The sequence below is a fragment of the Bufo bufo genome, chromosome 9 (genome assembly GCF_905171765.1).
Source record: "Bufo bufo chromosome 9, aBufBuf1.1, whole genome shotgun sequence".
NCBI lineage: Eukaryota > Metazoa > Chordata > Amphibia > Anura > Bufonidae > Bufo > Bufo bufo.
The window spans coordinates 222,162,524-222,306,702 of NC_053397.1; the positions used below are offsets into that span (position 1 = coordinate 222,162,524).

Here is a 144,179-nt window from a genome sequence, read left to right on the forward strand (position 1 = left end):
GAACGAAAAGGAGGTCCAGAGGTTTGTAGGTTTTGCAAACTTTTATCGGAAGTTCATCAGGAACTTTTCGAAAATCATCGCCCCAATCACTCAACTAACAAAAAAAACTGTCCCCTTCGTGTGGACTCCGGAGGCACAGGAGGCCTTTGCTAAACTGAAGTCCCTCTTCACCTCTGCCCCGATCCTGGCCCACCCAAACCCTGAATTACCATTTACGGTCGAGGTGGACGCCTCCGACGCTGCGGTGGGCGCAATTCTGTCTCAACGTTCAGGGGAAAAGATGCTCCTACACCCTTGCGCTTTCTTCTCCCGCCAGATGTCACCCGCTGAATGGAATTACGACATCGGGAATAAGGAACTGCTGGCAATCAAGGACGCTTTCACCGAGTGGAGACACTTGCTGGAGGGGGCCCACAATCCCATCTCTGTATACACCGACCACCGGAACCTAGAGTTTATCCGCAGCGCCAAGAGACTCACCGCCAGACAGGCCAGGTGGAGTCTGTTTTTCTCCAGATTCAATTTTGTTATCTCCTATCGCCCTGGGTCGAAGAACGGCAAAGCGGATGCTCTCTCAAGGATGTTCTCTGAACCCTCTCAGATCAATGAGGCTCCGGCCGGTATCCTTCCCGACAGAAGCATCCTAGGAGCCACCTACTTGAGGGAACTCCTGGGTTCCCTCAAGGAAGGGTATGAGAACGATCACCTCCTCACCTACCCACCTGGAGCTGTAAACCTTACTCTCAAGGGTGGCTACTGGTTGTACCGGGATCAGCAGTTGTATGTACCAGAATCTGCACGACTTGACGTACTTAAACTCAACCACGATTCCAAACCGGCCGGCCATCTGGGTATCAGAAGGACCCAGGAGCTCCTCTCCCGTTTCTTCTGGTGGCCAACTTACAGAAAAGATACCGAGAGGTTTGTCTCCTCATGCACGACGTGCGCCCGCAACAAGACCCCCCGCTCCTCCCCCGTGGGCTTGCTATGTCCACTCCCGGTTCCCTCCCGCCCCTGGGGTTCAATCTCCATGGACTTTATTGTGGACCTTCCTCCCTCCAAGGGCATGAACACCGTTCTGGTCGTCGTCGACTGTCTCACCAAAATGGCCCACTTCATCCCCTGCAAGTGCCTACCTACCGCCAAACAGACGGCCGATCTCGTACTCCGAGAGGTTTTTAGGCTACATGGGGCCCCGGACGATGTTGTTTCGGATCGGGGAGTACAGTTCACTTCCAGGTTCTGGAGAAACTTCTGTCAAGCCCTTGGGATCAAGGTGAACCTGTCTTCTGCGTTCCACCGCCAATCCAATGGGCAGACCGAGAGAACGAATCAAATCCTCGAGCAGTATTTGCGCTGTTTCGTCACCCATCTGCAGGACGACTGGCTGGACCACCTCTCTACGGCCGAGTTCGCCTATAACAATGCGGAGCACAGTTCTACCCAATACAGCCCGTTCTACGCTAACACCGGCCTACACCCAACCTTCATCCCTCACTTGCCCATTTCCACCACAGTCCCAGCTGTGGCCGAACGTCTTGCAAGTCTACAACAGGCACAGGAAAATATTCGGGACAATCTACATCGAGCCCAGAGCCGCTTCAAGCAGGCAGCGGATAAACACCGCAAACCCGCTCCGGAATTCCAGGTAGGAGACAAGGTGTGGCTCTCCACCAGAAACCTAAGCCCAAAAGTTCCCTCCCGGAAGTTGGGCCAAAAATACATGGGTCCTTTCCGGATCACGGCTCGAATCAACGAAGTCACCTTCCGACTCGACCTTCCCGACTCCATCCGAGTGCACCCGGTTTTCCACTGCTCTCTCCTGAAACCCCATGTTGAGAACACTTTCCCAGGCCGCCACCCCCCTCCTCCTCCTCCGGTAAGAGTACAAGACCAGGAGGAATACACTGTGGCCAAGATCCTTGACTCCAGACTCCACCGTGGAAGGCTGCAGTATCTAGTTGGGTGGAAGGGCTATTCCCCCGAGGATAACTCCTGGGAGCCGGAGGAAAATGTCCATGCCCCCAGACTGGTAAAAGCTTTCCACCAAAGACATCCTGATAAACCATCATCTGCGGTGCCCAGAGGTCACCTTGGAGGGGGGGGGAGTACTGTCAGGATTCAAACCAGTGACCAGCCATGTCCCAGGCAGTAGCTCTAGCCACTAGACTACCAACCCTTCTGGACGTTTCCTTCTACTGAACTCTTTGATCTACCTTGTTCCAGCCTTGCTCTTCTGCTTGTCCCTACCAACTGAACTGCTTCCACCGTTCCCGATCCGGATTGTCTGACCACGCTCACTGCCGCCTGCCCTGACCCACCGCCTGCTAACCGATTACGCCTCTGTCTGACTTCCTGCAACTACAACCTGCCTGCGGTCCTTGCCACTGGGCTCCACCTCCAGCCAGCTGTCCTCTGACTCAGGTGAGCCTGTAGGATTGTAACACTTGCCTTGTTAATCTCTGTGATTCCTTGCACCTGCTACTTCCTCTTTATAAGCCCAGCCTCTTGCACCAGATCCCTGCTGGTTATTGTTCTTTTGGACTTGATCCTGCTGCATCTACCGCTGTTCCTCTGTTGCTACTGCTACCAACTTGACTGCTGCCGACCTCGGAATTGTCCCCGACTACTCTTCTGCTTGTCCCTACCAACTGAACTGCTACCACCGTTCCCGATCCGGATTGTCTGACCACGCTCACTGCCGCCTGCCCTGACCCACCGCCTGCCAACCGATTACGCCTCTGCCTGACTTCCTGCAACTACAACCTGCCTGCGGTCCTTGCCACTGGGCTCCCACCTCCAGCCAGCTGTCCTCTGACTCAGGTGAGCCTGTAGGATTGCAACACAACCACACAAAGGCTATATGCCAAAAGCTGGGTATGTGCAAGCCAACAATCTATCCATGAGACAGATACAGTCAGCATACCTTACAATGGCAGCCTTGTGCACTATGAGACATTCAAAACCATCTGACTGAGAGCCAGTAAGCCTCAAAGTTGTTTCATACCTGTTGGATGGCTTGGGTGGACCTGCGCACCTAGATCATTATCATTAGGGTGACAAAAAGTTTTCTGATTGTCCTAACATAATATTAAATAACCTTTCCTGCCGAATAGGTCAAAGTAAATTTAATGTCCTCATCTATAGTGTTGAGATAGGAGAAAAAGGAAAGCAGTTGTCGTTCAGTACCTGTCCATATGAGGAAGACGTTGTCTATGTATCGCCACCACCTCAAAACATGCTCGAAGTGGTGCGACACATAGACGAACGTCTCCTCCAAGAAGGAGACCACCATGTTTGCATAAGTGGGCGCCACATTCAACCCCATGGCGGTCCCCTTCAACTGTAAATGAAAATGATCGCCAAATAAAAAATAGTTGGATGTCAATACCAAGTGTAAGAGAGTTAAGATAAAGTCCTGACAACCTAATGACAAATGTGATGTTGTTAAGGCCCTTTTGACAATGTTAATGCCAAAGTCATGTCTGATAGAAGTATAAAGGCCAACAATGTCAAAAGAGGCCAATATGACATTAGATGAAATCTGGGTGTCCGGGTTTTTTAAGGAAATCCGTAGTGTTCTGTATATATGACTTTGCTGAAGTAGCAAAGCCACATAATAACACCTTGTTAAGGAAAATAGAAATGTTACTCATTAATGACACTATTCCCGATACTATCGGTCTCCCAGGAGGATTATTTAAATCCTTAGTTGATATAGAGCTTCCCTAATGTATTGTTGTGTGTCCATGACCACAACCGCACCACCCCTGTCTGCGGGCTTGATGGTGATGCTGTGGCCATACACCAATTTATCCTGTCTTCAAAGAGTGTATATCACGTAATACACATTTAGTAAATAAATCAATTGCTGGAAAAGAGACAGGGGGAACAAAATCACTTTTGTTAAACAAATCAAAATCAGACAAACATAGTTCAGATGACCGCAAATTATCCCCACCCGTAGAGTGAGCGGCAAACCAAGGCTTGAGTTTTAGTCTCCTAAAAAACTGATGTAAGTCAACATCTATCTGTAGCCAATCTGTGTGCACATTAGGACAAAAACTCAAGCCCTTGGCCAATACATTCAATTGTGCTTGCGACAAGACATGTGAAGAAATGTTTACTACCGTGTCAGTCTCTATTGGTTCTTCTTTCTCTGCCTTTTTTTTGCTTCTAGTTCTTCTGACTCCTATGTCGCCTCTGTCCGCCCCGTCTGGTAGGTCTTTTTGTTGTTTATTGGGAGAATTCCCTAAAAGAAAGTTCAGGAGTTACCTGAGACGGCTCCCCTTGTGGAGATTTCTTAAGCGGCATTTTCTTATTGTTGATTGAAGGAGATTGTTGATTATTGATCTTCCAATTATATACTGAACCATTGTTATAATCCAAGGCATCACTCTGCCATTTTCTGCGTTTTGTATCCTGGATTTCTTTCTTTAATTTATCCAGAAAAGGTTGAGATTTAGCTGACACATCTTGATATTCCTCAGTAGATAAAAGGGAAATTAAAGTAGCTTCCAAAGTGTTTCTCTTTTCTATAGTTGACGTCAAATCCTTCTGCAAAAACTCCATATTGGCAATAAGTTCATATTTAGAACGAAAGTCATTATCATGCATATACATAGTAGATTGTGAATGGGTATGGATACCCCTCGGTATGCGTCAGACTTTATAATATTCACTCAAGGTGGTCAGATGTAATTCCAAAGCAATGATACATATTCTGTATTCTAACATTATCTATCTATCTATCTATCTATCTATCTACTTATCTATCTCCTGCGATCAGGGGTGCACCTAGCCTCTTACATCCTATGAGGTTCTTTTTCCTCATCTTCTCCATTTAGACCGGACCACCATGATGATTTCTTTCAGCCATTTCTTGTCTCTGCAGAGTTTGATACACAAAATCTTAGTTTCCTACTTCCTCATCTTCTTCCCACCTGCTGAACACCCCATCCTGCCACCCCCAATACTGTGCCCGCTGTGCTCCCCAATACTGCAGAAACAGATAATCCCCCTAAAAATACAAGTGCCATTTAGATAGTGCCCTATTCAATAATTAGTGTCACACAGCGCCCTAAAAAATAACTGCGTCCAACAAATCGTTTCCCTGACATTAATAGTGCTGTAAACAGTGTCCCCCAAAAATTATTGTGCTAAACTGATAACTTTGTCATGGTGCCCCCACAGTAATAGTGCTCCCCAAATTTCCACCAATAGTGATAATGCACTTAGTGGTAACAGTGGCCTCAGTGGTAATAATGTCCCCCATTGTACCCCAGAACTAATAATGCCCCCATAGTGCTCATACTAGTAATCATGTTTCCCATAGTTTCCCACTAGTAATTAAGGCCACTATAATGACATACAGTAGTAATAATTTTCCTTATAAAAATGCCCCCTAATGTGTCTCAGTGCAAACAAAATGCCCCCTTATAATGTGTATCAGTACAAAAAATGCCCCTTTATAATGTGTGCCAGTACAAAAAATGCCCTTTTATAATGTGTGCCAGTACAAAAAATGCCTCTTTATATTGTATGCCAGTACAAAAATATGCCCACATAGTGCTCCCTCCAGTTAGTGGCAGAGGGAACGACGGGGCAGGGAGACGTTCCTGTTCCTCGCTGCAGGATTCAACTGTATCGTTGTCCTGAGGATGGCGATACAGTCAGATATACAATGGAAGTGCTCATCTCCCACAACCCTGCTGCCAACCCCCCTTGTCTCCAGGTCACGCCGCCTCACCCGGCCTCATTGGTAGTGTACCCCTGGGTGGGAATTAGCTGTCACGGACGTACCGAGACATACGGACGTTCCCACGACAGGTGGCAGGAGATCGGTGAGACTGGCAACACATGGTTTGATCTGACATGTTTTCCTTTTGGATCAAATGACGTCTTATGTTGTTTCTGGTGCTTTCCGCACCTTCTTTCCCCAGGTGTGGCTATTACGGTCATTTAACCTTCTCTATTTATTGTTGTTTCTCCCACTATGCTGTGCGGTTTATAGCTTCTGTTGGAGTTGTGGTTAGCTTGTGTTTGGTTCTCTGCAGAGTTCCTGGTGCTACCAAAGCTTCATTGAAGATAAGTGTTTCCATTCCCTTTTGTATTTTGTTATATATGTGTGTGTTGCCTTTTCCTGTTGTTTGTCATTAGGCCTGAGGGAGACTCCTGTTCGTCCTTCCCTTTGGAGGAACAGCAATTATGGCAAGAGAGAAGAGGGAGAGGCGCTCATAGGGTGGTATGCAATGATAATGAGATAAGCGTAATGGATGGAATGTGCTCACCTTTGGGTGTTGTGCGTGTGTAAGCGCAACGTCCGTGAAGGTAGACACACAATAGGTAAGGGAAGGGGGGGTCGGTGCTGCCGGTACCCGTTCAATCCTTTAGGATGGAGTTGCCAAAACTCCTAGGGATTGGTGAGGGCGAGATGAATGATTTGTGTGCGAACACACGATAAGGTACCTCTTTGGCGCACAGGGACGACCACAGTTCCAAGGTTTTTTTGGTATAAATACTATCTGTCAACTGAACAATAAATAGTATTTATACCAAAAAAAACTTGGAACTGTGGTCGTCCCTGTGCGCCAAAGAGGTACCTTATCGTGTGTTCGCACACAAATCATTCATCTCGCCCTTTGGAGGAACAGGAAGATTCAGTCCTGACATTAGTTCCAGGGTCCTATAGGGTGAGATAGGATTCTAGGTATCCGGTGCATGAACTCGCCTACCTTTGGGGCCTGTTCTTACTGGTGGTCTGTCAGGACTGGAGTTAGGGTTTTCTCTAGGAGCTGTCCATCTTCCTTCCCTAGTTTCCAGGCCTTATTCCAGTATCCCCTTTCCCTCCTATGCTTGGTGTGGTGTTTTCCTCCCACACACGAGCGTGACACCAGCACCAGGGCTCCTGTCTCTTCTCAGCATACCCCTGCCTTGATGTCATTATAACAGTACCTCCACGTATTTCTATTACTTACACGGTTACAAAGCATCTCCAGCATCATGGATGCATCTACACTGGATGATGCTATGTGTAAAAATAACCTCAAATAGCCCCACTATTCAGTGCTTAAAGAGTGACTAAACTTTTATCCCACTTTTTTTTGTTGTAAAATGTCCTAAATGCCCTAAAAATAATTTTTTCTCATACTCTTTTTAATAAAGAAATTGACACCCAAAGTCCTGATTTCGCTATATTCGAACATCGCAGACTTCTCAACGGTGTACGGAGTACGAGATTCCTTGCACTGTAGCAATGAGGCCGCAGTGAACAGTGCACAGGCAGGAGCACACATCGCTGCTCTTGCCTGTGGCCCCTGAGCTTGGCTAAAGGCTGGCATAGCACATGGGTACCATGTAAAAATGTGCTAATCCAGGATTAGCTGAGCAGAACAGACTCCTAAACATTAGAAACAGTTTATTAAAAACTAATCTAAATGACAGGAAATTGATTTTTGTAATTTACTTTATTTTATCTATTTATTTATTTATTTTCATGTTTTCCATGTAAAATAAACACCTGACGTTCAGTGGCGCCCCCCGGGGCTGCAGTGAGAGCTGTACAGGCAGATGCACAGTATCACTCTTGGCATGCCTCATCAGTACAGGGCACAGCGGGCACAGGCAGGACCTCTGCATAGCACATCTATGCCAGGCTTTAGCAAGCAGATGAAAAAGAAAAAAACATAGCATAATCTATCAAGTAAAACACCCGGTGGTTATGTGTTACAGTGCCTATATAAACAAGTATACTGCCTGGTATGACTCCAGAATGTAACATAAATAACCTACAAAACACTAAGCCAACATACCATAATTCTCCAAAAGTATGAAAGTCTTTATTAAATTGATATTATAATTTAAAAAAATCACAGTGCATAAAATATGGATGAGAAGCAGGATGAGGCGTCATCACTGGAAAACACATGCCATGAAGGGTAATACCAGTATACATAAGGTGGCAGACAATAGAAGGCATAGGCCAAATGCAGGGGTCCCAAACAAATAGAGCAGGAACCTCCAGACATAAGGTAAATGTAAGCAGGAAATCCCAAAAAATAGCAATGCTATAAGCCCCACCATAACATATATGCAGCCAAAGTACAGATGACAAGGTTAATCTTACCCATGGTGTGTGGCCAGGATGACGCCAGCCCCGACACGCGTTTTGGCGTACCTTCATCTGGGGGTGTACAGCAAAGCAGTGATGTGAGCTCCTGCCAGTACACCGCTTGCTGCAGCCTCAGCAGTGTACAGGAGTATGGATTCCAAAGCGCTATGGGCACCTGAACTTCAGATTTCTATTTTTCATGGAAAAAGTGAAACATAAATATTTAAAGTAAATTACCAAAATTAATTTCATGTCATTTTGAATAGTTTTCAATAAAGATTTTCTAAAGTTTAGGTACTAACACTGACAACTGACTAAATATAATGTCATACCGCGTCTCTACTACCATACACTACAAGAATAATATATTGTACAGTGCCCTTAGCTCCACAGAGTGCAATGATATGAACGTCTCCAGCACCAGCATCCACTTGGGACTGACGCGGGTCCTCCTTTACCTTTCCTCTTGGCTTGGGTTGAACAGCGTAAAAAAAAATAAGAAAATACCCGGAGTAACGAAAAATAACTTTTTATTTATTTATTTATTTATTTTATCTCAGGATTAGAGTTGAGTGGACACCTGGATGTTTGGGTTCGACGGCTTCGGCCGAACTTTGGAAAAAAGTTTGAGTTCGCGACCTGAACTTGACCCGAACTTGATCCCGAACCCGAACCCCATTGAGCACTAAAATGGCTGTAAAAATGTCATGGAAAGGGCTAGAGGGTTGCAAAAGGCATCAAAATGTGGTTAAGAGCATGGCACGTGCTCTACAAACAAATGTGGATAGGGAAATGACTTAAAATAACATAAAATACGTAAAAATAAAAAATAATAATCTTGATCTAGGAGGACCAGGTCCATATGGAGTAGGAGGTTAAGGAGGCGCTGGATGTGGCAGTGTAGGTGGAAGTGGCGGTGGAGGAGGAGGAGGTAGCCTACACTGCTTTTTGTTTTGAAATTTATTTTTATTTTTTTAAATTAGGGTACACCCCAAATCATTGGGAAATATAACCCCCCTGCCGTGCTAAACACACGTTCAGACAATACAACGGCTGCAGGGCAGGCCAGCACCTCCAAGGGGTAAAGGGCTATTGAGGGGCAAATGTTGGCCAAAAGAGTATAGCGGAAATGTGGGACAAAGTATTGAAGCTTAAATGTGGTACAACTTGTTTAGGTTTAAGCATTGAATCAAAGGAGGCGGCGCGCATCAATTAAAGAAGCATTTCAGAAATTTTATTCCCTGTCACCTATGCAGAGCAGGGGTTTATTCACGTCTAAAATTGTATAATGTCAACCCAAGAATGTAACAGAAAAATTACAGAAATTAATTAACCTGTCTACTTGGTAGAGCAGGGGTGTATGACAGAAAACAATTGTTGTCACCCGAAAATGTAAAATAAAAATGATTGAAATTTATTAAGCTGTCAACTAGGTAGAGGAGGGGTATATTACACCCAAAAATTGGTGAATTTGACCATAAAATGTAACTGACAAATGTTATATATTTTTTTTACCGGTCTACTAGGTATAGCAGTGGTACATCACACCAAAAAATTGCTGAATTTCACAAGAAAATGTAACTGACAAATTAATTTTTTTTGGTAACCGGCCTACTAGGTATAGCAGTGGTACTATACACTTAAAAATTGGTGAATTTCACCATTAAATGTAACAGACAAATTTTTTTATTGTTTAACCTGTCTACTAGGTATAGCAGTGGTACTTCACACGCAAAAATTGTTGAATTTCAACTGATAATGTAACTGACAAATTTAATTTTTTTGTTAACCGGCCTACTAGGTATAGCAGTGGTACTGTACACCCAAAAATTGGTTAATTTCACCAGAAAATGTTAATGACAATTTATTTATTTTTTTAACCGGCCTACTAGGTATAGCAGTGGTACTATACACCCAAAAATTTGTGAATTTCACCCGAAAATGTAAATTACAAAGTAGTGAAATGATATAAAATAAAACATGTACAAAAAAAAAAAAAAATGTATTTATGAGGTGGAGGTCCATATGGAGTAGGAGTTTGAGGAGGCGGTGGACGTAGCGGTGTAGGTGGAAGCGGCGGTGGAGGAGGACGAGATAGCCAACACAGGTTTTTGGTTTCAATTAAATTTTTATAAATTAGGGTACACTCCAAAAGAGTGTGAAATATCCAAAATACAAGAATGAGAAATTGCGCTGCAGTATAACAATGGCTGCTTAGTGCCGGTATACATGTCTATTCTGCACAAGATATGGACAAGTCCTGAGGGATCCAAGCCTGGTTCATTTTAATGAACGTGAGCTTGTACACGTTGGCTGTGGACAGGCGGCTGCGCTTGTCTGTGATGACGCCTCCTGCCGTGCTAAATACACGTTCAGAGAGTACACTGGCTGCAGGGCAGCACCTCCAAGGCATACAGGGCAAGCTCAGGCCATGTGCCCAATTTGGAGACCCAGAAGTTGAAGGGGGCAGACCCGTCATTCAGTACGTGTAGGCGTGTGCACACATACTGCTCCACCATGTTGGTGAAATGTTGCCTCCTGCTAAGACGTTCCATATCAGCTGGTGGTGCCGGTGGTTGTGGCGTGCTGACAAAGCTTTTCCACATTTTGGCCATGCTAACCCTGCCTTCTGAGCTGCTGGCGGTGCCCCAGCTGAGTTGGCGACCTCTTCCTCGTCCTCTGCCTTCGCCTTGCGCTTCCACTGTGCCCCCGCTGTCAGGTGGTAATGCCACCAGCAGCGCGTCTACCAGCGTGCGCTTGTACTCGTGCATCTTACGATCACGCTCCAGTGAGGGAATTAAGGACGGTACGTTGTCCTTGTAACGGGGATCCAGCACCGTGGCCACCCAGTAATCAGCACAAGTTAGAATGTGGGCAACTCAGTGGTCGTTGCGGAGACACTGCAGCATGTAATCGCTCATGTGTGCCAGGCTGCCCAGAAGCAACGAAAAGCTGTCCTCTGTGGGAGGTGTATCGTCTGTGTCCTCTGTATCCCCCCCATCCACGCACCAGTGATGGCCATGAGCTGGTCTGGGTGCCACCCTGCTGTGAACACGGTTCCTCCTCCTCCTCATCCTCCAGAACTGTGCCCTGGCTGGACAATTGTGTACCTTGGGTTTGTGGGTGCAGGAACCCACCCTCGGTGCCACTTGGGAATGACTGGCCGGAAACCCTACGAAATGATCCCTCTTCCTCCTCCTTCTCCTGTGCCACATCCTCTTCCATCATCGCCAGGAGCGTTTTTTCAAGGAGGCATAGAAGTGGGATAGTAACGCTGAGAACGGCGTTATCGGCACTGGCCATGTTGGTGGAGTACTCGAAACAGCGCAACAAGGAACACAGGTCTCGCATGGAGGCCCAATCATTGGTGGTGAAGAGGTGCTGTTTCGCCGAGCGACTCACCCGTGCGTGCTGCAGCTGAAACTCCACTATCGCCTGCTGCTGCTCGCACAGTCTGTCCAGCATGTGCAAGGTGGAGTTCCACCTGGTGGGCACGTCGCATATGAGGCGGTGAGCGGGAAGGCCGAAGTTACGCTGCAGCGCTGACAGACGAGCAGCAGCAGGGTGAGAATGCCGAAAGCGCGCACACCGGATTTTGTCCCCTACTTGGTTGTGCAGGGAAGGGATGGCTCGCCTGGAAAAGTAGTGGCGGCTGGGCACGACGTACTGTGGGACAGCCACCGCCATAAGGCCTTTAAAACTATCCGTCTCCACCAGACGGAATGACAGCATTTCAAAGGCCAGTAATTTAGAAATGCCTGCATTCAGGGCCAGGGATCGCGGGTGGGTAGGGGGTACTTCCTCTTCCTCTCCAGCGTTTGGGATATGGAGAGCTGAACGCTTCCGTGGGACATTGTGGAAATGCTTGGTGACCCAGATGGTGGGGTTGCTGGCAGATCCTCTGTTTGCGGGGTGGCAGGTGGCACTGTCACTCCAGAGGTGGATGAAGAGGCCGAGACTGCAGCAGAAGAGGAAGCAGAACGAGCCAGAGACCTGTCTTGGTTTTTGAGGTGTCTACTCCACTGCAGCTTGTGCTTTGCACTTAAATGTCTGGTCATGCAGGTTGTGCTCAGGTGGAGAAGGTTTATGCCTCGGTTCAGGCTCTGATTGCACAGCGTGCAAACCACTCGTATCTTGTCGTCAGCACATTGTCTGAAGAACTGCCACGCCAGGGAACTCCTTGGAGCTGGCTTTGGTGTGCTCGGTCCCTTGCTGCGGTGAGCAGTAGGAGGCGTACTGTCTAGAGGATGGCCGCTCCGCTTTTGCACCCTGCTCCCTCTTCTGCTGTGCTGGTGGCTCTGTGCGACCACCGCCTCTTCCTCCGAACTACATAGGTCACTCGCATGACCTTGATTCCATGTGGGGTCAAGGACCTCATCGTCCTCCATTATCTTCCACCAAGTCTTCACCCCTGCCCTCCTTGTCGGTCTGCACACTTTCGAAAGCCCCAGCAGTTGGCACCTGTGTTTCGTCATAATCCGAGACGTGCTGCGGTGGTCCTCCCATGTACTCATCTTGAAAAATAAGTGGTTGAGCATCGGTTCACTCAATCTCTTCCACTTCTGGGTCAGGGCTAGGTGGATGGCCCCGGGAAACCCTGCTAACAGAGTCATCAAAAAGCAGAAGAGACTGCTGCATGACTTGGGGCTCAGACTGCTTGGCTGATTTGCAAGGGGGTGAGGTGAAAGACTGATGGACATCGGCTGCAGGTGCCAATTGTGGTCTTTCAGCAGGAGACTGGGTGGGAGACAATGTGAAGGAACTGGATCCACTGTCAGCAACCCAATCTATCAATGTACTTGTTCAGGCCTCACCATTCGTAGAGCCGCATTAGGCCCGACCAAATACCGCTGCAGGTTCTGTCGCCTACTCGCACCTGAGGAAGGGGTTTCACTTGTGCGTGTAGCTGGCACAGATCGACCACGTCCTCTCCATGCAACAGGAGGTCCACCACCAGCACCACGACCTGGGCCACGTCCCTTATTTGACGCTCTCCTCATATTTTTCGAATTTAGTATCTTGCCCTAAATGGGTGTTTAATTAATAGTAGAATAGAACGACAGTATGTAGAGGGGGTATCTCACACGGCCTGAACCAGTGTAGGCCTAAATTAAATATTTCTTTGCACAAAATGGCTGTATTTCAAATGGCTGTATTTCAAATGCCTGAATCGAACCCCTGTATGTAGAGGGTGTATCTCACAGGGCCTGAACCAGTGTAGGCCTAAATTAAATATTTCTTTGCACAAAATGGCTGTATTTCAAATGCCTGAATCAAACCCCTGTATGTAGAGGGTGTATCTCACAGGGCCGGAACCAGTGTAGGCCTGAATTAAATATTTCTTTGCACAAAATGGCTGTATTTCAAATGGCTATATTTCAAATGCCTGAATCAAACCCCTGTATGTAGAGGGTGTATTTCACACAGCCTGAACCAGTGTAGGCCTGAATTAAATATTTCTTTGCACAAAATGGCTGTATTTCAAATGTATGAATCAAACCCCTGTATGTAGAGGGTGGATCTCACACGGTCTGAACGAGTGTAGGCCTAAATTAAATATTTCTTTGCACAAAATGGATGTATTTCAAATGGCTGTATTTCAAATGCCTGAATCAAACCCCTGTATTTAGAGGGTGTATCTCACAGGGCCTGAACCAGTGTAGGCCTAAATTTAATATTTATTTGACCAAAATGGCTGTATTTCAAATGGCTGTATTTCAAATGCCTGAATCAAACCCCTGAATGTAGAGGGAGTATCTCACAGGGCCTGAACCAGTGTAGGCCTAAATTAAATATTTCTTTGCACAAAATGGCTGTATTTCAAATGGCTGTATTTCAAATGCCTGAATCAAACCCCTGAATGTAGAGGGTGTATCTCACACGGCCTGAACCAGTGTAGGCCTAAATTAAATATTTCTTTGCACAAAATGGCTGTATTTCAAATGGCTGTATTTCAAATGCCTTAATCAAATCCCTGTATGTAGAGGGTGTATCTCACACGGCCTGAACCAGTGTAGGCCTGAATTCAATATTGGTGCACCAAATGGCGGTATTTAAAATCTCTGAATATAACCAAAATGTATTAAGGGTGTATCTCACAATGACATCGGCATCAAAGGCTGCCAACTAATTTTTTTGTGCTCAAACGAGTGTTTGTTTAACAACTGAATTTGACAGCAGTATATAAGCCTGTAATTTCACACATGCTGATGCTGCAAAGCCTGAAAATAGTGTTTTTTGTCAAAAAAGTGTGTTTTTAAAACCCCAGAAAATGATGGATGTATTTCTACCTTAAATTGCACACTGACTAATACAGATGTTGTAGATTGCCAAAAAAGTGTTTTTTTTTGTGACAGAATATAAAAGCTGTATATATTAAACTTTAACACTTGCATATCTGGAAAATACAGTTTTTTGACAAAAAAAAGTGTGTTTTTCAAACCCCAGAAAATAATGGGTGTATTTCTAGCTTAAATTGCACACTGACTAATCCAGATGTTGTAGATTGCCAAAAAAGTGTTTTTTTGGTAACAGAATATGAAAGCTGTATATATTAAACTTGAATTTAACACTTGCAAATCAGGAAAATAAATTTTTTTGACAAAAAAGTGTGTTTTTAAAACCCCAGAAAATGATGGGTGTACAGTATTTCTACCTTAAATTGCATACTGACTAATCCAGATGTTGTAGATTGCCCAAAAATTTTTGATTTGCAATGTCCCAAAAGCTCAGATGCAGTGCTGGTGCACTGAGCTTGCATAAAATGGCCGCCACCGCCTACCTAACTAACAGAATTATAAAAGTTATTTTTTTTGTCAATGGCCTCAGGGCAGGGATTGTGCCCTGCACCCACACAACTATTTCTCTGTAGATCGCTGAGTTAGATTCTCTCCTATTCTCTCCCTGAAATCACAAGTCCAGCTGCATCCTCTCCCTACACTTGTAACAGCAGAGTGACGTGCAGCGCTACGGGACCACCCAAGCTTGTATAGAGTCTGGGTCACATGCTGCACTGGCCAATCACAGCCATGCCATTAGTAGACATGGCTGTGATGGCTTCTAAGGTTGGACAGTTAACTGCTTGTTGATTGGCTGCTCTGCAGCCTTTCAAAAAGCGCCAAGAAAGCGCCAAACACCGAACCTGAACCCAAACTTTTACAGAAATGTTCGGGTTCAGGTCCGGGGTCCAAAAATCCTAAAGTTCGGTACGAACCTGAACTTTACAGTTCGGGTTTGCTCAACCCTACTCAGGATATCTTGAACCAAGAGGAAAGAGAAGTAAGAACATCTACAGCAGCCACAACCGAGCCATTGTATGTACAGAGGTCCATAAGGCACATGGTAGTTGGGGGTTCAGGACTGTAACCCGTATTAAAGGGGTTCTCCAGGAAAATTTAAATACCCAAATATTACTTTATTATAAATATATTCCCAAATACTTTTCATTAGCTATATTGGTTCGTTTTGTCTAGGGAGCGATCATTAGGAGAAATAAAATGGCCCCCGTCCTATTAGTACACAGAAAACCTGTCCTAGTCACACAGAAGAACAAATTACCCACAACACTGAGCTGAAGAGCTGCCTCATCCTCCTCTCTTCTTGTCAGGGGTTATGATCCTCAATACAGATGATAAGATCTTCAGCTGAATCTCTGAAGGAAAGGAGCTCATTAGGAGACATAAAGTACAGAGAGGACGGACAGGACAGACTGTGGTAATGGAGACTGCATACAAGAGCTGCTGCTTAGTACTCACACCTCCACCATCCTCTCTGTACTTCACGTCTCCTCATGGACTCCATTCCTACAGAGATTCAGCTGAAGCTCAAAATAAACTGTATTCAGGACCATAATCCCTGACAAGCAGAGCAAAGAGGAGGCTGAGGCAGCTCTTTAGCTCAGCGTTGTGAAGGAACTTGTCCTGCTGTGTTATTAGGACAGGTTTTGTGTGTACTAATAGGACAGCGGCCATTTTGTTTTTCCTTATGATTGCTCCCCAGACAAAATGAGGCATTATAACTAATGAAAGGTATTTGGGAATATATTTATAATAAACTATTATTTAAGTATTTTCATTTTCTTAATTCCCGGAGAACCCTTTTAAGCCCTTTGCCATCCTTGGGAATAGACTGTGAGGTGACCATCGTCTACATCATTGGGAAGAGGCTGCAGTTCTGCATATCTGGCCGAACCATCAGAAAGGGAAACCACGGAACCATCAGAAAGTGGAAACAAGTCGTCGACTCTTACATTACATAGAGAAAATGTGAATAGATTTTCCTTATATAAAATGATGGAAGGAAACATTGTTACTGGTCACCATAAATATCGTCAGTACTGTACTCAGATGCTCTCCTACCTCAGGCTCTTGCTAAAACTACAACTCCCAGCATGTCCTGGCACCAACTGGTGGTCTTCTTTTAGGATTCTAGTAATATAGTATAGAATATAGTAATTAAAATCAGATCCTGTTACATGTTCCTTTTGAATAATTTTTTATCCAATTTTAAATAATTTTAAATCTTATATTTTGCACATGATTATAAGGGGGGGGGGGGGGGGCATCTTACCTGAACTGCAGAGATTTGTGTTAGAGCACCCGCAGGGACCATAGGAGAATATAAACTAGAGAGGACTCTGGAGGAGTGTTGTGGGCACGCTCTGTGACCTGTGCAACGCATATTGTGAACAAAAGGGAAGGAGGTGAGCTGTAACGTCACCTGGTGTAGATACTGAGTTATCTATATACTGTATTTACAGGTGATACTTTTCCCCCAAAATTGATTCACACATTTTATGATGAGAAATTCCCTTTAAGAGAACCCATTTATGAAGACAGATCTGCAGTGCATAAGCAGACACTGATCCAGCAGGGATTGGTGGGAAATGTGGTCACTGGAAAGAGGAAGCCAGCAGATTTGGATGTTACTGGAGCAGGCTGGACGTTACTTATATATAGTAACGAGCCAGATATGAAAGGTCAGCAAAATGAAACATTATGTAGCAACTTCCTAATATAGAAAATAAATGCAAACGGGTACTCCAGGAATAAATCAATGAAGCAAGAATCCGATACTGGACAGAATAGATCGAAGCTCACTACTATAGGCAGAACTCTATGACACCCCGGCTCTTCCCTAGACTTCAGTGGAGAAAGACAGTCAATGCCGTCCTGAGTATGAGGGACTGGGCATCCCTGGTTTCAAGATCATCGGTCACTCAGTTGCCGAAACTTACCAGTATCGTAGTGTTGAGGGAAATTATGAAAACTTCAATTCACCTACTTCACCGAATTTCACAAAGAAATTAGCTTTGTGACAAATTACTTTGTCACAACGCGCATTTCTTTGTAAGATTGCGCTTCCCCCCCATCATTGAACTCCTCAGATGCTGTGTTCATCGCTAATCGCGGCATCTGATCTACAAATGGAGGCCCTTCAAGGGTTAGAAAAAATAATTCACCTTATCCTTTTGAGCACGAAATCTCACACAGTGCGTGATGACATCATCACGCTTGCCGACATGGTGATCACATACGCCACAGTGCACAAGATTTTGATCTTCAATCAAGATGCCTCTTCACTCTCAAACGAATGAGGTATGTTTTTTTTTTCTTTTAAGCCATTTCAGGGAAAATAGATTCGTTACCATGAAGACCGAGGAAATTCGGCTTCGAGGCATATCGGATTTTCCCTGAAATTCCACTTTGGACACTTTGGATACTTCGATTCACTCAACCCTAGTTTTTATGATTTTGCAAGTTCTCCCACTTAGAAATCATGGAGGGGTCTGAAATTCACATTGTAGGTACATTCCCACTGAGAGACAGAATGAAAAAAAAGATTCTGGAAATCACATTGTATGATTTCTAGTGAATTTCTTTGTCTTGCACTACTGAACATAAGTATTTGAACACCTGAGAAACAGCAATAATTCTGGCTCTCAAAGACCTGTTACTGTGCCTTTAAAAAGTCCACCTCTGCTCCACTCATTAATATAACTTAGCAGCACCTGTCTGAGCTCTTTGAAGACCCCTGTCCACCCGACAGTCAGTCAGACGCCAACTACTACCATGGGCAAGACCAAAGAGCTGTCAAAAGACACCAGATACAAAGTTGTGGACCTCCACAAGGCTGGAAAGGGCTACGGGGCAATTGCCAAGCAGCTTGGTGAAAATAGCTCAACTGTTGGAGCAATTGTTAGAAAATGGAAGAGGCTAAAGACGACTGTCAGTCTCCCTCGGACTGGGGCTCCATGCAAGATCTCACCTCGTGGGGTATCAATGATAAGAAAGGTGAAGAATCAGCCCAGAACTACAAGGAAGGAGCTGGTCAATGACATGAAGAGAGCTGGGACCACAGTTTGAAAGGTCACTGTCGGTAGAACACTACACCACCATGGTTTCAAATCATGCATTGCACGGAAGGTTCCCCTGCTCCAGTCATCACATGTCCAGGCCCGTCTGAAGTTTGCCAATGACCATCTGGATGATCCAGAGGAGGCCGGGGAGAAAGTCATGTGGTCAGAGGAGACCAAAGGAGAACTTTTTGGTCAAAACTTCTCTCGTCATGTTTGGAGGAAAAAGAAGGATGAGTTGCATCCCGAGAACACCATCCCTACTATGAAGCATGGGGGGTGGGGGGGAAACATCATGCTTTGGGGTGCTTTCTGCAAAGGGGACAGGACGACTGCACTGTATTAAGTAGAGGACGAATGGGGCCATTTATTGTGAGATTTTGAGCAGCAACCTCCTTCCCTCAGTCAGAGCATAGAAGATGGGTCATGGCTGGGTCTTCCAACATGACAACGCCCGAAGCACACAGCCAGGATAGCCAAGGAGCGGCTTCGTAAGAAGCATATCAAGGTTCTGGAGTGGCCTAGCCCGTCTCCAGACCTAAATCCAATAGAACATCTGTCACAACCAGACAGTTGAGAAGCTCTGACAGGAGCTTTCCAGATCCTCCTCCTTGAGTTTCTTTGTTTTGGTTAAGTTCCTCATCTCGTTAGTCTATCTCAGCTGTCATGCAGTTGGACTGATTGCTTCCCTTTAAGTTCCTCCCCATGATGCATTAGGTTGCGGCTTATACAATTTCCTGGAGTGTGTGTGCATGCTGTTTCTATTCCTCAGTCCTCTGCAAGATAAGTGCTGTTCCTTTATTTGTGATTTTCTGTCTGCTGGATTTTCAGGTGACCCTGACCTCCTCCGTGTCTTGTGTAGGGAGCCGGTGGTCGTGTCCCCTCACTATTGTAGGGTCTTCAGGTATTAGATAGCCGAGGTACGTGGATATGCGCCCATCCACCTTTGGGGTGTTCGCATAGGCTGAGCAATTAGGGAGAGTGGCAGGTCTCATGTAGGGGTCTCCCTTTTGTTCCTTAGTTGTGGATCCAGTGAGTCATTAATTGTATTGCATTGTCTTGTTTCCTGTACACCATCCGTGACATTATAAGCCGCCAAAACCGTCTCAAGCATGGATCCGGTTTCACTTTTGGCTGAGCGCTTCCAGGGTCTTTCATTGGAGGTAGCTGATCTCCGTAAGACTTTTTCTCAGTTTCAAGTGACCGGTTCAGCTTGCGTTCATGGAGTTTGTTCTGAGCCTAAGATCTCGCTCCCGGATACGTTCTCCGGGGGTAGTGAGTATTTTGTGCGTTTTAGAGAGGCTTGCAAACTCCATTTTCGCCTTCTTCCCCATTCCTCTGGTGATGAAGAACGGAGGGTGGGGATCATTATATCGCTGCTCAGGGGTAACGCTCAATCCTGGGCCTTTTCGCTGCCGGAGGGGGCACGGCCCCTCCGTTCAGTGGATGAATTCTTTTTAGACCTGGGTCAGATATATGATGATCCGGATCGTATTGCTCTGGCTGAGTCTAGACTACGTCTGTTATGCCAGGGTAAACAATCCGCAGAGATATACTGCTCAGAATTTCGGAGATGGGCAGCTGATACTGGTTGGAATGATGCTGCACTCCGAAGTCAATTTTGCCATGGTCTTTCAGAAGGATTGAAAGATGCATTTGCCTTTCATGAGAGACCTACCTCCTTATATTCTGCTATGTCTCAGGCCGTTCGTATTGACAGGCGTCTTAGAGAGAGAGGAGCGATCTCTCCTTCCTGTCATACTCAGTCCCGGGACAGTGCAGCGGTCTCTTTCTGTGCGCAGGGGTCTCAGTCGCTGTCAGCCCCTTCTGAGCAGGAGCCCATGCAGCTGGGGTTGATTGCCTCTGACAATAGAAGATTCAGCCCGCATGGGAGGGTTTGTTTTTGTTGTGGAGGTATAAATCATTTGGCAAATGTTTGTCCCTCTAGGAGATTCAGGCAGTTTTCTGGGAGTAATAAAGAAACAAAAAGGAAAAAATCTTTTAAAAATGTTCCGTCTGTTACTATTGGCAGGGTTGAGGCTGAAATTGAAGGTTTTCCGTTTGCTTGTAGTTCCCGTTTTGTCCTGCCTGCTAGGGTGGCGCTAGAGAGCAAAAGCATTTTTTGTGAGATTTTTGTGGATAGTGGAGCAGCTGTCAATCTCATTGATAATCAATTTGCAATAACTCATGGTTTTCAGGTATGCACTTTGGGAAAGGATATACCTGTTTTTGCTATTGATTCCGCTCCACTTTCTCAGAAATCATTAAAGGGCATAGTTCACAATATCCGTTTAATTGTGAGTGATGCTCATGTTGAGGATGTGTCATGTTTCGTCCTTAGCGGTTTGCCTACTCCTCTAGTGTTGGGGCTACCCTGGCTCACTAAACATAACCCCACCATTGATTGGCAAGCGAGGCAAATAAATGGTTGGAGTGACTTTTGCAGAGAGAATTGCCTCATGACATCTGTTTCTGAGGTTTCTACTAAGACTGTACCACCTTTCCTCTCTGAATTTTCGGATGTCTTCTCTGAGAGTGGAGTTCAGGATTTGCCCCCGCACAGGGAGTACGATTGCCCTATTAATCTCATCCCAGGCGCCAAGCTGCCTAAATCTCGTTTATACAATCTCTCCCAACCTGAGAGGGTCGCTATGCGGGCTTATATCTCTGAGAGTCTGAGAAAAGGACACATACGACCCTCGAAGTCACCTGTTGCCGCTGGTTTTTTCTTTGTTAAGAAAAAAGATGGTTCTTTAAGACCTTGTCTGGATTTCAGGGAGCTGAACAGTATCACTATTCGTGACCCTTATCCGCTACCTCTGATCCCGGACCTGTTTAATCAGGTTGTTGGGGCTAAAGTCTTTTCCAAATTAGACCTAAGAGGGGCATACAACCTGGTCAGGGTCAGAGAAGGAGACGAATGGAAGACGGCTTTCAATACCCCTGAGGGCCATTTTGAGAATTTGGTTATGCCTTTTGGTTTGATGAATGCCCCAGCCGTTTTTCAGCATTTCGTGAACAGCATTTTTTATCATTTAATGGGAAAATTTGTATTAGTGTATTTGGATGACATTTTGATTTTTTCTCCTGATTTCAAGACTCATAAGGAACATTTACGTCAGGTCTTGCTCATCCTGCAGGAGAATAAATTATACGCGAAACTGGAAAAATGTGTGTTTGCGGTTCCAGAAATTCAATTTCTGGGGTTTCTTCTCTCCGCTTCTGGTTTTCGCATGGACCCCGAGAAGGTCCGCGCTGTGCTTGAGTGGGAGCTTCCTGAGAATCAGAAGGCGCTGATGCTTGTTTTGGGCTTTGCCAATTATTACAGGAAATTTATTTTGAATTATTCCTCTGTTGTTAAACCACTCACTGATATGACCAGAAAGGGGGTAGATTTTTCTTCCTGGTCGGTAGAGGCGCGTAAGGCCTTTTCTAATATCAAGGAGAGTTTTGCTTCCGCTCCCATCCTGGTACAACCTAATATTTCGTTACCCTTCATAGTTGAGGTTGATGCTTCTGAGGTAGGGGTGGGTGCGGTCTTGTCTCAGGGTTCCTCTCCTGCCAAATGGCAACCATGTGCCTTTTTCTCGAAGAAACTCTCCTCCGCAGAGAGAAATTATGATGTGGGAGATAGGGAATTGTTGGCCATCAAGTTGGCTTTTGAGGAATGGCGCCATTGGCTAGAGGGAGCCAGACACCCTATTACCGTGTTTACTGACCATAAAAATCTGGCCTACTTGGAGTCAGCCAAGCGTCTGAACCCGAGACAGGCCAGATGGTCTTTGTTCTTTTCAAGGTTTAATTTTGTTGTCACGTTCCGCCCTAGGGTTAAGAATGTGAAGGCAGATGCCCTGTCACGTTGTTTTCCGGGAGGTGGGAATTTTGAAGACCCGGTTCCCATTTTGGCTGAAGGTGTGGTGGTCTCTGCTCTTTTTCCTGAATTGGAGGCAGAGGTGCAGGCAGCCCAGTCAGAGGCTCCTGATCTTTGTCCTCCTCTGGAGGTTGTTTGTGCCTCTCGCTTTGAGACACAAGATTTTTAAGGAACACCACGATACGGTCCTTGCTGGGCACCTGGGGGCAAGAGCCACACTGGATCTCATCGCTCGGAGATTCTGGTGGCCTGCGCTTCGTAAGTCGGTTGAGGGTTTTGTGGCAGCTTGCGAGACTTGCGCTCGTGCCAAAGTCCCTCATTCACGGCCATCAGGTCCTCTCCTTCCCTTACCCATTCCTTCCCGTCCTTGGACACATCTGTCCATGGACTTCATAACGGACTTGCCTCGTTCCTCGGGGAAGACTGTGATTCTGGTGGTGGTGGACCGTTTTAGCAAAATGGTGCATTTCATCCCTTTTCCTGGTTTGTCCAATGCTAAGACGCTGGCGCAGGCATTTATTGACCACATTGTCAAATTGCATGGTATTCCTTCAGACATAGTCTCTGATAGGGGCACGCAGTTTGTTTCCAGATTCTGGAAGGCTTTCTGTTCTCGCTTGGGGGTTCGGTTGTCATTCTCTTCTGCTTTCCACCCGCAGTCAAATGGCCAGACAGAGCGCGTCAATCAGAATCTGGAGACATATCTGCGCTGTTTTGTGGCGGAGAATCAGGAGGATTGGTGTTCTTTTTTGTCCCTTGCTGAGTTTGCTTTAAATAACCGTCGTCAGGAGTCCTCTGATAAGTCACCATTTTTTGGTGCATATGGGTTTCATCCGCAGTTTGGGACTTTCTCGGGATAGGGGTCTTCTGGTTTACCTGATGAGGACAGATTCTCCTCGTCTTTGTCATCTATTTGGCAAAAGATTCAGGATAATCTAAAGAGCATGAGTGAGAGATATAAGCGTGTTGCAGATAAGAGACGTGTGCCTGGTCCGGACCTGAATGTTGGTGATCTGGTGTGGTTGTCTACCAAGAATATCAAATTGAAGGTTCCCTCCTGGAAGTTGGGTCCTAGGTTTATTGGGCCTTACAAGATCCTGTCTGTCATCAATCCTGTTGCCTACCGTCTTGATCTTAGTCAGACTTGGAAGATCCATAATGTTTTTCATAAGTCCTTATTGAAATCTTATGTTCAACCTATTGTACCCTCGCCTTTGCCTCCTCCTCCGATTATGGTTGATGGAAATCTTGAATTTCAGGTCTCTAGGATTGTGGATTCTCGTCTTGTCCGCGGTTCCCTCCAGTACCTCGTTCATTGGGAGGGTTATGGTCCTGAGGAGAGGATGTGGGTCCCAGTGACGGACATTAAGGCCACTCGTCTCATCAGGGCTTTCCATAGGTCCCATCCTGAGAAGGTGGGCCCTGAGTGTCCGGAGTCCACTCGTAGAGGGAGGGGTACTGTCACAACCAGACAGTTGAGAAGCTCTGACAGGAGCTTTCCAGATCCTCCTCCTTGAGTTTCTTTGTTTTGGTTAAGTTCCTCATCTCGTTAGTCTATCTCAGCTGTCATGCAGTTGGACTGATTGCTTCCCTTTGAATTCCTCCCCATGATGCATTAGGTTGCGGCTTATACAACTTCCTGGAGTGTGTGTGCATGCTGTTTCTATTCCTCAGTCCTCTGCAAGATAAGTGCTGTTCCTTTATTTGTGATTTTCTGTCTGCTGGATTTTCAGGCGACCCTGACTCCCTCCGTGTCTTGTGTAGGGTGCCGGTGGTCGTGTCCCCTCACTATTGTAGGGTCTTCAGGTATTAGATAGCCGAGGTACGTGGATATGCGCCCATCCACCTTTGGGGTGTTCGCATAGGCTGAGCAATTAGGGAGAGTGGCAGGTCTCATGTAGGGGTCTCCCTTTTGTTCCTTAGTTGTGGATCCAGTGAGTCATTAATTGTATTGCATTGTCTTGTTTCCTGTACACCATCCGTGACAACATCTTTGGAGGGAGCTGAAACTCTGTGTTGCTCAGCGACAGCCCCGAAACCTGACAGATCTAGAGGAGATCTGTGTGGAGGAGTGGGCCAAAATCCCTGCTGCAGTGTGTGCAAACCTGGTCAAGAACTACAGGAGACGTTTGACCTCTGGAACTGCAAACAAAGGCTTCTGGACCAAATATTAACACAGATTTTCTCAGGTGTTTAAATACTTATGTTCAGCCGTGCAAGACAAATACATTCTTTAAAAATCATACAATGTGATTTCCTGAATTTTTTAATTTTAAAAATGTATTCTGTCTCTCAAAGTGGGAATGCACCTACAATGTGAATTTCAGACCCCTCCATGATTTCTAAGTGGGAGAACTTTCAAAATCGCAGGGTGTTCAAATAATTCTGTTCCTCACCGTATGTGATAGATGGAAATGATTGGAAAACTCCTTTAAGGGTCATCAGGTTCTTCACCAGTTCTAACCTTCCTTTAAAATCCAAAGGTGGACATCCAATGGTAGATGAGATATTCCAGGAACTGCTGAGTCCCAGTGGACTGGAGGAGGTAGGTGAACGCAGTTTTCAACCATATACATTTTGCCCTCACAGTGACCCCTTCATCAGGACTTCATTACTCTGATAACATCAAGGACCATTCCATTGAGACACAGCCGGGTCTGGACTACCTACGGTGAGCCGCCCTGCTGGTATCTGCCCCTCGTCAAGGTAATTGAGTAAGTGCTGATGCTCTGCAGACATGGAGGGGCATGGCACGGAGTGTACCTTCCTGCAACTTGTGCTGTAATGTTTATACTGACATTTGGTTGCTTCGATACTGATAAAAATACATGAGTGAACCTCCATGCAATGTATGGGGACCCGGAGCTGCGGCAATTTATGGCATAATTTACAACATGTGTGGTGATGTCACGATAATGAAGCATGCCCTTAAAGTGATCCTTGTCAAACTGGGAACCTTTTTTTTTTTTTTTGCATTTCATTCAGTTCTGGGTTCATTTGTTTAAAAAGCAACAGTGCGACTCCGGGGAGACTTCATTCCCGGTTGTATCTGTGGAGGCTTCTAAATGAGGCCTGAAAGCAACGTTTTCATGGTCATAACTGCTGCCGTGACGACTCTTACAGAAAATGTAGGATTACGCACTTGAACCTGTGACCTTCCCTGCTTCCTTACACCCTGGACCTTACACTTATACATTTCATTTCATTCAGATCTCTGGATTTAATATCATGCTCGGCCAAGACCCTCGGACTAATGTGAAGTGCAGGCTGCAACAACGTAACAGATAGTTTCCACCTAATGTAAGACTTCAGACCATCCTGCTGGGCTGCACGCTGTGGAGGACCTACAGAAGTGTACACAGCTCACCGCAATCCCCCCATACCCGGCTTCTGACAGAGCATCTGAGCAATTTGTTCCATGACTACCCGAGCTCACAGCTACATCTGCTCAGTGAATCAAAAGTGGTACAAAGGATTAGGATGTCTGAAATCAAATGTTTAAAGCGTATGTTCTCCTCCATCAACTCACCGGCTGCTGCAAAGCAAAAAATCACTGGATTTCAGCATCTCTTCTACTTTGTTACTATAGGGATAATCTAAAGACACATATTCCTGGAAGCCAATAGCTCACTTCTATATGTGGTCACTACTGACAACAGCACAGGGCGTGTGGTCTAATATTACTGGTCTGGGTTATAAGATGTAACTCTGGATCAGTAATGTATGTACACAGTGACTGCACCAGCAGAATAGTGAGTGCAGCTCTGGAGGATAATACAGGATGTAACTCAAGATCAGTAATGTAATGTATGTACACAGTGACTGCACCAGCAGAATAGTGAGTGCAGCTCTGGAGGATAATACAGGATGTATCTCAGGGTCAGTACAGGATAAGTAATGTATGTACACAGTGACTGCACCAGCAGAATAGTGAGTGCAGCTCTGGAGTATAATACAGGATGTAACTCAGGATCAGTACAGGATAAGTAATGTATGTACACAGTGACTGCACCAGCAGAATAGTGAGTGCAGCTCTGGAGTATAATACAGGATGTAACTCAGGATCAGTACAGGATAAGTAATGTATGTACACAGTGACTGCACCAGCAGAATAGTGAGAGCAGCTCTGGAGTATAGTACAGGATAAGTAATGTATGTACACAGTGACTGCACCAGCAAAATAGTGAGTACAGCTCTGGAGTATAATACAGGATGTAACTCAGGATCAGTACAGGATGAGTAATGTATTTACTCAGTGACTCCACCAGCAGAATAGTGAGTGCAGCTCTGGAGTATAATACAGGATGTGACTCAGGATCAGTACAGGATAAGTAATGTATATACACAGAGACTGCACCAGGAGAATACATAGTGCAGCTCTGGAGTATAATACAGGTTGTAACTCAGGATCAGTACAGGATAAGTAATGTATGTACACAGTGACTGCACCAGCAAAATAGTGAGTACAGCTCTGGAGTATAATACAGGATGTAACTCAGGATCAGTACAGGATGAGTAATGTATTTACTCAGTGACTCCACCAGCAGAATAGTGAGTGCAGCTCTGGAGTATAATGCAGGATGTAACTCAGGATCAGTACAGGATTAGTAATGTATTTACACAGTGACTCCACCAGCAGAATAGTGAGTGCAGCTCTGGAGTATAATGCAGGATGTAACTCAGGATCAGTACAGGATAAGTAATGTAATGTATGTACACATTGACTGGACCAGTAGAATAGTGAGTGCAGCTCTGGAGTATAATGCAGGATGTAACTCAGGATCAGTACAGGATGAGTAATGTATTTACACAGTGACTCCACCAGCAGAAGAGTGAGTGCAGCTCTGGAGTATAATGCAGGATGTAACTCAGGATCAGTACAGGATAAGTAATGTATGTACACAGTGACTCCACCAGCAGAATAGTGAGTGCAGCTCTGGAGTATAATACAGGATGTAACTCAGGATCAGTACAGGATAAGTAATGTAATGTATGTACACATTGACTGGACCAGTAGAATAGGGAGTGCAGCTCTGGAGTATAATGCAGGATGTAACTCAGGATCAGTACAGGATTAGTAATGTATTTATACAGTGACTCCACCAGCAGAATAGTGAGTGCAGCGCTGGAGTATAATACAGGATGTAACTAAGGATCAGTACAGGATAAGTAATGTAATGTATGTACACAGTGACTGCACCAGCCGAATAGTGAGTGCAGCTCTGGAGTATAATACAGGATGTAACTCAGTATCAGTACAGGGTAAGTAATGTATGTACACAGTGACTGCACCAGCAGAATAGTGAGTGCAGCTCTGGAGTATAATACAGGATGTAACTCAGAATCAGTACAGGATAAGTAATGTATGTACACATTGACTGAATGAATTATGTAATATATGCACAGAGACTGCACTGTATATAAATTAGCTTTACATGGAAATGCTCAATGCCTCTTATTGATGCTCCATGTTATTAATTCATTATTTCGCCTGGCGTTTCCGGCGTGTATATATGGATCACATGGTTGTAGGATCTCTTTTCTCTGCAAATCCCAACATTACATTTTACAGAAAGATTTGTAGGTGGAATAACAAGGCACAAGTTACCTTTCCATTCTACATAGAATCTGGTTAACTACTCACATCAGAATGTTACTGAAATGCTAAAAATACTGCACAAACGTGAAACTGAGCATTTTCTGCGGAAACAGCTGTCAACGGAGGAGATGCCAAACGGAGCAAAGCAAATGGTGGACTGACCTAGCAAGCAAACGCAAGCCAGCTGAATGCTATTACTGGCAGGGTGCGCGGCACTCACTGTGGCATCGTGGTGTACCTGGCACAGTCATCTGAGATCTCAGTATCAACTAAATCATTTTTATAGGCCAAGTAAATGCTGAATTCAGCACCGTGGGCCAGTTTTCCATGGGGCGCTGCTGGGCTTTTCCCGCTGTCACCCAAATTCACCATTTGTCATAACAGAAACCATTTCTATCTTTTAATGCATTATTTCTAATATTTATACCTTCGGATATATATCAATATGAAGTCTAAATGTTAAAAGTTAGCAACTTTTTCGGGAGTTTTAATGACAATTTTCAGTTTACGTTACCAAGTGCTTTCCAGTAATGATACAAGACGGATACTTGTTGGGTTCTTAGCAGTCGGGTCATGCAAAATTTTCATACAGGTTGAATGGAGCAGCAGGATGCGTATGTGACCATTTCGCCATTCAAACGCCTCCAGGATGAAGGCATGAGAAGCCCCATTGTAGTAGTCCAGAGAATAGGCGATAAATGCTGTTCATGGAACACCCCTTTAAGCCTCCATTGTTTTCAATGATGCTTGTACTGTACACTTCTGAAAAGCAAAATTGCCAGATTAGATCATAAATTTCCAATGGTGCCTTATTCTACTCTAGCTTTACTATATATTTATATATTTTACTATGAAAAACCTTCAAAAGAATAAAAATGTAACAACATAACAACACATGCTTCGTGCTGGAAACACCTGCTCCGCTGATGCATCGCTCAGAGCGTGAACCTCTCAAATAAATTACAGAACGTGGGAGAATATAACACAAAGTTTCAACTTTGCAAAAATTCATACAAATGAAAAAAAAAAATCTCTTCTCGGACTGTTGAGCAGTATCATATATCATTCTAATGAGGAGTCACTCATTCCAAGACTTTGGTCTCTCTCATATCACAAGCAAATCTGTCCAGGGAGTTGACAAGGTACAGACTTCAAGTTCAACTCTTAGCAGCGATTATGGATGAAAATGATGGATATTCTGGGGCTTTTAGGTTTTCCAAATAAGCTTTTCTTAGAGAATAAAATATTTGCAGAGCTTTCCTGACAGATAAGAGCAAAAGCTCAAAGCCAGTCCCGAAGAAATCCATCCTTGTTCTAAATGACACATTGTAACAGAAGGCATTTTCAGCTTTTTCTTTATCAAAACAAGAATACACCCTGCACAAGTCCAGCAGGTTATGAAAATTTCCTTCTCGTGGTGTCTGGATTTCTTATGATATCACAGTACTTAAAAGGAATATGAATGAAAATAGAGATATTATGCCACAGGACATTAACAGGTTAATGCTACATATAAATAAAAGTTGAACAAGAGGAAAAAAAGCCTCGCCAAATTTCACAAAGAAATTCACTATGTAATGAATCACCCTTTAATTTCATTTCTTTGTATTTAGCGGGCACAATGACCGGGATCGGCAATTGCACCGCCCCCCGCCATTGAAACCCTCTGATGCTGCATTTATCGCTGATCGCTGTATCTGAAGTTACCATTTAGGCCTTTCAGGGGTAACTCAAGGTAAAAAAAAAAAAAACACCCCATATCTATTTGATCACGCAGAGGTTGTCACGGCCATCTTGATTGAAGACACAGCACGAAATCTTCCGTGGTGACATGATGATGTCATCAACTTGCCAGTGTGGTGAAGTCATATGTCACCACATGTGAGATTTTACCTGGTATCTTCAATCAAGATGGCTGCAACGGCCTCTTTGTGCGCAAATGGATGCGGTGAGTATGTATTTTTTATTTTTAGCGCCATTTCAAGAAAAATAGACTTCCTGAAATTCGCTCAACACTAATAACTACTATAATACTGCCCCCTATATACAAAAATATAACTACTATAATACTGCCTCCTATGTACAAGAATATAACTACTATAATACTGCCTCCTATGTACAAGAATATAACTACTATAATACTGCTCCTATGTACAAGAATATAACTACTATAATACTGCTCCTATGTACAAGAATATAACTACTATAATACTGTTCCTATGTACAAGAATATAACTACTATAATACTGCCTCCTATGTACAAGAATATAACTACTATAATACTGCTCCTATGTACAAGAATATAACTACTATAATACTGCTCCTATGTACAAGAATATAACTACTATAATACTGCTCCCTATGTACAAGAATATAACTACTATAATACTGCCTCCTATGTACAAGAATATAACTACTATAATACTGCTCATATGTACAAGAATATAACTACTATAATACTGTCTCCTATGTACAAGAATATAACTACTATAATACTGCCTCCTATGTACAAGAATATAACTACTATAATACTGCCTCCTATGTACAAGGATATAACTACTATATTACTGCCTCCTATGTACTAGAATATAACTACTATAATACTGCCTCCTATGTACAAGAATATAACTACTATAATACTGCTCCTATGTACAAGAATATAACTACTATAATACTGCTCCTATGTACAAGAATATAACTACTATAATACTGTCTCCTATGTACAAGAATATAACTACTATAATACTGCCTCCTATGTACAAGTATATAACTACTATAATACTGCTCCTATGTACAAGAATATAACTTCTGTAATACTGCTCCTATGTACAAGAATATAACTACTATAATACTGCCTCCTATGTACAAGAATATAACTACTATAATACTGCCTCCTAGCTGAGAGGACGTGTGTAGGTGGTTCTCCTCATGTCAGGAGCTAGCCCAGGGAGGGGTCACCCTGGGCGGGGATACTCCCCAGGCAAGGCCCCTGCTCCAAGGCCTACTCTGGGAAACAATTCCCAGACATCTCAACCTGTGGATGAAAATCCCAAAGTTCTTGTGAAGAAAATGAATGTCAGCGGTAATGTCGTCAGCGGTCCAAGTCAAGGTGTCAGCAGTCTTTATGGAGGAAGAAGCCAAGAAGTAAAGAAAGTAACAGCAGAGAAGAAAGCAGCCGCAGTAAGTAAGAGTGTGATGAAGCCATCGACCAGTGTGAATGTGCAGCGTCCAGAATACCCTGAAGGAAGAGGCCAGCAGACTGTGCAGGAGGTGAAGACTCCATTGCGGCCGGCAGGTGTGCAGCCCTCACCCTCCCCATGCAGGCAGAGAAGAACTTCTCTGGAGAGACAGACCATACAGCAAAATCTGCAGCAAAATGTCCTGATAACTTCTGACCGTACGAGATCTGGAAGCAGCAGCAAGAAAGATGCAAAAAGTGTGGATGAAACCAAAGAAGGTAAAGCAGGAAGGTTACCAGGTGCAGCCACTGGAGAAAACCTGGGAGCCGGTCTCCAACCTGGGGATTGTGCACCCACCGCAGTGACCGCAACAAGTCCAAAGCCACAAGTGTCTTCACCAGCAGTGCAGAGACCTGGGCTGGACACAAGCGGGGCCACTACACCTGTGAGTCCACAGCCTGCAATACCCAGCAATGGACAGTCTGCTGGAGGGGGAGAGCGCGCACCTGAGCTGAGCCTCGCTGACAAAATCCCAGCACTGGTGCAGAGAATGGAGACTCTGAGAAGAGAGAAACTGCAGCTTCAGAAGCAGATAGACTGCATGTACAAGCTGAAGGCAGCAAACCCTGACCGCCAGGAGCTGCACGACCGCAAGCTGAGCTCCCTGGCCATACAGCTCGCTGACACCGTAAGGGAGATGGACTCTGTCCTGGAACAACTAGGACCAGTTGGAGAGACTTATAGGAACCAGCAGCGCTATGTATCAGAATTTTTCCAAGATGGCGCCCGGCAGTCCCATGGAAAACCCTTACTGCAGCCAGCAAGTTTTTCCTTTAAAGAAGGAAGTCTGTACAAAGGGGAAGCAAGCGTCCAGCAGCAGCAAGCACCTGAAGCAGTTCCTAGCATGGCACTACAAGTCCCAGCATCCACTACTCTGCAGGAGGAATGTGGCCTGTTACCTGAAGGTAACCCTGTAGTAGCAGTGCAGTCACCACAAGAGTCTGGGGGCAGCACTGAGCACATGGACTGTGGACTCCTAACAGAAGGTAACAGTGCAGCAGCACATGAAACTGCTATTACTGAGCCAGGTCCTCAGGACTGTGCTGTGCAGGGCGGTACTGCTGAGGACATCCATGTACAGGACAGTACTGCTGAGCATATTCATGTGTCTGAGGATACTGCTAAGAACATTCAAGTGTCTGATGATGTTGATGATACTGTGTGTGATAATACGCTATGTGATACTGCTCTGTCAGGGGAGGGTGCACCACAGTCTGTTTGGGATCTGGGATCCTCTGGGGAATCAGGCCAGTCTGTGGATCCCTCTGTTAATGTTGGTGACACTGATGGTGTGGAGGGGTCAGTACAATCTAATGTACAGGAGTTTCCCCCGTTAGTTACACAGACAGCACCAGAACCCCCTAGTACAGGAGGCCAGCAGCCTACACAAGGCTCACAAGGACAGCAAAATAGTGGACCTGGTCACACCTCCTCTGGGAATGCCTGGAGCCGTGGCTCACCATCATTTAGGTCAAACACCAGTTATACCGGCCAGGCTTTTAAGAGGAGGAACGTGGTCAGGTTCAAGCATAGAGGTGCCAAGGAAGAGCTGCCCGATAGGAGGTATGTCATCAGAGAGCTGCTATGTAAGCAAATGGGCTTCCAGCCATCCAACATCCTGGCTGTCATAAACCTCCCGGACAGGCAGGGCTTTGACATCAGCTTTAAGCTTATGTCTGATCTCGATCTCTTCTGGGCTAGCTTCACCAGGTTCAGAGAAGAAGAGGGCTGGAATAAGTTCAGTTTTATCCCCATCTCTAAGCCAGATACTGTTAACGTCACCATCATCTTCTGGAATGAGTCGGTTCCCCACCAGGACATTGTAGTTTGGCTGAGGAGACATTGTGACCTTATGTCCGAACTCACTAAAACCAGAGATGAAGACGGTATCTGGACTGGGGGGTGGAAGGTCTTGGTGAAGCTCCATCAGCACCACAATATAACCCAACATCTGCCCAATTCTTTCTTCATTGGCAGGGAGAAGGGTGTGTGCTTCTACGCGGGTCAGCCTAGAAAGTGCTTTAAGTGTGGGAAGACCGGTCACTTAGCGAGTGCGTGCACCATGGTGAAGTGCAACCTGTGCGGTGAGATTGGTCATGTCAGTGCCAACTGCCAGGTCATTAGGTGTAATTTGTGTGGTACGATTGGTCATTCCCACAGGGACTGTCCCATCGCCTGGCACAACATAAGCAAGGACTTTCCTGATGATGACTTACTGGAAGGGATAGATGACCTAGAGGAGGACACGTTGTTATCGGGGTCAGTACCAACAGGGCCAGAGCCTCAACAGGACTTACCAGACAGTGATCCAGTACAAACCCAACCCCAGTTAGATATCATTGAGGGGAACATGGAGGTGGTCACACAGGCTGTAGACACAGAGGCTGTCTCTTCTTCTGCTCCAGTGTTCACCACTGGGGAGAATAAGCAGCCTAAAAGAAAGAAAAAAGATAAGTCCAGCCGTAAGCCTGAGGGTGAGTGGACCACTGTCCGAAAGCCAAGTAAGGTGAAAGTGGACAGTAGACCAGATGGGACAGTGACCGCCAATAGATTCAGTGTCTTGTCGGAGTCAGACGCAGAGGCAGAAATGGAAAGTGAGTTGGAACGTATGATGGCCGAGTATGATGAGGACCCAAGTGATGATCCTCCTTCTAAAAAGAGACCTTTTCAAGTTGAGGAACAGTATGATTCAGACATGGAAACTGGTGGTGGTCAGCGGGAGTGCTCAGACTCTGATATATGATGATGGGGTCCATCTCTCTGTTTCTTCTACTTTGTTTTATTTTAATGGCTGATTTTTATATTAAAGTCATTTCCAGCAACGTAAATAGCATGAAAGTGAGGAGAACAAGGCATGCTGTGTATGAACATCTGAAGTATCTGGATGCCGATGTCTTCTTCTTGCAGGAGTCCCATCTAAATACTTTGGGTCTAGTACGAGAGGCAGAGAGAGAATGGCAGTCTGGTCCTTCCTTCTGGTCGCTGGCTGTGGAACCATATGCTGGGGTCTCCATACTGTTTAACACCAGGGATGTGACCATACATAGATTAACGGAGGTTTCCATGGGAAGGTGTCTGGTCCTGGAGGTCACAATCCGAGGTAGAAGGCTCCGATTCATCAATATCTATGGTCCACAGACAGTGACTGAGAGGACTGACCTTTTTAATGAGGTAAAGCCATACCTGTTCACATCTGTTCCTGTGGTCATGGCGGGGGACTTTAATGCTGTTATGATGCCCAGTGACAGACCTACTGACAGGCCGCTTACTAGAGATTCTAAGGTCCTGAACAGGATGATTCTTCAGGCTGGTCTGTCCGATGTGTTTGCATGTGGTGGTAGAAAGCCAAAGTTCACTTATTCTTGTGCTGGCAGAAGTAGTCGGATAGACTTAGCTCTGGTGAGTCCTTCTGAAAACATCAGTGAGAGGAGAGAGAAAGTTGTCCCTTATTCTGACCACCTAGCTTTGTACTTCTGTTTGGGAGCCACCAAGCGCCCTGATCTCGGGAGAGGGTCATGGAAACTCAACTCCAGCCTCTTGGATGATCCTTACATCCAGAGTTGCATCCACTCCCTTCTTGAAGATCAGCTAGAGAGAATGGATTTTTACGAAAACGTGGCTGACTGGTGGGAGGACGTCAAGGATGAGATCAGATCCCTCTTAAAGAGACTGTCTTTAAAAAAAGGGAAGAGTAAATATAGCCAGTATCTCAAGCTGCGGAAAGAATTGGAGTCACTGTATTCGGCAGATGGGGGGGACCAACGAAGGATAAACCGACTGAAATCTGAGATGAGGCAGTATCAGTACAACAGGTACACCTCCCTGGTTCTTGAACGGGATTATGGGACCTTAGGGTCTCCTGATCCCTTTGAGAACTGCCGGGAGCGTGTGGCTAATAAATCTGTTGCAGGTCTCACTGATTCCCAGGGTGTTTTGCAGGAATCTCGGGAGGGTATCCTGGGGGTGGTGAGATCCTACTATGCTGACTTATTTCAGAAGAAGGTTTTGGATAAAGAAAAGATGGCTCAATTCTTGGAGGCAACTCCAGGCCCTGATACTAAAAATTTGGACTTTTCTCCTTTAACGGCAGAATTAACGGTGGAGGAGGTTAAAGAGGCCATTGATCAGTTACATCTGAAGAAGGCACCAGGTCCAGATGGTATTACCGCAGAATTTTATAAGAAGTTCAGAGACCACTTAGCTCCAATCCTCGTGGACGTGTTCAAAAATTGTCTAGAAAGTCACCTGATGCCTCCGTCCATGAGGGTGTCCTCCTTAATTCTGCTGTCTAAAGGGAAAGAGCCTAGTGATATCAAGAACTGGAGGCCGATTGCCCTCTTGAATGTCGACAGGAAGATTCTGGCGAAAATTTTGTTCTCTAGGTTAGTTTGTTTGTCCCAGGCACTGTTGTCAGGCTGTCAGTTCGGCACAGTAAAAGGGCGGAACATCTCTGGAGCAGTCATCTCGATAAGGGAGATGTTTGAGAGATGTAAAGCCCTGAGGTGTGGGAGATATGTTGTAGGTCTGGACCAGGCTAAAGCTTTTGACAGAGTAGACCATGAGTATCTATGGGCCACTTTGTCAAAGTACGGTATTCCGGGACAATTTATCGATTGGCTGAAGACTTTGTACAGAGAGGCAGAGAGCTTTCCTCTGATCAATGGTTGGCAGGGGGGCACGTTCAGGGTTGAGGCAGGGGTGAGACAGGGTTGCCCGCTGAGTCCACTGCTGTATGTGTTTGCCTTAGACCCGTTCCTGAGGTCACTGCAGGAGTGTGATTTTCAGGGGGTGCCGGTCCCCCACTGCCTGCCCCTGAGTGTTGTCGCCTACGCGGATGATGTTACTGTGGCGATATCTGAGCCTCATGAGGTGAAGATGTTGTCTGCAGCCATCAGAAGCTACTCGGAGGCCTCAGGGTCTCTGGTCAACCTTGAGAAGAGTCAAGCTTTCTGGACACTAAGTTCTGATCCAGACTTTGATCTGCCACAATTTACGAAAGCCTCCATCTATATTAAGATCTTAGGGGTTAAATTTGGGAGGGACGATAATGCCAGGATAAATTGGGAAGATAAATTGGAAGCCGGAAATGCAAAGGTTCAGCGATGGAAGAACTGGAGGCTGACCTATAGAGAAAGGGTCAAAATGTTAAAGACTTATCTGGTCCCTGTCTTCTTATATGTATCTGTCATTTTTCCTTTGCCAGAATCTTTCTCGGCTAGGCTCTTTAGCCTGTTCTTCCAGCTTCTTTGGGGGAACAGGTTGAACCTAATAAAGAGGGGTATAACATACCTGCAGAGGAGAGAGGGTGGGCTGGATATGATAAATCCAAGGGTGTTCTTTGACTCCATGTTTCTAAAAGTCAATTTTGGTGGCCTGGACGCGGAGAACAGCTCCCTGTGGGTGAATAGTGTCAGGGATTGGATATTGCCTTTTGCAGAATCTTGGGTGCGAGGCGACAGTCTCAAGAGGAGGAGAAGGACGAGTGACTACCTCCCCCAGTACCTGGACTATGCCCTGAAGTGTGTCAGGAAGTGGAGGCTAGAGAAGTCTTTCATCATGAGTAAGACCAGGAAAGAACTATACAATAAGATATGTAGGGACTTCTTTTGTTCTCCCCTTGCTCTGAGGGATTGTCCGACCACCACACTACAGAAAAGTCTGAGGTTCCTCAATGGGAAGAGACTTCCTGCTAAACTGTATGACATTGCCTGGTTGTCACTACACGGGAGGCTCTTTGTCAGAGGTAATTTGAAGTACCTATCTCAGTCAGATAGGAAGTGTCCTCTGGGATGTCCACAAGAAGAGACCATGGAACATTTCATAATGGAGTGCTCGAGAGGAAGGAAAATATGGACAGAAGTCTCTGGCAATTTAAGAATCCCAAGGTTGCAGTCCCTAAAGTATCCTGAGATTATCTATGGTATTCCATCTAGTAATGGTAACATCGACAAGGGTACGCTATATATAATAATATCCACCATTAGGTATTACCACTGGCATGCAAGAACTCGAGTGTCCCTACACAGTGAGGCCTTCCAACACGCAACAGCAGTCAGCCAAATACTGTCTGAACTCAGGTGGATCAGGTCATTGGAGATAAGTAAGAACCAGAACAACAAAATATTGTGGAGAAATGTACATCTGGATTAGAAATGGTTCTCTTATTGTTCGGTTGTACTATATGAGGTTTTTTTTTGTTTTTTTGTTTTTCAGGCATGGCCTTTTTAAGTTAAAAATGTTTTTGTGTTTTCTATAGTGGAGTAATCATTTACGAACACTGAATGTAATTTATGTTTTTGAACTGAAGTGAAATTTTGTTCATGTAACTGTATTTGTTTTGTTTTTTACAATAAAAATTGCCTCCTATGTACAAGAATATAACTACTATAATACTGCCTCCTATGTACAAGAATATAACTACTATAATACTGCTCCTATGTACAAGAATATAACTACTATAATACTGTCTCCTATGTACAAGAATATAACTACTATAATACTGCCTCCTATGTACAAGTATATAACTACTATAATACTGCTCCTATGTACAAGAATATAACTTCTGTAATACTGCTCCTATGTACAAGAATATAACTACTATAATACTGCCTCCTATGTACAAGAATATAACTACTATAATACTGCCTCCTATGTATAAGAATATAACTACTATAATACTGCTACTATGTACAAGAATATAACTACTATAATACTGCTCCTATGTACAAGAACATAACTACTATAATACTGCTCCTATGTACAAGAATATATCTACTATAATACTGCCTCCTATGTACAAGAATATAACTACTATAATACTGCCCCTATGTACAGGAATATAACTACTATAATACTGCTCCTATATACAAGAATATAACTACTATAATACTGCTCCTATGTACAGGAATATAACTACTATAATACTGCTCCTATGTACAAGAATATAACTACTATAATACTGCCTCCTATGTACAAGAATATAACTACTATAATACTGCTCCTATGTACAAGAATATAACTACTATAATACTGTCTCCTATATACAAAAATATAACTGCTATAATACTGCTCCTATGTACAAGAATATAACTACTATAATACTGCTCCTATGTACAAGAATATAACTACTATAATACTGCTCCTATGTACAAGAATATATCTACTATAATACTGCCTCCTATGTACAAGAATATAACTACTATAATACTGCCCCTATGTACAGGAATATAACTACTATAATACTGCTCCTATATACAAGAATATAACTACTATAATACTGCTCCTATGTACAGGAATATAACTACTATAATACTGCTCCTATGTACAAGAATATAACTACTATAATACTGCCTCCTATGTACAAGAATATAACTACTATAATACTGCTCCTATGTACAAGAATATAACTACTATAATACTGTCTCCTATATACAAAAATATAACTGCTATAATACTGCTCCTATGTACAAGAATATAACTACTATAATACTGCTCCTATGTACAAGAATATAACTACTATAATACTGCTCCTATGTACAAGAATATAACTACTATAATACTGCTCCTATGTACAAGAATATAACTACTATAATACTGCTCCTATGTACAATAATATAACCACTATAATACTGCTCCTATGTACAAGAATATAACTACTATAATACTGCCTCCTATGTACAAGAATATAACTACTATAATACTGCTCCTATGTACAGGAATATAACTACTATAATACTGCCTCCTATGTACAAGAATATAACTACTATAATACTGCTCCTATGTACAAGAATATAACTACTATAATACTGCCTCCTGTATATAAGAATATAACCATTATAATACTGCTCCTATGTACAAGAATATAACTACTATAATACTGCTCCTATGTACAAGAATATAACTACTATAATACTGCTCCTATGTACAAGAATATAACTACTATAATACTGCTCCTATGTACAAGGATATAACTACTATAATACTGCTCCTATGTACAAGAATATAACTACTATAATACTGCTCCTATGTACAAGAATATAACTACTATAATACTGCTCTTATGTACAAGAATATAACTACTATAATACTGCTCCTATGTACAAGGATATAACTACTATAATACTGCTCCTATGTACAAGAATATAACTACTATAATACTGCTCCTATGTACAAGAATATAACTACTATAATACTGCTCCTATGTACAAGAATATAACTACTATAATACTGCTCTTATGTACAAGAATATAACTACTATAATATTGCTCCTATGTATAAGAACGTATCTTCTTATAATGATCGGGGGTCGGATGAGGTCCCTTTATGATTTCTGGGATAATCTGCATCTTGTCTTTCTCCGTATTTCGGTAGCTCTACAACATATTCTCATAATTAAATACTCTCAGCATCCGTCCTGGAATCGATGTTTCTTCTCGGCTTCTCCTTCAGCTTCTCGGGTTCATTTTGATTCCACTTCTGGGATTTGCTTCGTGCACAGATGATGTGATTGTAGCGGTGAAGTCTATTCGCGGAGTTCTGCTCCGAGGTTTGCTTCATATTGAACTCACTAACGAGACATCTGGAAGGAGTTTGATTCTGAAGTCAGTAACTCGGCCGACACCTGAAGAACATTATATCTGAGCCGGGTACCAGCTACAGGGGATAAAATCGCTTCGCCATAAAACGCGACCTTCAGCCTGTAAAGTAAATGGTGACATCTGAGATCTCGTGCTGCTCCATCATAGGCAGATCAGGGATTGTGCCGTGTGTTCATAGGTTCAGGGTCTAAATCCGAGAGGTGTCCAATATCCACATGGTGCAGGAACACATATGGTTACCATATATCATCCACCAGGTTATGAAAGCTGCAAAACTACTGCAGGAAAATCAGGGGATTTCTTATTATTTTTCATTAAAAATTCCATTAAAAAAGTCAAATTAATCATGAAACGAAAATCTCTTAATAAGGAATTATGGAATATTAGGAAACCCTTGAAGTGTCACCCGCTGCAGCACGATGGTGCCTAAAGGAGCGCAATAATCAGGAAGCTGTGGCGGCAGATGTCATAAGAGGTACTATGTGCTCAAATCACGTGCCATTCATATATGATCGGAGTGCCCCCTATGGGATTGGATGACATTGATCATGAGATCTTCAGATGTTGCACTTCCAAAACTGTCCACAAGGAGGAGATGCTAGAGAAATGCGGGTGTGCATGCTTGGCCCATTAAACTCTATAGGAGTTGCACAAAGAGCCTACTCATCCTAGGAGCCAGACCCCCACCAATCAGATATCGATAACCTATCCTAAGGATAGGTCATCAGTATTTAGTCCTGGAAAAAATGAATGAATTAATTAGTAATTGATGAAATGCCATTTTTAGCAGAAACCTCCCCCAATCAAGACTTCCCACCTTCTTTTGAGGCTCCAGTCCAATATGGAGGAAACTTAGAGGCAGCTATAGGAGAAGAAGGGGCACCACTCACTGCCAGCCCTGGTGCCTGAGAGGGGCCCAAAGGCCGTCCGGTCACATGAGAAGACACCAGCATGCCAGGTGGGGCCCTGTTAATGATTTTACATTGGGGCACAAAGAATTCCAGTTCCCTCTCTGCCTTACAGTGCCCCTACAGGAGAAGAAAAGTATGACAGCCATGTCATGGAAAGATTAAAGAGGACCTTTCACCGATCCTGACATTGTGAACTAAGTATCATGACATATACAGCGGCGCCCAGGGATCTCACTGCACTTACTATTATCCCTGGGCGCCGCTCCGTTCTCCCGTTATGTCCTCCGGTATGTTCGGGGACTTGATTATAGTAGGCGGAGACTTAGGGGACTTGGTTATAGTAGGCGGAGTCTGCCCTTGTTCTTCTGGGCGTCGCCTTCTCCTAGGCTGTAGCGCTGGCCAATCGCAGCGCAGAGCTCACAGCCTGGGAGTTTTTTTTCTCCCAGGCTGTGTGCTCTGTGATGCGATTGGCCAGCGCTACAGCGAAGGAGACGCCCAGCAGAACAAGGGCAGACTCCGCCTACTATAACCAAGTCCCCGAACATACCGGAGGACATAACGGGAGAACGGAGCGGCGCCCAGGGATAATAGTAAGTGCAGTGAGATCCCTGGGCGCCGCTGTATATGTCATAAAACTTAGTTCACAATGTCAGGATCGGTGAAAGGTCCTCTTTAATTTTATCTCAAGACACGGAGGCTCCTATTGCTTAACCCTTTCTTTACTGAACCACACAGCAGCAAAGAAAATACAATAACATAACCACCAATGGGCGGATAGCCCCTCCTCCTAGTCCCAGTATAAAGGGAACACCTCTCAAGTCCTCTTCTTCTTTCTTTGCTGCTGCCACTCAGTTAAGTATCTCACCCACCTGCCTGCAGGTGTTTGTGGTTTCATTTTAGAGTTTTTTCATTCCCTTTTGTTATATATATATATATATATATATATATATATAGTATTTTTGCCTTTAGGGTCTGTGGGCTGTTGAGTTTTCTCTCAGTTCTGCCTCTTTATCACTTTATTGTGTATTCTCTATGTGGTGGTTCTGTGGCTTGGTGGCCAGTGTGTTGACTTGGCAGATAGAGGCATTCTTCCTGCCTTGTTTGCTTCCCTCCCCCTCCTGTTTGCGGCTGCGACTCCCCCCTTACCGCTTGGTTTTTCTCTGCCGGGTGTTTGCCGTCCCTCTTGTCCTTCATCGCCGTCGCGCCCGAGATCTCGCGATTATTTGCGGGATCTCGGCCGCCATCTTGTCTGGCTGAATCGCATTACTCCCGTCGGCGCCCGAAATCTTGCGGGATTTCGGACAACATTTTCCGGAGCGCCACACCGTTGTTTTCTTTCGGCGGGCCGCCTCCTACCTGTGCACACGGTTCCGGCGGCATCTGCAGGTTTAGTGGGGTGACTAACTCTACTGTTAGCTTAAGGGGACAGTGTTTTTTCAATTATATTACGCCCGTTTTTTCTTCTGCTGGCCACTCAATCATGTCCTCTCATAGGACACCTATTCCTGCCCAGGATACCCCCAATCAGGGAGACAACCCTTCCCCTTTACCTGGGCAAGGGATGGTACCAACATCAGGGGGGATGTTACCGGTCTCTTCCGAGACGCAGGCTCTGGCCCTTCAGCGGTCAATTTCAGATGCCATTATATCAGCCATGGGCTCCATGTCCTCAGTGTTAACACACTCCATCTCCCAGGTTTTGATTGCCAACCTATCCTCTAGTCTGGCCTCTAACCCACCTCCGTTACCAGCCTCAACAGCCTCCAGAATGATAATAACGATGGCTTAGTCCCATCCCATGACAGCGCGCTGAGGTCGCGCAAACGACCCTGTCCGCGCCAGGCAGAACGTGCACGGCATTGGAAGTCGGCCCGGTCTCAACCCGAGTCCGATTCCGACTCTGTTAGAGAGTCTGAGGAGGAGGCTTTGATGGAATCTTCACGCGATTCCGAGGAAGAGGACATAGATATGTCACCTACTCAAAGGGCATCAGTGTCTTTTACGCCTGGGTCACTACGGCCTTCAGTGGCCGAGTCGGCAACGACCCCCGTTCAAGCCGTTTCCCTTACGGACCCTACGGGTGACCCGTTGTTTGATCAGGATTCCCTCCACCACCCTAGGTCCACAGAATGGCTCCCGGACCCTCATGTGACCAGTTATTTGAAGTCCATGGTCCGTAAGCCTCTTAGTAAGGAGGCACGGAATAAGCTCCGGGCCGAATGCCCGCGTCCGGCTATCCCAAACAAGGTGTGCGAAACTCCTGTTGTGGACCTTAAAATGGTCCAATTTTTGTCTAAATCGGGGTTTAGCTCCCGGAGAGGCCTAGACTTGGCTCTACGAGCTTGCCAGGACAAGCTGCTAGACATCATGGTGCCCCTAGCAAAGATATTTGACATGGCAGAATCTGCCAAAGCGAAGGGTCAGCAGGTCGACCCGGAAGAACTCCATGGTTGGGCCCAAAGAGCCATTTGCATGGCAGGAAATGCAAATACGTTGCTCGAATGCAAATAGCTATCGAGCGACGCAAGGCCATTTTAATGAAAATTGAGCCTAAGCTGACTAATATGGCCCTAACAGAGTCAGGGAAAGAGGCTCAGGGGTTTCTCTTTGGAGACCCGTTTATCAAAGAGCTTGGGAAGTTTGTAGGTACCTTTACCGCCCTGGATAAAGCGCAGTCTTGCATGCGTAGGGTCTTCAGCGGTAGGGTCTCCACCAGGGCCGGCAGTGCAAGGGGCCGTCTGTCCGGCCGCTCCTCCTTTCAGACCCGGGGCTTGGGTCGAGGCTCCTTCCCATCCTACCGTTCACCAGCTCAAGACCAAAGACACCAACCGTCCTTTTTTCCATCCCGTGGCGCTACTGGACGAGGGAGACCATATAGAGGGAATCCGAACCTCAGGCGCCCTTTCGGTAAGTCTCCCACCTCATCTCCTTTTTTCGGACAATTATGTCGGGGGCAGACTCCAACATTTTACTCATGTTTGGGCGTCCATTACCAACGACCCCTGGGTGTTGTCCACGATTCAGGGTTTTCACATAGAGGTTTTTTATCCACTTCATCCCGTTATCCGGTCTCAGGAGTCACAGTGTCTCAACTCGCGCTACATTTCGGACGCCAACGACTGGAGGTTAGATGTGGAGATTTTCTCCACCATCGCGTCACATTCGGGTCCGTTCTCTATCGACCTCTTTGCATCTCGCTGGAACGCACAACTTCCCAGGTATTTCAGTTGGAGGCCGTATCCGGCCGCGGAGGCGGTGGACGCGTTTCTTCAACAATGGTCGGACAACGTGATGTATGCCTTCCCTTCGTTTTCCCTTATCCCTCGGATCTTAGCCAAGGTGCGCCTCCAAGCTTCGGAGCTTGTTCTGATACTTTCTTTTTGGAGCACTCAGTCGTGGTTCCCGCAGCTGTTGGAGTTACTGGTGGAAGTACCCCTATTACTTCCTATTTAGTCGTCTCTGCTACTGGGTCCAATAAATCAGCCACATCCTTTGGTTCTAGAGGGCTCCTTGCGTCTGCTGGCCTGCAGAGTGTCGGGGTGTCCTGGCAAACCACGAGACTTTCGGAAACAGCTAGATTCCTGTTGGAGAGCGCGTGGGCCCCGGGAACCAGAAGGGCCTATCGGGCAGCTTGGCACTCTTGGACTAGTTGGTGCCTCCTTCGGAACCTGGATCCCACTACGGCAGCTGTGAATGATGTAGTCCAGTTCCTCACTTCTCTTTACAAGGAGGGCAAGGCCTATCGCACTATTAATGTGTTTAGATCGGCTATTTCCTCCGGCCATAGGGGGTTTGAGGGTTGTCCTGCAGGACGCCATCCTCTGGTGTGTAGGTTACTTAAGGGTTCCCGCCTCACTCGGCCTCGCTTTACTAGCTCTTGGGACGTCTCCACGGTTTTGTCTTTCCTTTCAGCTTGGCAGGCCAATGAGGAATTGTCACTTCGCCAATTGTCGGCCAAGTTGGTTACTCTCTTTTGTTTTATTTCATGTAAGAGGGTTTCGGATGTCCGGGCTTTGGATCATGACGCCCGGTCATTTACTCCGGAAGGGGTGACATTTAACTTTTCTCGACGTACAAAGACCAATATCAGTTCAGTCTCTTATCCTGCTTTCCCTTCATCTGTGGCGCTCTGTCCGGTTGCATGTCTGAACGAGTATGAGTCCAGAACTCGGTTGCTACGGTCATCATCGGCCTCACAATTGTTTATTTCATTTCGTAGACCCTATGCTCCGGTTACTTCAGTCACACTGTCACGGTGGGTGAAGTGGATTTTGTCACTGTCAGGTATAGACACTTCTACCTTTACAGCGCATTCCGTTCGTGGAGCTTCCGCCACGTCCTTGGCTCTGTCTGGGGCGCGCCTAGAGGATGTCATGAAGTTGGCGGACTGGTCGCGAGTCTCCACTTTTAAGGAATTTTATTTCAGACCGGACCCTCATGTATTCGCTTCTATTGTAAACCGGCTTTAAACTAGCAATAGGAGCCTCCGTGTCTTGAGATAAAATTGAATGATTTTCCTAGTTTATGACGTAAAGTCATGATTTTATGAAAGACACGGAGGCGAGTATTGCCCACCTATTTTTCTACCCTCCTCAATTATTTTCACATTGTACTGGTTTCCAGTGATGGGTTTTCTGATATGTTGCTTATTGAGCCTTAGTTTGTGTTTCAGATATTTATGCTTATTTATTTATGTATTTATATTTGCTTTCTGTTCCAAGGCTAATATTGATAAGGTAGACGCTTATTTAGCGTTATATCTACTATTTACCTGTTTTGTTTCCTTTTCAAGGTTGATTTCGCTAGACTTTGGATGGAAGGTTGATTCCTGCTTCTGCGGATGGTGTTTCGCTGTCAGTTTCTCAGTTTCGGTTGTTGGAGATTGTTTTCTTCTCTACGGTTCGAGTTGATCGGTTCCTTCAGATGGCGTTTGTTCCGATTCCTTCTGAGGAGGGTGTCAAGAAGACAAAGAAAGAGGAAGAGGACTTGAGAGGAGTTCCCTTTATACTGGGACTAGGAGGAGGGGCTATCCGCCCATTGGTGGTTATGTTATTGTATTTTCTTTGCTGCTGTGTGGTTCAGTAAAGAAAGGGTTAAGCAATACTCTTTTCCGTGTCTTTCATAAAATCATGACTTTACGTCATAAACTAGGAAAATCATTGAATTATTCTCTATTGTACACAACATTTTTATGGACCTGGTAAAATAATGGTAGCAGGCACTCGCTAATACAGCTGGATACACGTATACTTTATGGGTAAAAAATAAGATACAGATAAAAATGTAAATAAAAAGTAAAAAAATCTAAAGTCTGTGACTCCTCAGCTAAATAGCTGGAATAGCTGAATTAATTGTATATACTTTGATGAAGCAGCTGAATGGACTTGATTGTTAGCTACTGTGGCGGATTACAATAGGGACGTTCGGGTCGGCAGCCCCGGGCCCAGCGCCGCTGGGGGGCCCAACGCTGACCCGAACGCCCACATACTGCGGCGGGGCACGGGAGCGCATAGCTCCCTGTCCCGTCGCCGATCACCGCCATAGGCTTCAGGCCTTGTAGGCCTGAGGCCTATGCGGTAGTGAAATCCCGGCGCAGGCGTGCGTGATGATGTCATCGCGCGCCTGTGCCGGGACGCAGCACTGTGACGCGCCTGACTCCACTGTGACGCGCCTGACTCATCCCGCCTTCCTCTGCGAGCAAGCGCCTGGCCCTGGACATAGGTGAGTATTTATCTTTTCATTTTTTGTTCATTTTTTTATTTTTTATTTCATTGCCTACTTTGGGGGGGGGGGGGGCACACAGGAGGACATATTAGGGAAGATAAATCGAGTACATGGGGGGGAGAATGTGGGGGCTGTATGGGGCCAAATTATTATGGGAGAGAATACTATGTGGGGGCAAATTACTAGATGGGGCAGTGTGGGGGCAAATTTCAGTGTGGGGGCAAATTATTATGAGAGGGACTACTATGTGGGGGCAAATTACTAGATGGGGCAGTGTGGGGGAAAATTATTATGGGAGGGAATACTATGTGGGGGAAAATTACTATGTGGGGGCAGTGTGGGGGAAACTATTGTGTGGGGGAAATTGCCATGTGGGGACAGTGTGGGGTAATTTCTATGTGGGGACAGTGTGGGGTAATTTCTGTGTGGGGAAATTACTATGTGGGGACAGTGTGTGGAAATTGCTATGTGGGGCAAATTACTATGTGGGGGCAGTGTGGTGGAAATTACTATGTGGGGGCAGTGTGGGGCAAATTACTGTGTGGGGGCAAACTACTATATGGGGGTAGTTTGGGGGAAATCACTGTGTGGGGGCAAATTACTATGTGGGGGTGTTGCTATTGGGGAGGCACTGTAGGGGCAATTCTATTATTTCTGGGGACACTATACAGGGATTATTACCTGGAGCACAATATAGGGTGGTATAATTACTGGGGGTCTCTAGGGGACGTTATAGCTGCTGTGGACACTATAGGAACATTTGGGGTAATTTATCAAACTGGTGTAACGCAGAACTGGCTTAGTTGCCCATAGCAGCCAATCAGATTCCACCTTTCATATTTGACAGCTCTTTTGGAAATCCAGTTCTACTTTACACCAGTTTGATAAATTACCCCAATTATGTCTATTAGGGTCACTATTTTTTCAGCAGTATAGTTCCTGGGGCATTGGGGGGCACAACGGGCACAGTATTGGGGGTGGCAGCAGGATGACACTGTGGGGACACCAGGATGGGGAGGTTGATGGAAAAATTGAGAAATCTAACGTGTCTGTGTTACAAACTGTAGAGACGAGATGCGGCTGAAAGAATTTGCCATGGCGGTCTGGGTCAAATGGAGGAGAAGAGGAAAGAGAAGGTCTACATGACAGGAGATGTCACTGGATGTAAGAGGTATGTGGTGCTGTATTCTCCTCCATGTCTTTTTTATTACAATTATATGTATTTTAAATTTGGCGACCAAATTTTTCAGTTTAGGACCCAATTTGGGGTATTCTTTTTTAGTCTGAAGATGTCATATGGCCTAGGAAGAGACTGTGGCGCCCATGAAGCACCGCAGCCTCTTTATACAAAAAAATAAAAAATAAACTAAAATGGAGGGGGGGGGGGGGGGGGGGGGGGGGGGGGGGGGGGGGGGGGGGGGGCCAAGTTGGGTAGACGGCCCCGGGTCTATCATGCACTTAATCCGCCCCTGGTTAGCTGTAACTGTATATTGATATAATTGTTGAATTGATACAGTATATAGATAGTCCCAACGTTGGAGGTGCTAAGCAAAGCAGCTCTAGGTACAATAGTTCATAGTTCCATTGTTATATGAATATGCCATATGGTAATCAGAATGTTGGTTTCACACACCGCTATACAGAAGCTATCACCTAATGCAATTACATACACTGCAATCAATTGTCACCAGAACAGTTATTACACCTTTTGGTCTAATAGGGTAACTCACGTTTCTGGGGATAATGTCGTACCGAGGATGTGCCTGGACGCGGCGTCCCACGTAGTCTATGGCACTGATCTTACCTCTAGTTCTGACCTTCCCCTTTACGGAGTTCCCTGTGTGGATGTTTCTTCTTTGGTGATGTTCTGTTTTGTGGCAGGAGGTAGGTGCTGCGCTGTGTGTGGTCGCGACAGTCGGCGCTCCTCGAGGTTCCTAGCGGCGTGTACTTCCGGGTGTGGTGACGTACCTCTCCGCGTGACCCGAGGCTCCGGCCATGTGATCCGAAAGCTCCATAGGCCGAGTGCCAGTTCAGTGGTAAATACTTTAGGAATCCTTTACTTTAAGTCCTTAGTGATCACTTTAGTGGGAGGTGGACCCTTTCTTTTCCCAAACGCGTTTCGGGACACAAAGTCCCTTCATCAGTGAGTAAGGGTCTTCCTCCGGATCCCTACTTTTTATAGGGAATTGCTGGTTGATATCTTGCTGTTAATACCAAAATCCGGAGCCTGGACTACGTGGGCATAGATGTTATATAAAACAATTACAAATCAGCTTCCATTGCAATATTTAATATAATCTCTGGCTATACAATCTGAAATATTAAAATAAGATATACAATAAAATGTACAAACCTGGCAGAAGCTAAGGACCAGTGGATTATGGGGCTCAGTATAAGTAAACATGCTCAATAGGAGGGTGAGGTAGACAGGTACACCATCCATTCACAAAAATGGGAAGATCGGTCAATGGGGCAGTTATATTTTTTTAAGTCGGGGATATATGACCGCCATAGCATGCGCATCATGAATTACTAGTTGTATCCAACCGATTGTAACCTGCTGGCTTACAGAAGAAGGTTCCTTTAATTTCTTCTACTTTTTAACCAAAAGAAATATAAACACTGTATTTCGTAAACCTGTACATGTGGATTAACGTATTATGTCTGTCTGAGAGGAGCGGACAATAGCGACTGTAATCCTTCCCTGTTTGACGGGAAGACGCTGGGGCTAAGCCGGACGAGGAATGTCTGTGGACATTGTCATCTACTGATGGATGGAGCGGCAGCTCTGTCGGTGCCCGCCATCTCCCAGTGCAGCTGCTGATGGGATCATTAAAAGACCCTGAAAAACCACAAGAATTTTCTTAACAATTTCAAAAAAATCTTAGGCAAACATCTAAAAAAAATTACTAATAAATAGTAACATTTTATCTTGACATGTGAAGTTGTTTAAATAACTGCCAATATGGCACCACTGCACCCATATCAAGGCTGTTACCAATGCTGACACCAGGGTGTTCAGTGGGTGCCACACATAACTTGGCTTGCAACCACCACAAGTCTTAACATTACTTGTATAGCAGTTTTATTTAGATGCTGTATAGCAGCATTATATGAGGACTAGTGTTGATAGAGCACCAAAGTGCTCTGGTGCTCGAGTAGAACACCTCGGGATGGAAGTCAATGGGAGACCCCGAGCATTAAACCAGGCAGCCCCTGCTCTGAAGAGGGGAGGGCGTCTGGTTCATAGGAAAAGCTCAGAAATTGATGGAAACACCACCAAAATGGTTCGGGAACAGCATGGGGAGGATGTCTGGATGCATCTGGGACTCCCAGGTCGCTGCTGGGAACGATGTTGTCCGAGTAGTGCGCCACTTTTACAGACTGACAATAATACGCACAAAACCGAAGATAAAATCGATTTTAGAGGAAACATTCTTTCCTGTATATTTACTTGTATATAAAGTGCAAGTGCTGCCAAAAATTACAAGGAAGAGGCACTCCGATACAACCTGTATATCACATAAAGGAAGCCTCATTCACATTGTGGTACAATTGTTCAGGTACTGGGACTTCTACACTCATAAAGCCTATGCACTAAGGGAAAGGGCTGCCAAAGATTACAAGGAACCGGCGCTCCAATACACCCTTTATTACACATAAAGAAGGGCATTATACACAGCCTTGAAAAATTATGACTGATGGCCTGCTGGTGACCCTCAAAAACATTAGCGATGAGGGCAGCCTAATAAGCATGTTGATATGATGGAAGAGGAGGACGAGAAATGGAAGATTCAACCATATGCCCTTGTTTGTGGTGGAAGGGGTGCAGGGAATACAGAGTATTCAGTACATTATAAACAACACATGTAAAGTGCCTTCATGTTCGGCCGCTTTCCTCTGGTGGAGTAGAGAAGTCGGGGGCAATCCAGGCCTTGTTCATTTTGATAAAAGTCAACCTGTCAGCATTTTCAGTTGACAGGCGGATAGGCTTATCAGTTATTATGCCCCCAGCAGCACTAAATACCCGCTCTGACAAAAGGCGTAGAGCGCCAGTTCGTGCCACGTGTCCAGCTTGGACACCCAATAGTTGTAAAGCACAGAGGGATCACTGAGGAGGCTGACACGGTCTGCTACATACTCCTTCACCGTCTTTCAAAACTATTCCCTCCTTGTGACACTAGGCCGCGCATCAGGGTGAGGGTGCTGGCGGGGTGTCATGAAACTGTCCCAGGCCTTGGAGAGTGTTGCGCTGCCTCTGTTGGAACTGCTGTGTGTTCCCCTCGTCTCCCCTCCTCGGTTGCCCAAGGAACTACGGACTCTGCCGCCAGCGTTGTCAGCTGGAAATTTTTGGAGCAAATTTTCCACAAGGACCTTCTGGTATTGCACCCTTTTGCTCGTCCTCTCCACCACAGGAATGAGAGATGAGAAGTTCTCTTTGTAGCGGGGGTCGAGAAGGGTGAACAACCAGTAATCGGTGTTGGCCAAAATGCGTACAACGCGAGGGTCACGGGAACAGGCAATACTTCGCTGTCCTCGTCAGGAGGATGATTCTCAATCTCTTCATAATCTTCCTCCTCTTCGGCCCATCCACGCTGAACAGATGAAATTAACCTGCTATGGGTACTACCCTCTGTAGCAGAGGCAACCGTCTCCTGCTCCTCATCCTCATCATCATCCAATTCACGCTGAGAAGACGGACGGAGGGTGGTCTGGCTATCACCCTGTGTAATGTCTTCCCCCATTTCCACCTCTTCAACACGCAAAGCGTCCGCCTTCATTGTGAGCAGTGAGCGTTTCAGTAGACACAGAAGTGGGATGGTGACGCTGATAATAGCGGCATCACCGCTCACCATCTGTGTTGATTCCTCAAAGTTGCGTAAAACCTCACAGAGGTCAGACATCCATGCCCACTCCTCGCTTGTGAAGAGCGGAAGCTGACTGGAAAGGCGATGACCATGCTGCAGCTGGTATTCCACTACTGCCCTCTGCTGCTCACAAAGCCTGGCCAACATGTGGAACGTGGCGTTCTAGTGCGTGCTCACGTCACACAACAGTCGGTGAGCTGGCAATTTCCAGCACTGCTGCAGCGTTGCCAGACCGGCGGAAGCTGGAGATGAATTTTGGAAATGGTCACGCATGCGGCGCACCTTCCCCAGTAGCTCAGGCAAATTGGGGTAAGTTTTGAGAAACCGCTGAACCACTAAGTTGAACACGTGGGCTAGGCATGGGATGTGTGTGAGCTTGCCGAGCTCCAAAGCCGCCACCAAGTTAAGGCCATTATCAGACACAACCATGCCTGGTTCTAGGTTGAGTGGCGAGAGCCACAGCTCGGTCTGGTCCCTTATCCCTGCCATAGCTCTGCGGCGGTGTGCTGTTTGTCACCTAAACATATTAGTTTCAGCACGGCCTGTTGCAGCTTCCCCACAAGCACTTGTCCATGTGTCAGTCGTTAAGTGGACCTTCCCAATAACTGCGTTGGTCAGGGCACGGGTGATGTTACGGGACACATGCTGGTGAAAGGCGGGGATTGCACAACGGGAAAAATAGTGGCAGCTGGGGACTGAGTAACAAGGGACGGCCGCCGCCATCAGGCTGCGGAAAGCCTCAGTGTCCATACGCCTAAATGGCAACATTTCCAGGGCCAGTAATTTGGAAAGGTGCACATTTAGTGCTATGGCCTGTGGGTGGGTAGCTGGGTATTTGTGCTTTTGTTCTAAGGCCTGGGGTATGGACATCTGTACGCTGCGCTGGGACACAGAAGTGGATGTGCTAGGTGATGGTGCTTGTGAAGGTCCAGGTGCAGGGCGGGAGGCATCCGGGCCTGCGTCTTGGACAGGGGATGTGACCTGCAGTGGTGTGACCTGCAGACACTGATTGTGGACCCAGGCGTTCGGCCCACCTATTAGGGTGCTTTGATGCCATGTGGCGAATCATGCTGGTGGTGGTGAGGTTGCTAGTGTTCACGCCCCGGTTCATTTTAGTATAGCACAAGTTGCAAATGACAATTCTTTTATCGCCCGCACTTTCCTCAAAAAAGCGCCAGACTGCGGAACACCTACCCCTTGGCAAGGGAGATTGCTGCAAGGGGTTGCTCCGGGGAACAGTTGCGGGCCTGTTTGGTGTGGCCCGCCTTCTCCCTTTTGCCCATCCACTGCCTCTTCCAGCCTGTTGCGGTGCTGCAGATCCCTCCCCCTCTGTACTGCTGTCCTCGCTCGGCTTTCCACCTTCCCAGGTTGGGTAAGTGATTTCATCGTCCACCACCCCCTCTTCCACTTCCTCACTCTGGTCATCCTCCCTACTTTGTGACCTAACAACAACCTCACTTATTGACAACTGTGTCTCATCCTCATCATCAACCTCTTGAGACACTAATTGCCGTTGACTTATTGGCAACTGTGTCTCATTATCATCATCCACCTCGTGAAACACTAATTGCCGTTCCCCCACCGTCATAGAAACATAGAAACATAGAATGTGTTGGCAGATAAGAACCATTCGGCCCATCTAGTCTGCCCAATATACTGAATACTATGAATAGCCCCTGGCCCTATCTTATATGAAGGATGGCCTTATGCCTATCCCATGCATGCTTAAACTCCTTCACTGTATTTGCAGCTACCACTTCTGCAGGAAGGCTATTCCATGCTTCCACTACTCTCTCAGTAAAGTAATACTTCCTGATATTACTTTTAAACCTTTGCCCCTCTAATTTAAAACTATGTCCTCTTGTAGCAGTTTTTCTTAAATCTTCTCTCTTGTTGATTCCCTTTATGTATTTAGCAGTTTCTATCATATCCCCTCTGTCTCGTCTTTCTTCCAAGCTATACATGTTAAGGTCCTTTAATCTTTCCTGGTAAGTTTTGTCCTGCAATCCATGTACTAGTTTAGTAGCTCTTCTCTGAACTCTCTCCAAAGTATCGATATCCTTCTGGAGATATGGTCTCCAGTACTGAGCACAATACTCCAGATGAGGTCTCACTAGTGCTCTGTAGAGCGGCATGAGCGCCCCCCTCTGTCTACTGGTAATTCCTCTCCCTATACACCCAAGCATTCTGCTAGCATCTCCTGCTGCTCTATGGCATGGTCTGCCTACCTTTAAGTCTTCTGAAATAATGACCCCTAAATCACTTTCCTCAGATACTGAGGTTAGGACTGTATCACTCATTGTTTATTCTGCTCTTGGGTTTTTACGTCCCAGGTGCATTATCTTGCACTTATCAACATTAAATTTTAGTTGCCAGATTTTTGACCATTCCTCTAGTTTTCCTAAATCCTTTTCCATTTGGTGTATCCCTCCAGGAACATCAACCCTGTTACAAATCTTTGTGTGATCAGCAAAAAGACACACCTTACCATCCAGGCCTTCTGCAATTTCGCTGATAAAGATATTAAACAATATGGGTCCCAGAACAGATCCCTGAGGTACCCCACTGGTAACAAGACCATGGTCTGAATATACTCCATTGACTACAACCCTCTGTTGTCTGTCCCTCAGCCACTACCTAATCCATTCAACAATATGGGAGTCTAAGCACAAAGACTCTAATTTATTAATAAGCCTTCTATGTGGGGCAGTATCAAAAGCCTTACTAAAGTCTAGATAAGCGATGCCATCTATTATTTTAGTCACCCAATCAAAAAAATCAATAAGATTAGTTTGACATGATCTCCCTGAAGTAAACCCATGCTGTTTTTAATCTTTCAATCCATGGGATTTTAGATGTTCCACAATCCTCTCCTTAAGTATGGTTTCTATTAATTTCCCCACTATTGATGTCAGGCTTACTGGCCTATAGTTGCCCGATACCTCCCTACTACCTTTCTTGTGAATGGGCACAACATTTGCTAATTTCCAATCTTCTGGGACGACTCCTGTTACCAGTGATTGGTTAAATTAATCTGTTAATGGTTTTGCTAGTTCACCGCTGAGCTCTTTTAATAGCTTTGGGTGTATCCCATCAGGCCCCTGTGACTTATTTGTATTAATTTTAGACAGTTGACTTAGAACCTCTTCCTCTGTAAAGACACATGCATCAAAAGATTCATTAGTCTTCCTCCCTAACTGAGGTCCTTTTCCTTCATTTTCCTTTGTAAAAACTTAACAGAAGTATTCATTGAGGCAGTCAGCTAGTTCTTTATCTTCTTCCATATACCTTCCTTCTTTTGTTTTTAATTTGTTAATTCCTTGTTTTAGTTTCCTTTTTTCATTTATGTATCTGAAGAATGCCCTATTGCCTTTTTTTCACTGACTGAGCTAATTTCTCTTCTGCCTGTGCTTTAGAAGCTCTTATAACTTGCTTGGCCTCTCTCTGCCTAATCTTATAAATTTGCCTGCCATCCTCGTTTTGGTCTTTTTTATAATTACTAAATGCTATCTTTTTGTTTTTAACGATTTTGGCCACTTCTGCTGAGTACCACAGTGGTCTCTTCCTTTTTTTTTTTGCTTTTACTGACAAGCCTAATGCAATTATCTGTTGCCTTCAATAGTGCCACTTTTAAGTAGTCCCATTTCTCCTGGACTCCTTTGAAACTGTTCCAATCTGATAGGGACTTGTATACCACTAATCTAATTTTAGAAAAGTCAGTTTTTCTAAAATCTAAAACTTTAGTGATTGTGTGGTGTGACTCAGTCACTGTACTTATAGTAAACCACACTGACTGGTGATCACTAGATCCCAAGCTTTCCCCTACAGTAATATCAGATACCAAATTCCCATTTGTGAATACTAAATCTAAAATGGCCTCCTTCCGGGTTGGCTCCTTAACTACTTGCTGTAGAGATAATCCCTGTAGGGAATTTAGAATATCTGTACTCCTGGCAGAACTAGCTATTTTGGTTTTCCAGTTTACATCAGGAAGATTAAAGTCTCCCATAATGATAACTTCCCCTTTCAATGTCATTTCAATGTCATTTCGGCTACACCTACACGAGTTATGATTATCAAGCTGCAAGGTAACCCAAACTGACTCTAAATTGGTCTCGCTAACTTGTAATAAATTAGATTTTATGCTATCTTTCACATACAGGGCCAACCCTCCCCCTTTCTTGCCTTCTCTGTCTTTCCTATATAGAGAGAACCCTGGTATTGTTATATCCCAGTCATTACTCCCATTGAACCATGTCTCAGTAACAGCCACTAAATCTATATTCTCAGATGCCATTATAGACTCAAGTTCATTGATATTATTCCCTAAACTTGTAGACAAGACTCTGAGCTTGTCATTTCTTAACCTTTGTGCTACTGGCATCTTCTGGCATTGTTCTGGGGGGCAGTCAGACTGCTGGATTATCACTCATTTGCCCCCCTTTCCTAGTTTAAATGCTCCTTAGCAAATACTTTGAACTGTTCACTGAGGACATTCGTTCCCTTGAGAGAAAGATGCAAACCATCTTTCTTGTACAGTTCTTTTCCATTCCAACAAGAGCTAACATGAGACACAAAGCCAAACCCTTGGTTCAGACACCATTCACCAAGCCATACATTGAATTCCTTAATGCGCATCTTCCTGTCATGCTGAAGGTTATGCACAGGCAAAACTGCAGAGAATGAAACAGTTGTTGAAACCTCCCGTATATCATTACTAAGTGTGTGAAAAGCTTCCTTCACCTTTGAAACCTCATTGCAAGCCAGATCATTTGTCCCAAGATGTCCATCTTCTTCTGAATGTGGATGCTCAAGAGTGTGGGCATCGGTGCACACGATCTCCTCATGTCCCTCTTCAAGCGGGCTTGGCGAGAGGCCCAAATCAAGGAATGGCGATGAAAAGAGCTCCTCGGAATATCCGAGTGTGGGATCACTTGTTTGTCAAGACTCTCCATGGTGGGAGGAAGGAGGATCATGGTGAGGATTCTGTTGACCAGACTCTTGGCTACTGAGACTGGACTTGGTGGAAGACAGGGTGGTGCTTAACCGACTGGAAGCACTATCTGCTGCAATCCAACCGACCACTTGGTCGCACTGGTCTGACTTCGAGAGTGGTGTCCTGCGCCTCTCTGCAAACTGGGACATGAAGCTAGGTATCGTAGATGAGTGTGTTTCTTGTGCTCTGGCAATGGGCACAGTTTCACCGCGCCCAGGGCCACGGCCTCTGCGTGCACCATCAGCAGCACGGCCACTTCCCCGTCCCTTACTGCTCGCCTTGAGCATATTAAATGGTATATATGCTTGCAAGTATGTCACACGTACACTAGCGCAGGTTTTGTAAGTGTATGCACAAATAAATTAAACTGAATGTCTCTGATATTTCGGATGTGCAAACGTTATATAGGAGATGTAGCGCAGGTAATGTCACTGTCACCAGCAGCGAAAAAATTCGACTTAATGTCACTGATATTTAGGATGCGCAAACGTTATACAGGAGATGTAGCGCAAGTAATGTAACTGTCCGCTGCGGACACCGTCTACGGAAAAAGTGCACTGGATGTCACAGATATTTTTAGGATGTGCAAGCATTATACAGGAGATGTAGCGCAGGTAATGTCGCTGTCTGCAGCGGCCAAACAATTGCAAGCTATTTAGTGCAGGTTGCGCTAATAATATATGTTGCTGCCAGACACAACAACAGTCCTTAAAAGGACTTTTGGGTCTCTAACACCAACCCTGCCTAACAAAAAAATGAAATTCAATTCCCTACACTGCCTTTACCTTCCTCAGCACAGCTCTCACTGACTAACACTGAGCCGAACCACGTGTCATTCGGTGCTTTATAGCACCCGATCATGCGTTCCGGCCAGCCAATCACTGTAATGCCAGTAACCAACATGGCTACGGCATTACAGTGAGTGGCAGTACTTACCTGCACGTTTATTGGCTGCATAGCAGCCAACAAACGTGTGGGGAGGAGACTCGAGCATCGCACTCAAGCACGCGCGGTATTTGGCCGAACACCGCCATGTGCCGAGCATGCTCGATCAACACTAATGATTTTATGTATGGAGCTGTTATTTGGTTATTGCATCATTTACAATTTAAGCACTGTATGGCGATATTTACTTTCTTAGACACCATATATTATATAATTTTGTATAGCATTATTAGTAGGGAAACTGTATGGAAGTGTTATTTGGGCAGCATATGGGGCTATTAGTTATACCCTGTATAGTATGGTTATTTGTACACTTTAGAATTGTAAACTGCACTGTATAGTATGGTTATATAGGCAACTGTATGGAAGTGTTATTTGGGCAGCATATGGCGCTTCTATTTTATCAGTATACTATATGGGGCTATTAATTATGCCCTGTATATTATGGTTATTTGTACACCTTCTGATTGTAGACTGCACTGTATAATATGGTTATATAGGTAACTGTAAGGAAGTGTTATTTGGCCAGCATTTGGCGCTGTTATTTTAGCAATATACTGTATGGTACTATTAATTATACCCTATATAATATGGTTATTTGTACACCTTCTGATTGTTACAGCATGGTAACTTAGAAAGTGTTATTTGGCACTGTTGTGCGGGAACATATGCGGTATCGCATTTTGGAGGCTTTTTGTGATACGGTTATACGTACACTGTACCACAGTCCTAAGGGAGGTGATGGTGAGGTTTGCAGCGTAATGAAATTGGGTCTATGGTGATTTTGGTGCAGTTTTAAAAAAAAATAAAAGTGCCACCAAAGCGCTACTTGTAAATATACCATAATAGAAAAAAGTTAGTATTTTTGGGGTTGGCTGTGTGATTGGCCTTAAGGTCTGTGAGCCTCCAACAAAGTTATTCAGTAGAAGTCTAAATTCATAGAGTGAGCATTGCCTTCAATGTATGTATACGCCAGAACCCCCCCCCCCCCCCCCCCCAGTGTATATGGTAAACGTATCCATAGGCTTCCGTTCACAGTGAATATGGTGCCGTGTGGAGCCACGATTTAGAAGCCCATAGTGCGCCTGCTGGGCCATAGTCCTGCGGGGCTGTCCTGTGTGCATGATGAGAAAAAACCGTGATGGCTAAAACAAGACGCCATCTTTTCACCCTGCATGTGAATGCTGACACTCAGGTCAGAGATCAATAACATTGAAGGCTTACATGTCGTTCAGGGTGTATGGAAAGCTGTGACCCCTGAGGCGATCAGTACGGCTTCCATTACTGATTCTGATTACAGCTCTGCCACCTGTGCCAGAGATCAGAATATCTTACGTATAAGGCGACTTTCACACTAGCGTTTTTGCTGGATCCGGCAGGGTTCAGCAAACACGCTTCCGTTACTGATAATACAACCGTCTGCATCCGTTATGAATGGATCCGGTTGTATTATCTGTAACATAGCGAAGACGGATCCGTCATGAACTCTATTGAAAGTCAACGGGGGACGGATCCGTTTTCTGATGTGTCAGAGAAAACTGATTCGTCCCCATTGACTTGCATTGTGGGTTATGACGGATCCGTCTTGCTCCGCATCCCAGGACGGAAAGCAAACCGCAGCACGCTGCTCTCCGGTATGAGAAGGGAACGGAATGCATTTTGGAGATCTCTCCGCTCTGTTCAGTTACGTTTTGTCCCCATTGACAATGAATGGGGAGAAAACTGAAGCGTTTTTTTCCCCCGGTATTGAGACCCTATGACGGATCTTAATACCGGAAAATATTAACGCTAGTGTGACGGTAGCCTAAGATGATGAATGATGGACGCTGAATGATTTTTCTTATGAGCGGTCTGTAAGTTCTCTTTGCCTGGCATACGTTCAGGGGCAGAGATGTAGATACATTTCTATACATTGTATCCATTTGTTTTCAATTTGTAACATTAATGTTTCTTTAGAGACCTTTTGGAACTGAGCGATTTTTGATTGAATTGCTCATTTTTGTTTATAATTTATGACTCCATATTGAATTGCCTAGTAAATAGCCCTCTTTAGGCAAGAAGATACATTGTGAGGGGAGGTCAGGGACCCCGGGGCCGCTTCAGTGACTTCAGCAGTCAGTGGGGGAAGCTCTGACACAATTTACTGCACATCCCCATAACGCCACTGTTTGCACAGAATTAATCACTTAAACAACTTCCCTTCAAGGGGCACTGGCCGAGATTTATATCCTGGAGTGCACACAACGTGGATGTTCCCCCCTCATTATCTCCTCTATAAAGACAAATAAATGGGCACAAGAAGGGCTTTGACGCCTTTGGGTGTCTCACCACCAGCATATACACATCCTGTAAGCTGGGACCCCCATGGCGGGGAGATGAGTCAATGGAAAATCAACATCTCAGTGATTGTGGAAAACTTCCACTAGTGGAGAGGTGGCCATGCAAGCACCCATGGGTGCACATACCGTAGAGGCAGGCCCTGTGGTTGTTATGGTGACCCAGGATAGATAGGCATATTCTAGGTTGGATGTATCCATTATTTTAATGGGTGATCAGCCTTGTGCACAAATAACTCATAGATCTTGACAAGAAGTTGGGGGGGGTCAATAAAAAACAAGTCCTCCTGTAACCATTTTTCCATGAAAATTTAAATATTCTATGTCTGTGAAGGTTCTCATTTATCCAGGTCATGGTATATCTGTAAAGAATAAATCAAGGCAACTGGACGTACTGTAGATTTCTTGAAAACGTTTCACTCGTTCTTCCAACGAGCTTTCTCAATTCTGAGTGACTGTACAAGAATTCTCTGGGAATAAATATGTAACTGAATCAACATCTGGTAATTAGACCCAACCAGTGGCTACAAGAAGAAGGTTATAGAATTACTACAACAACTAGAAAAGGACAAAATCATTGATCGGGCCATGTATCATCGCCTCTACCCTGGGGAAGCCCCTCCATGTATTTATGGACTTCCTAAGATACATAAGGATGGGACCCCTCTCAGGCCAATTGTCAGCAGCATCAACTCTGTGACCTACAATGTGGCAAAATACTTAGCCAGAATCCTAGCGCCCTTGGTTGGAAACACACAACATCACATACAGAACTCTCAGGATTTCACCACCAAAATCCAGAACTTGGTATTGGGCACAGAAGAAGCAATGGTCTCCTATGATGTTACATCCCTCTTCACCTGCATACCCACTACAGAGGCAATTGAAACAGTCAGGAAACAGTTGCTACTAGACAACACCTTAGGCTGCAGAACAGAATTTAGCCCAGACCAAGTGTGTGCCTTACTGGACCTTTGTCTGAGTACCATCTACTTCAAGTATAAGGACAAGTTCTACAAGCAAAAACATGGCTGTGCTATGGGATCGCCAGTCTCACCTATTGTAGCGAACCTGTATATGGAGGAAGTAGAAAGGAAAGCCCTGACCACTTTCATGGGAATTACACCGAGTCATTGGTACAGATATGTGGATGACACTTGGGTTAAAATTCATAAACAAGAGTTACAGGCTTTCACCGACCACATCAACTCAGTGGATCATAACATCAATTTCACGCGGGAACATATGCAGAACAACAAACTGGCGTTTCTGGACTGTCTTATAACAGTGGAAGAGGGAAGGAAGCTGGGAATAGAGGTCTATCGAAAACCAACACACACAGACCAGTACCTGCTATTTAATTCCCACCATCCTCTAGGCCACAAACTGGGAGTCATCCAGACTCTGCACCACCGGGCAGAGAAAATCCCCAGCAGCACAGAGGCCAAGGCGAAGGAATTCAAACACCTCAGAGGGGCACTTAATACTTGTGGGTATCCTGTTTGGGCCTTTGTCAAAACAGAAGGAAGGAGAAGAAAGAGCACTAAGACTATTAGTGAGGGCGAGAAGCATGACAGACGCAAGAATATGGTTATCCCATATGTAGCTGGCGTGTCTGAGAAACTCAAAAGGATTTTTAATAAACATCACATCCCTGTCTGCTTTAAACCCAGCAACACACTGAGGCAACAACTGGTTCACCCCAAAGACCCAACGCCTAAACACAAGATGGACAACATGGTGTACGCAGTCCAGTGCAATGAGGAACGCTCAGAACTGTATATCGGCGAAACAAAACAACAACTACATCAACGTATGGCTCAGCATAGAAGAGCCAAAACCTCTGGTCAAGATTCAGCCGTGAACTTACATCTAAAAGAAACAGGTCACACCTTTTAAGACAGTCAAGTAAGTGTTTTGGATAAGGAGGCCGATTGGTACAAACGAGGTGTGAAGGAGGCCATCTACGTAAAAATGGAGAAGCCAAGCTTAAATAGAGGTGGAAGGGTTAGACATCTATTGTCTGCCACATACAATGCTGTCTTGACACCTTTTTCTGGGAATTCTTTATCACCTACTGACTCCAATTAGGATAATGGGATCAACACCTTTGACCCCATGCTGGGTATAATGACCTTTGACCCCATGCTGGGTATAATGACCTCTGACCCCATGCTGGGTATAATTACCAGATGTTGATTCAGTTACATATTTATTCCCAGAGAATTCTTGTACAGTCACTCAGAATTGAGAAAGCTCGTTGGAAGAACGAGTGAAACGTTTTCAAGAAATCTACCGTAAGTCCAGTTGCCTTGATTTATTCTTTACAGATATTTTTCTAGTTCCAAAATCTAGTGGCATCTTAGACATCAGATTGAAAAAAGTCCCTTAGTTCTAAACTGATCACAGGTAGTCCTGCTTCTGGTTTGCCAATGTTAAGCTGCCATCTGTGGGTGATCCAGAAAACAACTGCGGTGCCCCCATAGGAGAAAAAAAGCGTTGCACCGATTTAATAGAAATCAATGATCGGAACATGGGTGTGCTGGGTCCTCCAAGGTGAAAGACACTCTTTGTAACCGGGGGACCCCCATATTAACTCAGGGTTCCCTTATAGGGTATTTGAAAATAAGTTTTCTAAATCATACAGACCCTTTCAAGTAATTCACTGGAGGACCCCTTTAGACCAAATTCACACGGGGCAGTATGGCTTTTTTAAAACCAGAAGAACATTAGATACAAAAATAGAAGAAATAGACATTTTTCCTTTATATTTTATCTCCTGAACTGTTATGTGTAATCCTTGCCAGAAAGGGAACAAAACCAGAGAACCTTTAGGAAGAGGCTCTGCTGTTTAGAGAACCCATTTTAATATGCTCTATCGGGGAATTCTGAGATAATCCAGGGGCAGAGGGTCCTCTGATTAGGATCCTCATCTTTTAATCAGAAAGGAGAACATCTCTTGCTCTGGAGGACTTGTCCTGTCCCGCATTACACAGACAGCCCACTGATGTGAATGGACACTGTGCAATACTTCATTTCCCCTGTGGTGGCGCTGCAGGGAAATTGAACACTTACTGACAGTTCTCCTCTACAGATTACAGGTGATCCCTGGGGCTTTCAGCAGGAGGACACTTTGTGATCAGCTTATTGTCCATGCACTCTATTATCTGCAGCGGGCAGCCCCTTTAAAGTATATTAGCACATATCTGACCAGTTACACTTCTTTACATTATTCTCGGTATTTTGCTTCCAGGGACAGAATCTAAAATATTTTTCTCAGCTGGAAACAAACCCATCTTTATTCATGAACCTTGTTGACATATTTGTGGGTTCTGATCGTAAAATGTTGTGTCACTGGGGGGAATTTCTGCCGTTCTCAAATCTCCTGGAATTCTTGTAATTTCTTGGCATTTTCAAATAGAAAAATGATCAGATTCTTCCAAAAATAAATTTCATCCTGTAGGGATGAGCGTGAACTCAGGAGGGTGAAACACGAGACCAGTTTTTATTTTCATTTTCTTGCTCCATAAGTTCTACTGAGAAGAATTTAATGATTCTTAGAAAGAAGAAAGTCACAGATCCCAGCGGAGGGGTAGAAAGAAGAAGATTGACATCACGTGAAATAATGCCTCTTTAGGGTTGTATATAGAATGCAGATGCCGGTCACGTAGAGTGGATGCAGAATGTGCAGGACATTAGCTGAGCTCTCAGTATCTCATTCATCTCTATGTGATTCTTACATTGTGTGCAGCATCGCCCCTAGTGGCCACTGGCAGTTATTACACAATTCTGATGCCTTTTTCCTGATTTAAGGCCTCATGCACATAACTGTATGTATTTTGCATTCCACAAATTGCGGATCCACAAAATACAGATACCGTCCATGTTGCATCCGCATTTTGTGTGGACTCATTGACTTCAATAGGTCTGCATTTTGCGGCCAAGTATAGGACCGGACGTACAAATGCAAAAATCACACGGATCATCCATGTGCTTTTTCCGCATCCGTATGCGGACCACAGACACTTTGAACTCAATGGGTGTGCAAAAAATAAACAGCACACAGACTGCATCTATATTTTGCGGGATCTGCAATTTGCGCACTGCAAAATCGATACGGTTGTGTGCATGAGGCCCAACAGAATGAATGAATATTTCTGAACTTTCATTGACACTAAGGCCGATGTCATCGGGAGTTAATTAACATATTAGCATCGTTAGAAGTCGGGAAGGAAACTTGAGAATAAAGGCTTGTTCACACGACCGTTGCCCCTTCTCAAATTGCGGTCTGCAATGCACGTGCCCTGGCCGTGGGGCTGCCTTATGCGGATCGCGACCCCATTCACTTGAATGGGGTCCGCTATCCATCTGTTCCACAAAAAGATAGAGTAAGTTCTATCTTTTTGAGGTGCGGACGCATGGAATGGAACCCACGGAAGTACTCCGTTCCGTGCTTCCTCTCCGTTCCGCACCGCATCTCAGGATTTGCGGACCCATTCAAGTGAATAGGTCCGCATCCTTGATGCGGAATGCACACGGCTGGTGCCCTGTGTTTTGCGGACCAGCTGTATGCAAGCCGCAATACGGCAGCGGCCGTGTGGATGAGCCCTAAGGCCTCATGCACACGACCGTATGTATTTTGCAGTCCGTAAAAAATGGATTTGCAAAAAATACGTATGACATCCATGTGCATTCCGTATTTTGCGGAACGGAACAGCTGGCTCCTAATAGAACAGTACTATCCTTGTCCGTAATGCGGACAATAATAGGAAATGTTGGACATACGGAAATGGAATGCACACAAAGTACCTTCTGTTTTTTTTGCGGACCCATTGAAATGAATGGTTCCGTATATGGTCCGCAAAAAAAACGCAACGGACACAGAAAGAAAATACATGCGTGCCTATAAGGCAACTGGGTGCAGCTCTGGCTCCTAGTCATGTTCATACCCAAAATGTCAGAACCACATGACATCATCACAAGGTTGGCGACATTATTGGAGGTACCGTTTAAAGGGAAAAACTATGAATAATTACAACTAGACTCTGATATATTTTAAGGTTTTTTTTCAAACTTGTTTGCTCTGATTATAGATTTATTTTTATGCTAAGAAGTGATCTCTATAGAACAAGAAGTGTCAGCCTAGTGAGAGGCTCAGAGTGACCGAAAATTTGAGAAAAAAAACCCGCCTAAAATATGTTAAAATTAAAAATTTTATTTAAACAGTAGGTCATTCTGATAAATTAATTGGAGAATGGACGGCTCCATGCCGCAGTTAATCAGAGGACAGAAGTAATGGCAGTCATAGAGAGTTCGGACACACTTGTGGCGTGTCCCCAAGTTCCGTCTTTGATGAGTCAAGTCATTGCTTAGGCCAATCATAGGCTGCAATACGTAACCCCATTAATGCGGAAGTTAACAGACATTATGGAGCCTGAACAGAGCAGCGGGGAGGAGAGGAGCATAGATTTCTGCATAGGAGAAAAAAAATAAATCCTGTACAAACCTTTAGGTCTCCACCGATGTTAATGTGTTGTTCTTGCAGTGATATTTTCATAAAGTAACCGGTGGTTATTTCATTGCGGTCGCAGGCGCGGTGACATCACGATGTTTGCTCGAGCACAGCTGTATATTGGACTGTTATCAGTTACACAAACAGAGAATGAGACGAATGTTCCAAAGACATTAATTTCAGTCCTGAAGTATAAATAGGTCTGTTTTCTCTTTCTGTGATCTGTCTCCATGCCAAGAGATTCACAATGGAGATCATACAGAAATAAAAATATTATATTAAAATAAATCATGCCTCTATCTCATATGTTCAGTTCTCAGTTCTGACCTCAGCTTGTTGCCTATGAGGTTTCCAGAGAAAATAACAATATAATAAATCTACAATATATCAGTTTAATTTTGTAATGTACTAAATTGGATGTCATTATGCCCAACAAAAGTTTCATTAATAATACTTTTAATCAATAAAAACACTACTATAGGTATACCTCCTATGTACAAGAATATAACTACTATAATACTGCCTCCTATGTACAAGAGTATAACTACTATAATACTGCCTCCTATGTACAAGAATATAACTACTATAATACTGCCCCCTATGTACAAGAATATAACTACTATAATACTGCTCCTATGTACAAGAATATAACTACTATAATACTGCTCCTATGTACAAAAATATAACTACTATAATACTGCTCCTATGTACAAGAATATAACTACTATAATACTGCTCCTATGTACAAGAATATAACTACTATAATACTGCCTCCTATGTACAAGAATATAACTACTATAATACTGCCTCCTATATACAAGAATATAACTACTATAATACTGCTCCTATGTACAAGAATATATCTACTATAATACTGCTCCTATGTACAAGAATATAACTACTATAATACTGCCTCCTATGTACAAGAATATAACTACTATAATACTGCCTCTTATATACAAGAATATAACTACTATAATACTGCTCCGATGTACAAGAATATAACTACTATAATACTGCCCCTATGTACAAGAATATAACTACTATAATACTGCTCCTATGTACAAGAATATAATTACTATAATACTGCCTTCTATGTACGATAATATAACTACTATAATACTGCCTCCTGTGTACAAGAATATAACTACTATAATACTGCCCCCTATGTACAAGAATATAACTACTATAATGCTGCTCCTATGTACAAGAATATAACTACTATAATACTGCTCCTATGTACAAGAATATAACTACTAAAATACTGCCTCCTATGTACAAGAATATAACTACTATAATACTGCTCCTATGCACAAGAATATAACTACTATAATACTGCCTCCTATGTACAAGAATATAACTACTATAATACTGCCTCCTATGTACAAGAATATAACTACTATAATACTGCTCCTATGTACAAGAATATAACTACTATAATACTGCCTCCTATGTACAAGAATATAACTACTATAATACTGCTCCTATGCACAAGAATATAACTACTATAATACTGCCTCCTATGTACAAGAATATAACTACTATAATACTGCTCCTATGTACAAGAATATAATTACTATAATACTGCCTTCTATGTACGATAATATAACTACTATAATACTGCCTCCTGTGTACAAGAATATAACTACTATAATACTGCCCCCTATGTACAAGAATATAACTACTATAATACTGCTCCTATGTACAAGAATATAACTACTATAATACTGCCTCCTATGTACAAGAATATAACTACTATAATACTGCCTCCTATGTACAAGAATATAACTACTATAATACTGCTCCTATGTACAAGAATATAACTACTATAATACTGCCTCCTATGTACAAGAATATAACTACTATAATACTGCTCCTATGCACAAGAATATAACTACTATAATACTGCCTCCTATGTACAAGAATATAACTACTATAATACTGCCTCCTATGTACAAGAATATAACTACTATAATACTGCCTCCTATGTACAAGAATATAACTACTATAATACTGCCTCCTATGTACAAGAATATAACTACTATAATACTGCCTCCTATGTACAAGAATATAACTACTATAATACTGCTCCTATGCACAAGAATATAACTACTATAATACTGCCTCCTATGTACAAGAATATAACTACTATAATACTGCCTCCTATGTACAAGAATATAACTACTATAATACTGCCTCCTATGTACAAGAATATAACTACTATAATACTGCTCCTATGTACAAGAATATAACTACTATAATACTGCATCCTATGTACAAGAATATAACTGCTATAATACTGCTCCTATGTACAAGAATATAACTACTATAATACTGCTCCTATGTACAAGAATATAACTACTATAATACTGCCTCCTATGTACAAGAATATAACTACTATAATACTGCCTCCTATGTACAAGAATATAACTACTATAATACTGCTCCTATGTACAAGAATATAACTACTATAATACTGCCTCCTATGTACAAGAATATAACTACTATAATACTGCCTCCTATGTACAAGAATATAACTACTATAATACTGCTCCTATGTACAAGAATATAACTACTATAATACTGCATCCTATGTACAAGAATATAACTGCTATAATACTGCTCCTATGTACAAGAATATAACTACTATAATACTGCTCCTATGTACAAGAATATAACTACTATAATACTGCCTCCTATGTACAAGAATATAACTACTATAATACTGCCTCCTATGTACAAGAATATAACTACTATAATACTGCTCCTATGTACAAGAATATAACTACTATAATACTGCCTCCTATGTACAAGAATATAACTACTATAATACTGCCTCCTATGTACAAGAATATAACTACTATAATACTGCTCCTATGTACAAGAATATAACTACTATAATACTGCCTCCCATGTACAAGAATACAACTACTATAATACTGCCCCCTGTACAAGAATAAACCTGCTATAATACTAGTATAATTATATAAACCCACATAAAAAAATAACAAAATGTCCAAAACCTTTATCACACCGGGAACATCCACTACTTATGATAATCATTAGCCTTAATGACGCATGTGTAAATGAAGTGTTTGATCACAATGTAAATATTTGGAAGAGAAATAAATGAATAAACCTCACATTGATGTAACGTCCATGAAGATGAATTACGGATCCGACCACATCCTACAGGCTGAAACCCTTTTAGTGTTTTGTGTCAAACATGCAGGACCTGTGTATTGTGGCGGCCGTCTGTGTTTGCATTCAGTCGGTTTCTCTCTTCTTGGATTTCCTGTTGGTATTGGAAGCAGTAATAGAGAAACTGATTAATTTACCAAAAGACTAAATAAATAAGAAGTGGAGGAATCGGGGACCAGCGAGGTACCGGAGGCGTGAATGTAGAGTCCTAGAAATACGGTAAATACCAGACATAATGGAGATAATAAAATTCTGTAAAGACTTATCCTGCCGAAAGACGGCACTGCCATTAGGGGGCACTGCTGCTATGGGGTAGGTGGTACCTGTCACATCCACATGATGCCAGTGCCCAAGGTTTCCAGCAGAACATTTCCCAGAGCATTACACTGCCCTGTCGGGTTGTATTCTTCCATAGGCGCTCGACCATCCATATGATGTAATGTGATTCATCAGACTAGGCCATCTTCTTCCCATAGTGCACCTGGTGCCAGCTCTTCTCCAGGTGAGTGACGCACACGCACCTGGCGGTCCACATGATGTAATGTGATTCATCAGACCAGGACGTCTTCTTGCCATAGTGCACCTCTTCCCCAGGTAAGTTCCATCTCTTCCTCAGGTAAGTGACGCACTTGCATCCGGCCATCCACATGATGTAACGTGATTCATCGGATTAAGCTGCCTTCATCCCATAGTGCACCTGGTGCCATCTCTTCCCTAAGGTAAGTGATGCACACACGCTTGGCTATTAATGTGATGTAGCACAGGGATGCCCAACCTGCGGCCCTCTAGCTGTTGCAAAACTACAACTCCCAGTATGCCTGGACAGCCTACAGCTATTAGGGCATGCTGGGAGTTGTTTTGCAACAGTTGGAGGGCCACAGGTTGAGCGTCCTTGAGGTAACATGATTCCTCAGACTAGGCTTCCTTCTTTCATTGCTCCATTTTTCAGTTCTGTTAAAGTTTTTAAAAAAAGGCACTGGGAATAATGGACGGGTTTATTTGTGGAGTTCTTCTGGTGTCAGATCCGCCGGTTATACAGTAAATATAAAGATTCTCTAATGGTTTTGCTATTAGGAGGGTAATATTTTATACGTGGCTCCTTTTAGAGACATCTAGGAGAAGCTTTACGGTAGGAGCAGAATGATTTAACCATCACACATGTAAATACTGGGATATTTTACAATGCACTCAGCGGGCCGGGCTAAGTGACTAAACATGTGTGCGCTATCGTACGCAGCCTCCACGCGGTTTATGGTGGGTACAATTACACAGGATCCAGAACATCGCTGTAAACTTACCTCACTCTGCACAGCTTTATAGGGTTTTCTATTCAGTTTGTTGTGAAGCCAAAAATGTATTTTTTAAGCTTAAAAGGAACCCGGGGATCACATATATCGACACTTCCTGCAGGAGCAAAACTATTATTAGAGGCAGAACCTGAAGCTCCTGGGCCCCTCCTAACCTACCTGTAAGAGGGTGGTCATTTTTTTAAGAAATGATTGCTGACTTTATGGGTTGCCCTAAAGATTTTACAACTCTTGATGGTTACAGTCTCTTAGGGCACAGTATGCATTATGGTTGTAGTTCACTCTAGGTGACACTAATGTTAACTTCACAACACTCTCTGGAACCCAGTCTCACCAGTCTCACCAGTCTCACCAGTCTCACCAGTCTCACACACAGCACTCTAGCATCAGCATTCACAGACAACATATATCTTTTGCTCAGGAGGAGGGTGACTATCCATACCTGGCTCTGTTCTCAAGTGCCTGTTTTTCAAACAACAACTTCTACCACTTTAATGTACTGCACTGTACTAAAGAACAGAACCAGTTAGCGCTCACTACCGACCACTGCCGACCACTGGGCAGCCCTCCTTCTACTACACATGGACCACCAGTCCCTTCTAAGCTGCAATCCAACACAAACCATCCAGGACCCAATTGTCAGCCCCCCCACCCATCCATAAGTCTAGCACTACCCAACTCATCTTGGTTCTCTCCCAAGCTGATGTTTTTCACAGCACTAGAAGACTTTCCAGAAATGACACCTTCTACATCTGACAACCCATTCCTCACTAAAAGTCTTGCATTTGACATCTGAGGGGACCATGTATAGGTCTTCCACAACAGCTAGGTAACCCAGTATGCTGCGTGTCCTCAGGCAACAACCACTACTTTTGGGCTTCCAACCCAATGACCCTTTCACATTCCTGCTGTACCCACAGTAAACAAGTCCACTCTGACCTCCAGGTCACCAACACTCATCTTATGGACATGTAACTGTTACATAGGCCAATAGAGATTCTCCATGCACCACTCACAATCTAACCAACTCTTCTCACCTTGGTGCCAAAACCTCTTTCCAAAACTCTCCATGAGAATACAGCCTCCAGAAAATAAATACTTGCTAGTCTAACCTCTCACCTGCTTACACTTACACTTATTTGCTCCCTTACAATGACTACAGCTCAACACATCAGTGCCACTTCACCCCCAAACAATTTCAGCATCAAGCTCCTATAGAGCCCACACTGAGACTGGGACCAGTGCTGAGCATCAGGACCTTCAGCAGATGACTAGATGCATCCACAGTAACATACGTCTCCTCACCCACAATGTCCATTAGTCTGCCTCATGCACTATGGCCCTGTGCCATAACAGTTGTTGTCTCGCTGTGCTATCACTTATCCCTTTTGGTGTGTCACAGGGGCTGCGATGGAGCTTATTTCAATGACTCCAGCTCTGATATGTCCCTCTTCAGCATTTTTTACAGACTCCTCTGAGGTTCTCCCTTTGTTGGGCCCATTCTTTGGGATTTGCAGCATGACTCCATGATAGCTCTTTTCCTTCCTCAGCACAGGGCACTTCTGCATACCATGTGTCTTCAGCCACACACCGACTACTTTCCTGGCAATAGCTCCTTATATAACCTCCTAGTTTCTGTAACATCTAGTGATAAGAGCTATTACAGTATTAACTCATGCATGGAATTACATATAAAAATTACAAGAAAGGCAGCTATAAACACATGTACATAGTCATACAGTCACATTGACTTCCATACCTTGTGTAACTTATAATACTTGTGTCTTATATGGCAGAGCTGTCTTGGGCCCACTAAGGCTAAAGGACATGGGTGTGACCACCACTTCTGCTATGCTCATCATCACATGACTCTGGAGATCTTCTGAAGGTGGAATATGAAGGCAATATAGGGAAATATTCTGAATGGATGGCATTCGGCCATAGATGGTCATGTGTGACTTATTGGAGACCATACAAGAGTAGGGTAGAGTAGGCTAGAATTACATTAACACTATGTAGACATGAGAGGCACCAGTTAATCATCAGTGCTAGTATGAATTAGCTAAAAGGGGAAGAACCTGGTCCATGTGCATGGTTGAGAATGTCCCTAAGGTTAAATCTAGGTCTAAGGTTTACAGTAGGTTATGCAGTAAGAATAAGGTCCCTAAAAGTGGGGCAGGGGCTCTAGAAGCTTTACAGTCTTTGACTGAGAGTGCATAAAAGACAAGGCCACAGACTAGGCCTGAAAGAGGGCTGCAGACAAGGACCAAGTAAGTTCTTGCCTGGGACCTGGAGCAGCAGTCATCTCAGATACCTAGAGATAGATGTAGATGTGACCAGCAGAAGTGACTAGAGTGCCAGGTGAAAGCCAAATTCCCTTACAAAGGGCAGTGGGGAAAGGGTAAAGCCACTGGGCCAAAGAGGAGCCAAAGCCTAGATCCTTGCATAAACCCCTTAGAATACTGGAGCAGCAGCAGGAGTAATGCCCCCAGCAGTAGTTGTAGCTCCAGATGAGTGGAGACCCTGAAGTAAACAACAGGGATCTATTGGCCTAACATAGTCCATGAAGACCTCGTTGGACTACTATATTGGACAGTAAATGGTTCAAGGACTGTGTCTTTAAAGACTGTACTTCTGAGTGGAACCTCCAAGCCTAATGTGCTCTCTAAGAGACTTGTAACGACTACGCGTATGTGCCTTCAATGAGAGATTGCCAATATGTGGCCTGATTATATTTATATATACAGTAAAGTTGTGTTGCTGCAAAGAAATTCACATGCCTCCACCAGCCTTATTTCCATACCATCAAATTAATTAAGGTGTCTCCTTCTTGAGGTGTGCGCCTTACTCTTTCCATGGCCATGGACCCTTGGTTCTCGTGTGTGGATTTCTCAGAAATTGTGTATTGATTTATTTTTTATAAAATGTTGTAAAAAAGTCAGGGGCCCGGTTGGTAGAGCTGGACATCTTTTGCAAATTTGTAGTATTTGTGGTAAATACTGGACTCCTTCCTATTCCAGATGGTCACAAAGTCCATAGGTAACGGGATATAGAAACTGCGGGTGCACCATTTCCTCTTCTCTAGAGAGAAATCCTGTTTAACCAGCATAAATCAAGTAATTGGATAATCTGCATTAAAAAAAATCCAAAAATGTCCTTTGAAATGAGTCTGGGGCTTTATGTGAAAGGCTCAGGTCCACGGGCCTGTTCCATTTACTTAGTGTAAGACCCCGAGGACTGTTTCCTGCAGTCACTGAAACGTATTGCTGCTACGTGCCAGAAAGAGAACACTGTCAGCAAGAACCCTCGCACCAAATCAATCCTGGCCCAGCATGAAGCGGTCCTAATCTGCAGGATTATGTGCAATTTATTCTGAAAACCTCTACAAAGAGCAATAACAGGCGAAAAAACAAGAAAACGGAGCTCATGGTGCCGTATGTAAAAATATAATTTTATTGTAACATGATTAAAATATAAAGCAATAAGTGATATGCCGTTAAAAAGTGAATAGAAGCAGAAAAAGAACGCCACCCTGGGATAGCACACGTGTCAAATATAAAAGATAATGATCAATGGAATTAATTATATACGGTACAATGACCAGCCATTGACCAAAAATACAGCATGGGTAACAGTTGAGTCAGCAATCAAAAGAAAACCTACACGGCAAAAAATGGAACAGGGTTTGCGTGCGAGTGCAGCATAAGCGAAATAGGAGCAAACCTCAATAATGACTAGGTATGAAATAACCTGAATCAAATGCCGTATAGGTAAAAAAAGGAAAGCAAAGACTCACCAAAAAAGACCGTGTGCTATATCACCCAGGGTGGCGCTACCCCAATGCGCGTTTCAGCGTGCCTTCGTCCCCCGTTACAACTACGGGTGTCCTTTTGGTTGTATTGGGTGGACACTGTTTTCCATTTTTTACCAATTGGCCACCTTTGGTCTTTATTGTTTTTTCTAAAGAGCAATAACAGGTACGAAGTGTAAAATACACAAGTAGGAGAAAGGAACGTCTGAGACGTCAGGATCTATAGAAATATTATGTAGCTGGAGGCTGAGCGCCGTGACAAGGTCATTTAACCCAAACCCAACAGACAGCAACGACCCTGTGCACAAAAACAACAAGAGAATTCTTATGGAGTGAAGGCTCATTCATTTCATTGGTATCTACTTGACAACAATTCATCCACAGCAGACCCTTCTCTTACGAGATTTTACCACTGCACCTTTTCAATCGAGTAACATATTGTAACGACACAAGACTGCAGAACTTGACCAACAGCAGTCACTTTTCCCAAGCCGTACTCAATGGCGCTTAGTACTCTGACACCCCAGAACTTGAGTAGATCACAATTACATAATGGAACAGATGCCAATGGTGTACAAGTGGAGAGCAATGAATGTAGGTAAGAGGAATAAAACCTTGCAGAAACTGACCCTGAACTGCTGAGTCCACCAAGACAGTAAAATAATCACAAACTCTAAACCACAACAGAAAGCTAAACCCACAACTAACACAACTGCAATACACACGTAAAGACCATGGGACCACACATCCCAGGATTCCTTCAAACAAAACTGATGGACTAGAATTCAAGATTCGGGAAACAACTGCAGAGAACATTCACTATACCCTGCAAAGAGGCACAGAAACTAAAGTTATTTAATGGCATATCAATTGAAGAACTCCCAGCAAAAATTAGACTAAGCAAGAGACTAACAGAACCAGATTCAGGTTTAAGGCACAGAGCATCTTCTATAAACAAAGTGAGGGAGAGACAGACAAGAGATCTCTGATGCTGGTTCCTCACATAGAGTCTACAGGAGAACACTGACTTGCATGCATTTCTCCGGACCAAAGCTAAAATTGGGAAGTTGCACCGCATAAAGTTGCAGTGGAACTCTGGTCTACATGAAAACCAGTGGTTTAAATCCTGATGACACTCCAGAACTTGAGTAGATCACAATTACATAATGGAACAGATGGCAAGAGTGTACAGGTGAAGAGCAATGAATGTAGGTAAAAGGAATAAAACCTTGCAGAAAGTGACCAAGACAGTAAGAAAATCACAAACTCTAAACCACAAAAGAAAGCTGAACCCACAACTGACACAACTGTAATACAGACAAGACCACGGGACCACACATCCCAGGATTCCCTCAAACAAAGCTGATGAACCAAAATTCAAGATTGTGAAAATAACTGCACAGAGCATTCACTATACCTGGCAAAGAGGCACAGAAATCAAAGTTATTTAAAGGTCTATCAATCCAAGGACTCCTCTGAGCAATCACCAGACTAAGGGCTCATGCACACAACCATAGTTTTGGTCCATATCTGATCTGCATTTTTTGCAGATTGAATGTGGACCCATTCATTTCAATGGGGTCACAAAAGATGCGAACAGCACACTGAACATGACCTATTCATGTCCGTTTTGCAGACAAGAATAGACATTAATAACAAAGGTCAGGATGTACAGATCCACATAATGCGGAACGCACATGGGCTGTATCAGTGTTTTTTGGATCTGTGATTTGCAGACCACAAAAAATGGACACGGTCGGGTGCAGGAGGCCTAAGAAAGAGGATATTAGAACCATATTCAGGTGTAAGGCTGTCACAGAGCATCTGCTACAAAAAAAATAAGTGAGAGATGGGCAAGAGATCTCGGATGCTCTTTCCTCACATACAGTCTACAGGAGGGAACCGGCTTGCATGCATTTCTCTGGACACAGCTAAAATGAAGTTGCACCACAAAAAGTTGCAGCGGAGATCCGGTCTGAATGAGAACCAGAGTGTGTAAATCCTGATGACTGACTCTTATGGTCAAGAAGAGTCTGCAAGTGACTACACATTCTTCTCTACAGCTGCCACAACAGGTAATGGGTGGTATTACTATTCAAGTAAATTTGTGACCGTGTAATGGTTGTGTGTTTATTAGGTGATATGTAGGTCAAAATTCAATAGCTTCGCAGAGAACGGACTTTATGCCCACGGACTGCCGGAGGCTGCCCCTAATTTTATTACGGGGCATTACCTGCAGGTCCTAGTATGTTACCCAGCATTACCTCTACCCCAAGTAAAGCTTCATTTAATAATACCTTGTATTACAGATGGAACACGGGTGAATGGGGAGACGCTGGGCGGGGAAGATAACTGTGGTCATTTTCGATCATACACTACATCTAAATTCCTCACCATCCTAGTTATAAACCTGGAAAATGTTACCGATCTTGTTGTTTTGGGGGTCAAATGTTTAAGACTCCTTTAGGCCAGTTTAACTAGTAATGAGACCCACAGGTGTTCGTTCCCCATCTAAGTCTTAACATCTGGGGGCAAATTGGTGAATTTGGTGTTGACAGGTTTTCCCTCATTTGGTTGCTTCACTGACTCCTCTATGATGTTGTTATAGTGTTATGTTGCCTATAGAGCAGTTTAACTTTCCATTCCTGATGGAGTTCGTTAATTTATTTATATTACACTTGTAACATTGTTCCTCTGCCTCCTGGACATTGATGTAAACTTGTACAATGTAACTTTTTTTTATCTTGGTACAACGTTGACTTACTTTGTGCATTTTATTCTTCTATTTCCATCTGCTGCAGGAGATCATATAAAATGTCTCTGCATTCTTTTTGAGTTCCAGGGCCTGTCAGGCACCCCCTGCTACAAAGGCAGGATCGCCGGCTGCCTCGAGCGCCGTGTTCTCCAGCAGTCAGTGTGCGCTGGTCTAGAAGCCCCTCCGCCAACAATAACAATAAATAACCTGTTCTCTTCATTGCTCCAAGCTCAGTTGGGGCCTTTTCCTTTTTGTCTGAAAAAACTTAGTGCACTCTGTTACATTTATAATGACACTTTTACACCAGACCTAACCTGTAGACCTCGAAAGTAGGGACATAACGACGTTTCTGGGCCCCAGTGCAAAATCTGTAACTATGTGCCAGTTATAATGGTGGTGTCTTCTAATGTTTAGTTGTGTTTGCAACACATTGCTAATGGGTCACATACCAAATGGGGACATGTCACCACTGAGACCAATCAATGGCTGCAGCTGCGCACGTGACCCATTCGGGTGGCAGTTGACAGGAAGACAGTGAATCCAGTGAAGACAGTTTGGAAGCTACCGAGCCAAAATAGACTGGCGGGGAGCAGGTAAGTTATTGATCTCTTCACAGATATTGGGTGAATATTTAAAAATAAAGTCCTGGACAACCCCTCTAATTCACAGGGGCCCATTTTACTCTCAGTCCACCAATGCTGAAATCTCTGTTCTAGGTGCAAAACAACAAATATATAACTTATTAATTATATGACCAAATAAATAAATAATGTAACAAATTATACAGATAAAAATAAATAAATAAAACGTATTTTTTTTAAACATTTTAATACATGTAATGACAGCTATTTACTATATTCTCCAGCAAACAGAAAGGTTGCGTCTCGCTATACATTTAAAGGGATGATCCCATGAATAATGTCAAAAATAAAAATCAGACATCATACAGTATAGTACATGACAATCAGTTTCTAGCAATTGCTAGGACCAGCCATGCACCTCACATGGATCCAGAGATCTCAGCACTCATTGCTCTAATTGCTCTGCAAGGTTTATTTCAATCAGGCAGCTCAGTGGGTGTGTCCTTTCTCACTGGGTGTGTCCTTTATGCTGCAGCTGGTGGCGGTTGAAGGATGGAACTGAGCATGTGTGTCCACCTCAGTGAGGTGGACAGAGAAGATAAAAAGAGAACTAAAGCAGGTGGCGCTATATTGTTTATTGAATAACATAGCTATAACACATTTTAATAACATGCAATTATAAAACTATTTAGAGACAGGTTCTGTTTTTTTTTAAAAATTGAATATTTTTATGGGACAACCCTTTTACTTTTTGTAAGTGCCTTCCCACTCTTGGATAATACAGGGAGTCTATATCTTCATGTGGCCCAATAGGGGCATGGCTCTAGGGACTGCAGAGGTAGCAGTTGAATCTTGGCCCTAAGAGGGCCCAAAGGCCTCACTGCAAATTTTGCATTGGGACCCAGCAGCTCAAAAATTAAAAAACTTTATTTTATTTTTTTTATAACGGCCGCTGTGCCCCTGGCTCCCAGCCCCTTGGCTTCACAGTTAGAAGTGATTTCACAGACGTTTCAGTAACACCAGTCACTCCGACGTCCGCCTTGATTGATTACACTAATGATACTTTGCGCTAATTGACGAATCACATGACGGGCGCTCTATAAACGCTGCTTCCCTCTGTTATGTTTTCCATGTAGCTGAAAAAAGTTCAAATCAGGTCAGTGACAAAATCTGCAACTTCTCTGGGAGATTTACTGGGTCACATGAGAATAAAAAGTGTCAAACGTGTATCACAAGGAAGGAGGAGACAGAAATGTATCGAGTTCACCTGATTCATGATTCTTAAAGGGACCCTGTCCAGTAAAACATGACAGTTTGCTGGGGGTGCTCCCATGCGGCAGTGCATTATGGGTAAGGCGACTTTCACACCAGCGTTTTTACTGGATCCGGCAGGGTTCAGCAAAAATGCTTCCGTTACTGATAATACAACCGTCTGCATCCGTTATGAACGGATCCGGTTGTATTATCTGTAACATTGCCAAGACACATCCGTCATGAACTCTATTGAAAGTCAATGGGGGACGGATCAGTTTTCTATTGTGTCAGATTGTGTCTTAGAAAACGGATCCGTCACCATTGACTTGCATTGTGGGTCCGCATCCCAGGAAGGAAAGCAAACCGCAGCACGCTGCTCTCTGGTATGAGAACGGAATGCATTTTGGAGATCTCCGTTCTGTTCCATTACGTTTTGTCCCCATTTACAATGAATGGGGACAAAACGGAAGCGTTTTTTACCGGTATTGAAACCCTATGACGGATCTCAATACCGGAAAATATTAACGCTAGTGTGAAAGTAGCCTAAGGTTTCAGCTCCAGATTCTATATTTGATTACATACCGGTTATACCCCATGGATACGGATTTATAAGGAGGAGCTGTGGCCTGAGAGTCGGTGTCTTAGACGCGGCAGGTTGGGGTTCACTCTCTGCTTTGCTTCTCTGTAGCGCAATTTAAGTAGAATTCACATAACAAAGGGCAAGCACGTCAACTTTTCTTTAATGCTAAACTCAATTAAAAATTAGTAGACAACCCCTTTAATTGATAGGAGCATACCAAAATCATAGCCAGGCTTTGCTTCACCAAAGGCAGAGATCTAAATACCCTTTCCTAAGTAGTGTTGTTTGTTGGCACCACCCCTGGCATGCAGCACCCAGATGACTTGACCTGGGACCCCAGAACCACAACTGTGCACCTGTACACCATACTGGGGGAACATTTCAACCGTCCCTAGGCTGTATAGCTTCCCTGGTACCCAGGGCAAATGCCCTGCCAGCTTGCCCCTTCCTTAGCTCTTCCTCTTTCCTGGGCTACTGGCAACATGAGACATAAGCAGTGTTATGTATACACTGTATCACACTGTTATCAGATGACTTAATGCATGGAGCTGTTATTTGAGCACTATATGGCGATATTATTCAAGCATTGTACAGTGGTATTTACTTAGGTTGCATTGTGTGGCGCTGTACAGTACATTATTTTTCAGTGTATGATTGTGGTAGCTCTATATAGCATTGCTATTGAGGCAGCTGTATGAAAGTTTTATTTAGCCAGCATACGGCGCTGTATGGCGCTTATAATTAGGCATTGTAAGTCATGATCTACATATCTACACTGTATGGAGGTACACCTTATTGGGGAGGGTTCGAACAGAAGGTGCCACACAGATCATGCCCAACCTTTTTCTTGCTTCCTTTAATTGTATCAATGATAATTACCTTTAATGTATGTAATGTGTCGTATTTGTGGCGGACGGTTTGACGTGTTATTAAATGAATTTTTTAAAAGGAGCCAAATTCCTGTTTCCACATGGCTGAAATCCCACAACAGTCTTCAGGACCAGGAGAGTGGAGATCGACAACCCAGGTGGTTCATGTCTTACTCTGGTTTTCTGTTGATTTTATATGTATACATACATTTGTATACTGGAGGCAAAGGCCATAGGGCCCGGCAGACCCATGTAAGCAGTCTGGAGCTCTAATTGTTTTGGTTAAAATAATTAACAGTCAAAAACCCTCCATCTGAAAATACATTTTAGAGTCTTAGCCCCGAGTCTTCCCATAAATGGCTTTACACTTGGTTTTATAAGTCTCAGATGACGTGATTCATCAAACAAGTGTCGTAGCCGGCCCAGCTTATATGGCGGACTAATGGGAAAGAATACACGGAGCCGGGGCGAGGCAGCAGCTCGGTGCCAGACTTCAAGCTTTCCCATGCAGCTTCATTAACTGATGGCCAAAATATGTAGCATTGTATGGGAAGCTGACTGTATAGCAGAGGGGAGGAGATGGAGCAGAGTTAAAGTGCAAAGTAAAACTAGCGAGTGCACTTGTGTGTGCAATAATGTGGACTTTTGCATGCCGCTGTATGTGATACACCAAGTTATGTGACCGCCTCCACCCAATGATATAGAAGTTCATCTAGGACTTCTCTGCAGTGCATAGAACACAGACCATTTACAGTGCATGCATCAAGGTCATTACGAAGGGTCTACAATCATCACAATGCATATAAATGTACAGTCGTGGCCAAAAGTTTTGAGAATTACATAAATATTGGAAATTGGAAAAGTTGCTGCTTAAGTTTTTATAATTGCAATTTGCATATACTCCAGAATGTTATGAAGAGTGATCAGATGAATTGCATAGTCCTTCTTTGCCATGAAAATTAACTTAATCCCAAAAAAACCTTTCCACTGCATTTCATTGCTGTCATTAAAGGACCTGCTGAGATCATTTCAGTAATCGTCTTGTTAACTCAGGTGAGAATGTTGACGAGCACAAGGCTGGAGATCATTATGTCAGGCTGATTGGGTTAAAATGGCAGACTTGACATGTTAAAAGGAGGGTGATGCTTGAAATCATTGTTCTTCCATTGTTAACCATGGTGACCTGCAAAGAAACGCGTGCAGCCATCATTGCGTTGCATAAAAATGGCTTCACAGGCAAGGATATTGTGGCTACTAAGATTATACCTCAATCAACAATTTATAGGATCATCAAGAACTTCAAGGAAAGAGGTTCAATTCTTGTTAAGAAGGCTTCAGGGCATCCAAGAAAGTCCACCAAGCGCCAGGATCGTCTCCTAAAGAGGATTCAGCTGCGGGATCGGAGTGCCACCAGTGCAGAGCTTGCTCAGGAATGGCAGCAGGCAGGTGTGAGCGCATCTGCACGCACAGTGAGGCCAAGACTTTTGGAAGATGGCCTGGTGTCAAGAAGGGCAGCAAAGAAGCCACTTCTCTCCAAAAAAAACATCAGGGACAGATTGATCTTCTGCAGAAAGTATGGTGAATGGACTGCTGAGGACTGGGGCAAAGTCATATTCTCCGATGAAGCCTCTTTCCGATTGTTTGGGGCATCTGGAAAAAGGCTTGTCCGGAGAAGAAAAGGTGAGCGCGACCATCAGTCCTGTGTCATGCCAACAGTAAAGCATCCTGAGACCATTCATGTGTGGGGGTGCTTCTCATCCAAGGGAGTGGGCTCACTCACAATTTTGCCCAAAAACACAGCCATGAATAAAGAATGGCACCAAAACACCCTCCAACAGCAACTTCTTCCAACAATCCAACAACAGTTTGGTGAAGAACAATGCATTTTCCAGCACGATGGAGCAAAAGTGATAACTAAGTGGCTCGGGGACCAAAACATTGACATTTTGGGTCCATGGCCTGAAAACTCCCCAGATCTTAATCCCATTGAGAACTTGTGGTCAATCCTCAAGAGGCGGGTGGACAAACAAAAACCCACTAATTCTGACAAACTCCAAGAAGTGATTATGAAAGAATGGGTTGCTATCAGTCAGGAATTGGCCCAGAAGTTGATTGAGAGCATGCCCAGTCGGATTGCAGAGGTCCTGAAAAAGAAGGGCCAACACTGCAAATACTGACTCTTTGCATAAATGTCATGTAATTGTCGATAAAAGCCTTTGAAACGTATGAAGTGCGTGTAATTATATTTCACTACATCACAGAAACAACTAAAAACAAAGATCTAAAAGCAGTTTAGCAGCAAACTTTGTGAAAACTAATATTTGTGTCATTCTCAAAACTTTTGGCCAAGACTGTACAACCATAGGACATTTCTGATCATCGGCACATGGCTCCTGATCTCCTAGGGGTCAATGTTCTCCAGAACGTTCCCCGGTGGATGGAACAGCACATGTATCACATTGTAGGTATTAGAAAAGTGAGCCAGGAGACCTGCACCACCGTGCCTGCTGCCCATTAACCCAAAACTGCTCCATAAATAACGTGAAGTCGCCCAGGAGTGTAATGAGGTGATAGCAGAGGGGGGATGGGCAGTCACTACTGAGGGGAACAGAACAGAAAAACAGAACACAAAGAGAACAAGGCTAATAAAAAGATACAAAATATCCCAACAGTAATCCAAGAAAGGCTCGTAATATAGTGAGTCTGGGGGGCAGTAATGTAACAAGAGGTGGATGCGATCAGTGCTTACATACAATATGCAGCAGGGACCGCATACAAGTCCTATTTATGTTCTTATGGTCACGGGGCACTTCTAGACAGTAGAAAACTGAGCAATTTCCTTCGGGTTCGGTTCCAAGTGGTACCTCGGAACCAACCAGAGTTCGGGAAATGTTTTTTTACAGTCTAAATCAATTTCTGAAGTTATTATGCAAAGTCTCGCGAGACTTCGCAAAGTAATAACTTCAGCTCATCAGAGGCAATACATTCTAATACTGTACGTCGCTCCATACAGTATTAAAAATAAGTTTTATGCAAATCGACTTCGGATGTTTCATCCGAAGTCTATTCGCTCATCCCTAATTATTATAAATGCACAGTTAAGGGACCTGGAAATAAATACACTGCTCAAAAAAATAAAGGGAACACAAAAATAACACATCCTAGATCTGAATTAATTAAATATTCTTCTGAAATACTTTGTTCTTTACATAGTTGAATGTGCTGACTACAAAATCACACAAAAATTAAAGAATTGGAAATCAAATTTTTCAACCCATGGAGGTCTGGATTTGGAGTCACACTCAAAATTAAAGTGGAAAAACACACTACAGGCTGATCCAACTTTGATGTAATGTCCTTAAAACAAGTCAAAATGAGGCTCAGTAGTGTGTGTGGCCTCCACGTGCCTGTATGACCTCCCTACAACGCCTGTGCATGCTCCTGATGAGGTGGCGGACGGTCTCCTGAGGGATCTCCTCCCAGACCTGGACTAAAGCATCTGCCAACTCCTGGACAGTCTGTGGTGCAACGTGACGTTGGTGGATAGAGCGAGACATGATGTCCCAGATGTGCTAAATTGTATTCAGTTCTGGGGAACGGGCGGGCCAGTCCATAGCATCAATGCCTTCGTCTTGCAGGAACTGCTGACACACTCCAGCCACATGAGGTCTAGCATTGTCTTGCATTAGGAGGAACCCAGGGCCAACCGCACCAGCATATGGTCTCACAAGGGGTCTGAGGATCTCATCTCGGTACCTAATGGCAGTCAGGCTACCTCTGGCGAGCACATGGAGGGCTGTGCGGCCCTCCAAGGAAATGCCACCCCACACCATTACTGACCCAATGCCAAACCGGTCATGCTGGAGGATGTTGCAGGCAGCAGAACATTCTCCACGGCGTCTCCAGACTCTGTCACGTCTGTCACATGTGCTCAGTGTGAACCTGCTTTCATCTGTGAAGAGCACAGGGCGCCAGTGGCGAATTTGCCAATCTTGGTGTTCTCTGGCAAATGCCAAACGTCCTGCACGGTGTTGGGCTGTAAGCACAACCCCCACCTGTGGACGTCGGGCCCTCATATCACCCTCATGGAGTCTGTTTCTGACCGTTTGAGCAGACACATGCACATTTGTGGCCTGCTGGAGGTCATTTTGCAGGGCTCTGGCAGTGCTCCTCCTGTTCCTCCTTGCACAAAGGCGGAGGTAGCGGTCCTGCTGCTGGGTTGTTGCCCTCCTACGGCCTCCTCCACGTCTCCTGATGTACTGGCCTGTCTCCTGGTAGCGCCTCCATGCTATGGACACTACGCTGACAGACACAGCAAACCTTCTTGCCACAGCTTGCATTGATGTGCCATCCTGGATAAGCTGCACTACCTGAGCCACTTGTGTGGGTTGTAGACTCTGTCTCATGCTACCACTAGAGTGAAAGCACCGCCAGCATTCAAAAGTGACCAAAACATCAGCCAGGAAGCATAGGAACTGAGAAGTAGTCTGTGGTCACCACCTGCAGAACCACTCCTTTATTGGGGGTGTCTTGCTAATTGCCTATAATTTCCACCTGTTGTCTATCCCATTTGCACAACAGCATGTGAAACTGATTGTCACTCAGTGTTGCTTCCTAAGTGGACAGTTTGATTTCACAGAAGTGTGATTGACTTGGAGTTACATTGTGTTGTTTAAGTGTTCCCTTTATTTTTTTGAGCAGTGTATATAGGTGACATAGACCATAAAAGATAGTAAATAAACACCAATCGTAAGTAACTCACAGAGTGAGTATGCGTACTAGGCCATATACCAAGTATCAACACCAAAAAAGAGAACAGGCACAGCACGACTAATAAAATATGTAAACTTTATTATGGTTCCCAGAAGGGAAAAATGCAATAAAAATGATAACAGACAATACAAAACAATGGTGGATAACACACAGGGTGGAGGGATCACAAATAGACAAGATACAGCATTAAACCAATGTTGGATAAGGCCAAAGAGGTACTAGATGATGAATAGATACCCCAGTGGGGGACATATATGCATGACCTCACCAACCTGGACAAAATATTAAAGCCAGATTCAGTACATACTTATTAAAGTGCAAAGTGTATAAAGTACAATGTACATGGACAATAAATAGTATACTAGAGAAATAATGCCATAAATAAATACCAAAATGTTGATCCAATGAGCCCCAACGCACGTTTCGCGTAAGCTCCCATTTCTTCTTGTTGCTTGTTGAACCTTGTTAAGATCCAACAATGTAAAATAAGATTTTTTGCCATTTTTCAAGTGGTCTTGTACATAGGAGGCAGTATTAATTTTTTTGTACATATGAAGCGGTATTAGAGCAGTTATATTCTCATACTTAGGATTACTGGAGGTAGTGGTACTATATTTGGTCTGCGCTGATGAGGGGCCATCACCCCGAAACAGCTGTCTGCGGATGAGGTGCTGGCTTACTTATTATCCCAGTCATGTCTCAAGGGCTAGTTAAAAGGTGGAACATTGACTTAGGCCGAATGCACCTATGTCCATGATGTGACAAGAACGGAGGCAAATCAGCTCTTAACAAGCTCCACCTGTGATGCAACCAGATATAAGGCAGCTATCCTATAAGGCCGAATGCACACGGCCGTGGAACGTGGTATCCCAGCCTGGATTCCTGCTGACAGCAGGAGCACACGGTGTCATTGGTTGCTATGACGCTGTGCGCTTCATGCCGCCGCTGCACTGCAGTAATACACTCGTATGATCCATCTGTCTATATTAGTGTTGAGCGAGCATGCTCGGCCGAACACCAGTTTGGCTCAAGCATCGCGATGCTCAGCACATCGCAGTGTATGGCCGAATACCTCGAGTGCTTGAGTCAGTGTATTTAAATCCAATTTAGCCTCTATTTCTGAAAAGTTTCTGCTGAGATTTGAACTCACAACCTTCTACATTAGAGGCAAGGACTTTAACCACTCCGCTATAAAGCTCAATGATAAACTATGTCAGAAAAACCTCATAGTAGTTTGTCATGTAGTAAGTATTCCTATACAGCAGAAGTATAATTTTATATTTCACTGCAGGTTAACATGTAGCTGTATAGCGTAGTGGTTAAGGTTCTTGGCTCTAATGTAGAAGGTTGTGAGTTTAATACCTGGCAGAAACTTTTCAGAAATAGAGGCTAAATTTAATTTAAACATATATATAAGTTTTTAGCCATAATATATTTACATATATTATAATATATTTAGAATATATAATATATTATAATATATGTAAATATATTATGGCTAAAAACATCAGTAGTAGTTTCGCACATATTATACATTCATATATATCAGAATTATGATTTTATCTATATGTATATATATATATATATTTATTAATTAATTTTTTATTAATTATTTTTTATAAAAAAAAAAATTGTAATTCCACTTTTATTTTGTGCCATACATTTTTTAGAATTACAAAAAATTTTATAAAATATATAAATTTAATTTAGCCTCTATTTCTGAAACGTTTCTGCCGGGATTTGAACTCACAACCTTCTACATTAGAGCCAAGGACTTTAACCACTACACTATACTGCTGCATGTTAACCTGCGCTGAAATATGAAATGATACTTCTGCTGTATAGGAATACTTACTACATGACAAACTACTATGAGGTTTATCTGACATAGTTTATCATTTAGCTTTATAGCTGAGTGGTTAAAGTACTTGCCTCTAATGTAGAATGTTGTGAGTTCAAACCCTGACAGAAACTTTTCAGAAATAGAGGCTAAATTTGATTTAAATACACTGGGTGTCCCCAACCACTGACTTCATATATGGACATAGCTATGTATGGAGTCAGAGCAGGGACTCCTAAGCCGTGGACTCACACTGGGGGATTCCCTAACTGTACAGTCATTTTCTGCATAGACCTCACTGGGACCCGGCACCCTCCCCTCTTCAGAGCAGGGGGTGCCTGGTTTAATGCTCGGTGATTCCATTGTGCTCGGGTGCTCTGTAGAGCACCCGAGCATCGCAAAGTGTTCTACTCGAGCACCCGAGCACTTTGGTGCTCGATCAACACTCGTCTGTATCCACCCTTGCATATGTCACCATATATGATACATATATAATGTACAGGACCCTCCTGCTGACACCGCTACCATGTCTGGTGCTGACATTCACTATGGTGTCTGCACCACGCTGCAGTTCTGTTTACTTCGGCTCCATCGCTGTTCACACAGGGCGGGCGAGAAGTCCCTCCGGCTGTTTACCTGACACATTTGACAACGATCCCTGACAACCTCAGAACATATAAATCCACACAAGAGCTGCAAATAATAAACACAACAAAGTAAACCCCCCTCCCCGGACCCCGTCACATGGCAGCGTTACCCCTGCAGCACCCCTCCGTCCTCCAACCACAACATCTTGATTTCATTTACTAAACTAAAAGTTCTCCTGAGACCCCCAGCAGAAATCAACAAGGGGGGCAGATTCGGGAAGTTAACAGGTCAAGTTGCTTTGCACGTGTAATGGCAAAGTTCATGTTTGCTAGAGAAAAGAAAACTCTGCCAGCCTGGAAAACGCCTGAATCATGTATCTGCCAGAAAGCTAATGTCAGAAGAATGACACAAGCTCTGCAGCAAGTCCTCCTGCAAAAGTCTCATTGTGGCTGCATTATAGTCTAGGCTTGCTTTACACTTCAGAGCTGAAATCTCCCAACATCCCCTGCTTGATCAATGTCTACACAGAACGATTTCTGGTCATTTGCATTCTGGGAAGTGTCATTTTTATGCCAGGCTCTGTACCGTACTAATGGAGGAAAACAAACTGTTCTGATCAGGGTTGAGGTGGATTTAAACGCCCAGTTATTCGGGCAGATTATCAGGAACGAACATTCCTGCAAAAACATGTTCCCGACAATCTGCCCGTCTAAATGTGCTGCAGATCACTCGATGAACGAGAGAAATGCTCATTCATTGGGTGATCCTGTCGTTCACGCAGGACATAAATTATCATTTCCGGACAGCAGTTTGTGCGCTCTAAACAGCGATCTGCTACCCAGAAACAATGCAGCTGTATGAGGATGATCGATCACAATAGAGACCCCTCGTCTTCATACTGTGGAGGTGATTGTTGCATGTAAATGAAGCGCTTCCCCCCCACTAAATGAGCAGCCATTTGTCAGGAAGGAACGCTTCCTTCCCGTCAATCTGCTGCTGCTCGACCTGCGTAAATGCGCCTTTAGACACTACAGCAAAGAGCCCCTGTGCAGGCATTGTTTGCATGTCTGGGGGCCCCTGTTGCATGTGTAACATCCCAGAGTATGTCACTAAACTCTTTCTCCCCGCTACAACATGTTAAGTGTATATTTAATGTCATCTTGTGTAATCTAACAATGCATATATCCTATATATGTATTATCCAGGCCTGTTTTATGTATTATGCTGTAATTTCCATGTACACCAGCAGGTGGCAGCAATATGTAACAGGATCTTAGCCAGTTTAGTATATCTAGACTGGAATAGTTCATTCCAGTCTAGCTCCCCCCTCTTTGAGAAGGTGTGGAATGTTCCCACATCCTGCCTCATGGGGAGGAAAGGAAAGTTACCAGCCCCCCTGCTTGGGGAAGGCTGTGTTGGTAGTAGCTCCCAGACCTAGGGATCCCAACCTAGGATCCAGCCTCGGCCTTTGGCTGAGGCCAAAGATCCCTCTTCCCAGACTGAGCCCTCAGCCTCAGTGCTGGTTGACAAGCAAGCAGCACCTCCAGAACTCCAGAACTCAAGGAAGGACCATACCCTGCGAGCAGTCCTGTGAGTAACTTATCCAGAGACCAGGAGAAGCCAAATTCCTCCTCAGCTAGTCAGGCCCATATCAAGCAGAAGATAGATACCTGCCAGATTCTCCAGGCATATGTTAAGAAGCAGAATAGATATATTGATTCCTGCCACATATTGCCAATACCTGCTGGGACCCAAGACTAATGCTGTACCTCGTATGAATTCCTGCTGCCATTCAGTAAAGACAAGTTGAACTTTATCCCAAGTCTGGATTCCCTTCATTCCTCAATTACTCCTACTGATAACACTCATTTTTTTTGCATGTGAGCCAGGATACAGGAGTCCAGCCGTACCAAGGTAGGAGACACCGTTGACATTACACAGAGACACTATCTGGTACGTGAGTTATTACATCTTAAAGAGCCCTGCCATAGTACCTGCGCAAGCTGCAATTGGAGTCACTAACTACCTATAGACTTTTATATACCAATCCTGACCCACTGCATCATTGGCCACCGTACCATGGTCCTGCTCATTGCACATGGATGGTCTCTCCCTATTTTACCACTGTGCTCCACTCCCTTTTGCACTGTTATGCCCTGCCCCATCACACCGCTAAACCCTAATCACAGTTTAGGTACTTTTGCTACTGCTATATAGATGGGCCCCTGTGCAGTTAATTTAGACCTAAAGGAATTATGCTACCTCTGTTTGCAGTTTTTTAGTGGGTCTTTTTCTTTCTTTTTCAGCCAAAAGTCTAGCAGGGGGCCCTCTGATCTCCGGGGCACCACTCGTTAGCTTGATTTGCACGGTAGTAAAGTCCACTATAGCACACAAACACACACATCAGACACATGCTTCACACGCGCATCACACACATCAGACGTATGCAGCATAAGCATTGCTTACACAACAAAGCACAGTACACGGAAGTAAGACATGTGCAGGACACGTACCAAATATATGCCACTAACACAGTTCATGTGCCCCTCATATACTACACAAAGATCACCCCCACTGTACACTGCGTGCAGAATTATTAGGCAAATGAGTATTTTGACCACATCATCCTCTTTATGCATGTTGTCTTACTCCAAGCTGTATAGGCTCGAAAGCCTACTACCAATTAAGCATATTAGGTGATGTGCATCTCTGTAATGAGAAGGGGTGTGGTCTAATGACATCAACACCCTATATTAGGTGTGCATAATTATTAGGCAACTTCCTTTCCTTTGGCAAAATGGGTCAAAAGAAGGACTTGACAGGCTCAGAAAAGTCAAAAATAGTGAGATATCTTGCAGAGGGATGCAGCACTCTTAAAATTGCAAAGCTTCTGAAGCGTGATCATCGAACAATCAAGCGTTTCATTCAAAATAGTCAACAGGGTCGCAAGAAGCGTGTGGAAAAACCAAGGCGCAAAATAACTGCCCATGAACTGAGAAAAGTCAAGCGTGCAGCTGCCAAGATGCCACTTGCCACCAGTTTGGCCATATTTCAGAGCTGCAACATCACTGGAGTGCCCAAAAGCAGAAGGTGTGCAATACTCAGAGACATGGCCAAGGTAAGAAAGGCTGAAAGACGACCACCACTGAACAAGACACACAAGCTGAAACGTCAAGACTGGGCCAAGAAATATCTCAAGACTGATTTTTCTAAGGTTTTATGGACTGATGAAATGAGAGTGAGTCTTGATGGGCCAGATGGATGGGCCCGTGGCTGGATTGGTAAAGGGCAGAGAGCTCCAGTCCGACTCAGACGCCAGCAAGGTGGAGGTGGAGTACTGGTTTGGGCTGGTATCATCAAAGATGAGCTTGTGGGGCCTTTTCGGGTTGAGGATGGAGTCAAGCTCAACTCCCAGTCCTACTGCCAGTTTCTGGAAGACACCTTCTTCAAGCAGTGGTACAGGAAGAAGTCTGCATCCTTCAAGAAAAACATGATTTTCATGCAGGACAATGCTCCATCACACGCGTCCAAGTACTCCACAGCGTGGCTGGCAAGAAAGGGTATAAAAGAAGAAAATCTAATGACATGGCCTCCTTGTTCACCTGATCTGAACCCCATTGAGAACCTGTGGTCCATCATCAAATGTGAGATTTACAAGGAGGGAAAACAGTACACCTCTCTGAACAGTGTCTGGGAGGCTGTGGTTGCTGCTGCACGCAATGTTGATGGTGAACAGATCAAAACACTGACAGAATCCATGGATGGCAGGCTTTTGAGTGTCCTTGCAAAGAAAGGTGGCTATATTGGTCACTGATTTGTTTTTGTTTTGTTTTTGAATGTCAGAAATGTATATTTGTGAATGTTGAGATGTTATATTGGTTTCACTGGTAAAAATAAATAATTGAAATGGGTATATATTTGTTTTTTGTTAAGTTGCCTAATAATTATGTACAGTAATAGTCACCTGCACACACAGATATCCCCCTAAAATAGCTAAAACTAAAAACAAACTAAAAACTACTTCCAAAAATATTCAGCTTTGATATTAATGAGTTTTTTTGGGTTCATTGAGAACATGGTTGTTGTTCAATAATAAAATTAATCCTCAAAAATACAACTTGCCTAATAATTCTGCACTCCCTGTAAAAACATAAAGAAGGAAGGATGAAAACTCCCCAACAGATGGATAGCAAATCATCAGATGTAGAGTGTAAGGGTGGGGAGAGCACCCATCAGGTTGAGCGATCCTTGCAATGTCATGCATGTTGCGGCTTGTGATGTTGCTGTTTGCTACGGTAATGGTGGGATGGGTCGGATCAAGCACAGCCCTGGAGGAGTTAAACTGCCCATGCGTTTGTGTCAGGGGATCCCTAGTGTGGGCACACAGGTTATTGGATGGTGTGACCAACCTAGAAAGTGTCTGGAGCAGGGTTGCCAACCGTCCAGAAATTTCTGGACAGTCCGTAAAAATAGGCTGGTGGACTAGATTGTTTTAGTGGTAATTATCATCATTTTACATCTCTCAGTAAATGCTGATAATGAGTTATTGTAAGTACATTGAGCTATAGACATGTATTACTTATAATCTTTATCATTCATTATGGTTTTCCAATGTTGACTGTCCGTGATTTTGAGATAAGTTGTCCAGAAAGAAGAAAAATTCTGGTTGGCAACCCTGGTCTGGAGGGTCCGAAATTGTTAGAAATAGAACCTTGTACCAGTTGGGCATGGCCATTGGAGTAAGAAAGAAGAACTGATATGTGGCCCACTCGAGCCCATCAGGAGCTGGGCAGGTGCGGTACCAGTGACCAGTGCAGAGTACGAGGCACCGAGGCCGAGCCAAGTGATACTTGAGGTGTCGGATACTGCCCAACCGAGAGAGTGGGAAGAGCTGCAGGGCTGTGCGGTTTCCACTCCTCTTACTAACAAAGTGCTGTACTTCATGCTCGCTGTTAAGTACGATGAGCCGTTGCCTGCAGTAAATCATCAGTTTCCTGATTATGTGTCTGTGCCAAGACTCTTCTGCCAGGTCAATAGAACCAGCCTATGACTATACATGCTCAAGTATTTTTCCTGTATATTTTGGTTGGGCCTTGATGTATCTAAAAGAAGATATTAAAGAGTTTGTCTGGGCTACCCCTCCTGCTTTGCTAGATGCTTTTAGACCCAAGGTGGCTTGTTTGGGTCTTGTTACGATCAGTGAAGGGGAAGGGGGGGACTCCACACTGAACACAGGAGGGAAGGGGAACAGTAACTGGGTCTGGAAACTAGGGAAATAACAGGTCACCTCCTAAACAACCCTACTCCGGGCCCTAACAACCTATCAATATGAATAGACCGTGAAGGTAGGAATATTCATATGCTGGATACCTAGGCCCTTATATCCCTATATGGCTCCGGAATGAGGTTAGGACCAGAGACAACCCATTCCTCCCCAGGTGGACGAATGGAAGTCTCTGTCTCAGGGCCAGATACAAACAACAGGGAATATAACAAACACAATACAATAAGAAAAGACAAGACTTAGCTGAAAGTAGAAAACTGCCAACTCCAAAAACAACCGACCAGCTAGTTAGAAGACAGGAAGAAAATCTTTAAACCGCACCTCCAAGAGTGAAAAGCGGCTACTTATGGGGAAGGTAAATTACCAACAAGCAACACCTGAAGCAAGGGGTGTGGCATTCACCAAAACACAGACACAATAAGATCCACAGGGAACTTGTCAATTTAACCCACGAGTTGCCAGTCTCTCCGATCTCCTGGTACCTGCCACGGTAACGTCCGTGACAGGTCTGCTCTATGAATTCAACTCTGCTATTCTGGCTGCAATCCAACCCTGCTACGTCCCTCAGTTGTGCTGCATGGACTTCTTAGCAATATGTTTCTTCTCCAGCAAAACACGGTTAACTCTCTCCTTGGACTGGACTCCATTGCTATGCAGCATCGTACTCTCCCATTGGCTGCTTCTGATGCTCCAGTGGTCCCTAGATGGCCTTACTGTCATAATTGCTGGCATCAACATTGGGTGCAGTGATTACCTGCAGTAGTCACATTCAGGGTGGTACATCATCGCTCCCAGGATGTAAGCAGAACCATTAAAAACCAAAGCATCAATGGAAGTCAATGGGAATGGAGGTGATGTGACTCTCTCAGGGTAAGGCCACAACTGGGCAACTAAGTGGTAGGATCTTCCAAGCAAAGTCAGTCTAGCCCTGGCATTGGTGATGTTTCTATATAGTAACAGTCTGCAGCTTTTGGCTCTCACAGTTGGCTGGGACTTGTAGTTTTAGCTGGAGAGCCAGAGCTTGGAAGGCAGTGCTATAGTGGGTGCAGAACTTCTCGCTAAGGGACTTGGTGTAAATACTATCAATTCCATAATTTGGTATGGTGGAGGATGGGCACTGATTCTACATTGGGGACCTCTTGCTTTATGATACGCTTGATCTGAGCCTTTGTAGGCTAGACCAGCGGGATTATCCCGAAGGTAACATCAGCTCAATGGTTGACAGAACAGCACGTGTTGCAGAATGCGTCCCCCCACATATCTTCTAGACGGCTGATTTGCAGAGTAAATATCCCTGTGCTTCAGTACTTTAATGTAACATCAATCTCCTAATGCTCTGTGCCCGGGGATCATTACTCCTGACATTCCAGCAGGTTCCATCTTCTACCAGCTCTGAGCTATTAACCATCATTTTGTTCAAACGTCTTCGCCGCCGACCGGGGGCAAGTGCATCACGAGGCGCCACAAAGAGACCTTTCAGAGGTTTTCTTTAATGTGTAAAATGGAAACTTGATCTGTGTTCATCACTGAATAAAATCTGCAGCCAATATACAGCCCTTACTGAGGTCTGACCTTGTGGTGAACTGAATCAGGGCAATTAGGTTGGAGGTAACGGGGACCACCACTCACAGGACCGGCATAATATTAGGAAAATGCAAACTGACACCTAAAATGTAACCTTGTGCGGCTCTTGAAGCTTTTAGTTCTAGTATTCAGGTTATGTTTTTTATATGGATGCGAAGGTTTAAAGGGCGTTTCCACTAAAAAGTCAGAATGTGACCAATACATATCAGCCCTCGAGTTCCTCACTCTGCTGTGTTTTTTTATTTTTTTCTACAATTCTGTTCAATGGTTTCTTTGTTACTTTATCTGTTTCTTCTCTGTGTCCACCAGAGGTGGCAGCCATTAGACAGTGGTGGTCTCCTTAGACATAAAAGAAGACTGAGCCAAATACGCCCCTAAGTTCCTTAAACAAGACAAATCTATGGTTTTATTAACAACATTGTTTAGCATGTAACTTCTTAAAGGGTATGTATACTTCTGCAGCCATTGTCCCTTCATGTGTGAAATGATAAGAAAAGAATCCATAATAATATGTCTCCACGGTTACAGACTACAAACAAACCTTGAGTAGTCTGATCCTATAGTCATGAGTTAAGTTGCATTTACACAAACCAATAATCGTCCAGATGATCGGGAACAACCGTTTCTGCGAACGGTCATTCCCAATAATCTGTCTTTGTAGCTATGATTGAGAGAAATGCATTGTTCTTGGATTGATTCTGTCGTTCATGCAGGCACCACCAATATAGTTTCTGGGCAGCCGATCGTGCGGTCTAAACAGCAATCTGCTGCTCAGAAGCCATGATTCTGTATGAGGACGAGGGATTAAAACAGTGATGCTCATCCTCATACAGTGAAGGAGATCGCTGCAGTAAATACATCGGTCTCCTTCACTGAGCGAGCAGCCGACTATCAGGAAGGAGAGCTTCCTTTCTGACAATCGGCAGCAGAATCGTCCCGTGTAAATCCACCTTAACTTTCTTCTATCTCCTCTTTTGCTGGCCATAGTTTATCAAGGACAGAAAAAGTTACACATCACTGCAGGATCAGACTACGCAGAGTTTGTTTGTAGTCTGTAACCATGGAGACACAATTGTGTGTAGGAGTCCTATACATAAAGCAGTGGTTACTTCTTACCCTTCTTAAAGGTTATGTATACTTCTGCAACTATTGTTTTCACTGCTCTATTACATCTGAAATTAAAAATAAAGTTTTACCATTTTTTGGATATAGCGTAGTTTGTGCGCCCGATCCTGTTGTCGTATCACTCTCTTCTATCTGCCCCACCCCCTCTTCTACTGTCTGTAGGTTATCAAGAAGAGGGGCAGAGAAGGTTACACATATTGCAGGATTAGACTACACAGAGTTTGTAGTCTGTAACTATGGATACATATACAATAATGATGTGAATGAGTCATATACAGTCGTGGCCAAAAGTTTTGAGAATTACATACATATTGGAAATGGGAAAAGTTGCTGCTTAAGTTTTTATAATAGCAATTTGCATCTACTCCAGAATGTTATGAAGAGTGATCAGATGAATTGCATAGTCCTTCTTTGCCATGAAAATTAACTTAATCCCAAAAAAACTTTCCACTGCATTTCATTGCTGTCATTAAAGGACCTGCTGAGATCATTTCAGTAATCGTCTTGTTAACTCAGGTGAGAATGTTGACGAGCACAAGGCTGGAGATCATTGTGCTCGTCAGGCTGATTGGGTTAAAATGGCAGACTTGACATGTTAAAAGGAGGGTGATGCTTTAAATCATTGTTCTTCCATTGTTAACCATGGTGACCTGCAAAGAAACGCGTGCAGCCATCATTGCGTTGCATAAAAATGGCTTCACAGGCAAGGATATTGTGGCTACTAAGATTGCACCTCAATCAACAATTTATAGGATCATCAAGAACTTCAAGGAAAGAGGTTCAATTCTTGTTAAGAAGGCTTCAGGGCTTCAAAGAAAGTCCAGCAAGCACCAGGATCGTCTCCTAAAGAGGATTCAGCTGCGGGATCGGAGTGCCACCAGTGCAGAGCTTGCTCAGGAATGGCAGCAGGCAGGTGTGAGCGCATCTGCACGCACAGTGAGGCCAAGACTTTTAGGAGATGGCCTGGTGTCAAGAAGGGCAGCAAAGAAGCCACTTCTCTCAAAAAAAACATCAGGGACAGATTGATCTTCTGCAGAAAGTATGGTGAATGGACTGCTGAGGACTGGGGCAAAGTCATATTCTCCGATGAAGCCTCTTTCCGATTGTTTGGGGCATCTGGAAAAAGGCTTGTCCGGAGAAGAAAAGGTGAGCGCTACCATCAGTCCTGTGTCATGCCAACAGTAAAGCATCCTGAGACCATTCATGTGTGGGGTTGCTTCTCATCCAAGGGAGTGGGCTCACTCACAATTTTTCCCAAAAACACAGCCATGAATAAAGAATGGCACCAAAACACCCTCCAACAGCAACTTCTTCCAACAATCCAACAACAGTTTGGTGAAGAACAATGCATTTTCCAGCACGATGGAGCACCGTGCCATAAGGCAAAAGTGATAACTAAGTGGCTCGGGGACCAAAACGTTGACATTTTGGGTCCATGGCCTGGAAACTCCCCAGATCTTAATCCCATTGAGAACTTGTGGTCAATCCTCAAGAGGCGGGTGGACAAACAAAAACCCACTAATTCTGACAAACTCCAAGAAGTGATTATGAAAGAATGGGTTGCTATCAGTCAGGAATTGGCCCAGAAGTTGATTGAGAGCATGCCCAGTCGGATTGCAGAGGTCCTGAAAAAGAAGGGCCAACACTGCAAATACTGACTCTTTGCATAAATGTCATGGAATTGTCGATAAAAGCCTTTGAAACGTATGAAGTGCGTGTAATTATATTTCACTACATCACAGAAACAACTGAAACAAAGATCTAAAAGCAGTTTAGCAGCAAACTTTGTGAAAACTAATATTTGTGTCATTCTCAAAACTTTTGGCCGCGACTGTACTTAAAACGGAAGGAGATTTTTACTATTATCAAAGTTGCTTCATTTTTTTTTATGTTTTCAAATTTAGCTAAAGTAAAAGCAGAAGTCTACATACCCTTTATATAGGAATTGAATGACAATTTTACTTAAAACAAAACAACAACAAAAAACAGATTTGCGCAAAGTGAATGATAGTACAAAAAGATTTATGTTTTCCAAAACCGCAGGTAGTTTCATCCCGAGAGGATTCTTGGTTTCCAACAAGAGAGGCACTGGGAGAAGAGTCACAAGGGCAACTCCCTGCGAGGTTTGTACTGCCTGGCTCAGCATGATTGACAGATCTCTGGCTGTTTACTCATAGGGAGCGACCTGTCAATCTAGCGGGAAGACACCCCAGTGACTATTCTCCTCATTCCTGGCTAATTTTTAAAGCATGTTTTCATAATAAAACTAAAGTAAATAGTTCTGAAGATGTTTAACCATGTTTTGCCTTGTGCAGGTTCTGCGGGGGCAGAGGATTCTCTCCTTAGTGCCCGCCCCCTCAGACCCTGCACCAGATGGAACACCATGTATCAGTTTTGCTAGGACTGTTACTTTTAATTACAATGTTTCATTTGCAACTTCATTGAATACTTTCAAACTCTGCTCATTCCTTTTAGTAGAAGACACTCAGGAAGGTAAATTTAATTTACCCAAGAATAAGAAATGCATCAACCTGACAGCAAAGAGAATATCTGTGGCCTGAATCAGAACTTTACTGTAAAAGTGAAAGGCATCATCTGTGTTTCCTGCAGCCCACCAGACTCTCCCACCAGCTGCAGCAGAAAATAGAGATGTTCCATGCCAGGCAATATCAAAGCCACCCCCTGCCAGCTTTCCCTGACGTGTCCACTAACGACATGACCCGCTCACTGATATTTGCTTGGCTTTCATTACTTTAGATTTTATCTGCAATGACAAAATTCTCGGATAAGATCCTGCTGATGAACACAAGGAGGAATAGTCATGATTCAGCTTTCTTAAAGGAATTCTTAGCGGGATGGTCCCCTCCTCCCTGACCTTGACGGTCAACAAATGAAGCTCTATAATGACTCCCTAACTGACTCCTTATATTTTGCTTCTCTTCATTTTATCACAGGAGTGGATCAAACGACAACATTGCTTCCAGCCATAAGTGATAAATGAACTGGACAGAGAAAGTAATTGCAGCACATGGTGCCGAATGGGTAACGTGGCCTGTTTTCGGCCATATTGGAATGTAAGGTGCTACCTATGACCCCACAGGTCATTTCAGATAAATTGGAGTTCATTAAAATGGCCGCCCCTCCGTACTTGATGTATTATGATGGATGTTGTCTCTTTTATCAGAAGGGAGTTGCATACAGACGACCGTAACATTGTGGGGCCAATCAAGGGCCCCACACCTCTATAGTGTTTCATAGCTTACATTCACACAAATACTTTGGTTATCTTTTATTGATCTTAAGTTACTCCAGTCACATCCAGAGCTGCATTAGAAGGTAGCAGGCTTCCAGGTGCAGGTGAAGTGCATTATGAAAAATATTCAATGCTGCTTTGGAGGTGGATAGAATAGAGGAGTAAATATTCACAAAGTTACTTAGTATTTTACAAATAATTGAACTGTAATATTATCAGTTAACCATTTTCTACCACCATTATTATGTATCATATAGTGTCATTTAGGGAATGCCACATGATCCAGGTTTGATGGATACCACTGTCCCACTTTGACTTACATTGAGATCCATCAGAAATTGAAAGCAGCCTCCAAAGCAAATGTGAACATCGCCTAATGGGACAGAGATGTGGCCGCCATTACTGAACTTCATGTCTAACAGACGGGATGACAGCCATTGAAAGATTAGGTAGAGGAGAATGGTGAGGGCTTCCACACATTTTAAAATATGAGTTTTGCTTGGAACCCCAGGACCAGAGGAGAACCCTGCATCAAGTATCCGGGTAACATTTTGCCAAGTCAACCACAGGTAATGACAACGGTGAGAAGGCATAAGAGAATTATATGACAACTTTGCAAATTGTCACCAGTCCTGGACTTCTGATGTTTCCCAGTGTGCTGATGCCCAGGGGGTCGCCGGATCCCTCCTCATGGCCGGCCAGTGGAAGTTTTAGGGGATGTATTTTATGAGGTACTGTGGTATTTGCCTCTGTTGGGGTGGTATAATGTGCCACAATATGGTATTGTTCGCCCTGCCTTCCACCAATTTGGACCTGACTACAAAACGGGGCCACTTTAATTATTTTTTCCAGGGCCACTTTAAGTTCCCAGTAGTGTTGATCGAGCATGCTCGGCCGAACACCACGTGTGCACGAACGCGATGCTCGAGTCTCCTCCCTGCACGTTTGTTGGCTGCTACACAGCCAATAAACGTGCAGGTAAGTACTGCCACTCACTGTAATGCTGTAGCCATGTTGGTTACTGGCATTACAGTGATTGGCTGGCCGGAACGCGTTATTGGGTGCTATAAAGCACCCGATGACACGTGGTTCGGCTCAGTGTTATTTAGGGAGAGCTGTGCCGAAGAAGGGACAGATAGTGTAGGGAATTGATTCAATTGAATAAAAAAATTTTGTTAGGCAGGGTTGGTGTTAGAGACCCAAAAGTCCTTTTAAAGACTATTGTTGTGTCTGGCAACAATATATATTTTTAGCGCAAGCTGCGCTAAATTGCGTGCAATTGTTTTGCCGCTGCAACATTAACTGCCCTACATCTCCAGTATAATGTTACCGCATCCAGTGACGTTCAGTCTATTTGCGCATACACTTACAAAACCTGCACTAGTGTATGTGTGACATACTTGCAAGCATATATACCATTTAATATGCGGAAGGCGATCAGTAAGGGAAGAGGAAGTGGCCGTGCTGCTGATGGTGCACGCAGAGGCCGTGGCCCTGGGCGCGGTGAGACTGTGCCTGCTGCCAGAGCACAAGAAACACACTCATCCACGACACCTAGCTTCATGTCCCAGTTTGCAGGGCGGCGCAGGACACCACTCTCGACGTCAGACCAGTGCGACCAGGTGGTCGGTTGGATTGCAGCAGATAATGCTTCCAGTCGGTTAAGCACCACCCTGTCTTCCACAAAGTCCAGTCTCAGCAGCCAAGAGTCTGGTCAACAGAATCCTCACCCTGATCCTCCTTCCTCCCACCATGGAGAGTCTTGCCAAACAAGTGATCCCACACTCGGATAGTCCGAGGAGCTCTTTTCATCGCCATTCCTTGATTTGGGCCTCTCACCAAGCCCGCTTGAAGAGGGACATGAGGAGATCTTGTGCCCTGATTCCCAAACTCATGATCATCCACAGTCACAAGAAGATGATGGTGGGGAACGGCAATTAGTGTTTCACAAGGTGGATGATGATGATGATGAGACACAGTTGTCAATAAGTCAACCGCAATTAGTGTCTCAAGAGGTTGATGATGAGGATGAGACACAGTTGTCAATAAGTGAGGTTGTTGTTAAGTCAACAAGTCAGGAGGATGACCAGAGTGAGGAAGTGGAAGAGGAGGTGGTGGACGATGAAGTCACTGACCCAACCTGGGAAGGTGGCAAGCCGAGTGAGGACAGCAGTACAGAGGGGCAGGGATTTGCTGCACCGCAACAGGCTGGAAGAGGCAGTGGGCTGGAAAAAGGGAGAAGGTGGGCCACACCAAACAGGCCCGCAACTGTTTCCCGGAGCAGCCCCTTGCGGAAATCTCCCTTGCCGAGGGGTAGATGTTCTGCAGTATGGCGCTTTTTTGATGAAAGTGCGGACAATAAAAGAATTGTCATTTGCAACCTGTGCCGTACCAAAATGAGCAGGGGTGTGAACACTAGCAAACTCCCCACCCCATCCTCGACACATAGCATCAAAGCACCCTAATAGGTGGGCCGAACGCCTGGGTCCACAAACAGTGTCTGCGGGTCACACTACGGCCTCCTCTTCCCCTGTGTTACGTGCTGGTCAATCCGCTGTCCAAGACGCAGGCCCGGATGCCTCCCGCCCTGCACCTGGACATTCGCAAGCACCATCAGCGACCACATCCACTTCTGGGTCCCAGCGCAGCGTACAGATATCCATATCCCAGGCCTTACAACGAACGTGCAAATACCCAGCCACCCACAGGCCATAGCACTAAATGCACACCCTTCCAAATTGCCGGCCCTAAAAATGTTGCCATTTAGGCTTGTGGACACTGAGGCCTTCCGCAGCCTGATGTCGGCGGCCATCCTGCTTTACGCAGTCCCCAGCCACCACTATTTTTCCTGGTGTGCCATCCCAGCCTTACACTAACATGTGTCACGTAACATCACCCGTGCCCCGACCAACGCAGTTATTGGGAAGGTCCACCTAACGACTGACACATGGACAAGTGATTGTGGCCAGGGACGCTACATTTCCCTGACGGCACACTAGGTGAACTTTGTGGAGGCCGGGAGCGAGTCGTACCCTGGGATGGCACAGGTGCTACCGACGCCAAGGATTGCGGGCCCTACTTCCATTTCCATCAGGATTTCCGCAACCACCTACAATAGTGGCTGCAACCCCCCTTCTCCTCCTCCGCCTCCTGCTCCACTTCCACCTCAGAATTATCATCTTGCAGCACCAGTCAGCCATCAGTCGGTAGCTGTCACGGCTGAGGATGGGGGAAACCCTCAGCCGTGCGATGCCAGGAGATGTTAGGTCGCTACTTGGCCAGGACCACAGAATTAGGGAGCAGGTCACCTCCTATCGCATCCCTAATCTGACCCTGACTGCTAGCTGCATGAGCCGACATTGATGGTAGGAGGGCTCATGCTCCGGAACCTCGGATCCCTACTAACCCTCCGCAGATCCCTGAGCTAGGAGCTGGGTAGACAGCCCGTTCCTCCTGGACGCGGAGAAACAGGAGTCTAAAGTGGCCAAGCTGCAAGGGGATAGGAACAAGAACAGCCTATGGATATGGCAGGAGAACTACACTAGTTCACACCTACCTGCCACAGCCTTGCTGACTGGATCCCGTGCTCACAGCTGATGTCCACACTATACATAAATGGACACAGCAAACACACATACACACACAGATCCATAGCTGCATTAAACATGAAAGGAAAGGAAAGAAACATCAACTTAACATCACATATAAACATTTGACATCACGTAAAAACTTATGACCACAAGGGTGGCCCTCACTGGCAGATGGTAATAACCAGGAGGATGACTCCAGCTTACAAACAAGGCTGGAGTAACCCTTTAGACTACAGGTCATTACCGAGGCTTTATAGCCCAGAGTGGCCACACCCACCCACAGACACACCCAGTGTACACACACAAAGAAGGAAGTTAACCCTTCCTACACCAGGCACTGAAAGACTGCCACCAAAAGGGAAAGTGTCCAAACAAACATTACACTGCAGCTGTTACCGCAGGCAACAACATGCGTGGCAACCATGTCCTGGGAAACAGCCAGAAGGCCGAGACAGTGCCACCACATGTACAACACCACACGTTGCCACGGGCAGCCACCAGTGAAGGGAAAATGTCACAGTGCACACCAGACAGGGAAAGTGCACACAAACACATACACATAGCCAGAGGCAACCGCACGCGTACCTGTTGTCCGCGGCAACCGCACTTGAGGCAAGCTACCAACAGCCCCCAGCTGCGGTTGACAATAACACACAGACCGCGGGCAACTGCTTGCGGCTCCCAAGGAGTCACGACCATAACCATGGGCGTGACAGTAGCTGAAAGCCGTGTAGCACTGCAGTGGGGAAGCGGCAACAGGCCGTGCTGAAATTTATTTGCTTAGGGGACAAACAGCACACCGCCGCAGAGCTGTGGCAGGGTATAAGGGACCAGACTGAGCTGTGGCTCTCGCCACTCAACCTACAACCAGGCATGGTTGTGTCTGATAATGGTCGTAATTGGTGGCGGCTTTGGAGCTCGGCAAGCTCACACACATCCCATGCCTAGCCCATGGTTCAGAAGTTTCTCAAAACTTACCCCAACTTGCCTGTGCTACTGGTGAAAGTGCGCCGCGTGTGTGCCCCTTTCCGAAAGTCATCGACAGCTGCAACCAGTCTGGCAACGCTGCAGACTGTTGTGCGACGTGAGCACGCACTAGAACTCCACCTTCCACATGTTGGCCAGGCTTTGTGAGCAGCAGAGGGCAGTAGTGAAATACCAGCTGCAACATGGTCGTCGCCTTTCCACTCAGCTTCCGCTCTTCACAAGCGAGGAGTAGGCATGGATGTCTGACCTCTGTGAGGTTTTACGCAACATTGATGAATCCACACAGATGGTGAGCGGCGATAACGCTATTATCAGCGTCACCATCCCACTTCTGTGTCTACTCAAACGCTCGCTGCTCACAATGAAGGCGGACGCTTTGCATGTGGAAGATGTGGAAATGGGGGAAGACAGTACACAGGGTGATAGCCAGACCACCCTCCGTTCGTCTTCTCAGTGCGAATTGGATGATGATGAGAAGGAGGAGCAGGAGACGGTTGCCTCCGCTACAGAGGGTAGTACCCATGGAAGTTTAATTCCATCTATTCAGCGTGGATGGGCCGAAGAGGAGGAAGAGGATGAGGAGATTGAGAGTCATCCTCCTGATGAGGACAGCGAAGTCTTATCTGTTGGGACTCTGGCACACATGGCTGACTTTATGTTATGCTGCCTTTCCCGTGACCCTCATGTTATACGCATTTTGGCCAACACCGATTACAGGTTGTTCACCCTTCTCGACCCCCGCTACAGAGAGAACTTCTCATCTCTCATTCCTGTGGTGGATAGGACGAGCAAAACGGTGCAATACCAGAAGGTCCTTGTGGAAAAATTGCTCCAAAAATTTCCATCAGACAACGCTGGCGGCAGAGTCCGTAGTACCTTGGGCAACCGAGGAGGGAAGACGAGGGGAACCCACAGCAGTTCCAACAGCGGCAAGGGCAACACTCTCCAAGGCCTGGGACAGTTTCATGACACCCCGCCAGCACCCTCACCCTGATGCGCGGCCTAGTGTCACAAAGAGGGAGAAATTTGGGAAGATGGTGAAGGAGTACGTAGCAGACCGTGTCAGCGTCCTCAGTGATCCCTCAGTGCCAGTTACAACTACTGGGTGTCCAAGCTGAACACGTGGCACGAACTGGCGCTCTACGCCTTGGAGGTGCTGGCCTGCCCTGCCGCCAGAGTTTTGTCAGAGCGGGTATTTAGTGCTGCTGGGGGCATAATAACTGATAAGCGCATCCAACTGTCAACTGAAAATGCTGACAGGTTGACTCATATCAAAATGAACAAGGCTTGGATTGCCCCCGACTTCTCTACTCCACCAGAGGAAAGCGGCCGAACATGAAGGCACTTTACATGTGTTGTTTATAATGTACAAAATATTTTGTATTTCCATGCACCCCTTCCACCACAAACAAGGGCATATGGTTCAATCTTCCATTTCTCGTCCTCCTCCATCATATCAACATGCTTATTAGGCTGCCCTCGCTCATAATGTTTTCTATGGTCAGATCACCAGCAGACCCTCACCCCTAATGTTTTAGAAGGTCAGATCAGCAGCTGTCATGGTCTGGTGGTAGTGGACCGTGACACTTTTGCCGCGCATGCTTGTTGCCGGTGGCTACGTGTTGTTTTAGCATATTTGGACACTTCCCCTTTAAGTCTAGTGTTCCTTCCCATTTTGGTTTGTACGGGGTAAAGGTGTGTGTGTAAGGTGGAGCTGGTTGTGGCCTCATGGCTCTTCTTATACTGGAGTTGTGAGCCTGAGGTTATTTGGTATGTCTGCCTTTGTATGAGATGGAGCTTCTCTCCTCTCTGGATGTGTCACCTGTCCGTGAGGGCCTCCTTGTGGAACAACAAGGTCTTTGGCAATGTCATCCCAATGTTTCCCTGTGTCCCCTTACCCTTCCTCTCCTGTTTTGATGTTTGGTGTGGGTTTATGTACAGGGTGTTTGTTGTATGTCATTTGGTGTTTGTAGTCCAGCATGGTTGTTTGACATTTCCCCTGTTTGTCTGTGCCTGCAAAAGTGGGCTCCATGGTTTCCCGGAGGGGTGAACCACAAGCCTGTATGCAGCGCTACCTGGGGGCCGCCGCGCATCTTGCTGCATGGGGGTCCAGGCAGTAACTGGTGTGCTGGATACCTGTGTGTGTTGTTGGTACGGTGACCTGTTTGGTGTGTGGGCTCCAGTATTTATGCTCGGGTTCCAGTCGTGGTGGCAGCGGCAGGTAAGTGTGTTATTCTGTGTTCTTACCTGCCGATCCAGTTGCTGTTTATGGTCTCCACTTTTTCCTGCAACTAGGAACAGGTCGTCTCAGCCCCTTCCCTATTATGAGGGATTATCACGGCGACTCAGGGTCCGAGGTTCCTGGATATGAGCCGTCCTACCATCCAGGTCCGCTCATATGGTGAGGAGTAACGGCGAGGATTAGGGAAGCATTAGGAGATGACCTGCTCCCTGTTCTCGCTGTCCAGGCCTAGCTGCTTCCACGTTTTCCTGCGCTATACGGTGGGTAGTTTTCCCTCACTCTCCATCATGACAGCAGCAGGCCCTCGCCCATAATGTTTTAGATGGTCAGCTCTGCAGCAGGCCCTCGCCCATAATGTTTTTGAGGGTCACCAGCAGGCCATCAATCATAATTTCTCAAGGCTGTGTATGATACCCTTCTTTATGTGTAATAAAGGGTGTATTGCAGCGCCGGTTCCTTGTCGTTTTTGGCAGCCCTTTCACTTACTGCATAGGCTTTGTGAGGGTAGGAGTCCCACTACCTGAACAATTGTACCACAATGTGAATGAGGCCATCTTTATGTGATATACAGGTTGTATCGGAGTGCCTCTTCCTTGTAGTTTTTGGCAGCCCTTGCACTTTATATACAAGTAAATATACAGGGCTGGCCATAGCGCTAGCGCAACAACCCTGTGTCCTCTGTATTGTCCCCTCCCCTTTGAATGACAGTAACTTGGCACATGCGCAGCGGATCTGATGAGTTAGGACGGCAGCGCTCATCAAATCCACTGACAGGCACAGAGTTTTCCCAAGCTGAAGAAGAAAGATGTGATTCACTGCGCAAGCGCCAAATTACAGAGCCTCAGCGCTGCTGCGAGAACGCAGAGCTAGATGAGATGTCCAGCCCTGTCATTTAAAGGGAAGGGAGGAGTACAGAGAGCACAGTTTTATAACTTACATGAGTACAAAGCAAATCCTATATGAAGGCTCAGCACATAAGATGTTAACAATAAGAAAAGGAAAATCCCATGGATTACTGACGTCTGATCGTTGGGAACACAACCTTCAAAGCGAAGCTCACAATTTCAGATTTCTTTCGGGAAATGCATGGAATTCCAGGGCTATTAATGCTCACTACTAATTGTTACTCCACCGTCCTAGGTCAAAAGCAGTTTCCCTCACTACACAGCTCTGATCTGAATCACTGTCATATGTAAGCCAAAGGGAAATCAAATCCCTAATTACTTTCTACATTATAGAAAATCTGGACACCGCCTGTAATACTGTAAACCACACCATCATCACTTCCAATAAAATTATGCCTACAGTTTTAAGAAAAAAATTATGACTGCTATAATACTGCCCCTATGTACAAGGATATAACTACTATAATACTGCCCCTATGTACAAGAATATAACTACTATAATACTGCTCCTATGTGCAAGAATATAACTACTATAATACTGCTCCTATGTACAAGAATATAACTACTATAATACTGCCCCTATGTACAAGGATATAACTACTATAATACTGCCCCTATGTACAAGGATATAACTACTATAAAACTGCCCCTATGTACAAGGATATACAGTAACTACTATAATACTACCTCATATGTACAAGAATATAACTACAATAATACTGCTCCTATGTACAAGAATATAACTACTATAATACTGCTCCTATGTACAAGGATATAACTACTATAATACTGCCCCTATGTACAAGAATATAACTACTATAATACTGCCCCTATGTACAAGGATATAACTACTATAATACTGCCCCTATGTACAAGGATATAACTACTATAATACTGCTCCTATGTACAAGAATATAACTACTATAATACTGCTCCTATGTACAAGAATATAACTACTATAATACTACCTCATATGTACAAGAATATAACTACTACAATACTGCCCCTATGTACAAGGATATAACTACTATAATACTGCCCCTATGTACAAGGATATAACTACTATAATACTGCTTCTATGTACAAGAATATAACTACTATAATACTGCCCCTATGTACAAGGATATAACTACTATAATACTGCCTCCTATGTACAGGAATATAACTACTATAATACTGCCTCCTATGTACAAGAATATAACTACTATAATACTACTCCTATGTACAGGAATATAACTACTATAATACTGCTCCTATGTACAAGAATATAAATACTATAATACTGCCCCTATGTACAAGGATATAACTACTATAATACTGCCCCTATGTACAAGAATATAACTACTATAATACTGCTCCTATGTACAAGAATATAACTACTATAATACTGCTCCTATGTATAAGAATATAACTACTATAATACTGCTCCTATGTATAAGAATATTACTGCTATAATACTGCTCCTATGTACAGGAATATAACTACTATAATACTGCTCCTATGTACAAGAATATAACTACTATAATACTGCTCCTATGTACAAGAATATAAATACTATAATACTGCTCCTATGTACAAGAATATAACTACTATAATACTGCCTCCTATGTACAAGAATATAACTACTATAATACTGCTCCTATGTACAAGAATATAACTACTATAATACTGCCCCTATTTACAAGGATATAACTACTATAATACTGCCTCCTATGTACAAGAATATAACTACTATAATACTGCTCCTATGTACAAGAATATAACTACTATAATACTGCTCCTATGTACAAGAATATAACTACTATAATACTGCCCCTATTTACAAGGATATAACTACTATAATACTGCCTCCTATGTACAAGAATATAACTACTATAATACTGCCCTCTATGTACAAGAATATAACTACTATAATACTGCCTCCTATGTACAAGAATATAACTACTATAATACTGCCTCCTATGTACAAGAATATAACTACTATAATACTGCTCCTATGTACAAGAATACAGGGAGTGCAGAATTATTAGGCAAGTTGTATTTTTGAGGATTAATTTTATTTTTGAACAACAACCATGTTCTCAATGAACCCAAAAAACTCATTAATATCAAAGCTGAATATTTTTGGAAGTAGTTTTTAGTTTGTTTTTAGTTTTAGCTATTTTAGGGGGATATCTGTGTGTGCAGGTGACTATTACTGTGCATAATTATTAGGCAACTTAACAAAAAACAAATATATACCCATTTCAATTTTTTTTTTTTACCAGTGAAACCAATATAACATCTCAACATTCACAAATATACATTTCTAACATTCAAAAACAAAACAAAAACAAATCAGTGACCAATATAGCCACCTTTCTTTGCAAGGACACTCAAAAGCCTGCCATCCATGGATTCTGTCAGTGTTTTGATCTGTTCACCATCAACATTGCGTGCAGCAGCAACCACAGCCTCCCAGACACTGTTCAGAGAGGTGTACTGTTTTCCCTCCTTGTAAATCTCACATTTGATGATGGACCACAGGTTCTCAATGGGGTTCAGATCAGGTGAACAAGGAGGCCATGTCATTAGATTTTCTTCTTTTATACCCTTTCTTGCCAGCCACGCTGTGGAGTACTTGGACGCGTGTGATGGAGCATTGTCCTGCATGAAAATCATGTTTTTCTTGAAGGATGCAGACTTCTTCCTGTACCACTGCTTGAAGAAGGTGTCTTCCAGAAACTGGCAGTAGGACTGGGAGTTGAGCTTGACTCCATCCTCAACCCGAAAAGGCCCCACAAGCTCATCTTTGATGATACCAGCCCAAACCAGTACTCCACCTCCACCTTGCTGGCGTCTGAGTCGGACTGGAGCTCTCTGCCCTTTACCAATCCAGCCACGGGCCCATCCATCTGGCCCATCAAGACTCACTCTCATTTCATCAGTCCATAAAACCTTAGAAAAATCAGTCTTGAGATATTTCTTGGCCCAGTCTTGACGTTTCAGCTTGTGTGTCTTGTTCAGTGGTGGTCGTCTTTCAGCCTTTCTTACCTTGGCCATGTCTCTGAGTATTGCACACCTTGTGCTTTTGGGCACTTCAGTGATGTTGCAGCTCTGAAATATGGCCAAACTGGTGGCAAGTGGCATCTTGGCAGCTGCACGCTTGACTTTTCTCAGTTCATGGGCAGTTATTTTGCGCCTTGGGTTTTTCCACACGCTTCTTGCGACCCTGTTGACTATTTTGAATGAAACGCTTGATTGTTCGATGATCACGCTTCAGAAGCTTTGCAATTTTAAGAGTGCTGCATCCCTCTGCAAGATATCTCACTATTTTTGACTTTTCTGAGCCTGTCAAGTCCTTCTTTTGACCCATTTTGCCAAAGGAAAGGAAGTTGCCTAATAATTAGGCACACCTAATATAGGGTGTTGATGTCATTAGACCACACCCCTTCTCATTACAGAGATGCACATCACCTAATATGCTTAATTGGTAGTAGGCTTTCGAGCCTATACAGCTTGGAGTAAGACAACATGCATAAAGAGGATGATGTGGTCAAAATACTCATTTGCCTAATAATTCTGCATGCAGTGTATAAACTACTATAATACTGCCTCATATGTACAGTAATATAACTACTATAATACTGCTCCTATGTACAGGAATATAACCACTATAATACTGCCTCCTATGTACAAGAATATATAACTACTATAATACTGCTCCTATGTACAAGAATATAACTACTATAATACTGCTCCTATGTACAAGAATATAACTACTATAATACTGCTCCTATGTACAAGAATATAACTACTATAATACTGCTTCTATGTACAAGAATATAACTACTATAATACTGCTCCTATGTACAAGAACATAACTACTATAATACTGCTCCTATGTACAAGAATATAACTACTATAATACTGCCTCCTATGTACAAGAATATAACTACTATAATACTGCTCCTATGTACAGGAATATAACTACTATAATACTGCCGTCTATGTATAAGAATAGAACATGCCTAATTATTTTATTTTTAAGGCACCTGAGATGCCACCAGAGATCTCCGGCAGCTGCTGATTCCGCACTAAGAACATTTGCACACTGTGGTAATCCATGTATGCCTTTGTATGGGGAGGGAGGGGGGATTGCTGCTAGCCAAACAAGCATTTGGTTGACAGCCATCTAATGTGTGAGGCACCTTTATCCTTCCCCTATGGACAGTATAAGGATTTACATGGACAGGAATTCAGTTGACACGTTTATGTTATAATTCTTGCTCCTGTAGAACGTTTTGGATGCTTTTATTTCATTTCTGGTATGATAAGTGCGGACGTGTCTTTCTGATTTAGTCAATTACTTAATAGATTAATAAATTCCATGTTTTGTAAATAAAATCTTTAACTTTTTGATGTTTATTAAAACACTTCCCATGGCCTTGTCCAAAAAAGCATTTAAAGAATTCTGATATGTTTTTTTTCTTTGTTCTTGTTTTTATTGCAACATAACAGAGCAGATGTTTCGAAATATTGAGGCCCCGGTTCTTATGTGGATGAATACTGTGCATGAAATGGTTTCAGCTGAACAATAATCTCCGGTCTCTCCGGAAACCTTGGTTTGGGTTTGGGCCACTGAGTCTAGAGCAGACCAAGTAAGCTGCAGGTTTTGTAAGTTTTGAAAAAGATTCAGTGAGTGAAATTTACAAAATCGAAAATGACCAGAGTTTGGAGATCATTTGTGTGGTCCTTTGTGTCTCTGTCTACAGACCACATGCCATATATCAAGCAAGTGACCTCTGGTGGTTTTACATCTGCCCGAACAGCCCATGCAACGGTCATACAAACTGCGCATGCACAGTATTAAACATGATGAGGGAGATTGCCGCAAGGGGTTGCTCCGGGGAATAGTTGCGGGCCTGTTTGGTGTGTCCCGCCTTCTCTCTTTTGCCACCCCACTGCCTCTTCCAGCCTCTTATGGTGCAGTAGATCCCTCCCCCTCGATCCCTCCCGCTCTGTACTGCTGTCCTCGCTCAGCTTGCCACCTTCCCATGTTGGGTCAGTGATTTCATCGTCCACCACCTCCTCTTCCACTTCCTCACTCTGGTCATCCTCCTAACTTGTTGACCTAACAAGAACCTCACTTATTGACAACTGTGTCTCATCCTCATCATGAACCTCTTGAGACACTAATTGCGGTTGACTTATTGGCAACTGTGTCTCATCATTATCTTCATCATCCACCTCGTGAAACACTAATTGCCGTTCCCCACCATCATCTTCTTGTGACTGTGGTTGCTCAAGAGTTTGGGAATCAGGGCACAAGATCTCCTCATGTCCCTCTTCAAGCAGGATTGTCGAGAGGCCCAAATCAAGGAATGGCGCTGAAAAGAGCTCCTCGGAATATCCGAGTGTGGGATCACTTGTTTGACAAGACTCTCCATGGTGGGAGGAAGGAGGATCAGGGTGAGGATTCTGTTGACCAGACTCTTGGCTACTGAGACTGGACTTTGTGGAAGACAGGGTGCTGCTTAATCGACTGGAAGCATTATCTGCTGCAATCCAACCGACCACCTGGTCGCACTGGTCTGACTTCGAGAGTGGTGTCCTGCGCCGCCCTGCAAACTGGGACATGAAGCTAGGTGTCGTGGATGTTTCTTGTGCTCTGGCAGCAGGCACAGTTTCACCGCGCCCAGGGACACGGCCTCTGCATGCACCATCAGCAGCACGGCCACTTCCCCGTCCCTTACTGCTCGCCTTCTGCATATTAAATGGTCAAATGGTATATATGCTTGCAAGTATGTCACACGTACAGTAGTGCAGGTTTTGTAAGTGTATGTGCAAATAAATTAGACTGAATGTCACTGATATTTAGGATGCACTAACGTTATACTAGAGATGTAGCGCAGGTAATGTCGCTGTCACCAGCGGCCAAACAATTGTGCTGAATTTCACAGCGCAAATGTAACACAACAGATGTAGCAGAGGTTGTGTCACTGTCAGCAGCGACCAAACAATTTACACGCAATTTAGCACTGGTTGCACTAATAATATATATGGCAGTCAGGTAAAAGGACTTTTGGGTCTCTAACACCTTTCACCAGTAAAACCTGCCTAACAAACTAACCAATTACTGTCCCTAGACTGTCTGTCCCTTCCTATGCTCAGCTCTCCCTGACTAAGACTGAGCCGAACCGCGAGTCATCGGGTGCTATATACGCGTGTCGGCCAGCCAATCACTGTAATGCCAGTAACCAACATGGCTACGGCATTACAGTGAGTGCCAGTGCCTCCGCGCATGTCTAATGGCTGTGTAGCAGCCAACAAACGTGCGTGGAGACTCGAGCATCACTCGCTCAACACTGATAGGCATACATGTCTGTTACCAGATGGTTGGGGGCTGCACAGAATGTCATCAAGGGCCACATGTGGCCCCCCGGGCCGCAGGTTGTGCACCCCTGAGCTAGGAGATGTACCGGGCAGGAGTGATGCATGATGGTAGAGCGCACAATAGGCAACACAGGAAATGAAGTCCAGGAAAGAGTTCAGGAGCTGTATGCATGATTCTTGGCATCAAAAGTCATGGAAATTTAGATTGAACACCAATTGGTGTGATCAATGACTTATTATTTCTCCATCATTCAAAAATATAAATAAGTTGCTAATATTGGTGGATTCAAGCGGTAGAGCAAACTTCACGCCTGGAAGTTACTTCCTTAGACAATAGGAGAAATTGATGACCGCAGCACTCTCTGTCTTCAGTAGTATAAAGTTTATTCACCAACTGTGGGACGTTTCGACATTACCTCATTTCTCAAGCATTCCTTAGACAATAAGAATGGGGTTTTATAATTGATTCTAGATTGACAAGATTTTATTTCTTGGTTTTGTATGTAGCCCAGAACCATAATTGTCCACTTGGAATGACGTTTGGCAAAAGTAAAAAATTAGGAGTTATTGTGGTATTATAAAAATCGAGTGTTTTATGGTAAGGGGAACCTCGGGGGTGGGGCCACTCCTGGAAATCCTGAAAAGGATCATTATATTTTGGCACTGAACAGTGAGTGAGGTTTAATATTATCAGAGCAAGTACAGAAATGTATTTGATTCTTATAATCGTGACAGCGGGAGGGGGTACAGGTCAAACATTAAAGCCGAGAGCTACCCTGCCCCTCAATAAAAATATGAGAGTATTCAGGTCCCAGAACCTCAGAGAATGTGTTTATGTATCTGCAGTGGTCGCACAGCCCCGTCTACATGGTTCCTATTGACATTCTGTTAATAATAATAACCAGAGTTTTGCTGATGGTATGCACTGTGTAAATATCGCTGTATATTAGATCGACTGGAATTTATTTATATGAGACCTGAGAGAAATATACAGAATTGACGGCTTTCCTTTCAATGTGTCATTTGCTAAAATAAAACATGACCCGGTGCAGCGAAGGAGCTTCTGTTTACAGGGAAACAAGCCACTACAGGCAGGACATTGTAGTTTGTCACAACCTATGGCCCCACAATCTATATTTGGGGGTGACATGTTGAAAAATACATATCTGAGTAATCTTCATGCTCCAAATGGTCCACGTTGCCAGGTGGGGTACCAGAGAGGGACTTAAGACATTCATTATTGTGGATAACTTAATGATCCAGTTGGAGAAGATAATGGCGATGTGTAGGTTTTTAGAGGCACCAAAGACCTAAAGGAGCTGGACACAATGGAGCAATGACCAAGATATATGGTGGAAGACGAAGATTGGAACACAAATAGATGAGGTTTAAGATTACGTCAAGAACATTGGCAGCAAAAGCTGAGGAATCAAAGGGTTGGATGAGCAGGTTGTTGTCTGGGAAGTTTCTAACAATGAGGATACGATAGTCACAGCTTGATACATTGTAACCGGCTATCTTTTTTAAAGAAATTCTTGGGTTGTTAAGGAAAACCAATGGGTATCTGTGTGGTGAGGACAACAATGAAGTCTCTGAACTTTCAATACCTAGATAACTTTTGGAATCTGTGTAAATAAGTCACTGAATGATAGAGTCTTCTGATAGCATCTGAGACCCCTACATTAAAGACCCCTGTACACAGACCGATGAAGAACAAACATTCATAGATACTTTAATTTCAGCTGATCATTTGCCCATCTAAGCCTCCCTCTGATTAGCCAACAAATGTAGCTGAAAAATGAGTCTTTGTTGAGAGGACACCTTCCTATGTAACCAGTGCCAATGATACGTAAACTGCATGGAGGACAAGCAATCATACTAACGATCATTCATTCCTCATGCAGTTTGCTACATCACCAATTGACACTCATTACGAGCAGGAAATCTGCCAGTGTGAAATGTCCCTATTCTGGGCAATAATGGGCATCAATCATTGATATAACTAATAATTCGATCTGGATCCAGGTGTATGTGACCATTGAATAACTGGTGACATTAGGCACTTTGGGTACTGCATTTTTACCCAGACCATGCCACCCCAACCCAATTGACCCTGGCACCTGCCCAAGTTTGCCAACTTAGCTGTAATAAAGACCTTTTAAGTCATTTCCTCTCGTGAACCCCTAGGGGGGCTTTGAACCATTTTGCCTCATGGATGGTGGTTCCCTTTCTGGCACTGCTGATAGGATAACTTAAAGAAAATTCAAGTAAATCCATGTAATGAGTGCCCCCTTGAGATATCATCTTGTAACCTGCTCCATCAATCCAAAGTAATGTTACCCATAAATAGTGATGTCGCGAACATAAAATTTTCAGTTCGCGAACAGCGAACGCGAACTTCCGCAAATGTTCGCGAACTGGCGAATCGGGCGAACCGCCATAGACTTCAATAGACAGGCGAAAATTACGTAGTGGACGCAGAGTCGGGTTTTAATCCATAAAGGGCATAAATCAACTAACATTCCTAAATTGTTTGGAATAACGTGCTTTAAAACATCCAGTGTGTGTATACGATCAGGTATGATGTTGTATCGATCAGGTAGTGTAAGGGTTACGCCCGCATCACAGACATTGACAGACCAAACTCCCCTTTTAATGCACCGCAAACAGTTCATTTGCACAACCGCAAACTCCCCATTTGCACAAGGTTGGATACCAAGCTAGCCACGTCCCGGTGATGTCATTGAAGGTTTCTTCCTCCACCCAGCCACGTACAACACCAAGGGTCCCCGAAAGGTCAATTGAATAGATTTTTCGAACGGGGAGATGGTTAAAAAAACGCTGGCTCCCTCCCCTTTGTTTTTATCCACGGTGACTGCGTCTGCGCCGTGCAATTTACTGTCACACCCGATATGAGTGGTATTTTCTGTAGTACTATTCTCATCAGTTTAATCCCTCTAACGTCCCCGACTCCCCAATCTGGGGGCCATTTATTAAACAGATTTTTCGGACGGGGAGATGGTTAAAAAAACGCTGGCTCCCTCCACTCTGTTTTAATCCACGGTGACTGCGTCTGCGCCGTGCAATTTACTGTCACACCCGATATGAGTGGTATTTTCTGTAGTACTATTCTCATCAGTTTAATCCCTCTAACGTCCCCAATCTGGGTGCCATTTATTGAATAGATTTTTCGAACGGGGAGATGGTTAAAAAAACGCTGGCTCCCTCCACTCTGTTTTAAACCACGGTGACTGCATCTGCGCCGTGCAATTTACTGTCACACCCGATATGAGTGGTATTTTCTGTAGTACTATTCTCATCAGTTTAATCCCTCTAACATCCCCAATCTGGGGGCCATTTATTAAATAGATTTTTTGAACGGGGAGATGGTTAAAAAAACGCTGGCTCCCTCCACCGATATGAGTGGTATTTTCTGTAGTATTATTCTCATCAGTTTAATCCCTGTTACGTCCCATATCAGGAATTGCCTTTTATGAAAAACAGTCAGTGGAAGCGGGCCTGACACACACTGGCAGCAGGCAAGCAACTGAAATTACACTAAAGTGTAAAAATTAAATGCCTTATTTATCGGCAAGCTACTGTGCCACCCGGTATGAGTGGTTGGCACTGGCAGTGGGCACACTACAGTCAGTAGAAGCGGGCCTGACACACACTGGCAGCAGGCAAGCAACTGAAATTACACTAAAGTGTAAAAATTAAATGCCTTATTTATCGGCAAGCTACTGTGCCACCCGGTATGAGTGGTTGGCACTGGCAGTGGGCACACTACAGTCAGTGGAAGAGGGCCTGACACACTGACTGGCAGCAGGCAAGCAACTGAATTTAGACTACTGTCTAAAAATTAAATGCCTTATTTATCGGCAAGCTACTGTGCCACCCGGTATCAGTGGTTGGCACTGGCAGTGGGCACACTACAGTCAGTGGAAGCGGGCCTGACACACACTGGCAGCAGGCAAGCAACTGAAATTACACTAAAGTGTAAAAATTAAATGCCTTATTTATCGGCAAGCTACTGTGCCACCCGGTATCAGTGGTTGGCACTGGCAGTGGGCACACTACAGTCAGTAGAAGCGGGCCTGACACACACTGGCAGCAGGCAAGCAACTGAAATTACACTAAAGTGTAAAAATTAAATGCCTTATTTATCGGCAAGCTACTGTGCCACCCGGTATGAGTGGTTGGCACTGGCAGTGGGCACACTACAGTCAGTGGAAGAGGGCCTGACACACTGACTGGCAGCAGGCAAGCAACTGAATTTAGACTACTGTCTAAAAATTAAATGCCTTATTTATCGGCAAGCTACTGTGCCACCCGGTATCAGTGGTTGGCACTGGCAGTGGGCACACTACAGTCAGTGGAAGCGGGCCTGACACACACTGGCAGCAGGCAAGCAACTGAAATTACACTAAAGTGTAAAAATTAAATGCCTTATTTATCGGCAAGCTACTGTGCCACCCGGTATCAGTGGTTGGCACTGGCAGTGGGCACACTACAGTCAGTGGAAGAGGGCCTGACACACACTGGCAGCAGGCAAGCAACTGAATTTAGACTACTGTCTAAAAATTAAATGCCTTATTTATCGGCAAGCTACTGTGCCACCCGGTATCAGTGGTTGGCACTGGCAGTGGGCACACTACAGTCAGTGGAAGCGGGCCTGACACACACTGGCAGCAGGCAAGCAACTGAATTTAGACTACTGTCTAAAAATTAAATGCCTTATTTATCGGCAAGCTACTGTGCCACCCGGTATCAGTGGTTGGCACTGGCAGTGGGCACACTACAGTCAGTTGAAGTCGGCCTGACACACACTAGCAGCAGGCAAGCAGCTGAAATTACACTAAAGTGTAAAAATTAAATGCCTTTTTTATGCAAAGTCCTGTGCCAGCCGGTATGAGTGGTGGGCACTGGCAGTGGGCACACTACAGTCAGTGGAAGTCAGCCTGACACACACTGGCAGGCAACTAACCTTAGATTAAAGTGTAAAAATTAAGTGCCTATTTTTTAAGCAAAGTCCTGTGCCACTCGGTATGACAGGGGTGGGCACTGGCAGTGGGCACACTACAGTCAGTTGAAGTCGGCCTGACACACACTAGCAGCAGGCAAGCAGCTGAAATTACATTAAAGTGTAAAAATTAAATGCCTTTTTTAAGCAAAGTCCTGTGCCAGCCGGTATGAGTGGTGGGCACTGGCAGTGGGCACACTACAGTCAGTGGAAGTCAGCCTGACACACACTGGCAGGCAACTAACCTTAGATTAAAGTGTAAAAATTAAGTGCCTATTTTTTAAGCAAAGTCCTGTGCCACTCGGTATGACAGGGGTGGGCACTGGCAGTGGGCACACTACAGTCAGTTGAAGTCGGCCTGACACACACTAGCAGCAGGCAAGCAGCTGAAATTACACTAAAGTGTAAAAATTAAATGCCTTTTTTATGCAAAGTCCTGTGCCAGCCGGTATGAGTGGTGGGCACTGGCAGTGGGCACACTACAGTCAGTGGAAGTCAGCCTGACACACACTGGCAGGCAACTAACCTTAGATTAAAGTGTAAAAATTAAGTGCCTATTTTTTAAGCAAAGTCCTGTGCCACTCGGTATGACAGGGGTGGGCACTGGCAGTGGGCACACTACAGTCAGTTGAAGTCGGCCTGACACACACTAGCAGCAGGCAAGCAGCTGAAATTACATTAAAGTGTAAAAATTAAATGCCTTTTTTAAGCAAAGTCCTGTGCCAGCCGGTATGAGTGGTGGGCACTGGCAGTGGGCACACTACAGTCAGTGGAAGTCAGCCTGACACACACTGGCAGGCAACTAACCTTAGATTAAAGTGTAAAAATTAAGTGCCTATTTTTTAAGCAAAGTCCTGTGCCACTCGGGATGACAGGGGTGGGCACTGGCAGTGGGCACACTACAGTCAGTTGAAGTCGGCCTGACACACACTAGCAGCAGGCAAGCAGCTGAAATTACACTAAAGTGTAAAAATTAAATGCCTTTTTTATGCAAAGTCCTGTGCCAGCCGGTATGAGTGGTGGGCACTGGCAGTGGGCACACTACAGTCAGTGGAAGTCAGCCTGACACACACTGGCAGGCAACTAACCTTAGATTAAAGTGTAAAAATTAAGTGCCTATTTTTTAAGCAAAGTCCTGTGCCACTCGGTATGACAGGGGTGGGCACTGGCAGTGGGCACACTACAGTCAGTTGAAGTCGGCCTGACACACACTAGCAGCAGGCAAGCAGCTGAAATTACATTAAAGTGTAAAAATTAAATGCCTTTTTTAAGCAAAGTCCTGTGCCAGCCGGTATGAGTGGTGGGCACTGGCAGTGGGCACACTACAGTCAGTGGAAGTCAGCCTGACACACACTGGCAGGCAACTAACCTTAGATTAAAGTGTAAAAATTAAGTGCCTATTTTTTAAGCAAAGTCCTGTGCCACTCGGGATGACAGGGGTGGGCACTGGCAGTGGGCACACTACAGTCAGTTGAAGTCGGCCTGACACACACTGGCAGGCAACTAACCTTAGATTAAAGTGTAAAAATGAAGTGCCTTTTTTTTAAGCAAAGTCCTGTGCCACACGGGATGACAGGGGTGGGCACTGGCAGTGGGCACACTACAGTCAGTTGAAGTCGGCCTGACACACACTAGCAGCAGGCAAGCAGCTGAAATTACACTAAAGTGTAAAAATTAAATGCCTTTTTTATGCAAAGTCCTGTGCCAGCCGGTATGAGTGGTGGGCACTGGCAGTGGGCACACTACAGTCAGTGGAAGTCAGCCTGACACACACTGGCAGGCAACTAACCTTAGATTAAAGTGTAAAAATTAAGTGCCTTTTTTTAAGCAAAGTCCTGTGCCACACGGAATGACAGGGGTGAGCACTGGCAGTGGGCACACTACAGTCTGTGGGCCTGCAGCTCCTCACACACAGGCAGGCCAGGCAACTGCAATATGTATATAAAGGAAAAAAAAAAAGCAGACTAATGTTGCAGCCCTAAAAAGGGCTTTTTGGGGTGCTGTCAGGACGCTGTCCTTACAGCAGAGATCAGATGAGTCTTTCAGGACTGGAGTGGACACTGAATTCACTAGCCTAGCTATCGATTTCCCAATTAAATCAGCAGCAGTTACAGTCTCCCTCCTCTCACTAAGACTGCAGCTTCAGAATGAATCTAAAATGGATGCTGTGCAGGAGGTGGGAGGGTCTGGGAGGGAGGGTATGCTGCTGATTGGCTGGAATGTGTCTGCTGACTGTGAGGTACAGGGTCAAAGTTTGCTCAATGATGATGTATAGGGGGCGGACCGAACATCGCATGTGTTCGCCCGGCAGAGGCGAACGCGAACAAGCTATGTTCGCCGGGAACTGTTCGCCGTCGGATAGTTCGGGCCATCTCTACCCATAAATCCTGACTTCCAGGATGTAAATTCTGACACTTAGAACACATTATTGTCTTATGTTTTAGGGACCGGTGGAAATCTAATTAGAATCAGTAATTAGTGTTTGCACCGTATGCTTACTTAGCAGAATCTGTAATTTTGTAGGGTTATTTTATGACATGACTACTCACTATGAGCCGCAAGCAATTCTCTTCTTCTCACATGTGTAAGAAATTACAAAATACAGTGAAGATTGCACAAGAGAGAAATTCTGGATACGTGGAGTAAATGATGTTCTATATGCTGGCGCCCATATACAGATCCTTCAGTAAAAGTCCCCTACACTGTGACCACACTCATATCCTTCTATAAGAGTCCCCTACACTGTGACCACACTCATGTCCTTCTGTAGGAGTCCCCTATTCTGTGACCACACTCATGTCCTTCTGTAGTCCCCTGAACTGTGGCTGCACTCATGACCTTCTATAGTCCCCTATACTGTGACCACACACATGTCCTTCAGTAGGCGTCTCTACACTGTGACCACACTCATGTCCTTCTATAGGAGTCCTCTACAACTTGACTGCAGTCATGTCCATCTGTAGGAGTCCCCTATACTGTGGTCACACTTGTGTCCTTTTGTAGGTGTCCTCTATGCTGAGGCTGTATTCATGTCCTTCTGTAGGAGTCTCCTGTATTGTAGTCACACTCATGTCCTTCTGTAGGAGTCTCCTGTACTGTAGTCGCACTCATGTCCTTCTGTAGGAGTCTCCTGTACTGTAGCCACACTCATGTCCTTCTTCAGGAGTCCCCTGTGCTGTAGCCGCACTCATGTCCTTCTTCAGGAGTCCCCTGTGCTGTAGCTGCACTCATGTCCTTCTTCAGGAGTCCCCTGTGCTGTAGCCGCACTGGTGTCGTTCTGTAGGTGTCTCCTGTACTGTAGTCGCACTCATGTCCTTCTGGAGGAGTCTCCTGTACTGTAGTCGCACCCATGTCCTTCTGTAGGAGTCTCCTGTATTGTAGTCACACTCATGTCCTTATGTAGGAGTCTCCTGTACTGTAGTCGCACTCATGTCCTTCTGTAGGAGTCTCCTGTACTGTAGCCACACTCATGTCCTTCTTCAGGAGTCGCCTGTGCTGTAGCCACACTCATGTCCTTCTTCAGGAGTCCCCTGTACTGTAGCCGCACTCATGTCCTTCTTCAGGAGTCCCCTGTGCTGTAGCCACACTCATGTCCTTCTTCAGGAGTCCCCTGTACTGTAGTCGCACTCATGTCCTTCTTCAGGAGTCCCCTGTGCTGTAGCCACACTCATGTCCTTCTTCAGGAGTCCCCTGTGCTGTAGCCGCACTCGTGTCCTTCTGTAGGTGTCTCCTGTACTGTAGTCGCACTCATGTCCTTCTTCAGGAGTCCCCTGAACTGTAGTCGCACTCATGTCCTTCTGGAGGAGTCTCCTGTACTGTAGTCGCACCCATGTCCTTCTGTAGGAGTCTCCTGTATTGTAGTCACACTCATGTCCTTCTGGAGGAGTCTCCTGTACTGTAGTCGCACTCATGTCCTTCTGTAGGAGTCTCCTGTACTGTAGTCGCACTCGTGTCCTTCTGTATGTGTCTCCTGTACTGTAGTCGCACTCGTGTCCTTCTGTATGTGTCTCCTGTACTGTAGTCACACGCATGTCCTTCTTCAGGAGTCCCCTGTACTGTAGCCGCACTCATGTCCTTCTGGAGGAGTCTCCTGTACTGTAGCCGCACTCATGTCCTTCTGGATGAGTCTCCTGTACTGTAGCCGCACTCATGTCCTTCTGGAGGAGTCTCCTGTACTGTAGTCGCACTCATGTCCTTCTGGAGGAGTCTCCTGTACTGTAGCCGCACTCATGTCCTTCTTCAGGAGTCCCCTGTGCTGTAGCCGCACTCGTGTCCTTCTTCAGGAGTCCCCTGTACTGTAGTCGCACTCATGTCCTTCTGGAGGAGTCTCCTGTACTGTAGTCGCACTCATGTCCTTCTGTAGGTGTCTCCTGTACTGTAGTCGCACTCGTGTCCTTCTGTAGGTGTCTCCTGTACTGTAGTCGCACTTGTGTCCTTCTGTAGGTGTCTCCTGTACTGTAGTCGCACTCGTGTCCTTCTGTAGGTGTCTCCTGTACTGTAGTCGCACTCGTGTCCTTCTGTATGTGTCTCCTGTACTGTAGTCACACGCATGTCCTTCTTCAGGAGTCCCCTGTACTGTAGCCGCACTCATGTCCTTCTGGAGGAGTCTCCTGTACTGTAGCCGCACTCATGTCCTTCTGTAGGTGTCTCCTGTACTGTAGTCGCACTCATGGCCTTCTGGAGGAGTCTCCTGTACTGTAGTCGCACTCATGTCCTTCTGTAGGTGTCTCCTGTACTGTAGTCACACTCGTGTACTTCTGTAGGTGTCTCCTGTACTGTAGTCGCACTCGTGTCCTTCTGTATGTGTCTCCTGTACTGTAGTCGCACTCATGTCCTTCTTCAGGAGTCCCCTGTACTGTAGTCGCACTCGTGTCCTTCTGTAGGTGTCTCCTGTACAGTAGTCGCACTCATGTCCTTCTGGAGGAGTCTCCTGTACAGTAGTCGCACTCATGTCCTTCTGGAGGAGTCTCCTGTACTGTAGTCGCACTCGTGTCCTTCTGTAGGTGTCTCCTGTACTGTAGTCGCACTCATGTCCTTCTTCAGGAGTCCCCTATACTGTGGTCACATTTGTGTCCTTCTGTAGAAGTCCCCTGTTCTGTGGCCAGGCTTGTGTCTTTCGCACCTTATGTGTGAAATATTTTCTTATTTTCCATTGTAACACAGTCGCTGTTGGCATGAAGACGACTCAACGCTTTTAAGAAACTCCAAGATCCAATTCCACTTTTCCAACACTTCTGCCAAATCTCAGAAACTCTAATTTTATCTGCTAATTTCCAGTGATTGGGAAGTTGGCTCTCGACAAGTTTCCAAGAGCAAAAAGTTCAACTTGTGTCCAAAGAGATGGATGTTTTCTCTGTATTTTATAATATCTTACTGCTCTTATAATCTACACACTCGCAGGACTGGAACTTCAGAGAGTCTCAACCTTCTCTGTCAGGGTAACTAGCTGAAGATCTGAAGCAGGCTAAAGATTGGGGGGGGAAACATCTTGGAAGTGGAGTTTACAGGCTGCTCATGAGATTTTTTTTTTGCCTGTCATCTCATGGCAAAACTTCCTGTCACTGTGCTTGGTCAGCTCAGGTGTTGTCTTAGGGACATTGAACGTCACTGCAACTAAACAGCAGTGATCAAATTTTCTCCCGTGATGTCCATTGGTCATATACAGCAGTAAAACAGAGCAGATGGAGGCCATGGACAGGCATGGGGAAAGAGGGGAGTAATTATAGGATAAATATACACAACAGCCATTTCCTTATTAGCAGGCCAGTAGCACTGGTCATATATAACTGGGCAGGTGGTTCTAGTGCTTGCTTTAACCGCCCTCCTTGTAGGACAGAAGCGCCGCAGATCCGGTTCTGCTTTCTCCTCATGCTCAGGGAGGAAGATGACACTAGATGTTTCCATATATTTACATGTACTAATGAAATAAGAAACAACAAAAAAAACAAGTGCACTTTAAGGACAGCGGAGGCGCCTCCAGTCTTAGGGTCTATAGGGTGCAGCGTTTTACCATCAGGTTATGACTTATGTATGAAACTACAAGTTGCAATCACTTTACTGTAAAAAACCCCAAACGTCTTGGTTTCCTGACCATCAGTTATGTCCAGAAGTGTCCAGATGCAGAGGATGCAGAACACGGTTGGATTTTCTATGTCTCTGCACAAGTCGTTAACGGCTGACGGTTTGATTAGAGCGCCGCCATCCTAGGTAATAGCACTGAAATGAATAAACAAAAGCCCCAACAAGCGAAATGTCCGAAATGTTTATAGGCCATTAATTCCATCTCATGTTCTGGCTGGGACATAAAACCGTAATATGGAAAGTGCAGCGCTCGGCTATAGCGGAATTACATGTATTTTATGGCACAGCAGGAGCCTTGGTGAAGACCGCACGGCTGCCAGAATCACAACGCTTTCTCCAGGGATCATTTCCTGCAGGTCCTGAGCCTCAATGCAAAATCTGTACCCGCCAAGTACCACACTCCATATATAGTACTGCCACCCTCGTACGTAAGGTGCCTATTCTGTACTTGGTTGAATGTGCGGTTTGAATTAGTTTTTTTAGTTTTTTTTGCAGATGCAACTGGAGTATTTTTGGTGCGCGCATAATTTAGCCATACACTGTCTCTATAAGATCGGTGTATCTAATCTGCAGGGGCGATCAGTGTATCTAATCTGCAGGGGCGATCAGTGTATCTAATCTGCAGGGGCAATCAGTGTATCTAATCTGCAGGGGCGATCAGTGTATCTAATCTGCAGGGGCGATCAGTGTATCTAATCTGCAGGGGCAATCAGTGTATCTAATCTGCAGGGGCGATCAGTGTATCTAATCTGCAGGGGCAATCAGTGTATCTAATCTGCAGGGGCGATCAGTGTATCTAATCTGGAGGGGCAATCAGTGTATTTAATCTGCAGGGGCGATCAGTGTATCTACTCTGCAGGGGCAATCAGTGTATCTAATCTGCAGGGGCAATCAGTGTATCTAATCTGCAGGGGCGATCAGTGTATCTAATCTGCAGGGGCAATCAGTGTATCTAATCTGCGGGGGCAATCGGTGTATCTAATCTGCAGGGGCGATCAGTGTATCTAATCTGCAGGGGCGATCAGTGTATCTACTCCTTAGTGGGAATCAGTGTATCTAATCTCCAGGGGCGATCAGTGTATCTAATCTGCAGGGGCCATCAGTGTATCTAATCTGCAGGGGCGATCAGTGTATCTAATCTGGAGGGGCAATCAGTGTATTTAATCTGCAGGGGCGATCAGTGTATCTACTCTGCAGGGGCAATCAGTGTATCTAATCTGCAGGGGCAATCAGTGTATCTAATCTGCAGGGGCGATCAGTGTATCTAATCTGCAGGGGCAATCAGTGTATCTAATCTGCAGGGGCGATCAGTGTATCTAATCTGGAGGGGCAATCAGTGTATTTAATCTGCAGGGGCGATCAGTGTATCTACTCTGCAGAGGCAATCAGTGTATCTAATCTGCAGGGGCAATCAGTGTATCTAATCTGCGGGGGCAATCGGTGTATCTAATCTGCAGGGGCGATCAGTGTATCTAATCTGCAGGGGCAATCAGTGTATCTAATCTGCGGGGGCAATCGGTGTATCTAATCTGCAGGGGCGATCAGTGTATCTAATCTGCAGGGGCGATCAGTGTATCTACTCCTTAGTGGGAATCAGTGTATCTAATCTCCAGGGGCGATCAGTGTATCTAATCTGCAGGGGCCATCAGTGTATCTAATCTGCAGGGGCAATCAGTGTATCTAATCTGCAGGGGCGATCAGTGTATCTAATCTGCAGGGGCGATCAGTGTATCTACTCCTTAGTGGGAATCAGTGTATCTAATCTCCAGGGGCAATCAGTGTATCTAATCTGCAGGGGCAATCAGTGTATCTAATCTGCAGGGGCAATCAGTGTATCTAATCTGCAGGGGCGATCAGTTTTTCTAATCCTTAGTGGGAATCAGTGTATCTAATCTCCAGGGGCGATCAGTGTATCTAATCTCCAGGGGCGATCCCAGAATGCAGAGTTTATTTCTCAGAATCATGAATTTTGGCCGAGTGCTCAGAACACAATTCAACAGAACTAATTACAATACAAGGAAGACAATTCTTACGAAATTCATCTTATGATGGGAGTAGTAGTGCTCTGCTTCTCAGAGAAAAACCTCAGTATATGTTAGACTCCGCACGTGATACTACCTAGCTAATATCTATCTGTCTGTCTATCTATCAGGTATTTTAAGATGGCGAGCGGCGGACATCATGCCTGCCGTTTTAAATGATAACATCGATCACACACATTTAACCCCTCAGATACTGTGGTCAAAGGTGACCACATCATCTGGGAGTTCAAAAGCCGGCAGTGCGCGCTCCCAGCCCTTCACTGGCTTCCCTTAGCGAGGATCGGGGGAGCCAGATAATGTGTGCAGCAGCCTCAGTCCTCCTGAGTGATCTTAGGCGGCCGCATATTAGTTCCTATGGAGAGTCTGCCTGTGGCAGGGCTCCATAGGACCACAGCGAAATTCTCATGCATTGGAGTCTGTGGGAGGCGCAATCTAATGAACTTTTAAAAAGTGTTAAAAAAAGAAAAAAGTTTTTAAAAATATTTTAAAAGTATATACGGTAACCAAAAAAAGTCGAAATGGCCGATTCACCTTTTTTTGGTCGCTTCACCTCCCACAAAAAATGAAATAAAAAGTGATCAAAAAGTCATACGCACCCAACGAAAAGTACAGATCGCCCCACAAAAAATGAGCCCTCCCACAGCTCCGTACACATAAAATGTAAAAAGTTATGGGGGTCAGAATATGGCGATGCAAAGAAAAAAAAATTTTATTTTTATTTTTTTATGGCTTTGAAAAAGCTGGGAGTAAAAAATGATATAAAGGAAAATTGCCCGGTCCTGAAGGGGCTATGGAATATCTTCTTCTATCATGTTGTTAGCGGTACGCCTCGTTCAGCGCCTCAGTAACGTATGGAGGCTTCGCATACTCCCCTGAGCGTCGTCGCTCTGCCCCCTCCACCTTCATGATCCCAGATAAAGCCCCCCGCAGCGCTAATCCCAGACCCTGCTCCCGGGGCTCAGCCATGTTATCTACAAAGCAAAACTCTTCAAGCTCAAAAATAGCCATGAAAATGCCACATCTGGAGGTGGCCGGGGATGCATGTCCAACCAGGGCTTACCTAGATCACATCTACTATATGGAAGCTGCAATAAAAAGGTGAAAGGATGGGCGATACTAAAGCAGATGCTCATCGAGCCGTGCTATATTGCATCTGATGAATAAAATGTACCCCAAATTTGAAAAAACATTGCTTTATTTTACCGATCTGTTTCATTTTCTTTGTGTGGCACAAATGTGTTCATGCTTTGCGGCAGCTGTCTGGCTCTGAGTGCTAGGATTCCGTCTACTTTGTATCATTTTGCCAGTTTGTGACACATTTTCTCATTTACAATATATCCCAAGTTTGAAACATGTTTTTTTTTATTCTTTTAATCTATTTCAGTTTCTTTCTCTGGCAGGACCTGCTCACGCTTTACAGCAGCTGCCTGGCTCTGAGTGCCATGAATCAGACTATTCTCTTGTATTTGGCCAATGTTCCTGTTCATGACATATTTTCCAGATAATTCTTAATACGTGACACATTATAGCGACACACATTATCCATCCTATCCTTTCATTTTTCTCATAAAACATCCGGATCTCTTGTTCTAGGAGTGATATGAAAAGCTATTTTAGGGCAAGATCTTCAGTCATCACTTGGTTGCACCTCGGGTGGTGTTTCTCCATAGTCAGTCGTCATGAGTCCCCCTCATTAGCAGACCGGGAAGTGATTGGACGGCTATAAATAGGGTCGCTTCCATTCCTGGATTTACGAAACAGTTTTCGGTTTATTTTTAATCTTCGGCTTGATGGTTTTTATTTAGGGGCTTAAACACAACTAAGAGAAGTAACATTATCCCGGTGGCTCACGTGAAGCTGGACGAGCTCGCAGCGAGCACCGGGCGCAGGAAGCCAAAAACAACACGGCAACTATGCGACTCTTTGAACAGGATACACCACATCCTGCATGGAGTGGGCAAAGGTTCCTGGTCTGCATTGCAAATTCAGCCCAACTGTTCTCAACTCCAGACATTTCTCCAGCCATGACCAGATTGGTGTCACTTCAAAACCTCATGAAAATGTGCAGGTGTCAGGTGTGGTGGTGGTGGAGGGGGAGGAAGGGGCTTCTTAATATTTAAGACCTTGCGGATTGCCAACATTTGCCTTGGTGAAACCTGGATTCGCTTCCAAAAAAAGTTTCCATTTGCGTTGGACTCTTACCAAGAAGATACTGTGATCCAAAGAATTCCAGAAGCCATTTACATGGGCTTGAGAATCCTCAGTAGTTACGCAGAGTTTATGTTCTTTAGGTTAAAAGGTAAGAAAATAGCATTATACAGGGGTCCGAAGGGTCTAGAAGCAAAAATAAGAAACGCTGTCTGTACTGTAACTGCTCCTGGGCCATCCCGCCAGACTGCGGGGCCAGCACGTCCACGTCCACGGTCTGTACTGTAACTGCTCCTGGGCCATCCCGCCAGACTGCGGGGCCAGCACGTCCACGTCCACGGTCTGTACTGTAACTGCTCCTGGGCCATCCTGCCAGACTGCGGGGCCAGCACGTCCACGTCCACGGTCTGTACTGTAACTGCTCCTGGGCCATCCTGCCAGACTGCAGGGCCAGCACGTCCACGTCCACGGTCTGTACTGTAACTGCTCCTGGGCCATCCTGCCAGACTGCAGGGCCAGCACGTCCACGTCCACGGTCTGTACTGTAACTGCTCCTTGCTCCTGGGCCATCCTGCCAGACTGCAGGGCCAGCACGTCCACGTCCACGGTCTGTACTGTAACTGCTCCTGGGCCATCCTGCCAGACTGCGGGGCCAGCACGTCCACGTCCACGGTCTGTACTGTAACTGCTCCTGGGCCATCCTGCCAGACTGCGGGGCCAGCACGTCCACGTGTCCAAAGACTTCAGGCACATTGAGGTTTCTTGCATTTTTTGCCACAAATCCCCCGGAAAATGGCTTTGTGCAATGATTCGCAGGAAGTGTAGAGACAAGGTCAGGTGTGTGCCGGTCCTGAAGCCGGAGGGCAGAGCGTGAACTGCATTTAGGAAGTCGGGGGTCTGAATTTACTTAGCGGATCTTGTCTGACCTGTATTTAGAAGATCTGGTTTGATGCTATGTGTAGACTTTTTGGGTTTGGTATAATATTGGGACTGTATGTGTTTAGAGGGGTCTGTAATTCCTGGGTCTGTATATGTTGGGGGGCTGGCAAGTTTTTGGAATAGTCCAGCTCTATGGTCTATGATCTGGGAGTATAGTACAGGGCAGTTGGCCATAGATATGCTTCATTTACTCAATTTTATGAAAACCTATTAACATGTTGGTAGGCAACGTGTGAGGAGCAGACAGAAACTCCATGCAGATCTTGTGTTCATACCCCGGGATTGCCTCGGTCATAGGAGGAACATGCGGGGGCTGCATTAAGGGGGTGGCATACAATAAAAGACGGCTAAACCTGCAACCCATTGACAAGGATGGAACCTTCCTTCTAATTACATACAAGTTTCCCTGATGAAGGAGCCTCTGTGCGCTGAAAGCTTGCAAACTGAATAAAGGAATCACCGCTAGAATATTTTTTTGGTCCTTTTTAACTCAAAAGTATTTAACATCACTCATACAATTTCTTCAAAATGCACCTGATGTTTCACCCTATATAGGAGTCAGGATAGCATGTTTCTGACATAGAGCTCCAAATCCATGTAACCCACAGAGATAGATTATGGCTACCTGCAGTCGCCACTAGGGGGAGCCGAGTAGCACACTACAACTATATTATTGAGTCTATATGATTTGGCGTGCGTGAGCCTGTGGATCAGTCAGCAGATACGTTTTTTACACCCCAGGAAATATTCTGAAGCCATTTTGTAGAGCTGAATTTGCAACCTTTGGTCAGCCAAGAGATTGAGACATTTAAGTTGAATCCTGGATAAGGCTGCACTATCCTGTCGTGATAAATAGAGTTCAGAAGCCGCTCTATGAGCCGTGAGCAGATATCTGCTAAGTAAGGTCAAGTTCACACTTCAGTTATGTGATCAGTTATTTCTATCAGTTATTGGGAGCCAAAACCAGGTGCGGGTCAAAAACACAGAACAGGAGCAGATCTTTCAATTCTACCCGATCTCTGTGGAGGCTTCACAATAACGGATGGAAATAAGTGATCAAATAACTGAAGTGTGAACTCAGGCTAAGTAAAGCTCCCAATATGGCTGATCCTGTAATACTGTATTTCTCCTGTAGGGGGGATGTATGACCTGAAACAGTACATGTTTGTGAAGGTGGGAGGTATAGGACCTATAGCAATCCGCTGATCGATCACCCCTAGATCCACTACTATTAATCAACTCCTTTAATGTACAGATGTAGCAAATGTTAAGTTGATGTAACACATTACTGTACATACATAGTTGCAGCAAAAACCTAAACTTCCCACATTCACTGGATTTTGTTGAGTCAATTAAAACTTTGCTGCAACTGTGAATGTAACATGTTACGTGTCAAGTTAAAATGTGCTACATCTGTATCATGTGAGTCAATGCGAAGATAACAGCTCATTAGATGTTAGACAATTTAGGTTGGGTTCACATCATCATTTTTTTTCTGATCCGTCAGAAGAACAGAAAAATAAAGAGAAAAACGGATCCTGTGTTTTAAGCATCCGTTTTAGCCATTTCCGTCTGAGATCCGTTATTTTTGATGAAAAAAAAATTCCTTCAAGTCCTCAGCACACAAGACCTGCAGGCAGGACTTTATAAAATATCAGATCCCAGATGGAAATGGCTAAATGGACATAACTGAGCATAAGGGACGCTTAAAATACAGGATCTGTTTTCTTCTTTATTCTCCTGTTCTTCTGACTAATCAGAAGGACGGAAAAATAACGGACAAATAACGGTGATGTGAACCCGGCCTTAGTCGTCGTCTTCACACCACCTCATGGCTGCAGCGCCTAACATTCATATTTTGTGCAAAAAGTCTAGTGAACGCTGTTGCTGATTTGATACATTTGAAGACCCTTTTCAAAATTGTCACAAAAAAAGCAAAAGTGTCTAAAAATGTAACAGATTTGGCGTGCGCCATGTACTGCACTTAGCAGCAGATTTCTTGTTAATTCCCTTGTTTGGTAGAAATTCCCATTTTTTGCACTGCAGATAGTCCCTTGTTACATTCATCATCATTTCGTCTCCTTGTCATCATTTAAGTTGATGTGATTTTAATCCACAATGTTTGTATTAACTTGCACGTAAGGCTGGAAGCAAAGAGCGCGGCGAGCGAGGCAGGACCCCATCAGGTCAAAGAGAAGTGCGCAAAGGCCAAACCAAGTGTCAGCTGGTGGCCAGGTTACTCGGAGCCTCCATTCCCGGAGGTGCTACCAGAGGGTCAGGGTCTCACGTGTTTGGACTTTTGCCACATCTCACGGATGACTCTTTAGTCCTATAATTCTTTCTGGACCTCGTCTCGTCTCTGTTACGCTGAACCCTTGAAGACCTCCTGATCGTTTCCTGAAGGACCTTCCCGTTATGAGCGTGGACCTGCTCCTAGTCAGCGCTCCAGCTATTTCTAGGAATTTCTGCTAAGTATTTTTTAATGATTTCTAATGACATCACCGACATTAGCGAGCAAAACAATTGTCAGCGTGAAGATTACGAAATATCACTGCGGGGAGCGCGCTCTGTTTTCACTAGTTTATCAGCGATCTGCATCCGCATTCCCTCCCGATCCTAATTCCAGTTCATTTTTCACACACTCGGGATGACATGTGCCCCTCGTAGACCCTCATGGACCTGCACCGAGGGAAATTACTAGCAGGCCGGGATGTGAGTGAAATAACCAAGGAGATGGATGCGGATCGAGCGAGGGCCAATTATACTGCAGCGACTGTAATAACCATTAGGGTAAATAGCACGACTTCACCGCAGACATCAGCACCTGCTTCTGCACTCATCTGGTAACTACACCACCCATCCTCCACAGCTAAACCAGGAGTCCACGTGCCCCCCTCACCACACTCAATGATCAGGCAGAGTGCTTCTGAATTGCTCTGCCCAAACCTTAACAGAGCACATGGTGACATGGTACAGTTACATCTGCTTCATCCTCTTTATTCCCTCTCATTGGCCTTATCTGAACCCCTTCATTGCCCAAGACCACCAGGGATACTGCCATTAAACCTCTCACTGCCCTAGACTACCAGGTATACTGAGATTAACCCCTTTCCTGCAATATACTGCCAGGGATTCTTGTATTTTCCCGTTCACTGCACTAGATCTCCAGGGACGTTGACAATTACGTTGTTGCTGCCATAGACCGCCAGGTATACAGACAATTATCATTCTGTTTAAGAATTTTCAGTTACTTTTCATGTCATTGTCTTTTTTTAAAATCTTAAAATGTTGCAGTTTTTGCCTCATAATCAGCTGACGCTTTCTGTTCTGTAGTGATCACTTTTCTGCAGTCCTCTCATTATCATCAGAGGCTAGATTACATTGAGAGATAACACCTACGTGTACAGTTGTGGCCAAAAGTTTTGAGAATTACATAAATATTGGAAATTGGAAAAGTTGCTGCTTAAATTTTTATAATAGCAATTTGCATATACTCCAGAATGTTATGAAGAGTGATCAGATGAATTGCATAGTCCTTCTTTGCCATGAAAATTAACTTAATCCCAAAAAAACCTTTCCACTGCATTTCATTGCTGTCATTTAAGGACCTGCTGAGATCATTTCAGTAATCGTCTTGTTAACTCAGGTGAGAATGTTGACGAGCACAAGGCTGGAGATCATTATGTCAGGCTGATTGGGTTAAAATGGCAGACTTGACATGTTAAAAGGAGGGTGATGCTTGAAATCATTGTTCTTCCATTGTTAACCATGGTGACCTGCAAAGAAACGCGTGCAGCCATCATTGCGTTGCATAAAAATGGCTTCACAGGCAAGGATATTGTGGCTACTAAGATTGCACCTCAATCAACAATTTATAGGATCATCAAGAACTTCAAGGAAAGAGGTTCAATTCTTGTTAAGAAGGCTTCAGGGCGTCCAAGAAAGTCCAGCAAGCGCCAGGATCGTCTCCTAAAGAGGATTCAGCTGCGGGATCGGAGTGCCACCAGTGCAGAGCTTGCTCAGGAATGGCAGCAGGCAGGTGTGAGCGCATCTGCACGCACAGTGAGGCCAAGACTTCTGGAAGATGGCCTGGTGTCAAGAAGGGCAGCAAAGAAGCCACTTCTCTCCAAAAAAACATCAGGGGCAGATTGATCTTCTGCAGAAAGTATGGTGAATGGACTGCTGAGGACTGGGGCAAAGTCATATTCTCCGATGAAGCCTCTTTCCGATTGTTTGGGGCATCTGGACAAAGGCTTGTCCGGAGAAGAAAAGGTGAGCGCTACCATCAGTCCTGTGTCATGCCAACAGTAAAGCATCCTGAGACCATTCATGTGTGGGGTTGCTTCTCATCCAAGGGAGTGGGCTCACTCACAATTTTGCCCAAAAACACAGCCATGAATAAAGAATGGCACCAAAACACCCTCCAACAGCAACTTCTTCCAACAATCCAACAACAGTTTGGTGAAGAACAATGCATTTTCCAGCACGATGGAGCACCGTGCCATAAGGCAAAAGTGATAACTAAGGCTACTTTCACACTTGCGTTGTTCTTTTCCGGCATAGAGTTCCGTCACAGGGGCTCTATACCGGAAAAGAACTGATCAGGTATGTCCCCATGCATTCTGAATGGAGAGTAATCCGTTCAGTTTGCATCAGGATGTCTTCAGTTCAGTCGTTTTGACTGATCAGGCAAAAGAGAAAACCGTAGCATGCTACGGTTTTATCTCCGGCTAAAAAAACTGAAGACTTGCCTGAATGCCGGATCAGGCATTTTTTCCCATAGGAATGTATTAGTGCCGGATCCGTCCTTCCGGTATGCGCATGCGCAGACTGAAAAAACGGTGAAAAAATAAATGCCGGATCCGTTTTTGCCGGATGACACCGGAAAGACGGATCCGGCATTTCAATGCATTTTTTCGACTGATCAGGCATTTTTAAGACTGATCAGGATCCTGATCAGTCTTACTAATGCCATCAGTTAGCATACATTTTGCCTGATCCGGCAGGCAGTTCCGGCGACGGAACTGCTTGCCGGATCTCTCTGCCGCAAGTGTGAAAGTAGCCTAAGTGGCTCGGGGACCAAAACGTTGACATTTTGGGTCCATGGCCTGGAAACTCCCCAGATCTTAATCCCATTGAGAACTCGTGGTCAAGCCTCAAGAGGTGGGTGGACAAACAAAAACCCACTAATTCTGACAAACTCCAAGAAGTGATGATGAAAGAATGGGTTGCTATCAGTCAGGAATTGGCCCAGAAGTTGATGGAGAGCATGCCCAGTCGGATTGCAGAGGTCCTGAAAAAGAAGGGCCAACACTGCAAATACTGACTCTTTGCATAAATGTCATGTAATTGTCGATAAAAGCCTTTGAAACGTATGAAGTGCGTGTAATTATATTTCACTACATCACAGAAACAACTGAAACAAAGATCTAAAAGCAGTTTAGCAGAAAACTTTGTGAAAACTAATATTTGTGTCATTCTCAAAACTTTTGGCCACGACTGTACAGGTTCCCATGGTCCACGCGGCTGCTGTAATGCAAATTTCTAAAAGCCCTTAATAGAAGCTGTAGAAAGATTATTACCATCCACATAACCATGAGCAGAAACTAGAATAAAAAAAAATCTACATTTCCTGAAGGATCTGTTTTTCGTATATAAGTCTACTCTTTGACAAGATGAATCAGGTGACGATTGCGCCTCATTGAGAAGCCTCCAGATAAGGTCTCCATACACTTTCTCTGGATCTGACCCATTACTGTCCTATGCAAACTCTGTCAGGCTGTGAAATATGCGCGGATGGTTAAATATCTCTTGACTTTTCCATCCCCGGTGGAAAGATCCATCAGGCGCTGATTCATTAACTGATGGAACCTGCGATGTCACTGCCGGCCACGGGTTCTGTTATTACTAAACCTTTGTGATATGTAAGCATTGATGAAAAAAGATCTAGACGTTGTAGGAAACGGGAGGAGGGGGGGGGGGGGGGTCCCGTTCAAAAATTTAGTTACGCCACTGGCCTGTTCGTAGGATTGGCCACCAATATCTGATCATTGGGGTACGACACCTGCATCCCCCTGAATGAAAGCACCATGGCACTCGCCTCAATGTTTACCAGGCATGGCGCCCTGCATTTGGCTGTGGCAGTGCAAGTCCCATTAAATTGAATAGGAGTGAGCTGCAGTACCAGATACAGCCACAACTAAATGCATGGCGCTGTGTCTAGTAGGCAAGAAGCAAAGCCGCTGCCCCTTCATTCAGCTGATGGCCGGGGGCGCAGGGAGTTGGACCTTTACTGACCAGATATTGATAAGAATTGGCCACCACTAATATACACAGTAGTCCCATTATTCTGACACTTTCTACTTTCTCCAGTGAAGGAAGTCACGGTGACGCCCCTATCCATTCTACTCCACTTGCCGAGGACTTTTATGTGTCCAATATTTTTGTATTGCTGGAGAACACGGAAAGTGAAAGCCCTCAGAGATGAATCCTGTAGAAGACATTGCCTTCTGTCAGCTGAGCGTGTAGGCAAAACTTGAAAAGCCCCCTGGGGTTGAAGGCCAGCGGGCCATCGGCTTAAATGGAACCCAGAATACAGAATCCTGATTGTGCATTTTCTTTCAAGCCTCATTTTGCCTGCTGAACCTGGAGGAGCCTCATCAGAGGTCGGGAGGTCACGGCAGGGTTATTAGACTTGGAGATTTTGTTTTTCTGGAGTAGAATTTCTCTTCTCATCATGAGCAGCTTTAAAATTTAAGATTTGCTCTTGAGATTGGAGTGTAGGTGTGTGGAGGTCTGTCTCTTGTAGAACAAGCAGGACAACGGTGTGGATGGCTGAAGGTGGAGATAGGTCAGCAGAGGTCAAGGGCCAACTGCGCAACATGCTGTAAAGATCAGAGCAGGAGAAGACCTTCCATGTCAGCAGGAGGTGGTGCAACCCAAACTGGGGAAAGTCCTCTACAGGTCAGGCTGGAGGTTCATGAACGGGTCAAGGGTAATAGTCAAGACACTGATGAGAAGGACACATGACGGCCCTTCTTTAGGCCTTCTGTTTGATAGAAACCAAAGTGGCACAAGGATCTATCCGCAATCTTGGAGGTTGTCTACTTTTTATAATCCAATTTTGTTAGATGGATCCCCTGAAGTAAACTGATCACAGTGCATTTGTCACTCCTGTGACAGGTCTTAGAAGGTCTGAAAGATTCTCTGCACATTAGTGATCTAACAGCCTCTTTTGGCTTCACTTTGTGTGTTGCTGGTATGTCCACACCTCCTGTTCAGGTGTGGATCATGTGACCTTTACCTCTCCCTATTTAGTCTGACTTTACCCATCACTCCTTGCTCTGGATAGCTTCATTTGGTTTTGGAAGAACTGGAGTGTGGTTCGTGTTGAAGTCCTGTTCATCCATCATCATCATCAGAAGTTAAGTGTTCCGCTTGTTGTGTTTTGTATTCCCCCTCCTGGTTGTTTACTAGGCCTCATCGAGACACTGGCTCCTTCACCACGGAAGGAACGGGTTGTCTCTGCCCTGTCATTACCTTTAGGGCATCTGAGGGTCACCAGGGTTTTCTAGGTTGCTGTGTATGGGCATCTCTACCATCGAGAGGTGCCCATACGGACAGGAGTTAGGTCCAGGAGCAGGGTTTTATAGGTGGTGACCCTTTTCCTTCCCTAGCTGTGAGGCCTAGTGTCTTTCCCCTTCCTTCTTGTTGTCTTTTGGTGCTCTCCCCTATTATATCCGTGACAGCATTCTGCTACTAGGACCTCCAGCAATCATCTGTAATCTGCAGGGAAACCAAGCAGCAAGTGCTCAAATGCCCCACAGCTCCCCCACAGGGGAAATGAGGCATTACATGGTGTATATTGAATATAATTTCCTGGGTCGTCCAGAGAGAGATGCTTTCTTCCACCATTCTCAGCCATGGTGGGAGTCTCAAGGGGTTGGGAGGTCTGATATTGGTGCTGAATTATCCAATTGTCAAAAGAGGGTCTTCTATATAAATATGGATCACATAACAGGGCTCTCCGATATCAAAATCTATTCTCTGCCATCTGCGGCCCATCGTGGAGAGGTACAGCTCATTACATCTCATCCTTCTCTATAGATGAACTTATGGAAACCTGTACCTATCCTCCAGTCATGACAGCAAATTCCACTTGTAAGAGCAGCATTCAATCCTCCAGAGCTGCGGTTCCTACTGTAAGCAGGGTCAGGGAATACCAACCAGAGTCAGCTATTCTTCAGGTAGAAAACCAGATCTTCTGGTCACCTAGTCACCCTCCCGCATGTAACATAACATTGGTACCTGTAATACATAAAGTGAAACTTCATTACAGAAAAGCATTTATACGTTTTTGCCCACTTACTGAAGTTTCGTGCCAAAAGCAGAGAGGAACAAAAAACACAAAAATATGAGAATATCAGTATAATTCTCCACGGGCGGGCGGATTCTAACAACGGCTTTTGGTTTCCACTATCCAATAACATTTATGAACGTGCAGTAAATCATAGGAGTTTGCGGCACCTTGAAAAATAACCTCGCTGTGCCAACGTGCCAGGAAAACATCCATAATCACCGGCTTCGAGGGAACGTTTTCGCCTCATTCCAGGGCTGTTCTTCTGGAGGAAGGAAATATTATGTACATTTATTTTTTTGAAGGATAATTTTAATTGTCACGCTCAATGTGCAAGTCATTAAATCCCCAGCAGAGGCACCACATGGGTTAACCCTCGCCTGCGATCTCCCCAGGACGCTCGGTGTTTAGATGTACTAGTGATATAGCAATGTATACATTCCCAGTTCCAGGAATCGGCTCCGTGTGAGGTCATGTGTTTTTCAGCTGAAATACTTTCGTGATACTCAGGTCTATTTCATCGCCGGACTCATTGTTCTGTCCAGTGTTTGGTTTGGACTCTGAAGGTCGAATTCTGGAGTTTGACAATAATTTATGTAAATGAGGGTTAATCAGCGAGTATTTGTTCTATAACTTCACGATAATCTTTGTGGTTCAATTCTTCGCCATTTTCAAGTTAAGTGTTTGCTGTCAGTGAATGAGAAGACTGTTTCTATTCAGAGACAGTAAACCTGTTCATAGTCAGTCCTGCTCTCATCTGAGAAGTGGAAACAATGTATCCAGTCCAGACAATGCTCTGTGAGCTCAACACATCTGCAGCAGAAGCTATACTTACATTGTAGCAAACTAGCAGAGATATCAGTCTGGAGCAGGGGCGGACATACCGCCTGTGCAGCCGGTTCGACTGCACAGGGGTCCAGTGCGGTAGGGGGGCCGTGAGAGGCTCCGTGGCAGGGAGAGATGAGCGCTTCCATTGTGGAAGCGTTCATCTCTATATTCATCTGTATCGCCGTCCTCAGGACAGCGATACAGATGGATGCTGCAGCGGGGCAGGAGAGAGGTGTTTCCCTTACCCATTCCTCTAATAGGCTGCAGGTGCTAGGTCTGCAGCCTATCAGAGGCCGGTGCAGGCGGCGCAATGACATCATCGCGCTGCCTGAGCCGTACAGCGCGGGACACAGGCCGGAAGAGGCCTTCCCCGCTTCACTGGGAGTGTCATGGAGGCAAGTATGTGAGTTAATCATATATTTTTTTAACACTATGCTGTTGCCCAGAATGGGGAAGGGGGTAGGGGAGAACTATGGGGGCATCTACTAGGGGGCATTATACTGGCACACATGGTGGGAGAGGAGCACTATAGGGACATCTACTAGGGGCCTTATACTGGCACACATGGGGGGAGAGGAGCACTATGGGGACATCTACTAGGGGGCATTATACTGGCACACATGGGGGGAGAGGAGCACTATGGGGGGCATCTACTAGGGGCTTTATACTGGCACACATGGGGGAGAGGAGCACTATGGAGGCATCTACTAGGACGCTTTATACTGGCACACATGGGGGAGAGGAGCACTATGGGGGTATCTACTAGGGGCTTTATACTGGCACACATGGGGGAGAGGAGCACTATGGAGGCATCTACTGGGGGCTTTATACTGGCACACATGGGGGAGAGGAGCACTATGGGGACATCTAACAGGTGGCATTATACTGGCACACATGAGGGGAGAGGAGCATTATGGAGGAATCTACTAGGGGGGCATTATTTACTGGCACAGATGGGAGGTAGTACTATGGGGGCATCTACCATGGGGCATTATTTACTAGCACACATGGGAGGGAGGAGCACTATGGGGGCATCTACTAGGGGCGTTATTTACTGGCACACATAAGGGAGAGGAGCACTATGGGGGCATCTACTGGGAACCCTATATATTGTCATTATATGCTGTCACACATGGGAGGCACTTTTGAGAAGTGGGGGAGAGGAGCACTATGGGGGCATCTGCTGGGGGGCATTATATAGGGGCATTTTATACTGGCACAAACTATATGTTCAATATGGGGGTGAGGATGAGTACCATAGTGGCATTTTATACTGGCATATATAATATGGGCACTATGGGGAAGGGGGAGATGAACATTATTGGGGCATCCACTTGGCACACTCTATAGGGGCATTTTATACTGGCACATTATGTCAGGCACCATGGAACGCGGGGAGGAGCACTATGGGGGCATCTACTGGGGGCACTATGTAGGAGTATTTTATACTGGTGCAAAATTATGGGGCACTATGGGGACATTAGCTCAACTGGGGGCACTAAGAGGTTTTTTTGGGGCACACAGTAGGGGGCATTGGCACACATTATGAGGGCACTATAGGGACATTGGCTCTACTAGAGGCACTAAGAGGAGGTATTTTTTTACTGCCACACAACAGGGCATTTATTTATATTTTTTTGTATCATTATTTTGGGTAAGTAACTGGCTCAGTAATAGAAAACAGAGGGTGGTTATCAACGGTACACACTCAGATTGGGTCACTGTCACTAGCTGAGTACCTCAGGGGTCAGTACTGGGCCCTATTCTCTTTAATATATTTATTAATGATCTTGTAGAAGGCTTGAACAGTAGAATATACATTTTTGCAGATGACACTAAACTGTGTAAAGTAATTGACACGGAAGAGGACAGTATACTGTATATATATATATACTACAGAGGACAGTATACTGTATATATACAGTACAGACCACAAGTTTGGACACACCTTCTCATTCAAAGAGTTTTGAAGGCATCAAAACTATGAATTAACACATGTGGAATTATATACATAACAAACAAGTGTAAAACAACTGAAAATATGTCATATTCTAGGTTCTTCAAAGTAGCCACCTTTTGCTTTGATTACTGCTTTGCACACTCTTGGCATTCTCTTGATGAGCTTCAAGAGGTAGTCCCCTGAAATGGTCTTCCAACAGTCTTGAAGGAGTTCCCAGAGATGCTTAGCACTTGTTGGCCCTTTTGCCTTCACTCTGCGGTCCAGCTCACCCCAAACCATCTCGATTGGGTTCAGGTCCGGTGACTTTGGAGGCCAGGTCATCTGGCGCAGCACCCCATCACTCTCCTTCATGGTCAAATAGCCCTTACTTTCAAAGTTTTCCCAATTTTTCGGCTGACTGACTGACCTTCATTTCTTAAAGTAATGATGGCCACTCGTTTTTCTTTACTTAGCTGCTTTTTTCTTGCCATAATACAAATTCTAACAGTCTATTCAGTAGAACTATCAGCTGTGTATCCACCTGACTTCTCCTCAACGCAACTGATGGTCCCAACCCCATTTATAAGGCAAGAAATCTCACTTATTAGACCCGACAGGGCACACCTGTGAAGTGAAAACCATTTCAGGGGGCTACCTCTTGAAGCTCATCAAGAGAATGCCAAGAGTGTGCAAAGCAGTAATCAAAGCAAAAGGTGGCTACTTTGAAGAACCTAGAATATGACATATTTTCAGTTGTTTCACACTTGTTTGTTATGTATATAATTCCACATGTGTTAATTCATAGTTTTGATGCCTTCGGTGTGAATCTACAATTTTCATAGTCATGAAAATAAAGAAAACTCTTTGAATGAGAAGGTGTGTCCAAACTTTTGGTCTGTACTGTTTATACTACAGAGGACAGTATACTGTGTATATATATATATATACACTCACCTAAAGAATTATTAGGAACACCATACTAATACGGTGTTGGACCCCCTTTTGCCTTCAGAACTGCCTTAATTCTACGTGGCATTGATTCCACAAGGTGCTGATAGCATTCTTTAGAAATGTTGGCCCATATTGATAGGATAGCATCTTGCAGTTGATGGAGATTTGAGGGATGCACATCCAGGGCACGAAGCTCCCGTTCCACCACATCCCAAAGATGCTCTATTGGGTTGAGATCTGGTGACTGTGGGGGCCATTTTAGTACAGTAAACTCATTGTCATGTTCAAGAAACCAATTTGAAATGATTGGAGCTTTGTGACATGGTGCATTATCCTGCTGGAAGTAGCCATCAGAGGATGGATACATGTTCTCATTCTGTTTACGCCAAATTCGGACTCTACCATTTGAATGTCTCAACAGAAATCGAGACTCATCAGACTAGGCAACCTTTTTCCAGTCTTCAACAGTCTAATTTTGGTGAGCTCGTGCAAATTGTAGCCTCTTTTTCCTATTTGTAGTGGAGATGAGAGGTACCCGGTGGGGTCTTCTGCTGTTGTAGCCCATCCGCCTCAAGGTTGTGCGTGTTGTGGCTTCACAAATGCTTTGCTGCATACCTCGGTTGTAACGAGTGGTTATTTCAGTCAACGTTGCTCTTCTATCAGCTTGAATCAGTCGGCCCATTCTCCTCTGACCTCTAGCATCCACAAGGCATTTTCGCCCACAGGACTGCCGCATACTGGATGTTTTTCCCTTTTCACACCATTCTTTGTAAACCCTAGAAATGGTTGTGCGTGAAAATCCCAGTAACTGAGCAGATTGTGAAATACTCAGACCGGCCCGTCTGGCACCAACAACCACGCCACGCTCAAAATTGCTTAAATCACCTTTCTTTCCCATTCTGACATTCAGTTTGGAGTTCAGGAGATTGTCTTGACCAGGAGCACCCCCTAAATGCATTGAAGAAACTGCCATGTGATTGGTTGACTAGATAATTGCATTAATGAGAAATAGAACAGGTGTTCCTAATAATTCTTTAGGTGAGTGTATATATATATATATACTACAGAGGACAGTATACTGTGTATATATATATATATATATACTACAGAGGACAGAATAATGTATATCTATATACTACAGAGGACAGTATACTGTATATATACTACAGAGGACAGTATACTGTATATATACTATAGAGGAAAGTATACTGTATATATACTATAGAGGACAGTATGCTGCTACAGAGGGATCTGGATAGATTGGAGGCTTGGGCAGAGAAGTGGCAGAGGAGGTTTAACACTGACAAATGTAAAGTTATGCACATGGGAAGGAATAATGCAAGTCACCCGTACATACTAAATAGTAAAACACTCGGTAACACTGACATGGAAAAGGACCCAGGAATTTTAATAAACAACAAATTAAGCAGTAAAAAACTGTGTCAGGCAGCTGCTGCCAAGGCCAATAAGATAATGGGTTACATCAAAAGGGGCATAGCTGCCCGTGATGAGAACATAGTCCTACCACTTTACAAATCATTAGTCAGACCACACATGGAGGACTGTGTACAGTTCTGGGCTCCTGTGAACAAGGCAGACATAGCAGAGCTGGAGAGGGTCCAGAGGAGGGCAACTAAAGTAATAACTGGAATTAGGGAACTACAGTACCCTGAAAGATTATCAGAAAAAAGACGACTGAGGGGAGATCTAATTACTATGTATAAATACATCAGGGGTCAGTACAGAGATCTCTCCCATCATCTATTTATCCCCAGAACTGTGACTGTGACGAGGGGACATCCTCTGCGTCTGGAGGAAAGAAGGTTTGTACACAAACATAGAAAAGGATTCTTTACGGTAAGAGCAGTGAGACTATGGAGCTCTCTGCCTGAGGAGGTGGTGATGGTGAGTACAATAAAGGAATTCAAGAGGGGCCTGGATGTATTTCTGGAGTGTAATAATATTACAGGCTATAGCTACTAGAGAGGGGTCGTTGATCCAGGGAGTTATTCTGATGCCTGATTGGAGTCGGGAAGGAATTTTTTTCCCCCTTAAGTCGGGAAAATTGGCTTCTACTTCACAGTTTTTTTTTTTGCCTTCCTCTGGATCAACTTGCAGGATGACAGGCCAAACTGGATGGACAAATGTATTTTATCAGCCTTATACAGTCAGGTCCATAAATATTGGGACATTGACACAATTCTAAAATGTTTTGCTCTAAACACTACCACAATGGATTTGAAATGAAACGAACAAGATGTGCTTTAACTGCAGACGGTCAACTTTAATTTGAGGGTATTTACATCCAAATCAGGTGAACGGTGCAGGAATTACAACAGTTTGCATATGTGCCTCCCACTTGTTAAGGAACCAAAAGTAATGGGACAATTGTCTTCTCGGCTGTCCCATGGCCAGGTGTGTGTTATTTCCTTATTATCCCAATTACAATGAGCAGATAAAAGGTCAGAGATCATTTCCAGTCTGCTATTTGCATTTGGAATCTGTTGCTGTCAACTCTCAAGATGAGATCCAAAGAGCTGTCACTATCAGTGAAGCAAGCCATCATTAGGCTGAAAAAAACACAGCAAACCCATCGGAGAAATAGCAAAAACATCAGGCGCGGCCAAAACAACTGTTTGGAACATTCTTAAAAAGAAGGAACGCACTGGTGAACTCAGCAACACCAAAAGACCCGGAAGACCACGGAAAACAACTGTGGTGGATGACCGAAGAATTCTTTCCCTGGTGAAGAAAACCCCCTTCACAACAGTTGGCCAGATCAAGAACACTCTCCAGGAGGTAGGTGTATGTGTGTCAAAGTCAACAATCAAGGGAAGACTTCACCAGAGTGAATACAGAGGGTTCACCACAAGATGTAAACCATTGGTGAGCCTCAAAAACAGGAAGGCCAGATTAGAGTTTGCCAAACGACATCTAAAAAAGCCTTCACAGTTCTGGAACAACATCCTATGGACAGATGAGACCAAGATCAACTGGTACCAGAGTGATGGGAAGAGAAGAGTATGGAGAAGGAAAGGAGCTGCTCATGATCCTAAGCATACCACCTCATCAGTGAAGCATGGTGGTGGTAGTGTCATGGCGTGGGCATGTATGGCTGCCAATGGAACTGCTTCTCTTGTATTTATTGATGATGTGACTGCTGACAGAAGCAGCAGGATGAATTCTGAAGTGTTTCGGGCAATATTATCTGCTCATATTCAACCAAATACTTCAGAACTCATTGGACGGCGCTTCACAGTGCAGATGGACAATGACCCAAAGCATACTGCAAAGGCAACCAAAGAGTTTTTTAAGGGATAGAAGTGGAATGTTACGCAAAGGCCAAGTCAATCCCCGGACCTGAATCCGATTGAGCATTTCACTTGCTGAAGACAAAACTGAAGGGAAAATGCCCCAAGAACAAGCAGGAACTGAAGACAGTTGCAGTAGAGGCCTGGCAGAGCATCACCAGGGATGAAACCCAGCGTCTGGTGATGTCTATGCGTTCCAGACTTCAGGCTGTAATTGACTGCAAAGGATTTGCAACCAAGTATTAAAAAGTGAAAGTTTGATTTATGATTATTATTCTGTCCCATTACTTTTGATCCCTTAACAAGTAGGAGGCACATATGCAAACTGCTGTAATTCCTGCACCGTTCACCTGATTTGGATGTAAATACCTCAAATTACAGCTGACAGTCTGCTGGTAAAGCACATCTTGTCCGTTTCATTTCAAATCCATTGTGGTGATGTATAGAGCCAAAAATGTTACAATTGTGTCGATGTCCCAATATTTATGGACCTGACTGTATAATATGTTACTATGTTACTATTATATTTATTAGTGTCAGGGTCACTATTTGCTGGGCGCAGTTATTTTTTAGGGCACTGTGTGCCAATAATTAT

General features: G+C 44.5%; 1 long non-coding RNA gene across 1 annotated transcript; it reads right to left on the reverse strand.

The window, feature by feature from the left end:
- Positions 1–28,405: 28,405 nt before the first annotated feature.
- Positions 28,406–65,514, reverse strand: LOC120978923. The gene is made up of 2 exons (XR_005774209.1): positions 65,057–65,514; positions 28,406–28,696 (listed from the first exon to the last, which is right to left on the reverse strand). It is a non-coding gene; the product is annotated as an uncharacterized LOC120978923 (long non-coding RNA).
- Between the last annotated feature and the right edge of the window lie 78,665 nt (positions 65,515–144,179).